Source organism: Pseudorasbora parva, chromosome 6 (genome assembly GCF_024679245.1).
Source record: "Pseudorasbora parva isolate DD20220531a chromosome 6, ASM2467924v1, whole genome shotgun sequence".
In the NCBI taxonomy this organism is placed as follows: Eukaryota; Metazoa; Chordata; class Actinopteri; order Cypriniformes; family Gobionidae; genus Pseudorasbora; species Pseudorasbora parva.
The window spans coordinates 14,313,921-14,422,687 of NC_090177.1; the positions used below are offsets into that span (position 1 = coordinate 14,313,921).

Here is a 108,767-nt window from a genome sequence, read left to right on the forward strand (position 1 = left end):
TTCAGGACAGGGAAGCCGACTGTGCAGGTGGAGAGGATGATGGAACCTCCTTATGACAGGTCCAATTTATTTTGTCATTTCTTATATTCAATACGATTTTATATTTCTATTTTGCTCCTCAAAAACAACAATACGTGAACTGTCACCGTGACTGACACATCACTAATGAGCACATTGTGCAGCTTGCTGTGTATTCTCATTTCTTCTCTGAAGCTGTAGGTTTCTGGCATCTCAAGGACGGCGGGACACAGGCGGTCTTTTGTATGCAGGTGTAATGAGTCTCCCACACCCTGTTTCCCTATCCATCTCTTGCTTTGAGTTTGTGACTGGAAAGCTAAGCAGAGATTCACCTCAAAGGACAATTAAATTTCCCTGTAGATGGGTTCCGTTAGAGAGGTTCCTCTCATCCGAGGGCTCGCTCTCTGGCTGAGTAACCAGACGGGAACATATGCAAACTCTGTTCCCCCCTCCCCTCCCCTCCCCTCCCCTCCCCTCCCCACCCTGTCCCCACTCACACTCACTCTCTCACTTTCTTTTTTGGCCAAGAGGTTCAATGTGCCATCTCCCGAATGCAATTGAGGAGTGCCGCAACAATACTGCCCATCACTAGCCGTTAGGGAAAGCGTCCAGAAGATATAACCGTATTCTATCTTCCCACAGGGCACCAGAGTTTTATTAAAATTTTGGTTAAAAGTCAGGTCACTTCGAAGATGGCTGGAAACTCAAATCAAATTGACCAAAGGGAATGATTCAATTACAGAAAAAGGACAAAAACTAGGCACTACTATTTTTTTGGTCTCCAAAATGGTTGGTACTACTTTTATTTATTTTTTTACTATAATATTACCATAGTTTTTTTTCTTCGAGATGGTACCGTGGTATATAATACCATGTTGTTGTTTTTATTTTATGATAATATGGTCCATAGTTAGTTATTTGTTAGTGTAGACAGCATTTTTGGGAAACAGGCACATTCAGACTTTTGAATCGCACATTTTTAAAGTTTGAATGGGTTTATGTTGACTACATTTTTCCTAACAAAGTACTGTAGCAGTACCATAGTATGGTAATGGTAATATTGAAAGATCACCGTTTTGTACCGTGCCATTCCCTTGTTTGTTTAATAATTTAATTTAATTTTAATAGTTCAGACAGCAACATTTGAACATGCTCTCACACTCGAGCATATGATGCCAACAATTGCAGATAGGAAAACTAGATTTTGAGATGGTACCAAAGCGGTTCCTGATTTATCACCAAAATAATTCCTGAGTTCCTTTATCAATATAATACTCTCTTTACAAAAAAGTGCTTAAATATAGTGGATAGTTGCTATTGTGTATGTAGGCTAATATACTGTTTTTGATTCTTTTCTTTTTTTTTTGTTATTGTGGCACTTTTGAGCCTCATAGGTGCGTTCAGACGTTTAAATTGAACATTTGATACCCAAAAATGCTATATTTATGTAGGCAATTCAATAGATTTTAAGACAAAACTAATGTGCTTTCTGATTTATCAGCAAAACAATAACTAATTATTAGTAGCCTATATAAAATAGCCTACAAAAGCTGCAGTTGTACAGATAATCATTAGCCATTTTCGTTCACCACTGGTAGCCTACCTTAAAGACAATTTCCCCACTTTTTTTGTTAGTGTAGGCTACTTGTGAGCATCATAAAGATGCTTTCAGACGATTCAAACATTAGATGGCCAAACATGCTATTTTGTGTAAGCTCACTAGATTTTGCGATAGTGTTTTCCGATTTATCAGTATATTCATAACTCATTATAAGGTGCAGGGAAATACTTAGTTATTTTCTGCTATTTATACTGCGCAACACCGACGTTTACCATAGCTCAACCGGATTTTAAAAGCCGTGGGCGTTTGGGAAACTGGATGTTTGAAAATCGTTTCCCCACATCAATAGATTAAACGTCCCTAAAGGTTTCAGATCCATATCTGACACCACATCGCATAAATATTGAATGGCTTCTGTAATATTAAAAATTGATGTTTTCAATTTAAGTTTTCAAAGCGGTGTCGGAGTGTCCGCGCTGAGGGAGGACGAGAGGAGGTCCAGTCAGTCTCTACCTACCTGCCGATCAAACGCGCGCATCGCTCGCGGTCGCGCGCTCTCTCCTCAGGTGCGCGAGGGGGTCAGATTCAAAACGGACCGATGATGTACGCTCTGTCCAAATTGTAAGGAAAGCCACAGTTACGCGCCAGTTTGGTGGGTTATATTACACGTGTGACGCCAGAGACGAGTGAGACCCAGATTTTGGAGTCATTTGAAGACTTATCTCAAACTCCCGAGGAGCTGCAATGGCATCGATCGGGGAGTTTGACCCGTTAAACAGCAGCGTACCCGCCACCAAAATTGAAATCACCGTCTCGTGCAGGTAAGAGCGAACATGGCATTAAAATTGTTATTATTAATGTTCATAATTCACTGATTAAGTCTTAAATGCATCGTGTGTTTTATGTTCTGGGTTCCTCCTGGCATATTTTTGTTCATTGGGAAATTTAACTGAGTTATGTAGTCGTTTAGAATATGCCTTTAATACAAATACAGTCGATTAACGAGTTAAAATAATAATAATTAACAATTGGAATAAATGTTGGGCAGTCTATGCATCTAAAGCATCACTCTTGCTTGGGGCGAAGTGGAGTTGCTTGTTATAAAAATCAGATATATGGTCAGAAGTGGTATGTGGGGCATCAACAACCATACCCTTACAAAGACCAGTCGGTGATGGTATTAGATGGTAGCCTAATACCGTGGTACGTGTCCAAAAACACGACCGAACCTTGTTCAGGGTACTTTTTACATAACAAATTAGTCGAATAAGTCGCCATAATATTCAGAATAGTGCTCAGTATTTTTTTCTATTGTCCCGGCCACTTTATACATGTGGTCCATCTATACATTTTTACTGCGTTGTGATTTATTTATTTATTTATTTGTTCATTTATATTATTTTTACCACAGTATTTTTTGTAAGGGTTTGGGTGGGAATCTCATATCTTCTATGATGTTGTCTATTAGCATTCATGACTTGCAGTTTGTGTCTTAAAATCTAATAAGTTGCCTACCTAGACAGCATGTTTGGACATCATAAGTGCATTCGACCGTTTTCTTGGCCAAACGTGATGTCTGGAAGGAGTTGGGTATCACTATTATGTTGGTATACTTTAGTCTTATTTTATTTTCTGTCATCTATTTGTGTTTCCTTTTTATGTCGAAAGTATAGGCTAGGTCAAGTGCTACATGTGAAATGGTTGCATGTTGAATATTTTGCACTAGCACACTCATGCTTCTGTGATTTGTTGCTTTTTATTAAAAAAAGTAACTTAATCCCAGTTTAATCTGTGTTTATAAAGGGCAACATTTTTTGAATGCCTGGTTGACCTCTTCCCTCACTGTCCCTCTGGACCGTTTTCTCCTTGTTGGACAGACACCACTGGCAACAAACAACGGCACAGACTCTTTCCTGAATAATGAATGTGTTGACTGCTGATGCTGTCTGTGTGTTTGCATAAAGCCTTCACTTCAGACACTGCTTGCCCAGATATCCAAGGGAGGTCTCTTTATACATGAGACACATCTGCGGCCGCCAGGCTCTGCCCGCTGAGCCTTCAGCAGTAATTTGACTGAGGTGGAAGATGGGGGCAAGAAAATGGAGCAAGTGGTACCTCATGGTACATATTTCATTTTAGCCTGCTGGGATATGAATGCAACAGATCAGGATTTATGAAAAATGAAATACAGTAACAAAATATGCGCCGCTTCTAGATGCCCAATGGGTTTCTGCTTCACTTTGGGGCAGCGCCTTGTCACATGACATCTCTGGTAAAAAATAAAATAAAAAAAAGTGTAGCGGGACAGGGTAAAAATGACTGAGTTTGTGGATTGATTACACAACAAGGCTGAACGAACAGTATCCTGTTCAAATTCTACTTAAATTAAGTCTTAAAAGGGATAGTTTTACAATTGACTCAGCTTCACGTTCTTCCAGACCTGTATGACTGACTGACTTGTGAATTATTTTTATTTTTCTGTCCAATTTCATACAGTAAACAGCTGAAAATCATACAGGTTTAGAATAAAATGAGGGTGAGTAAGTGACAATTTTTGTTTTGGGTGAAATAATTGATTTTACAAATTAGGCTTACCTACATTTTTGCAAAACTCCAAAAACTCCATGTGAAAAAGAAAAGACACCCTTTAGAATTGTATGGTTTTACACAATTAAAAATCATCTGGCCGTTAGGAAAAAGACTATCATATGAATAACAACAAATGACATATTACACTGTGTCATTATTTATTTAACAAAAAGTCCCTTCTTAGCCAAACCATTCTTAGAAAGTCGAGAGGAAATCCATGTAGGAAGTGACAAAGTAAGTACACCCTATGATTCAATTGTTTAAACGGGCCTAATACACACTGACAAAGGAGATCAGAGTGGCAAAATCCTGGGACACAACAAGCCGATGATCAGCTGTCGGGCCGTTTTAAAGTGTTCGGGGCGACTTTTTGTGTGTGTGTTTGTGTGTTCCGGACACCATTGGCCATAGTTGGACGCCCCTGTTTTTTTCAGCAGTAGAATCGGCATCGGGTTTTCAGTGAGAGAGAGATCTCTGATTGAATGTACAGCTTAAGCCGGGATCAGACTACAGGAATTTTCGGCCGATTTATGCCCGATTTGCCCCTTGGGACAATCTGAGAAAAAAAATCTTGTCCATGACGTTGGTCGGTTCCGATGTTCGGCGGAGATTATCTGGTAATGTGAGGCGTTTACATATCAAATCTTTAACCCCTGATCTGCTCAAAGACACATGTTTGATATTTATGATTTTAAATTGGGATGATTACGATGATCTGCTTCGTACATATTTATATCCGCTTCCCCATGAGGTCATGTGAGGTGCTCCTCCTGGCATGATAATCTTAATAATATCTTATAGTGTGGGATGCGTTACAATTTTCAAATTTTGTAGTGTGTGCATTTTTGAGATTTGAAAGAAAAAAAAATCGGTGAAGATTTTCGATTTATGTGCGAGATACAACCAGATTTCATTATCGGTTAATATTTACAAACTCCTGTAGTCTGAGCCCAGCGTTAGTCAGCGAGCAAAGAAGTCAAAACAATAGAAGGCTGTTCTAATTTTAGAGTGTTCCTCTGCGATTATTTTAATATTTACATGAGCGAAGTGGAAAAAAGAAAGTGATCATCAGGATTGATGTTAAAAGCGGTAAGCATACGCTGCTTTGTTTACAGTTTGTGTATCTGCAACCTGCAGTGTCAGTGTTACTTTTTGAATGACGAATATAGACCAGGGCTCCAGCGTTTTCATCCATCTTGTGGATGTCCTGGGAACTAGGATTCACTTAAAGTAGGAACTGAATTACTTTTCAAAGTTGAGAACTACATAACAGTCACAAAGAATCATTCTTTACACCAGTGGCGAGGCCAGAAATTTTTAACTGAGTGGACCTTGGTGGAATAGGGTGGACCTCAATGACTACTCTCAAATTACACAAATTAAACAATATGGGACAAAATCACTTGACAGTAAATATAAGCTATATATGATTTATTTTTTGCCAACAAATTCATATAATTCATATATGCAAAATTAATTTATAACAAGCAGCTACAAAGCCAATTGCAAGGAAGACAAATATAGATATTGTGCTGCTATATGACCACTAACAAGACATCAGTGTTCAGTAATTGGGTTCATTTTAAAATGGAATAACCAATTCTTGTCAACTAATGCAACTCAGTATAACTGTTATCAAACATGTATTTGCAGCTTAACCTGTGAGAATTTCGTCTCGTGTTATGCACCGTGGCCCGTGTTAAAAGTTTATTTCACTAGCAGACGTAAACTCATCTTCCCATCCCCTCAACAATACGCGATTGGCTAAACATTACTACTAAGCTTATTGATTGGCTGCTGCAATAAGTCAGCTATATGAAAATGTTTTCGCTCTACAGTAATTATTTTTTAATAGGGCTGTCAATCGATTAAAATATTTAATCGCTATTAATCGCATGATTGTCATGAGTTAACTCGTGATTAATCCCAATTTAATCGCACATTTTTAGCAATTGTAAATCTAAAATTAAGTTTTTAATACTCTAATCAACATGAGTATGCTATGCATGCTTTATGCAAATGTACATTTATTATTAGTGAAACCATACTTATTCAATAATAATCAATACAGCATGAAGATTAGATGTATCAAAGGTCATAGATGTTTATTTAAGAAATTGTTCATGTCTCTTAAGCCTAAACTTAAAAATTAAGAGTAAGCAGTGATTTTTCTCATTTTAAGAATATAAAGGGAGTCTTTACACTGGCAGTTTAATTCAGAGCAGGGCACAGTTCGTATGAAAAATTGGTAATGTGTACCAGTGAGCGCACCAGAACCACACCATACCTGGAGGAGGTCCATACTCCACGAGTAGGAATATAGTGCGGCCCCTTTAAGAGACGCGCGCTCCCTATTGAACTGCCGGTATTTTGCGTGTGCACGCCGAACTGGGCCGCGATTTACGTGGACAGTGTGAAGAACATGGACTCGGGAGCGCGCTTGTCCAGGGAAGTAACCTGTGCATTCGTTTTAGCCGATTGTAATGTATTTAGTTCAATAAAACAGGTGTACTGTAAGTGGTGATGGTGTTAATGATTTACCTCAGACATGAGCGAGAGTGAGCTGCAGTGCATCGCGCTCAGACTGCAGAGAATGTGCTCAGTGAAAAAAACGCACTTTTCTTTCTGAAGTCTAATAAAAGTTAAACAAAAAATGTGGTAGCTTAGGCTATGTGGTAGCTTATGTAGGCAATAACTGCACTTTTGGTTTAGAATATTAATGTCAACCCTTTTCTTTCCCTATTAATGTTTGCTGCTGCGTCTGACTGCTCTCACTTTTTCCAACTACGGGCTATGCCACGGATCAAACAGAAAATGCGCGCTGCGTTAATAAATTTAGTGCTGTTAAAATGAATTTGCGTTAACGCGTTATTAGCATATTTGACAGCCCTATTTTTTAATGAAACTTTTTGTACGTGTTTAAGTGATTTGTGTTGTCACATAGGCATATTATATTCTGCTATCACAATTTTTTTTTTTTTTTTGTCTGTTCTGATTGGGTGGGCCAGCCGTCAATCTGAGTGGGCCAGTGCCACCCTGGCCCTTATGTAGCCTCGCCCCTGCTTTACACAGAATCTGAACCAGTGTTACAGACCGTAATAATGTCAGCATCACTTGGCCAATGAGTATAGTTCGGTGAAAGGCAGAAAAATAGTTTGCATATAGTGCATGAATCAAGATATAGTGATATACACTGCATATATTTAGCTAAATGTTTTTTTTTCTATTTCTATCTATTTTCTATTTCTATCTATTTTCTAGCTGACTAACAAGATCATGAGCACTGAATGTTTTTTTTTACAGTGAATTTGACATTACATGATATGAGGGATAAGCTCTTTCCCAGGTCGAAAAAACAATTGGGTGATCTGTCTGGCCACATTAAATAGAGACAAAACAACATTTATTGTTTGTATTTCATGATAAAATGAACAAACACATTGAAAGTGACATATTTAAGGTGACAGTTGTCTTACTACGATTATGAATGGCTGCACTACGAATAAGATCAGGCAGTAACATAAAACAGCAACTAGAATCCATATCATTAAAAATGAAAATAGTTAACGGTTAGTTTGCGTTCACACAGCTGTTTATCTGTTGTAGTGTTTCCTCGTTGTTTGCAAGGAATAGACACTTCCTTTTTGCACTTTTACAGTAACTTCATTTATTGACACGTCTCAGTCACTTTCTCTCTCTTTCTCTTTTTTTCTCATGCTGGCACAGTCGTCAGTGTTGTTGCTTGATAGAGATGAGGACTTTTGAAAAAGCCCATTATTTTTCGTTTTGACTTGCGTTTCTGACACGGAAAGCTGATCCTTGCTGTCTCCGTTTGTACTTTGGCGCTCAAACTCGCACTGTAAAAAAAATGTAGGTCTCCAATTAAACATTTTCTAGTGACTGATCACATCTAAATTTTTCAGTTAGCCGAATTTAATTTCTGTGAATTCAATTGCATCAATTCACAGAATTTCAATTCAGCCAACTGAAAAATTTAGAGCAATTTTTTTTCCCACTGCAACTTTGTTGCACGTCTTCTCGTGTTTTTACGCCAACACAACAAAAATATGTCATAGGCTACTTATCACAGAACATGCAGGTAAAAAGGCACGCAATTTCTTAATCATAACATATACATTTATATGATCGCCAGTGGCGATTTCAGCAAAAAATGAAGATGCAAATTTATATTTTTTGCCGCATATGCAACCGTTTTAATCACAGTCCTGTAGCCCTGTAGACGACAACCCTGCATCAGAGTGGAAAGGTCTGAAAGAAATTACTAAACTCAAGACGCCACCATCCAGCCCTGTGTCGAATCAACAACTGGCCGTTTGAATGAGTTTATTGCAGGTTTGAAAAACCCTGTCTCACACCCCAATCCCGTTCTGACCTTCTTTCTATACACCCATCCCATCATCACCTCTAGAACCACCACTCCCCTGCCTCCTGCTCTTTAGTTCTGTGAAGAAGATGTGTGTCCAGTCTTCCGGAAAGCACCAGGCCCAGACAGTGTTTCACATGTCTGAAATCTCCCCATCCCAAAGAAACCCAAAATGACGGGACTGAATGACTGCAGACCTGTTGCCTTAACATCTGTGGTCTTGGAAGTAATTTGAAAGACTATTGCTGGCCTACATGAAGAACATTACTGGACCCTTGCTGGATCCACTGCAGTTTTTTAACGAGCAAAGAGGTCTGTGGGTGATGCAGTCAACATGGGACTGCATTCCTACTACATCTGGACAATCCAGGGACTTGGATCCTGTTTATGGACTTCAACTTGGCCTTCAACACCATCACCCCAAAACTCCTTCTGTCCAAATTTACCCAACTCTCCATGCCTCCATCTGTCAATGGATCACCAACTTCCTGTCAGACAGCAACAACTACTGAGGCTGGGAAAATTCTCATCCAGCACCTTCACAATCAACACTGGTGCCCACTAGGGGAGTGTGCTCCTAGACAGGAGGTTGACAGACAAGAGCTGTCTGTCTGATGCAGTTATAACAACCTGAACACGCTCAAAACAGTGTAGATGATTGTGGACTTTAGGAGAAACAACCCAGCATGGGAGTTCCACATAGATCACAGTTTCAAAAAGGCCCAGCAGAGACTGCACTTCCTACGCCAACTGGATGAACAAGGATGTTCAACTTGCCACATGAGTTGCTTATATAGTTCTACACTGCAGTCATTAAATCAGCTGCAAAAATCAGACCTCAGGAGCATCTGGTCTGCGCTATACAAAGCAATGAACTCCTTTTACCATCTATTGTCTAATTGTATATTGTGTTTATTATTTTTATATTGCTATTTCCCATGTACTTACTCTATTTTTATACTTTTTATCATTATCTGTCTTGTCAGACTGTCATTCTTTTTGTCCTGTGAAAACTTCTGTCACCAAAACAAATTCTTCGTATGTGTACCATACCTGGCAGTAAAGCTCTTTCTGATTCTGATTGCTTGTAGAGCCACTTTTAGCAGCAATAAGTTGAAGAAATTATTTTCTGTATGACAGTATCAGCCTCTCGTATCATTCTAGAGGAATTCTGGCCCGCTCTTCTTTAAAACGTTGCTTCAGTCAATTGAGGTTCATGGGCATCTGTTTATGCACATCTCTCTTAAGGTCCCGCTGTAACATTTCAGTCAGGTTAAGGTCTGGACTCTGACTTTTTCAACCATTCTGTTGTAGATTAGCTGGTATTCTTGGGATCATTGTCCTGTTGCATGACCCAATTTCGACCAAGCTTTAGCTGTTGGAGAGATGGCCTCACATGTTAATATGACTCTAGAATACTTCGGCATACAGAGGAGTTCATAGTCAACTCAATTACTGCAAGGTCAGTGACAGCCCAGGTCATCACCCCTCCATCAGCATGATGGACAGTTGGTATGAGGTGTTTGTGCTGATATGCTGTGTTTAGTTTTCACTTAAACCTGCCTGCCTTAAAAAGCCCTGTAGACAACAACCCTGCCTCAGAGTGGAAAGGTCTGAAAGACATTACTAAATATAAGACGCCACCACCCAGCTCTGTGTTGAATCAACAACTGGCTAATCAACTGTTCTGACCTGCAGTTTGTTTAACGAGCAAAGAGGTCTGTGGGTGATGCGGTCTACACGGGACTGCATTATATCCTTCAACATCTGGACAAACCAGGGACTTCTGTGAGGATCCTGTTTGTCGACTTCAGCTCGGCCTTCAACACCATCACCCCAAAACTCCTTTTGTTTGTTCAGATGCAACTTTGCAAACCTACGCCGTGCAGTTTTTTTTTTTTTTTTTTTTAGAAATAAGCTTTCTCCTGGGAACCCTTCCAAACATGCCATACTTGTCCCATCTTTTTCTAATTGTTCTGATATGAACTTTAACATTTAACATGTTTACTGAGGCCTGTAGAGTCTGAGATGTAGTTCTTGGGTCTTGGGGAGTATTGCAAAGTCTGACCTCACTCCTGGGAAGATTGGCAAGTGTCTTAAATGTTTTCCACTTCCTTACTGTAGAATAATGGACTTCAAATATATGGAAGTCAAATAGTTTGAAAATGGCTATATAAACCTTCTCAGATTGATGGGAGCAACAATTGCTTCTCTAAGTTCTTTACTGGTGTCTTTCCTCCTTGGCATTGTGTGAACACATGGCTCCAGACCAGCAAACTTTGCTTTTATAGAAGTGATCCCACTTGCTTAAGATCGCCAGAGGCCATAAGATACAATATTATCGCGATACTTAAGCCACGATACAATATTTGTGCGATTTAAAAAAAAGAAAGTTGCGATTATGGTGAGTATTTCAAAATATTGATACGGCCATTATGAATGGACATGCATATTTTACTTTTGCTTTAGACTTAGTGTCAATTCAGGGGTACCTATTAAGTTGTTATACTTAAAAGGGGGGGGGGGGGTGAAACACTCATGTCAATCTTGATTACCTATAGAGTAGTATTGCATCCTTCATATCTCCGAAAAGTCTTTAGTTTTATCATATTTATAAAAGAAATATAGGCTGTATCGAGCCTTTCCGGAAAAAAACGAGCGGCTGGAGGCATATCGTGTGGGCGGAGCTAAAGAATGACGATCGCGAACAAACTGGTGACGTCCTCAAGCGTGGAGAAACCCATGGCTATCACAGATAATACAGATAATGATCCAGAATCAAATCTGAGGCAGAAATAAATTGAACAGGAGAAACGGTAACATCAGGACGTCCGTCTCTGGTATGTACTGTATTTAGTAGACTCTCAACATTTCTGTGTCTTTACTCGCAGTTTATGAGGACATGATTCGGTATATGGACTATTGTATGCGACTAGACCTTAGAAGTAGCAAGCAAAACGGTTTTGCACGTCAGACTAGTGTAACGTTATACAGAACAACAATGGAGTAACCGTTAGCGCATTTGAATGACGAAGCACGCGATCGTGTCGTTTACTGATGTTTTCTCATGCAACGGTAGCCAATAGCAGAGACATTTGAAGCAGATTTACTCACCGGCTGCTTCCAAAGCAGGACCGAACCTTTATCGCTGGGACCGCTCCGTCAAAAACACACTTCTTTGGTATGATTTGGTGAAGTCTTGTGACAGCAGTGGCGTGTAAATCCACTTTGAGATGCGACTGAAACGTTGTTGTGAAGCTTCCCGTCATTTCTGCGTTCAAATCGGTTCAAATGCAGCGCTGCCTTCCCGGAATGCTGTGCTGAAGCGTTGAAGTCGCTCAACGTCACCCATAGGAATAAAGTGGAGCGTGGCGCGCGACATAAGTGTTCACGGAGGACTGGATCTGCACCTGAGAGACTGTTTACGGCGTGCAGCGTGCGCGCACCCTACCGGGAGAAGAGCCTGTACGGCCCATACAAGGACCTTTCGTTCTATTAACATCAAGCCGACCCATACTCGAAAAAAACTCTCCGAAACTTGTGAGAAACCGGAAGGAGTATTTTTGACACAGAAATACTCTATCAAACGTCCAACATTGGTTTTTGAAACTTTGTCTATGTTTAGGATGGGAATCCAATTCTTTAACAGTGTAAAAAGCTCAGTATGCATGAAACAGCATTTCACCCCCCCTTTAATGAAAAACACAATAACAAAACAATACATTCATTGACAAACTCGCATAAATAGGTGCATTTGCATTTTGTGTTGAAACCAAATCTTCCACCGTCTTGTCATTCAGCTCCTCACTCTTGTGACAAATAAAATCTGACTCCTGCTGCTGGTCTGTGCTGCGACTCTCGTTCAGCTCACACTTTATTAAGCAGATGTTCAGTTTTTAATTGTAGTGTCTATTCCCTAACTGAACTAAATGATTTTACTACTATAAAAAAAATGTTCTAAATGACGGTGCCGCGGTGGACAAGTGATGTTACCATTGTTTTTTTACGCTTGTGTGTGAAATCAACATATAACTAACACAAACATGATCAGAGCGGTCCACATTCAGAAATATGCGAGAATGTGCTTCCTGCACACACAACTCATTGCGCACGAGAGTGATGCGCTGTTTGTGATGTTACAGTCTGAAAGTACATATTTCAAATGAGTATTTTTATTATTTCCCGCGTTAAGCTTAGAGCTTACGGTAACATTTCTGCACAATGCGAGCTGAAAATCAGTTCCTGAAAATATTGATACTTGCCGTCCCTATATCCGTACAGTATCCCAAGTTCCCAACACAAAATTGCAATATTATGCTGTATTAATTTTTTTCTTACTTCTACTGTAAACATACAATTCACTGCAGTTTTCAGATGGAATTAACACTAAAGGCAGTAAAAAACAGGGTGGATTATCAATTCAATGACCTTATTTAACCTTATATAGTGCATAATTTCTAAACTAATACATTTTAATCATTACATTACATAAATACATTTTATGTAAATTTAAACAAAAATGTAATCTAAAATTTTCTAGTGTAGTAAACTTTGATTGCTTCAGCAAATGTGCTTATTATTTCATGTTGGCTTCAGTTATATCGATTAGGTTTGCTGTAGGTGACAGATTATTTTCATAAATGATTAATCTTTTAGCCTGGGTTGTAATTGTATACCATAATCAAATGAATTCTGTGCTTTTAGTTGCCCACCAAGTTCCTCAATGGTGAAGCTTACTCAGTGGACCTGGGGAAGAGGCGGCCCACTCATAAACATTTACCACAAACCCTGTGAACTTTAGCATCAGACATAATTTTGGCCATATTTAATTAGTGTTATGCATACTAACTGTGCTTCTATTTTGGAAACGCCATTAAAAGCAACCAGCAATTAGACTTTTGATGGCTTTCAGTTACCCATATGCAAAACTCCACAGGGAATCTTTAATCTTTTATGAAGTTGCATACGAGCATTCAAAATGGATACCACTTTGGAAGGCAACAAGTTTGTGGAAGAGTGTCTTTCTGTCACTGCATTATGCTGGCAAATTGTGGAAGCTGTTCACAAGGGAAGCCAATTCATCAAGGTTGTTTGTCACTGTCAACACAGATTGCAGCAGATGCCGTTGTGTCAGTCAATAAGGGAGAGTCTGGATGGAAACCAGAGGAACGTGTTGAAGACTCTCAGACCGGGAGATCTTAGGGGATCTGTTGCTTTTGTCAGGGAAAGTTTGTAAATTCCTATCTTTGGGATTATATTTCGAGAAGCAAAGGAAAGCATTTTCTCTGTATATTTATTTAAACGTATGACTCAAACCTGGCAGCATCAGAAAGGAAAATGCTGTACTGTCAGTCTGTTTTCCTTTGAGTGAAGATTTCATGATGTCTTGTTTAAAACAAAGTGAGCAGGATAAAGATATATATAGGTCTACTGGGCTTTTTATGTACACGTCAAACTTTGAATTATGCATTAGCCGATTTACATAACCTGATTTGGAGGTTGCTGACTTTCTTGATGATTTTATTACATCAAGTAATGTGATGTGTGTCGTTTAATATGCCCAACCATAATGAAGGTGATTTCATAAATGCAAAAAAATAAAAAATAGGAAGCCTGCAGTATGTTATTCTGATCAAGGTCATCACCTTAAACACAATAACCGAAGCCACGTGGTATGCCAAGGGATCCCCCTCAGTACGGTGCATGTGAAAGCGCTCCCTGTTGAGATGCCAGAGCTTCAGGACCCGTTTATTCGGGCTTAAAACGTCACAGCTGGCGTCACACCAGATGTCAGGCAATACCTCCTGTTGCTCAGAGCCGCATCCTGCAGACTAGAGATGGAATCGATTCTCTGCTCGGTCGGATGGATTAATGTGCTCTCTGCTGTACTTCCCTAGCCTTTTCTTCTATTCCTATCTATTTATTCCTCAAACACAACACTCCTGTGAAAGAATATCTATGGGCTCTTGTTACTGGTCATCCATCATGCCTGTCTTAAAACAGTCTGGTCTTTAAATTTAAATGCTTGGTCAGAGACCAATAACAGACTGATGGATGGAAACGCAAAGCTTAGATAATGTTATTGCCATCGGAGCAGTTATGAAACGTTACTTTAAAACAACAGTTCTTGTTGAAATATCTTTTTAATTGACAGAGATAAGGTCAATGTGAAATGCTTTTCACAACCCATTTAACATTTGTAGTGTGCTGAATTTTGAAATAAAACAAGATATGCAATGTGAAAAATGTAGGATGAGAATTGATTTTATCAAGTGGGATTTGATAAGATTGTGAAAGCTGGCTGTTATGGACTAGAATGAAGTCAGGTGGTTGAAAAGTAAGAAATGCATGAATTTATCTATAAAGGAAAGTCATTTTAGAGGACAAGCAAGTTATTTTGGTAAAATATTATAAAAGCAAACCATCATTATCAAGTCAATTAAAAATAATGTGGTTAAACATTCAATCCTTTTTTAAAATTTTTTCTTTACTAAATGAACACAAGGAAACTATATTCTTCAAAACATAAAAAAAATAAAATAAATGGGGACAATTTTGATTTGAATGTTGACTCATTTTGCTGTCCATGACCTTCATTATTGATGTCTGGCAGGAGAAAACTCAAGCCTGCTCTGACCTGAGCATCAATGAGTCTCTTTGTTCATATAGGACAAACATAGAAGCTGCTTTTGTTTCTGTGCAACCATCTGTTCAATAAAATGATCATCTAGATAGGTTTCCTTTGCTTATTATTGCCAGCAATTATTTTGTTGTCCGTTTTGTACTTTAGCTTCTCTGTTTTTCTTCTCTCCAGGAGTTTGTTGGATGTCGACACATTCTCAAGGTCAGCACCAGGTAAGTCTTGATCTCAGGCCCTGTTTACACCTGGTATTAAGATATGTTTTGGTTGAGTAGACGAGGGAGACATATTCCCATTTACACCTGGTGGTTTAACTCTTACTTTACGTAAAATAACGTATTTTCATCAACATTAAACCACATATAAATCAAAACTGCCTAATGTTAAAGAGAATAAAGTGTTGAACCCAGGGCCGTTTCTAGCCTTTCTGGCACCCTAGGCAAGATTCATATGTTGCCCCCCCCTTTTTTTTTTTTTTTTTTTTTTTTACTATAACTTACAATGCAAATATGACTTCCTTATTTCATGGGCATATTGTGCATGCATTAATCCAATAATGTAGCTTTGGTTTATTATCACTGAGATCACAGATGTTGGGGGGGTTCGGGGGCATGCTCCCCTGAGAAAATTTTGATTTCTATAATCTACATGTGTGTATTTTAAGATGTTCTGAACAGTGGCGTAGCACCAAATTTTGGGCCCTGGGTACAAACCATCTTGCTGGGCCCCCGTACCATGTATGTGTATGTATAGAAAACGGACTTCCCTGCCTCGGGCCCTGGTTACTCAGTACCCTTTATCCCCCCAGTCCCACGCCCCTGGTTCTGAAGGCCAAAAAATTAGATAACAATAGCTTGAAAACCATGTCACTCGGCGCCGCTGCGGATTGGAGAACACACTGACACAAAGACTAAAAGACGGGACGAAGCCGTAGCCGAAGCCTCGCGCCAGTTTCATATAACTTATGTTTTAAAGGTTAATCACATATTTTTTTAGGGGGAACTGAGGCATAAGTTCATAAAAAAGGGCCTAGTGACGCCCATGGTTATGACAGTATTAGCCTACTTGATCAATTTACACTAAACAGCTATCTCTGATGTAAACATTATTTTATTCAAATTAACTATGCTATAATGTTCTGCACCTGAAATGAGCATGGCGTGTAATGTTTTGCTCAATGTTATGATAGAGAGACCAGCTTAGTAAAGAACAAGTAACCAATGAGTAGGCTAACATACCTGTATATTTCGCTTTCTTTTTTATATTTCCTCGTTTTTCTTTTTACGATACTGAGCCCCTGATGGCTTTGACCTTTTCATGATGATGAAACTAAAGTACGCTGTAACGAGTAGAAATATAGTGTGGCCCCTTTAAGAGTTGCGTGCGCTCCCTGCAAACGAAGTCTGCATTTTGTGTATGTGCGCACTGAGTCTTGAGCTCCCATGTGTGGGGATTATTTTCTGTTTTCTGTTGCTAACAGTAATTTTGTTTTCTTATGTAATGCTGTGGACGGAAAGGGAGTTTGTGATGAGAGTTCAGCGGGGAATAAAGTGCGATCTGTTTGAATGGCTCCTCCGTGTTTGCATCATGGTTTGCATCCACTCCAGTTACATTATCCGCATTTTTCACTCGGACACAAAGCGTTACAACGCCACGGATGACGACCCTGCCGCCCTCTACATGATCTCATTTCATTGCAGCAGCACCAATATCACCATGGCGACTTCACTCCAATAATCGCAACTTATCATAATGCCTTGAGTTGAAATAGCAAAAGTACGAAATATTAATAATGAAATATATATGAAATAACTAAAAAATCTTGTTGGGGCGGGGGCTCACTGGCGCCCCCCAGCTGTTGGCGCCCTAGGCGACCGCCTAGTTTGCCTATGCCTAGAAACGGCACTGGTTGAACCTATGAAGAGGAAATGATTGTGAAGCTTTAGGAGTGTTGATGGACTTGATTTACTCCCTTTATGTTTTGACCATTGTTCTGATTCTGATCTAGATGTAGTTTTTGACATTTCCCACATTAAAATGTTGAATTAAACTGTTTTTTCCCCTCTTCTTTCTTTTGATAATCATACAAAATATCCTTGGAGCCATTTACATTTTGTGCAAAATATAATAAATGCTGGCAATGGCTGGCAACTTAAAAAAAATCCTGGTTGGGAAAGAGTTAACCCGACTCTTTTGTCAACTTTCGGCCACTTCTATTTTGCATTCTTAGAAGGGAGGGTGTATGGGTGGGTAAATGTATGTTTTTTTCACAGATCTTTCGATCTAATGGATAAAATAAGCTCACACGCAATTTACAGATGAACGCAAAAGGAGACAATGTAAAAACATACAGAGAGAAGCAGCTTTCGTTTCTGCTCTGATAGCCGCAAGGCCACACCAAACTCTGTGAGTCCATGTTAGAAAACCAAAACCAGACTTGGGTCTTCTGCCAACAAGTTTAAATCCTGTCTGACTAGCACATTAGGTCGGTAGGCGGAGAGTCTTTTGTGGCTGTTTGAACGCATTCGACCACATGAGCGTTTACTCTATGAAAGCATTCCTACTGAATGTGTTGTCGACTACCTCTGGAAGTGGTTGAAAGTGGACAATCTCAAAACGTTTAAGACTCTTTTTACACCTGTATTTAGCGTCGTCCACTTGTGATCTGACTGACCAAAACACTTCTTAATACCAAAAGCAGTCTGTCTGTATTTTCAAATAATTTACTATCATACTACTACTACTGCTATTTCTGAATTAGATATTATGCACACTATGCAGTTTTTTCTGTATGCATGGAATACCTGGGATAACCTACAGTATTACTTTTGCCAAAACATTTATGCATACAACAAAGGGCGCCATAGGGTTTTTCACAATGCAGTACGCTCAGCGTGACCTTCCGTTTCCAGTGTTATGTACTGAGATAGTATGTAATTTCGGACGCACCGGTAGTTTGAGTTCTACATTTGAATTTGAACTTTGCGACCATTAAATAAACATGTTCTCTTTAGGATGAATATGGGTAGTATGAATCAAATTCGGACATATACTTCTGCCATGCCGTCACTTCATTGCCATTCATAAATCCTCACCCATGGCCTCATGTGATAATTCTAGAGACATTGTACTTTGGCAGAACTAGTAGGTCATCCTGCTTTTCACCGAATAGTAAATATTTCGGACATACTACTCTTTTGGCATACACTGTAAAATGTAATATGTAATAAGTTGACTTTACTTAGAAAAGCTGTGGAAACTGATTGCCTCAGAATTTTCAAGCAAATTAGGTCATCAATTTTGACTTGATACTACTTGCTACTACTTTGTAGAGTTAACTTTTGTATTTGTAGAGGTTACCATAAAACTTGAGTACCAGTAACTCAATTTCAAAAGTTCAGCCAACTTACATATATAAGTTGGGGTTTGTAAGCGGAACTCAAACAAAATAGTTATTTTAACTAGTTATTTTAATTTCTGCTTGTTCATTTTACTAGAAGAATGTGTGGAAACTGATTGCCTTAAAATTCTCAAGTAAGCTGAACGTCTCGGTTACGTATGTAACCCTCGTTCCCTGAAGGAGGGAACGGAGACGTACGTCAGAACTGAACCGACGAATGGGATCTTACTTTAGAGACCAATCCTACTTCGAGCATCTAACAACGAGCCAATGAAATTTGGCATGCGATCACGCATTCCACGCTCCGCCCCGCAGCGCGGGTATAAATAGGAAGTGGAATGGTAGATCAGCGCTTTTTCTGCTGAGGAGCCGAAAGGTGACCGGACTCCCAGCGGAAGCACAGCATCTGGCGACGGGACGTACGTCTCCGTTCCCTCCTTCAGGGAACGAGGGTTACATACGTAACCGAGACGTTCCCTTTCAGTCGGTCACGTTCGACGTACGTCAGAACTGAACCGACGAATGGGATCCCTATGGAAAACGCCAGGATGCTGGCCCTTCCAGCGTCCTGCTTGAGCGCACTGCACCGTCTAGTATGGTACGGAAGTCAGGGCTCCAAGCAGGGAGTACAGTCACTGCTGTTTCTGCAAGGCCCACTCAGAATGACTATTGGATAACGCTGGGAAAGCGTGCCTACCTCGTACTTGAGAGAGAGGGTACGCTGCGGGGCCACGTCCTTCAGGGAAGGAGAGGTGGCAGAATACGCATAAGGACTAACCTGGCAGGGTAGTGCAACATATGGCAGTCTCTGGGGTGGTTCCAGCCTGATTGAAGGGGGGAAAGAACACGCCCAGAGACGACAGAGCGGGCTCTGTCGAGGGAAAGACACGGGGCTAGCCCGAAGGGTAGCTGATACCGTGGAAGAATACACATATGGGGTTGCCGTGAGGGAACCGCTACATATGGGACCCAGCCTACAGCCACGTTTCACAAGCATACGGGTGCAGGCCTGGCGTCAGACGGTCCGCAACGTCTGACACCGGAGGGGTGACGGAGGAGCTCGACAGGGTTAGCCGGTTTCCCGGGGAACACAACTGGAGACAATAGACGCACGTATCCGGCCCAGAGGGCGGGAGTGGCGTTTCGCAAGCCGACACTTAGAACGGGCACTTAGCGCTCCTGGCCACTGGGGGCGAGGATGCGGGAAGATACCGGCTCTACACGTAAGCTATAGAATCTAGCAAACGTGTTAGGTGTCGCCCAGCCCGCAGCTCTACATATGTCTGTCAGCGAGGCGCCTTGAGCCAGCGCCCAGGAAGAAGCAACACTCCGAGTGGAGTGAGCTCTTACACCGAACGGGCAAGGCACGTCTTGGGACTGGTAGGCCAAGACTATAGCATCCACTATCCAGTGGGCTAACCTCTGCTTGGAGACAGCCTTTCCCTTCTGCTGGCCTCCGTAACAGACGAAGAGTTGCTCTGAGGTCCGAAGGCTTTGGGTCCGGTCAACGTAAGCGCGAAGAGCGTGGACCGGACACAGCAAAGCCAGGGCTGGGTCTGCCTCCTCCGAAGGCAGCGCTTGCAGGTTCACCACCTGATCCCGGAAGGGAGTGGTAGGAACCTTGGGCACATATCCGGGCCGGGGTCTCAGGACGACGTGAGAGTTACCTGGCCCGAACTCTAGGCACGATTCGTTGACCGAAAGTGCATTTAGGTCCCCTACCCTCTTGATCGAGGCCAATGCCGTCAGGAGCACTGTCTTCATTGACAAGATTTTTAACTCACAAGACGCCAAAGGCTCGAAGGGAGGGCTCTGAAGTGCTCTGAGCACTAGAGCTAAGTCCCAAGAGGGTATCGAGGATGGACGAGGAGGATTTAGTCTCCTCGCACCTCTGAGGAACCTGACGATTAGGTCGTGCTTCCCCACGGACTTACCTTCTACTACATCATGGTACGCTGCTATTGCTGCAGCGTATACCTTGAGGGTGGAGGGAGACAGCCTTCTCTCCAACCCGTCTTGCAGGAAGGAAAGCACGACACTGATCGAACACCTTCGGGGGTCTTCCCGGCGGGAAGCGCACCACTCAACGAACAGGTTCCACTTCAGAGCATAGAGGCGCCTCGTAGAGGGGGCTCTAGCTGAAGCGATGGTGTCTACGACAGCTTGTGGTAGTCCATCTAGAACCTCCGCGTCCCGTCCAGGGACCAGACATGAAGATTCCAGAGGTCTGGACGCGGGTGCCATAGTGTGCCCCGTCCCTGAGAAAGAAGGTCCTTCCTCAGGGGAATCGGCCAAGGAGGGGCTGTCGCGAGGAGTGTGAGTTCTGGGAACCAGGTCCGGTTGGGCCAATACGGCGCAACTAACAAGACCTGCTCCTCGTCCTCCCTGACCTTGCACAGTGTCTGTGCAAGAAGGCTCACTGGGGGAAACGCATACTTGCGTAGGTCCCGGGGCCAGCTGTGCGCCAGTCCATCTGTGCCGAGGGTACCCCCGGTCAGGGAATAGTACCACTGGCAATGGGTCGAGTCCGGAGAGGCAAACAGGTCGACCTGTGCGGCTCCGAACTGGTCCCATATCAGCTGGACCGCCTGGGGGTGGAGTCACCACTCTCCCGGAGGTGTCGGCTGACGAGAGAGCTCGTCGGCTGTCTGGTTCAGCACACCGGGGACATGAATGGCCCGAAGCGACCTCAGCTGCTTCTGACTCCACAGGAGGAGGTGGCGGGCGAGTTGGAGCAGACGACGGGAGCGTAGACCACCCTGACGGTTGATGTACGCAACGGCCGTGGTGCTGTCCGTACGGACCAGTACATGCTTGCCACGCAGCGGCCCCTTGAGGCGGCGGAGTGCCAGATGTACTGCCAGTAACTCGAGGCAATTGATATGCCAATGCAATTGCGGCCCCGTCCACAGACCAGCAACTGCATGCCCGTTGTACGTGGCCCCCCAGCCCGTGGTGGAGGCATCCGTGAATAGCACAGCATGCCTGGACACTTGTTCTAGGGGCACCCCGGCCCGGAGAAACGAAGTGCTGGACCACGGGCTGAAGGTTTGGCGGCAGTAAGGAGTCACTGGGACCCGGTACTGACCGCTCTGCCACGCCCACCTCGGGACTCGGCCATTGAGCCAGCGTTGAAGCGGTCTCATATGAAGCAATCCGAGCGGCGTGACCGCGGCTGCAGATGCCATATGCCCCAGGAGCCTCTGAAAGAATTTCAGTGGGACCGCTGTCCTGCTCTTGAACATATTCAAGCAGTTCAACCGCTTGAATATGTTCAGGCCCGGAGGCGGCCCGTAGTGTTGCCTGAACACTCCTGGTTTGGACAGAGTGGGTGAGAAGGCCCGGAGGCGTCCTCGGAGCCCATTCTGCTGTCCACTGCCCGGAGGCAGGGAAGTGAAGCACTCAGCCCCGACCCGGAAGGCCCGTGGGCGGCCCGGAGTGTTGACTGAGTGCTCACGAGAGAGGCAGTGTGTGGGTGAGAAGGCCCGGGGGCGTCCTCGAGGCCCACACAGCTGCCCCCTGGCGACGGGAGGGTAGGAAAGGAGTGACAAGGCCCGTGGGCGTCGCACACTGCCAACCTGACCCTCTTGGGGCCCAGAGAGAGAGGAAATTGCTCTTTTGGTGAAAATGTGGGTACCGCTGGACTCCGGAGAGCCAGCGGCAGAGATGTTGTGACCAGTGATGCCCCCCCGGTCCCCCTCCGGGGGGGTGGGAGGGATGCGGACATCATCTCCCTCAGAGCAGCTCCTCTTCTCCCTGGGCTGCCCGTCTCAGGGCCGCTTCCCCTTACGCTTGCCGGCAGGTTTCGCGGGCCCTTGGACGGGTTGGGCGGCCCCCTTGCGTCCGGCACCCTGCTTCGCGGGTGGAGGCTGCTGCTTGGGCTTGGCAGGGGCGGAGGCGGACGCTGGAGGACGCCCTCGGCGACGAGCAGACTGGGGGGCTGCCCCGGGCGGCTGGGTGGAGGCAGCAGCGGGCCGCCGGGGCAGGATATTCTTGATGGCCTCCGTCTGCTTCTTGGCCACCGAGAACTGCTGGGCAAAGTCCTCGATGGCGTCGCCGAAGAGGCCGGCCTGACAGACAGGGGCGTTTAGAAACCGAACCTTGTCCGAGTCCCGCATGTCTGTCAGGTTCAGCCACAGGTGGCGTTCCTGGACCACCAAGGTGGACATCGCCCGACCCATGGAGCGAGCCGTGACTTTCGTCGCCCGGAGGGCGAGGTCCGTCGCGGCCCGCAGTTCCTGCATAACTGCCTGGTCGGAACCACCCTTGTGCAGTTCCATGAGCGCTTTGGCCTGGTGGACCTGCAGGAGCGCCATGGCGTGCAAAGCTGATGCAGCTTCTCCGCAGGCTGAGTAAGCCTTGCCCGTCAAGCCGGACGAGAACTTACACGCCCGGGAGGGGAGACGCGGGGCGTGCCTCCAGTCCGCAGCGGTCTTAGGACACAGGTGCATCGCAACCGACCGCTCGACTGCAGGGATCCCCTCGTAGCCCTTAGCTGCACCACCATCGAGAGTGGTGAGGATGGAGGAGTCAGTCGATCGCTGGCGAGCGCTATACGGCGCCACCCACGACTTCGTGAGCTCCTGATGCACCTCCGGGAAGAAAGGCACCGGGGCGGGACGCTGAGAACCAGCGCGACCCGTCCCGAGAAACCAATCATCCAGCCGCGAAGGTTCGGGACGTGGTGGAGGGTTCCACTCAAGCCCGACACTTGCGGCGGCCCGGGCAAGCATAGCCGTAAGTTCCGGGTCAGACTCGGGCAACGCTGTCACACCCGAAGGGGGCAACGCAGCCGAGTCTTCATCCTCGGAACCCATTAGCTCATCGACCCGATGCAGCAACCGACATCTGGTCCTCCGCCGGTGCCTCAAAAGAGACGACTGGCGCTCCACGCGGGAGGTCAGCGCGCCCTTCCGGAAGCTCCACCGGTACAGTGGAGGGGGGAGGGGCCCGAGGAGCCGTGAGACCCGTCGGGTTTACCCTGACCGACACCCTCAGGTCCCCACCAAGGTCATCAGCCAAAGTAGTAGCCCTCTGCTTTGCAGCTGGAGGACCACTAGATCAGGGTATGGACGATGGTGTTCCACCTCTTCTGAGGTATTGGAGACGGGACCGCAACACTGCAATGGACATATTCCCGCAATGGGAACATGTCTCATCCACGAACGCAGCCTCAGCGTGCTGTGCGCCCAGACACGAGAGACAACGAACGTGTCCGTCAAGCGGAGACAGAAATCGACCGCACCCATAAACACACGGCTTGAATGACATCTTGAAAAAGACGCAGGGTCAAACCGTGTTGCTCTTTTGTGAATGGAAGTTGCTCTTTTAGTGCTGAAGCACTCAGGGAGATGACCGCGGCTCCACGCAGTTCGATAGTGCAAGCCTGCGTGAGCTCTCAGTGATATGTGTGTGTAGCGCCCAGCGAACCAACTGTGATGTATGCAAGGAAACGCTCAGCGAACCAACAGCTCTTTGTACACTCAGTCACTGATGTGGACGGTCTCTCGCTGACGCGCCGTATCACCCGCACTGGCAAACTCTCGTTCACAGGAATAATGTTTTTGACTCGTAGTCAGAAAGCTCTTCGTAGAAACAGCAAATGAAACTGTTCGGCTCCGAAGTAGAAAGCGCTGATCTACCATTCCACTTCCTATTTATACCCGCGCTGCGGGGCGGAGCGTGGAATGCGTGATCGCATGCCAAATTTCATTGGCTCGTTGTTAGATGCTCGAAGTAGGATTGGTCTCTAAAGTAAGATCCCATTCGTCGGTTCAGTTCTGACGTACGTCGAACGTGACCGACTGAAAGGGAACTTAACACTCAATTAAGTAAGCTTAATTGCATCAAGTTTTCTTACTTAAACCATTCAAGTCAACATAATTCTATCTGTGAGCTGAGGAAGGGTACTCCCAGAATGCATTGCAGCATGAATAAATTAATCACAGGGCAATCGTAACTCCGTTTGATTATTTTGGGCTTTATTTTACCATTTTATTTGCTGTCTTTTGTCAGTATAACCCCAAAAATGACAGCAAATTAACTTGTAATGGTCTTACTAAGTGTGAATTTTTTTTTTTTTTTACCATTGTTGTATTTTGCATGCTGAATGTTGAAGTCTGTGTGTGACTCATGCATGGTCAATTGTTGGATATTGTCACAAATATAGAGGCATTATATCAACACAATTAGAAGTGTGTCATTAAGAAGTGTTAGCAATAAAATGTTAAAAGATCATTAACTGGTATTACATTTGTGCATATATGTGTAGATGTATTTATTTATATATTATTTATATCCTTTGAAATCAGATAACTGTGATTTCGTGTTGCATTGCTGCATCAATAGGAAGAGATTTATACTAATATAAATTAAGTTCCAAGTGCCCAACCAAAGAGAACACTGATCACCATAATGGTGGGAAATTTTAGGAAATCAACATAAATTTATGAAGTCAGCTTATATGACACTTTCCCCAAAGTATTTAGTTTCAATAACATTCAAGATGACTGGAAAATGAGTGAATGCAACTAAGAAGAACGACGTCAGAAGTGGAATGAAATGAGTGAAAAGTCTATTAAGAATTGCCCCGCCTCAACCTTTTGCCCGTCCATGTGTTTTTTTCCTTTGGCAAAATGGTACTCAAACCAGTCAAGTAATGTTTACTTGGGTTTTCTAAGTAACAAAGGCATAGCATGCAAATAGTTCAGATTACTAAATTGTTTTAAGTAAGTTCAAATTATTGGACATTAAGTAAAGTTTACTAAAAAGTCTTAGTAACAACAGCTGTTGGATTTAACAGTGTGAACATGCATTTAGTACAACACACTCAACATTCTTAAGTACTATGTACTAAACTTGCTTAGTTTAGCTATTGCATCCACCTAAAAGTTCACAATACTCCGTATATTCAAGTTAAATCAACACATTTTCCAAAATCAGTTAATTTTACAAGTTTTTCTTTAGTAGATTCAACAATTACTTTTTACAGTTTTTCATAAGTAGGGAAGTATTACATTTTAGACACTGCATATACTGTATATCAGTGTACTGTGTATTTAAAATCCCTTCCTTGACTGATTGTTAAATTGAAGTTTACACAAAATTTGATTTAATTTGAAAAATAATTGTTTTTATGTGAATAATTTGATGTATTATTATAATACCTCTGCAAATATTATAACTGAAATATGAGGTCATATGACAACAATCTAATGTATTATGGTTTCATTATTTCGATATAATATGTTCAGACTATTTTTAGAAAATAATTGACAGAGCCTATTGTTTGCTGCCTAGTATTTAGGAAGCTAATTTATTTAAAATTCAGCATGCAATTTTTGATATAGCATTTAAAATTCAGCATTGCATATTCATAAGACCTTCTTGATTGACTAATGAGCATAGAATAATTCTGACTGAGTTGTATTGACTATTCTTAAGGGTAATAAAATGGTCGCCCTGCATGATAATATAAAGTGGACATATTTTATTGCATTATTCAGAGTTATTTTAGGGTCAGCCACTGAGCAGAAACACAAAGCATTTTCTCTTCCCAACTGATGTCAGTAGTGTAGCTATGAATGCTATTCACATGAATTATTTTGCTGTTGCCTTGAAAAAAAGTGTGAAGGTTTCGGATGAGTTATTCATGGCTATTTGGTATGTGAAGCCATTTCTGAAAGTGTTGTACCCCTAGGACATATCTTTTTTCCCCACTGCTTTTCCAGATGTATCAAAGGGACTACTTTGGAAGGAAAGTTGAAAAATGAGGGGAAAAAAACTCTGATTTCAACTTGCCTTTTTAAACCTGCCTTAGAGAAGCCTAAATTATAACATTTATTAATCCTTCACCCTAATGCTCACAGCAATCAAACGCTTGACTGACATCAGAGTTGCCATAATTTGCACTGAGATTTATTCTAAATCAGTTCCTCGGTTGATCCGGCAAAGGTCGTACCTGAATAGGTGTCTCTATTCTTCCTGAAATGCTTTTTGTGCTCTGATTATTGTTTCATGTAATTCATGTGAAATCATTAAACATTAGCTGCCTCAGTGTAGTTACTGCAGATTTTTTGAGGAGTTGAAAATAATGAATGTGGTCAGTCTAATCTTGTTCAGTGCAACAGAGAAATGCATTCATAATGCTTTGTTTCCAGTAACATTTGCATCATGAAAAACAAGACTGATTAAATTCCAGGGACGTTCTCTGGATTTTTTATTTTATTTGGGTGGAATGATAACTGACATAATTAACAGGATACTTATTTGCATTATTCGACCCAATTTAGTTGTGCAAAATACATAAACATTAATTTTATGTTTTAGAATTAGACATATCTATGTTCAGAAGTTATATGAATCTGGTTATAGTGTGTGTGTGTGTGTGTGTGTGTGTGTGTGTGTGTGTGTGTGTGTGTGTGTGTGTGTGTGTGTGTGTGTGTGTGTGTGTGTGTGTGTGTGTGTGTGTGTGTGTGTGTGTGTGTGTGTGTGTGTGTGTGTGTTCGTGTGTTCGTGTGGTCCATCCATCCATCCATCCATCCATCCATCCATCCATCCATCCATCCATCCATCCATCCATCCATCCATCCATCCATCCATCCATCCATCCATCCATCCATCTATCCAATTGATAAACAAACAAGTAAATTATTCAGACAAAAATATTACAGTTTCTCTGAGAATGAGGTCTGTCAATAGATTATAGAGCAAGGGAAAAGTCTAGAGCTTGGTGGACTTAATGGGTACCTCTTCAAGACATTTCTGACATCTACTCCAATCTACCACCCATAGAGCTGCAGTCCGTTTTTTGGTCAGAGCATTTCCTGTTTGGACTCCTCTTGAATGATTCAGTGAAGTTATTGATGAATTAGATTATCACACCTGCTGCTCCACTTCGGACTGATACTCCAAACTGGTCACATCCCATGAAGTAGGCACTTCTCCAAGCCATTTTCTAATTAGATGGTATGATGAAGCTCTCAGTGAAGCAACTCCCTTAGCTTCATTTAAGGAAACAGACTGTGCACAGTTTGCAAGTGTTTTTATCTATTGATTCTTTCTGTGATTGACCATTATTTTCCCATTTTCTCTTCACAGTGGTTGTGTTGTATGTTCAAGGAATTGGCACTAAAGAGTGGAGAGAGGTTAGTATGCTTTGATTGTACATAGGAACTGAACATTGTGCTCAGCATGTTGTGTTTTAGCCTTTTGAAAAACTGTGTTATCTGTTAATGTGGTCCATTAGCCACAGCTGTAAGAGCTACAATCAGGACACAATTTGCAGTTATATTGATGTGATCTATTGTTGTACTTTTGTATCCACTATGGCCCTTTTTTCAATTCTGTTTATTATCAGATCGTTGTGTCTATCAGTCGATATTCTCCTCCATCCTCCTCTTACTGCGCTTGAGTGGACATTCTGTTTTTCTTTTCTTTTATGATGTGCATTCTATTATTTGCCTTCCAGATAAATCTCATGAGAGTATAAATATACTTAAGCCCCGATTCCACTGAAATTACCCGTAACAATTGGTCCCAGGAACTTTTATCCCAAGAACTCTTTTTCCGTCATATCTATTGCTGTTTTGCGTTTCCATCGCGGTCTAAAGTGCCGTGAAGATTAGTCCGGTGACGTAGGACTGCACGCGGCTTTCCGGTTCCCGCTGGATTTCGTCCTCTGCATATAAGCTTAATAAAGCCTGAACCTCATCATCGTTCCATCTGTCGTTTTTTTTTTTTTACTTTATTGTTGATTCGCATAACAAACGGCTCTCACTGCACACACCGCAACACTTGTAGGTTGAAATAAAATGGTGTGTGAACTGAACCAATCACCATGTTCCCACCCCCGAAAGTTCCTGAACTTTGAAAAAGTACTATCTTGCGAGCAGGGCAGTTTTCAGGGGGAAATATCTACCTGGAACTTCATTTAGACCCTGGTTTAGACCTCTATCAAGGTTTCCTTTTCCAAGTGGTTTTTTTATTACATCTCAGTGATCCTTTGGAAGAATGTCTAATTTTTTCAAGATAAATGTATTACAATACATCATGTATCCAATCCTCATGTGATGGGGAGGAGGCATGTTTCTATTTAAAGAGGATGGCACACCTAGCCAACAAAGTGATAAAGGCAAGACGAACTGGGCTGTAGATGTTGCAACGGAAGCTGGGAAAGTTCGTTAGAGGCAATGTTAATAGTAAGGGCCAGCAAGCGTGTTCTAAAGATGTCAGACCCAAGCTGATAGTTTGCTGTCGCAGGCATTGCTTCTGTTAGTAAATAGTTTAGCTAGTTTAACATTAGTGAAGTGAGCTCTGTGAAGCACTTTACATTGTATTAGGACGTGTCTAGCACAGATAGACAAAGAATGAATTCAACTAAGAATGTTCTTTCACTGGTCCCCAGATATGATGATGCCCAAATCCTGCTCTCAGGTTCGCTTAAGAGGTTTAGGAAGAATGGGTTTAGGGATATTATTTTACCATAAATGTGGATATCAGCCATCTTTGACCAGGGGGGTTGGCGGGGTGTCCGATTAGGGAAATGGGGAAATAACTTTAGAATAAAGTGTTGAAGAAAAAAGAAAAAAAGATGGCTGTTAGGGAAAATGAAATTAGCTGATAAAGAAGAGAAAGGGAAGAAGATTTATTTTTTCATACAAGTCATTCAGAGTAGACCCTTAGTAGCCAAAATATCAAAGACATGATCTGAAAGGGATGGAGGAAATAAATGATTTTTTGAAACTGTCATATGAATAGAGGCTGTGTGTAAACCAAACTGCTTCCTGAATTGAAGCCAAATCTTAATAGCTACTGGACTGCTTGAAATTTTGTGTAGTTCAAGAGGAAACTGAGAACAATTATTAGAAAGTAAGGAACAAGAGGAATATAACTCTTTGTGTAACCAGGGCGGACTAGAAGCACAACAAGCTTGAAAGCCAACCCAGTAAAGTAATTTATTAATATTACATGCCCAAAAGTAGCATCGAAAGTTTGGAAGTGCTTCAGATTTGGGAAGCTGGAGAACAGATTTTCTAATAAGAGCTGGCTTGTTACTCCACATTCAGGGACTGATCTAAATGAGTAAAACAGGATTTATTAATGCAGAATGGGACATTTTGAAAAAGATAGTAGAATTTTGGCAGGATAACCATTTTAATAAGATTTGCGCAACATATTAAAGATAGGGAAAGGGAACTCCACCTATTGCAAAATCCTATTTACATTTGTCCAAAAGTGGAATTTGTAAAGAAATATGCCCAGATATTTGAACCCATCCAAAATGTAACTTATACTTAGACTGGGTAATCCCAGGCTGATCTGCTGACGATTTGATTTTGCCCTGCAGCTCAGGCTGGAAATCTGTACATTAATTTATTCTGCTTCTGTTACACAATTGCGGGAACCAATCACAGACTGGCTTATCCACCTGGCGCATATTGGCGGGTTTTAAACAATGACTGGCAGAGAAACATGCCCGTTGATCACGCCTCTTGTGGTGGACTATCCAATTGCGTACACAGTCATGTGTAGTCTTGTGCAGTAGAAGATACATAGTAGACTCCCCAGACTAATGTTCAAGCTTGATCTGGTGAAGCCAGACAAACTTATACCCTGAAAAACAGCCAAACTAACTCAGAATAGATAGTATAAGGGGGCAGAGAAGCTATAGAGTTAGAGAAGTACATTAACAAACCATCTGCATAGAGGGAAAGTTTATGGACCTGGCCAATGGCGGACAATGCCTTTTAAATGTATCAGGACTATGAAGCCAGAGAACTATATTGAAGGTTCAATAGTTATATTAAATTACAGGGGTGAAAGTAGAAATATAAATTACAGAAATTGTTATGCCATGCTAAATGGATAGTAGCACAAATTTTGTTCTAAAATAATTATGAAAAATTACAGAAAAATTCCAGGACCGATTTTTAAATGTTTTATTGAATTCTCAGTGTTTTAAAATCACCCTGTTGACAGAATTATAAATGCAACTAATAATTGTATCTCACCACCACCACCTTGCCAGGATAGAAAGAATCACCAGTCTCTGGAAAAATCTTGGATTGAGTGTAGGAAAAAAAATAGTATTTTGCCTTTGGAAACTCATGGAATGCAGCAAGCTCTGGACTTCTCCAGAGATATCTTGCTCTCCAGATGGCATCATAAAATATTCACTGTACTTTTATATAGCTAGCGTGTATCTGGACCAGCGGCTTTCTCCGCATGCATATCAACACTCAAGTGCCCACTCACATTACAAGTACCTCCAAAAGCAAGCATAGCAACTGCATTATAAACAGCCTGCACCCCTAAACAGATAATGCAGCAACCAGGAACTTCTCTAGAAGCAGATAATGGAAAGCGTGGATACTAAGTTGATAGGTGGGATTATGTGTCTGGGGTGTTGAGAACATGATCTTGGGTCTGAATCTGAGTTAGGAATCAATAGTTCATTACTCTGTGCCGTCGGTGAGCTCCACCGAGGACTCCTGCCCAATGGGAATTGCTGTGTGATTGCTTCAGGGATGTGTACGTTGGCAGGAAGCTGTACGAGCTCACACTGAGCTGCTATTCCTGCCCCACATTCATGCAGAGCTCAGGCTGCTGTTGAGTCTGCGGAGAGAAGGGAAGTCTGAGGGCTGATTCTGCTTCTGATCATGAAAATATGATCATAGCAACTGTTATTATGCTTTGGCACATCAGTGATTCCTTCTGTGCAGATTTTACATCCAGATGAGTGAATAATATTAGCTTCATTTATGCTTTTCTGTTTTATTCATCTCAGCTATCATGTTTCATTGGTGGATAGTTTTGTTTATAAATGGTAAAATATATATATTCTCCTTCTCCTTATACATGTTATGGTATATTTTATGTTATATACAAATTGACTATATGTACGTAGTTGGGAATACTTGCAGTATTACAGTGGTTTGATTCTAAATATGTTGTTTCATTATCTTGCCATGAAAGCATTTCATCTAATGATGCGTCTATTATTCTTGCTTAGTTTGGCCGAACAGAAGTGATTGACAACACTCTCAACCCAGACTTTGTGAGGAAGTTTGTCTTGGATTACTTCTTTGAAGAAAAGCAGAACCTTCGGTTTGACGTGTAAGTGTATGAAGGAACTTTTCTGCCTTTAGTTTCGGGAAAAAAATCCCTTAGACAGTTATAATATTGACTTTCAATCTTTTGCTTATTTGACTCAGATACAATGTGGACTCAAGAAGCTCAAACATTTCAAAACACGTAAGCAAACGTTAATGTCTCACATGTCATTTCCTGCGTGCTAATGATAAACAAGAACCACGATGCCATGCCTGCTAGTTTTACTCTGTTGATTTGTCTTTCCTGCTACAATGGATATGGATAACAGAAGGTACAAGCTATAAATGAGTGTCATTATCCATTGCTTGTTTTCTGTCATGCCAAAAATAGTTACAAGAAGAATGCAATTTGTTTTTCAGTTCTCATTCTTTGAACAAAAAAAAAGTGTCATGTTCAAAGCCCAGACCCTCTGTGTCCTTTAAAACTGCATGAAACAGTCTGTCGTAGTTCTCAAAGTCTCGTCTTTGTTTTTTCTTTGTTGTTTTTTTGGTTCGCTTTTATGTATGCATTTCCATGTCATTGATTCACCCCTTCCATTGCTTAGAGTTTCATCAGCCAGGCCTCACCTGTCTTTATACTCAGTGACATACAAGGTGAGTCCTCATACCATCTTTCTGAGATTTTCCAGACAGGACTGTCTCTGCTGATTTGTGTCTGTTGAAGCAGGGAACCCTCAGAACTGTGATTTACCTTCATTGTTTTGTCTCTCACAGTCCTTCCTCGGCCAGACTTTCTGCACTCTAGGAGAGATTATTGGGTCCTCTGGGTCAAGACTCGAGCGGGTGCTTTCGTAAGTCTTTATTATTTTTCACCCTTGATACGACGTTGAAGAAGAAACAGTACCATGGAAACAGTTCTTTAAAAATTCTCCAAATCCTATGGGGTCTCTATTCAGGCCACAGATTTAACCACATGGAAGACATAAGTTCATCTAGCCCACATGGTCCAGCTGAGCTCATTTATATAGCAAGTGCTCTCACCACGGTTATAAGAGAAAAAGCTTGATAAATTAGTCTTTTTCGAGCAGCTCGCGAATCAAAATCCTTTTACAGTCTCCAGCTCTTTGACGCTGCTTCAAAAATCAATGCTTTTAACCGCGGTCGAGGTGCTTGTTTGGCGTCTCTCAGTAGCAAATCTTCTATCAATCCAGAGCAGTTCTCCATACGAATAGATCCCAAAGCCTTGGCAGGGGGTTAGAAAGGAAAACTAATTAAGCTTCAACTTGAGTAATGATGGCACTCTGGATCTAGTGACTGGCATTTTAACACTAAGGAGGCTTCCATTGGCCAGCATATCTAGGTCACATCAATGATCTATTTCGGTAGCACAAAATAGGATGTCTGGATGATGCCTTCAAAGGGATTTGCGATTGCATTTGTCCTTATGGAACCGCATGAAGTTTTGAAATTTTACAGAATCATATGTGATTTCGTAAATGGCATGTAATTTTCACAAAATCCTCAAATGGAGTTTCCATGAGATGACAACATTAGAGTTATTTAAGCATTATTTATATGTATGTATGTATGTATGTATGTATGTATGTATGTATGTATGCATGTATGCATGTATGCATGTATGCATGTATGTATGTATGTATGTATGTATGTATGTATGTATGTATGTATGTATGTATGTATGTATGCATGCATGCATGCATGCATGCATGCATGCATGCATGCATGCATGCATGTATGTATGTATGTATGTATGTATGTATGTATGTATGTATGTATGTATGTATGTATGTATGTATGTATGTATGCATGCATGCATGCATGCATGCATGCATGCATGCATGTATGTATGTATGTATGTATGTATGTATGTATGTATGTATGTATGTATGTATGTATGTATGCATGTATGTATGTATGTATATATGTATGTATATATATTCATATAGTTTATTTTACCTTTTTTCCTAATAATAGTCATATTCACTGTAAACTGTAAAATTTTACTTTGGATTTTATTTTGGATGTTCAGTTTTTATTTGAATTTTAGCTCAGTTTTTTATTTTGATTCTTTCAGTAATTTTAGTACCAAAACATATTTTGTTCAGTTATTTAACAAGGGAACGTTATTAATTTTAAAACTTAAGGTTTTTCATCTAACATTTGTATTTTACTTTATTATATTTTTCTATTAATTAGCTTTATTTCAATCACTGGGAAAAAAAACTTAATTTTTGTTAACAACAACACTGAATGACATATGAAGCAAAAACACACGATTAATGCTTTCACATGTGAAATTCATGTGCTTTTGTGAGTCACTTTAACAAGCAAAATAACAAAATATTGAAGATAAAGCTAGACTGTCTGACCAAACCTCTGAATGACATAAAAATAGTTGGTAAGTCCTGTCTAACAGCTGATTTTCTTCCGCAAAGAACACAGCGGTCGCTGTGCATGCGCTCTGTATCACAGCATGGTAGACAGTGAGCTTTTTGCAAATTCGTCTGATGGTGACACGGCATGGGGCAAAAAACACTAAATGGCCCATCTCCTTTTGGCCTTTGTGTCACGCTTTCTGGTGTGCTGTGCAAGCGGCGAGCAGGGGATTAGGAAAAAGGTTGGCGGCAATAGGCATATTTTAGTAGGTCAGCCCGTCTCTCTAAAGAGCTAGTGGGCAGATACTGTAACACACTGGGGTGGAAGTGTGGAGGAAGAGGTACTACTCTATTACCTGCTGGTTTCTATGGCAACCCACCAAGACTAGTGGCTTTTCAATTACATAGCACTGCATTTGGGCAAATACATCTAATTCCCTCTGTTTTCACAAGATAAGGCAGGGAGTCCTAAGGACAAGAGATGCCACAGGATGTTCATAGATGGGGATTTGAGGTTCCACGGCACATTTGGGGCCCTTCGGGCTTGATTTTTCTCTTGCCTTATTTCCACATGTGAGCGTGGTGGATTTGTGGAGAAAATGTGCGTGGATAGAAGAGAGCCATATACTGTCAGGCTGAGCAAAATATTTATAGACAACCTGGTTTCGATCCAGGAATGTTTGAGATGAGAGAATGTAAAATGTTGTACAATAACAGGACTGGGTGTCAATATCACGGCTCAGGGCTTTAGATTGTCTCAGAATGCAATCTGTTTGCTATGTATGAGTATTGAAAATATTTCAAATGAGCTCTAAAATATGTCTCGCCACGCAGGTAGGAAGAATTACTCCATCAGAAGGTGGGTAATTTGTCATTGGTCACTGCTGAAAAACAAATTACCTAATGTTACGCCCATGTGTTTTTATACACACTCGATCAATCTATTTCAAACATAATTCGCAATTTAACTCTCTACCCCTCGCCACACGTGCGCACACACAAACTCAGGTTCTAATTAGCTAAAAAAGAAAGCATGACATTTTCCGTGAAAATACCCTTAGTGTTGGAGACATTCATCATAGTAGCAGCGCTGTCACAGGTTTACACTGAGATGTATGAGGGTGAAGTGTGTCCAGATAATCTGCCAAACACACCACAATCACAAAAAAAGTGTATTGATGATGGCTATCACATCAGTCGCTGAAATGGATTTACACACTCCATTGCACGGAAAACAATTATATTTGCGGTACTCTACAGACACTTTGACACTTTCAAACATCTGTTCTGTAGTGAAAATGCATAATTGTAAATGTCTTGAGTTTTCAAAAATCTAAAGTTGTATCTGCTACCATTAGTTAAAGGGTTACTTCAGCGATTAGCATATGGCTTTGTATCAGTAGAAACCCTGGAGTAAATTCAAATGATTTGCTTTCCCCCTCATATCCCCCTGAGACGAGATTTCTGCATTTTATTTCTGGAAAAATTCCTCCTATGATGCAAATTGACGATATTTGCATCATACGAGGAATGTTTGGCCAAAGGCTAAAGACTACAGCCAGCAGAGGGGCCATTTCCACATGTTTTGAACCCGCGCATGGGGGATGGAGATTACACTCAGAGCTCAGTTGGCAGCTACAGGCACTCATTTAAACAGAGCTATGGTGAGCAATGTAAGTCTTTTAACTTCTCAAATTAATTTCTGTGAAAGTTAAGCTTGCAAAGGCATGAACTAAAACGCGCCACACTGAACTCGCGTTGTATATGTATGCCGCGAGTGTGTTCGCGATTACCTCAGCTCTCATAACGAGAGCTCATCAGCTCATTTATCTGACTCCTGCAGTTAGTGCTCAGTGCTGTGATACTCGCGCAGTGATACTCGCGCAGTGAGTCACTCATTATATTGAACAGACACGTTCAGTTTTTAATTGTAGTGTCTTCTCCAACTCAGTCACAGTAATCCAGTAGGTGGCTTTGGGAATGGCCTCACAGGGCAGCAAAGCATTCTGGGAATTGTAGTTTTTCACCCCAAGTGACAAAAATACATTTTCTGTCTTTTGTCAGTCTAGAAGGCACCAAATTCAAAAATAATTTCACATTTCTACTACATTGATGACCCAGTTTAAATACAAAAGTTCAGTAACAATATATTGCTCATAGTTAGTAATGCGTTAACTTAATGACCTTATTGTAAACATAAATAGTGCACTTAAAAATGGCAAATCTTTCATGAATTCACCCTCATGTTACTTGTATGACTTCATTTCTTTAGTGCAACACATAATCGATATTCTGAAGAACCTTGATATCCTAAGAATGGTCCCTACAATTTGTGCACTATTGTATATTCAAAGCCATACAAAGTCGTTATTCCTGCAAAATATTCCTCTGCCATAGAACATCTCATCTGCATATTCAAACTTGGTCCAATTTCATCCTATTTTTGATGGCTTAAAGATATAGTTCATCCACATTATACAATATATATCCAGTTTTGATGCTCACATGCCCACTGTTAGCGCTTTCTGCAATGAATGGGAATCAACATTGGCACCCTGACTGGTCTGCGACTATACAGCCCCATACGCAACAAACTGTGATGCACTGTGTATTCTGACACCTTTCTATCAGAACCAGGATTAACTTCTTGAGGAGTTTGAGCTAGGAGCTCGTCTGTTTGATTGGACCACACGGGCCAGCCTTCCCAAGTGCATCAATGAGCCTTGGCCGCTCAGGAGTCATGACCCTGTCTCCGGTTCACCACTGTTCCTTCCTTGGAATCCTTTTGACACATACTGACCACTGCAGACCGGGAACATCCACAACAGCTGCAGTTTTGGAGATGATCTGAGCCAGCCATCTAGCCATCACAATTTTGTCAAACTCGTTCAAATATTTACGCTTGTCAGTTTTTCCTGCTTCTAACACATCAACTTTGAGGACAAAATGTTCACTTGATGCCTAATATATCCCAACCAATAACAGGTGCCGGGATGAAGAGATAATCAGTGTAATTCACTTCACCTGGTCATAATGTTATGCCTGATTGGTGTATATGTACTGTCCAAAATCTTTTCAGCAGAAGAAACAAATGCATAAAAGTTTGGAACGACATGGGGGTGGATAAATGATGGCAGAATTCGCGTTTCTGCTTGAAATACTCATATAAGTTCTAAAGTCCAAAATCACATGAATATCTTTGTATTCTGGTGATGCTATTTTAGTGGGTGAGTTTAAGCGTATCTCAAGATCTTTTTATCTGTGGACACAGCTGTTGCATTTGACCTTCAAATGAGTCTCTGGCTTATTAGGAGGGCTCAGTCAGGGAACCATGGGCTTAGAACTTAAGCACAGTTCCTGACTCCTGCGCCAGATGTGTGTGTGCTGAATCCATAAGCCAGAGACCTGTAAACACAGTGTGGCCTTTAAAACTCATTATGCATAATCAAGTTAACGGTCACATGATCACTGTCCTGATCTGGATCAGGCACTTCAGATACAGTATATATTTGCATTTCTCTACAATTCTACCTCTCTGACAGACATTTATCTGCTGCTTAATTGCTCTGATATGCACTTCTACAATCTGTGTTTTGAGTGCTGTTTGGAGCAGGGCATTTTTGACAGCTATTAACCTACCCTGACCGAACACTATCTCTCCTACAGTGAGATCAGTTAATGCATGCTAACCATCATTGCCTAATTGGCCGGCTTAGTCATTCTCTACAGTCTGTTCCCACGGCTGAACCTGCAGCGTACTTCAGCAACACAACGTGCTGGTCTCTCAAACTGTATTTTTAGAAGCTTGAGCATTTTAAAATTCATGCAATTCACCGTTATGAGGGCCCCATTATATTGATGATACCATTTTATGTACATGAACAACAAAGCTTAGCTGCATGATTCTGTCACATTTGCATGCCCGTAGAAGAGTTGTATGACAAATTAAAGCAATAAGCCACGAGAAGCTTTGCATTGTACTAGTTTTATCACAGCTAAAGGGCCAATTTTATGCAGTACGCAAAGCGACAACGACAATATAAAATACACTGATGTTCAGTAAATAATTAATGGTAAATGTTCTATGAACAGGCCAATAATTGTAAGTATTATAAGTTGTGCTGTACTGTTTGTGCCATTAATGAGAGTTTAGATTGTGAAGCTTGTTATGAGAGGTGTTCTGTTACTTTTATAAGTCACTTATTTTTATCTGTTGAATGATAGAATAAAGAAAAATCCAATAGAGTTGCATCTATCTAGAGACCAGAATATCATAATCTTGCTCTGTTGACTTGGACCACATAGCAACACCCTTGCAACCATTTAGCAACAACCCAGCAAACTATTTTGCATTTAATTTCTAGGCTAAAAGGCAAAATTTGGGCTCTCAGTGAAAAATGTAGTACGTCTAATCATAGCCCAAGAATAGTCTAGTTATCTAGAACATGAACATGTCAAAGAAATTAAAACCAAACACCTTGTAATAACTGTTGACTGACTTTGTTTAAATTATGGAATATCATACATCTTGAAAGGTTTTTTTTTTTTTTTATATAGCAGCGAACTGTTGTGGTGGCGAGTTTTAAATGGCTTAAGCACAGTCAAATTTTATGTAGAAAATGTACAAATCTAGTTAAATGTATGAAAGGGCCCCTATTATGCTGTTTCAGATATTAACTTTCATGTTGTGTTTAATATAGTTTTTGTGAATGCATTTATAAAAGAATGTAAAAGTTTGGCGAAGTTGCAAAGATCAAAGTTCACGATAATGGAGTCTCCCAAAAGAGAGAACCAATTCTGAACTGCCTGCAACAAGTCTTCAGTAATTCCAGCCCTTCTTCCTACCCAAACCTACATAGGTTTGTAACACATTTGCATAATTCCCGCCTATGGTCTTTATTGGCTGCCAGGGAACAACCTCTATCCCCCTCCCCCCCTCCCCCCAAACACATGTAGCTGAGGCTTAAAAGAGTTTAGTTCGTGTTGTTGACATGTTTAGAAGATGTGGTTTTCTGCACTGTGAAAGCAAATACACTTTGCTTGCACATCCAAAGGATGAAGAGTCAGGCTCAAAATGGTTGGGTAAAACCATATCACTGTGTTCACATGTGTGTATCACAAATTACAAGTGCTGAGGAAGCATTTAGAGCTAAAATTTAGAAACGGTTATGACCAATCAGAGGTGACCAATCACAACAGACCGGGTCATCTGACCAATCAGAGCAGAGTAGACCAATCACAACAGACTCGGCCATCTGACCAATCAGAGCAGAGTAGACCAATCACAACAGACTCGGCCATCTGACCAATCAGAGCAGAGCAGGCTTTAGGAAAGGAGATCCTTGATCAAACCATTTTCGACACAAGAAAAGAGGTGATGCTGCAAATGTATATAATGAGAAAATGTAAGTGTTTTTGAACTTGTATGCTTGTAAACCTATTGTAGGACACCTCCGAAATAAAATTAGGAACATTTAATATAATTAATATAATAATAATAAATAAATAATATAATGATACATATATAATTTATAACAATATTAATAATTATATTAATAATATGTTTTGTTATGTAAATATTCACCACAAGTAATAAAGTTCTGTAGACAATTTATAGTTGCCAAACAATGTCAGTTGGTGTTTTGATGTGAAATGTGAATACAGTCGATATGTACAGTTTCACTTTTTTTGGCTATTACTAACAAATTCAAACTGGAAATTGTGCTTTTGAAGGTGCATTCATGACATACAGCAGTGTTGGACGTCTGTGTCCTGTGAGAGGGACTGAGCGCCTCGGCTCTAATGGCGCCCCGATTTATCCTGGTTGCCGAGGACTCTGATTAAACATGCAGGGAAGATGTTTTTGGCACTGACACAGTAAAACGGTGGGGGGGTGGGGGGGGGTTGAAGCTCTCCGATAAAATCTTGAGATGCTTTTGTTCTGTCTGTCAGATATGCTGTGTTAGAGAGGTGACAGCCCAGCTGGAAAAGAGTGTATTCTTCACCTGGGACCATGAATAGTTTAATACCACAATGTGGTTGAACGGAAAGCGAGGTGTTTGAGTGCAATAACTCTTAATCCAAAGGACATTTCTTCTTGAAATGTTAAATGTCATTCATTAAATGTTATTAATTTATTCCCTGATTCATTTCCCTCCTGTCAGTCATTTTTATTTATTTATTTTTATCTTTTCCTTTCGGTAGACTCCACTCCAGTATTACTTACAGTAGTGGCACTTCCTGTTCTTTTGTGTTCGGTAGCAGTGATGGAGCCCAGCAGCAGCAGAACTTAGGATTGAAAACCTCCTCGGCTCACCTTTATTAGTTGTTTCCATAGCAGCGAGAAAGTGAATGCAGAGAGTTAGTGACACTGACAGCTGTCTTGAGTTATACATTTGTTGGTACTGAGTAATGAGAGAGTCCACGGTTATGATGAGCCACGTGTGACCTTGAGCATGAGTTGATGCCTGGGGCAAGACGTGAACTCTTCAGACAAGCTGAACCCTCTCCTCCCTGGTCTTTGTTCTTCTACAGCAAAAAATCCACTAGTGGTGTCCTTGGACTCAAAAAAACTCCCCTAAGTAGCTTGTTTTTTCTGTCCGGTATTGTTTATTCTCTACTTTGGATGTTGCATTAGTGATCTTGGGTCATGCTTTATAGCTTTTCCATTTCGAAGTTTCTTTTCTATTTGTTGTGAATACTTTCCTAAAGGTAACACGGTTGATCTTTATAGTGTTTACAATTTTACAGTCCTCTTCCATTTAGTCTCTTAAGAAAGCTCAATTTATTTGATCAAAAATACAGACAAAATTGTTATGAAATACTCTATACTCTAAATACTCTCTACTATGTTTTCTAATGTAATATATTTTAAGATGTCATTTGTTCTTGTCATTACTCCAGTCTTCAGTGCCTTCAGAAACCATTCTAATATGATGATTTGCTGCTCAAGAAAGATTTCTTACTATCAATGTTAATTTTTTTATTTTTTTATTTTTAGAAATCATGATACATTTTGTTTTGTCAAAATCAATTTACAGGTTATTTAAACTGTATGATTAAAATTACAATTTAACCAAATATGGTTTTAACCATGACTTGCACTTGGCTTGCACAGAAACTGACTAGCAAAGAATTGTATCAGCTATTCTGATTTTATAGTTTATAGACATCTTCAATTATACATTAGAATGCTCTAGACATGCTAGAAGTTATCAGGAGCATTTCCTTTTGGAACACTTTGTCAAAAATATTTCATTAATATCTCTAACACGATGTCTTGCAGTGTTTGCCCACTTTCTTGTATCCTTTCCAGTCAGAAGATACTTATTCACCAAATAAAAATGCGCTGTATGAGTGTGCACATCCTGCTCAGGCAAATTCTATGATTTATACAAATGTTTTTATTGATTTTCCTTATGCAACATTTATACATACAACATTAATTCAGATCCATATACATATACCACATCTTAACACATACCCACACAGACGCACCCCAACAACCCAAAAATAAATAAATAAATAAATAAATAAAAAATAAATAAATAAATAAATAAATAAAAATAAAATAAATACAAAGAAATAATAAATTATATAATAATATGCCAACAGGGTGGGAATTATACTATTCCACCCCTAATGAAAATTCAAAATAGGATAAAAAGGGTTGCCAAACCGCATAAAACTTTCCAGAGGAACCTCGGATAGTATATTTAAGGTGTTCAAGTTTGAGATATGACATCACCTCTTTCACCCAGTGTTTATGAGATGGGGGCATTGCCTTTTTCCAACTAAGAAGAATCAGGCGTCTAGCCAATAAAGTGGAGAAGGCGATGAGCTCTATTTGATTAGTGGTTAGATGCATTTCTTCTGGCACTACACCAAAGATGGAAGATCTTGATCTGGTGTATATGCTTTCTTGCATATAAATGAAAATGTTCTGAAAATGTCTGACCAGAATTTTGTTAATCTAGGGCATCCCCAGAACATGTGACTCAGATCTGCTGGTTCACAAATTCTATGATTTGATCATTATTGCAGTGATTATTATGTTTCTATAATGTTATATGTTTGGCAGCAGTTCTTCTAACCTTAATTGATGGATTGTGTACCAATATTGAGTCAGCCACCAATTGTGCAAGTAATTTTCATTATAGGGACACTTCAACTATGAGGGACAGAATGAGAAAAAAAATCCAGAAAATAACATTGTCTGATTTTTAAATATTTTTAAATTATGGTGGAAAATAATTATTTGGTCAACACAAAAAAGCAAGATTTCTATAACAATCTCATCAACAAGAAAGTTACTAGCACACAATGAAAGTTGGCATCAGAGGATCTCGTGATACTCGTGGTGTTCTTTTCTCTTTTTTCACTTTGCACTGTGAAATTTTCAAAACAGTAATATACAGCAATGTATTTTTAAAAACTATTATATAATTGCATTCATTACAGCTTGGCCAACTGGAGATAAGTTAATAAAACACTTCCCACTGCAAGAGTCATTTTCAGCCTCCATGCCACCTCTAGCCTTCTCCATGGCAGATCCGCCTCACTGAATCTTACCTGCATGTCTGGATCTGACATATGTCTCAGGAGGGGGGAGATGAGAAGCGTGGTGGGACGCTTGCCTGTCTTAGATGTCCTTCAGTCTATATTCCTATTTGGCATCCCTGAGCTTTAACTGGATTTCTACCCTGCAGGTGGTCAGCAGGTGAATGTGTGCGTACCATTGTGCGTTTATGCATGAGTGTGTGTGTGTGAATGGATGGAGGGTCAAAGGCTGTACTAAAGTATCAGGCTAACCTGCCACTCAGCTGTTGCGGTGTTATTTGCTCCCCTGGGAATCCCATTTTAGCCAATCAAATGCAAATATGATATAAGACCACAGAATGGGAAGAGACTCTGTGGCCATGGAGACGGATCTTTGGAGCCGGAATCAATCATCTCATTTTATAATTTTATGACAACCCATTTGTGTGTATCATGTCCAATTAGAGTCCCTATTGACCCTATTGAATGATCATTTTGAACGATTCATCAGTGCATGTTATTCTAAAGAAAAAAAATCTTTCCTTAAAGCATAATATAATAACTTGCTCTAACTCTGAAACTCTTTCCGCTCCAATCAAAATCAACAAACCCACTTATTTTTCAGTGCTTGGTTTTCACAAACCAGTCAATTTCATTAAAAATCCGCTTTCACCCAGAAGTACATCAGTCTATGCAAGTGAAATAGTTTGTGAACTTCATTAAGATCAAAATCAATGTGTATATGATGTCTTTCTTTGTGTTTATAATGCTCCGTCAATATTTTTTTTCCCCTCACAGAATCTCTCTCCTTTCCCTCAAACAGTCTTTCAGTCCTCACCTCTCAGCCTTTAATCTTTTTTCTAGCTAACCCTCATCACCTTTTCCCCCTCATTCCCTACACTTTCCCTCTTTTCAGGTGAATCATGTTCTTTTCAGAGGTTCGATGTGGGCTATTCAGCGGCTGAAGTGGCCCACTATTACCGCCAGTGCAATCGAATTGTTCCGGAGAAAGCTCTTAGCAGCAAAAAGCACGCCAGCAACTCGGTGAAAAGCACACAAAAATGGAGTCGCCTTATTTGTCCTGATTTTGAGTGGGCTCGCAGTGTGCTTATAACTGTGCCCGTCTTCATGAGGGTTTTACTTGAACTCTTGTCTTTAAAACGTTAAACCCACATTTTATTGAAAGTTTAAAAGCATTTATCTATCTTTTCTCAGGGGCATTCCAGGGAAGAAATGCGGGAACATTATCTTCACAGCTGAGGAACTCAGCAATTGCAGGGTCAGTACAAAGCACACACACACACACACACAAACACACACACACACAGAGAGAGAGAGAGAGAGAGAGAGAGAGAGAGAGAGAGAGAGAGAGAGAGAGAGAGAGAGAGAGACACACACACACACACACAATAGGAGGCTACTGTCTTTTATCAAGATGAATGCCTAAAGCATTGTATTTAAATATCAGAGGTGAATCTCTGAGAGACAGAAAAAGCTAAATAACATCTAGATTTTAGATGTTAATCCATTGTGGATGTCTCTAGTCACAGTAATCGACCATGTGTCATATTTCATTATGGGGCATATTTCATCTCAAAATCTAAAGAATAAAAATAACTTTAAAAAAAAACATTTTGTTTAAAGGAAAGGAAGCTTGTAGTACTATTAAGATTTGTTTTGCATTACAACATTTTTATTGTAATTAGCACTTTTCTTCCCTAATTCACATTACTGCTAATATAAAAAATAAAAATGAAAATATATTTTATTTGATATATTGTATTCATAAATGTTTTGCACTTTAATTCACTGTTTGTTGATTTAAAATGTATGGGTAGCTGACAAATAAGCAGTAAAAATGCCTTTTTTGTAAAACACTAGTTTTGCAGAAAAAATAAATTTGTTATGAAGTGTGAAGTCTGATGTTTGAGAGAATATAAGGGGTCACTAACTTTTATACTTTTATACTACAGAAATAATTATGTAAAATTATACATAATAAAATGATGCCTGATGTATTAATAACATTTGTTTGCTTTTCTTTTTAATTTATAAAAGTTGTAATTTATTAAACCATGTTTGAGACAGTCACACCATAGGACCATTTTGAGATTTGGCTCAAAAATGTAAAAAAAACTGGTCCATGTAAGACAAATACATTTTTAACCATTTACTGCATTTAAATTTAATTTTTATCTTGTGTGACAGTGAAAATGCCATGTCAACAAAACATTAGGATTATTATGATTTGTTTTGCATTAAAATTCTATATTTTTAATAATTATAAATATTTCGCTATTGAAAAATAAATAAATTAAATTAAATTGTATTTGATATATTAAAGTATTTATTTATTTTTTTATCATAGAAGTGTTTTCCTAAAAATATATCAAGGCTTCCACAAAAAAATATTAAGCAGCAATTCAATATTGATAATAATCAAAAATGTTTCTTGAGAAGCAAATCATCATATTAGAATGATTTCTGAAGGATCATGTGACACTAAAGACTGGAATATTGATGCTGAAAATTCAGCTTTGCCGTCACAGGATTAAATTACATTTAAACATTTATTTATTTTAAGTATAAAACAATTATGATAAAAAAATAAATAAAAAAAATCTGACTTTTGAACGTTAGTGTTGAGGGGGAAAATGTGCTTAATGCTTCTGAAAATAATGTCACAATGTGCAAAAAGACTAAACGAAAGAAGATTTCGGGGTGACCTGTGACCTGGATGTAATTTTGTGAGATTCCCCGCACACATTTAATCACGCACCCATAAAGACTTAAAACGATCGATGCAAGACTGCAAAATCATGCCAAGTGCAGCATTTGGCCCACTTTTTTGTCCCAATCATGTTAAAACCCGTTTTAAATCTCTTTCCAGTCCAGCCTTCAGCCAGTTCATAAAACCCAGATAAATATCATTTTAGATGGCAATATTATGTATATATATTCAATTTTGTCCCTCTGTGTCCTTGTAAATAGTATGTAGCTACAGGGAGTGTTTGGCAGAAAGCCGTGACAGTTCAACTCAAATACAGCTTCTTCCTCCCCAAGAGGGATGGGCCGCTTTAAAAGGCAGATGAGCTGTCCGTCCGTTGTGTCACCCAGACCGTAGTTCCTACACACACACACACACACACACACACACACACACACACACTCTCTCTCTCTCTCTCTCTCTCTCTCTATCTCTCTCTCTCTCTCTCTCTCTCTCTCTTTCTCTCTCTCTCTCTCTCTCTCTCTCTCTCTCTCTCTCTCTCTCTCTCTCTCTCTCTCTCTCTCTCTCTCTCTCTCTCTATCAAGATCCAATTAAATCTGTTGCATGTGTGACTTCCCTCCTGGTCTTGAGGGTCTCCCCAGAGATCTGGTATTCTGAAGAGAACAGCCACCAATAAATAGCTAAACACTGGAGACCTCTGCTCAACATTAATATGTATGAACCAATTGCTGTTCTCCTCTAACACGAGTGTGTCCTCTCTGTGGATGATTGCTTGTCCTAGTATTTTTCTTTTGTTGTGTCCTGAACTCCTGCTCCGGAGAGATTTTAACTAAGGCCAGCGATTAAAATGCATTGTTGGATATAATAGTGCTAGTATTAAAGACTCAGAGTCAGGAGTGCATGTGTTTTATTTGCTTGTTTGTGCACCTTGTTTGTTTTTGATAGCTCTAGGAATATTGTGTTCCCATCTATCCCAAAGTAATCAAAGTATTTTATAACAGGACATTGCAACCATGCAACTCTGTGCTAACAAATTGGACAAAAAGGATTTCTTCGGAAAGTCTGACCCCTTCCTGGTGTTTTACCGCAGCAATGAAGATGGCACGTGAGTATGGGTGCTTAAAGGAGTATTCATTGTTCTCAGCTATGAAGTGGTAGGCCATGTAAAATTACAAGGCGGGGTCAGCGCATGCTGAGGTGCACGATGCACAGAAGTCACAAACTTTCAATAGCTCAATAGCTACAGACCTCAAAGCTTTGTTTAGCTTAAGAACAGTGTGTAGAGAGCTGGAATGGGTTGGACTCTTGAGCAGTGGAGATGTGTTCTCTGGAGTGACCAATCACACTTCTCTGCTTGGCAATCTGAAGGACAAGTTTGGGTCTGATGGTTTCCAAGGGAACGGTACTTGTCAGACTTCATTGTGCCATGTGTAAAGTTTCAGGGGTTGGACTTGGCCCCTTAGTTCTAGTAAAATTAACTCTTAATGATTCAGCATACCAAGACATTGTGGATTATTTCATGCTCCCAACGTTGTGGGAAAAGTTTGGGGATGGCCCCTTCCTGTTCCAATATAATTGCACACCAGTGCACAATCAAGGTCCATAAAGAAATGTATAAGTGAGTTTAGTGTGGAGGAACTTGACTGGCCTGCACAGAGTCCTGCGCTCAACCCAACAGAACATTGTTGGGATGAATTAGAGCAGTGACTACGAGCCAGGCTTTCTCGTCCCAACATCAGTGTCTTACCTCACAAATGCGCTTCTAGAACAATGGTCATATATTCCCACAAACATTTGATAGCCAAAAAATATCAGTCAATCGGAACATATGTCAGATTTAATATAAAAGTGAAACAGAACTTATACATGCTTGTATCTTTTTAGGAAACTGTTCTGGAAGAAGGAACATGGTGAAAACAAGGATTTCATGCAAGGATTAGGACATGCTGTTAGCTTAATGTTCCCAGACTGAACATAAAAACCCATAAAACATAAAATAATCTCTAAGTGTTGGCTCAATTAAATCATAACTGAGGGTTATGGTTGGTTGTGTTGTGAAACCCAAGAGGCTCTTCATGACCACCATAAGCTGCTCTTGATGTTAACCACTTTTATTGATGCTTGCTGTAGTTGGTTGGTATTCATATTCAAACAGATTCCTTCAAAGAAAACCATACAGGTGTCATAACACGCCTTTAAATAAGATTTCCTTTTTGATTTTGCTCTTTTGTAGGTTCACTATCTGTCACAAAACGGAGGTGATAAAGAATACTTTGAACCCTGTGTGGCAGCCCTTCACCATCCCAGTGCGAGCTCTCTGTAATGGAGACTATGACAGGTGAGCCTCTTTAAAAGCTTTACTGCTGCAGGGCTACTTTAATAGGATACAAAATCAAAATTACTGTCTTAATGCATGTTCCTGGTCTTTCTGTAACTACTAATTGTTATATGTTGTTCCAAAGAAAATTCTGGTTATTAAATATTCATTTGTTTCACTAAATAGCCAAACCAAAATATATTCAGACACCTTCACCATTTTGTTACATTATCAGTTTTTTCGCTATAGTTTAGAAAATGGTAATAAAATGACAAGAACTCCAGAGTTAAATTGTCAGAACAAATTAATCTTGATAATGTTAGATAACTTTAATAGAAAGGTATGATAGAAACTGATTATGATCAACCAATCAGCTGTCAGCTGTTCAGTTTAAGTACACTATTAGATAATACCTATTTAGGTCAACCTATTTTGTTTAGTCTGTGGTGTAAAAGGTTGCATTAGCAATAAAATAAAATAAAAACATTTAAGCAAAACATAGTCAAAACAAAAAGTGTCAAATGAAAGTGTCTGAATAATTTTGATCCCAAATTGTTAATAACTTTGTTTTTGTGTATAAATGAAATAAATAAAATATGTCACAGTTTACTTTATTTTGCTATCCTCACTTATATAAATGAAATACAGTGTTCTGCACCTACTAGTAAACAAATATATATAAATATATATACAGTCTTGTTCAAAATAATAGCAGTACAATGTGACTAACCAGAATAATCAAGGTTTTTTGTATATTTTTTATTGCTATGTGGCAAACAAGTTACCAGTAGGTTCAGTAGATTCTCAGAAAACAAACAAGACCCAGCATTCATGATATGCACGCTCTTAAGGCTGTGCAATTAGTTGAAAGGGGTGTGTTCAAAAAAATAGCAGTGTCTACCTTTGACTGTACAAACTCAAAACTATTTTGTACAAACATTTTTTTTTTTCTGGGATTTAGCAATCCTGTGAATCACTAAACTAATATTTAGTTGTATGACCACAGTTTTTTTAAAACTGCTTGACATCTGTGTGGCATGGAGTCAACCAACTTGTGGCACCTCTCAGCTGTTATTCCACTCCATGATTCTTTAACAACATTCCACAATTCATTCACATTTCTTGGTTTTGCTTCAGAAACAGCATTTTTGATATCACCCCACAAGTTCTCAATTGGATTAAGGTCTGGAGATTGGGCTGGCCACTCCATAACATTAATTTTGTTGGTTTGGAACCAAGACTTTGCCCGTTTACTAGTGTGTTTTGGGTCATTGTCTTGTTGAAACAACCGTTTCAAGGGCATGTCCTCTTCAGCATAGGGCAACATGACCTCTTCAAGTATTTTAACATATGCAAACTGATCCATGATCCCTGGTATGCGATAAATAGGCCCAACACCATAGTAGGAGAAACATGCCCATATCATGATGCTTGCACCTCCATGCTTCACTGTCTTCACTGTGTACTGTGGCTTGAATTCAGAGTTTGGGGGTCGTCTCACAAACTGCCTGTGGCCCTTGGACCCAAAAAGAACAATTTTACTCTCATCAGTCCACAAAATGTTCCTCCATTTCTCTTTAGGCCAGTTGATGTGTTCTTTGGCAAATTGTAACCTCTTCTGCACATGCCTTTTTTTTTAACAGAGGGAGTTTGCGGGGGATTCTTGAAAATAGATTAGCTTCACACAGACGTCTTCTAACTGTCACAGTACTTACAGGTAACTCCAGACTGTCTTTGATCATCCTGGAGGTGATCATTGGCTGAGCCTTTGCCATTCTGGTTCCCTTTCAGGGGAACTCCCGTTGCATCGAAAGACGCTTATGGGAACGCTTGCGTGATGAAGTCATGAAGCACATGTGAAATCAGTCCAATAGTGTGAGGGCACGTCAGAGGCGGTGACGTCACCAGGAAGTATAAAGCCTGCCCAAAACACAACCGCGCCAGCTTCTGTTGTCTTCAGTAGCGCTTTGTGATCAGTGAAAAACAGTGTTTTGATAGTTAGTAAAGTAACTCTTTTTCAACACTATGGCGGAAAAGCAGCAGTTTAGAGTGTGTGTGCACCCTTGCCCTCGCTTCCTTTCGGGTGGGGACACACATAGTCTTTGCGTTGCTTGTTTGGGAGAGGAGCATGCACGGTCAGCGCTCGAGGGCGCTGGCTGTGGGCACTGCGAAGCGCTTCCTTTACGGACGCTCCGATCCCGCCTGGCGTTCTTTCGCGAGGACGTTTGGGCTCGCGTTCCCCGGGGCTCTGGTCCCGCTGCTGCCGAGGCACAGCGGCGATTACAGTCCTGGGGTTCGCAAGTGGATCTATCAGCGGGGATAGAGACGGGCTCAGCCTTATCTCTTCCCTCACCTGATAGATCCAGTGCCTTTTCTCTGGGGTTGGAAGCACGCACTGCGGTTACTTCCACCCCGAGGGAGGCACCTCTGATGCAGCTCTCCAGTTCTGAGGAGCTGGAGAGTGTTAGTGTCAGAGAAGTAGAGGATCCGCCTCCTCAATCACAGGCATTTGAAGAGCTAGTTGAGGTTGTGACTCGGGCTGTGGAGAGATTAAACATTGACTGGCCCGCAGACAGGCAGGACGTTCGTTCAAAAAGCAAGTTGGACGAACGGTTTTTGCCAACCCGGTCACAGCCTCAACGCCGGGGTCTACCATTTTTCCCTGATCTTCACACCGAGGTGTCAAGATCATGGGAAAAACCGGTTTCATATAGGGTGTATAGTGCACAAACATCACACTATTCCACTATAATGAATTATAAAGAGCACGGTTATGGGGAGATGCCTAAAATAGAAGATAATTTAGCAAGCTATTTATCCCCTGAGTCGGCATCTTCCCTAAAGGCCCCGGCATTACCCACTAAGCCAGTACGCACCACCTCTGCCTTAGTGGGTAAAGCTTATTCAGCGTCTGGTCAGGCAGCGGCATGTTTACACACGATGTCGCTGCTACAAGCCTACCAGGCTGAATTACTGAGCGATGTGGATGAGGGCGGGGGTATTGGGCCCGAAGTAGTGTGTGAGCTACGTCGGGCCACAGATTTGTCTCTCAGGGCCGCCAAGGAGACGGCCAAATCTATTGGTCGCTCTATGGCAGCCTTGGTGGCTACTGAGAGACACCTCTGGCTGAATTTGAGCTCTATTAAGGAGAAAGATAAGAATTTTCTGATGGACGCGCCCATGTCTCCTTCGGGCCTGTTTGGCAACACTGTAAACACGGTGGTCGACAGGTTCCAGGAGGCATCCAAACAAGCGGTAGCGTTCCAGAAACTCCTCCCCCGCCGCTCACATTTCACTGGGGCTGCTGAGCACAGAGAGCAGCCCCAAACATCAAAAGCTGGCTCTTCATACCGTGCCACACAAAAGCAGAGTGTGGCTTCTCGTGCTCCCCCTCAAAAAGATTGGGGACAGGGGAAGCGCAGTCTGCCGCAGCCTTCGAGGGGTAAGACGGATCTACGGACCGTCATTGCGTCCAAGAAGGCTGCTAAAAAGAAGTCCTGACGCCCGAGGGGTCAGGATTATGGGGGCGTTCTCCCCCGAAGGGAGGCAGAGTACACCTCATTATACGGTGCCTGTCTCCCTTCGGCGCCCTCCGGGGGCCGTTCTGCCAACCCTGCCACCTCTGGTGTTACAGGGCGCAGCAGTCTCCGACGAGCGTGCGTCCCAGGGTCCACCCCGAAAGGTAGTGGTCCTGGGGAACACGCCCCCTCCAAGGAGGGTCCTAGAGCAGCCAGTTCAGGTGTTCCCTGCCGGTTCGCCGTTACAGGGCGCCGTCCTGGCAGCTCAACAGAAACCAGAAGCCATTCTCGAGAGGATGGTACCTCTAAAAAAATTTTTGGCGGCGTGGAAGCTACTGCCAAATATTTCTCGTTGGGTCCTGCATACGATAGAGAAAGGGTATCAGATACAGTTCGGGTCTCGCCCGCCCAGGTTTTCGGGGGTCTTACCTACTTGGTGGGCCCCGAGCAGGTTCTGGTAATGGAGCTAGAAGTGGAAGCCCTGTTAGAGAAAGGGGCCATAGAATATGTACCTCACTCAGACAGGGAAGCCGGCGTTTACAGCCGGTACTTCATAGTTCCGAAGAAGGGTGGGGGTCTGCGTCCCATTTTGGATCTTCGGGTGCTGAACGAGGCGGTCATGCAACTGAAATTCAAGATGTTAACCCTGAGACAAATCGTGCCACAGATCAGATCCGAGGATTGGTTTGTCACGATAGATCTCAAGGACGCATATTTCCATATATCCATCCTTCAATATCACAGGAAGTACCTGAGGTTTGCTTTCGGGGGGAAAGCGTACCAATACAGGGTGCTTCCATTCGGTCTAGCACTTTCACCCCGCACTTTCACGAAATGCGTAGATGCAGCCCTGGTGCCTCTGCGTCTCCAGGGGATTCGCATTATGAATTACATCGACGATTGGTTGATTTTAGCGCATTCGTATCAGGTAGCGGTTCGGCATCGAGATGTCGTTCTCGCTCATATGAAGGAGCTGGGTTTGCGGCTGAACCACTAGAAGAGTGTGCTTTCTCCACTTCAGAGGACCACCTTTCTGGGAGTGGTGTGGGACTCGGTGCTGATGCAGGCACGCCTGTCACCAGCACGCATAGAATCCATACTGTCAGCAGTAAAGAAAGTAAAACTAGGCCAGTCACTTACTGTAAAACAATTTCAAAGAGTGTTGGGTCTCATGGCAGCAGCATCCAACGTGATACCTCTAGGACTGCTGTACATGAGACCCCTACAGTTGTGGCTCAGAACCAAGGGGTTTTCCCCGAGGGGCAACCCCTTTCGCATGATCAGGGTCACGCGGCGCTGCTTACGGGCCCTGTCTATGTGGAAAAAACCTTGGTTTCTGGCCCTAGGTCCGGTGTTAGGGGCTTCTGGTCGTCGCAGGATGCTAACGACAGATGCCTCTCTCACGGGGTGGGGAGCGGTCCTGGAGGGTCGCTCGACTCAAGGTCTGTGGGGGGACCGTCATCTCTCATGGCACATCAATCGCCTGGAGATGTTGGCGGTCTTTCTTGCCCTCAGGAATTTCCTCACAGACCTCAGGGGCCAGCACGTGCTAGTCCGCACGGACAACACGGCAGTGGTAGCCTATATAAATCACCAGGGGGGTCTGCGTTCACGTCCGCTATGCAAGCTGGCACGCCAGATCCTCCTATGGTCTCAGGGGAAGTTTCTCTCTATCAGAGCGGCTTATATTCCTGGGGTCCAGAATATAGGAGCGGACACACTGTCGAGACAGGGGTTGAGGCCCGGGGAATGGAGGCTCCACCCCGACGTGGTGGAGCAGATTTGGAGAGAGTTTGGCCAGGCCCAAGTGGATCTGTTTGCGTCTCGAGAGACGTCTCACTGTCCACTCTGGTTTTCCCTCACGCATCCAGCTCCGCTGGGGGTGGATGCCATGGTACAGGCGTGGCCGAGGCTGCGTCTGTATGCTTTTCCCCCGGTCGCTCTACTCCCGGAAGTTCTAGAGATAATTCGCAGGGACCAGGTGCGCCTTATTCTAGTAGCCCCGCGTTGGCCGGGCAGGGTTTGGTTCCCCAATATAGTGTCTCTCCTCGATGGGCATCCACTTCAGTTGCCAGTCAGGAGGGACCTCCTGTCCCAAGCAGGGGGATCAATATTTCATCCCCGTCCAGAATTATGGAACCTGTGGGCGTGGCCGCTGAAGGGGCCCAGCTCATGAGTTCGGGTCTCTCTACCAATGTGGTAGAGACCATTCTGCACTCTAGGGCTCCCTCCACGAGGAAGCTCTATGCCCTGAAGTGGACGGTGTTCACTTCCTGGTGTAGGAACCGTCACCAGGATCCAGTTCACTGTCCTCTGGGTACAGTGTTGGAGTTCCTGCAGGAACGGTTTGATGCAGGTCTTTCCCCCTCCACCTTAAAGGTGTACGTGGCGGCTATTGGTGCTTACCACACTCCTCTGGGTGGTATGTCGGTGGGTAAAGATCCACTGGTGTCTCGTTTCCTTCGTGGTACTCTTAGGCTGAGGCCTGTAGTTCGCACTAGGGTGCCGGCTTGGGACCTGGGAACGGTCCTCCAGGGCCTCTCCCAGGCTCCCTTTGAGCCTTTGGAGGAGGTTCAAGACAAGTTTGTTACGTTAAAGGCGTTATTCCTTCTCGCTATTTCTTCTCTTAAAAGGATAGGAGATCTTCAAGCTCTGTCAGTGGCACCCTCGTGCTTGGAATTTGCACCTGGCATGGTCAAGGCCTTCCTTCATCCTAGGCCAGGTTATGTTCCTAAGGTCCCTACTCATGTAGTTAGATCTATTGTACTGCAGGCCTTCTGCCCTCCACCTTTTCTCAATCCGGACCAGGAGAACAGTAATTTGCTTTGCCCAGTTAGGGCTTTAGATGCTTACGTCCACAGAGCTGCCTTGTGGCGTAAGACTGACCAACTGTTTGTGTGCTTTGGGCCCCCAAACAGGGGAGCACCGGCATCTAAGCAAAGAATGAGCAAGTGGGTGGTTGAGACTATCTCACTGGCTTATGAGTCGGTCGGACGGCCTTCCCCCTTGGCCGTCCGGTCTCACTCTACGAGGAGTATGGCGGCCTCTAAGGCTCTTATTTCAGGAGTGGCCCTTCAAGACGTTTGTGATGCGGCGGGCTGGTCCTCACCGCACACATTCGTTAGGTTTTACTCTCTGGACCTAGACTCTACTCCAGGGTCTGGGGTCTTGTCTCTCTAAGTGCTGTTTTCTGCACACTGGACAGGCACGTCTCGCTATGGTGGCGTTGGTATGACGTTCCCATAAGCGTCTTTCGATGCAACGGGAGTTCCCCTGAAAGGGAACGCCTCGGTTACGACTGTAACCTCGGTTCCCTGAAGGGGGAACGAGCGTTGCATCGTACTGCCATATCTCCTACATGCCTGTCAAAGCACTACTTCAGACTTCGAAGCTAGCGCGGTTGTGTTTTGGGCAGGCTTTATACTTCCTGGTGACGTCACCGCCTCTGACGTGCCCTCACACTATTGGACTGATTTCACATGTGCTTCATGACTTCATCACGCAAGCGTTCCCATAAGCGTCTTTCGATGCAACGCTCGTTCCCCCTTCAGGGAACCGAGGTTACAGTCGTAACCGAGGCGTTATTCTTCTATCCATTTTGATGGTTGTCTTCCGTTTTCTTCCACGTCTCTCTGGTTTTGCTCTCCATTTTAAGGCATTGGAGATCATTTTAGCTGAACAGCCTATCATTTTTTGCACCTCTTTATAGGTTTTCCCCTCTCTAATCAACTTTTTAATCAAAGTACGCTGTTCTTCTGAACAATGTCTTGAACGACCCATTTTCCTCAGCTTTCAAATGCATGTTCAACAAGTGTTGGCTTCATCCTTAAATAGGGGCCACCTGATTCACACCTGTTTCTTCACAAAATTGATGACCTCAGTGATTGAATGCCACACTGCTATTTTTTTGAACACACCCCTTTCAACTAATTCAACAAATTGCCCAATTGCACAGCCTTAAGAGCGTGCATATCATGAATGCTGGGTCTCATTTGTTTTCTGAGAATCTACTGAACCTACTGGTAACTTGTTTGCCACGTAGCAATAAAAAATATACTAAAAACCTTGATTATTCTGGTTAGTCACATTGTACTGCTATTATTTTGAACAAGACTGTATATATATATATATATATATATATATATATATATATATATATATATATATATATATATATATATATATATATATATATATATATATATATATATGGTGTCTGAATAATTTTTGGTTTGACTGTATGCAAGCATTAATAGATAAATGTAATTAATCTCACAATGTTTTTACTAGTCATTCAGTTAATTTTTCCATATTGGATATATGCAGTAACCATGTTAAATATTAAGTTAGTGTTGGTGGATAATTTTGACAACCCTAATACAGTCAATATATTAAATAAGTAAATGCTTTAGTAAAGATCAGTTTTGATTTGATTTGATTTTTTATTGATTTTATTATGCATTATGTTATTGAGTGCATTCTGAGAGCCAGTACCTTTACTTTTATGATTTTTTGAGAAGATTAGATTTTTTTGTTGCACGTTTAAAGCATCCCTGAGGCTTGTGTACTGAGCTCTGAGGTGTTGAAACGAAACACTGCTGGTGCCGAGAGCTGTGGAAACGGGCAGCTGTATCTGTGACAGTGGGAATAATCCCAACAGTCAGCGGCCGGTGCTGGTGTTATTTTGGACTGGCTCTGTGGACTCACCAGGCTGCCGTTATACTCTGACCTTTTGAGAAAATTCAGGCTGTCTGCACTTAATTTTAGATATTGGCTTGCTGTGAGGTTTGATTTGTTCGTAATCTCTCCAGAACAGTGAAGGTTGATGTTTACGACTGGGACAGAGATGGAAGGTATGTCATTCTTCGTGGCTTGTGTTCCCCTTGTGGTTTGTAAATATTCTGTTTATGAACACATAAATTATCCTGTATAACAAGAATAACTCGAGTCAAATTTTCATTAGCCAAAATAATTTCTTCTCAGCATGCTCATGCAATGTTCATTAAATATTCCTCAGGCAAGTAAACGCTTTCATTTTTCTCTAGTCATGACTTCATCGGCGAGTTTACAACCAGCTATAGAGAGCTGTCTCGTGGACAGAGCCAGTTCAATGTTTATGAGGTAAAAAACAGTTTTTTGTGCTGGACAAATTCATTTTGATTAATATGACTGATTGATTTCTGAGCTCTGAAAAACACACCACTTTAGCTCTTTTATAGTTGTTTTGACTTGTTTAAGAAACATAAATAGGGTAAAAAATTAGGCTTGCGACTTTGGAAAAGTGAAAAAGAATGTAGAAATATTATATGAATTTTGTGTGTGTGTATATATTATGCATTTACATGTTTGCGCTGAAAATGTGGGACAGCTAAGTATTGAGTTTTAATAACATAAAAATTTCAATAAATATAATTTCAATTTATAATCAAAATGCTGTAATTGTTGTAGGATTTTCATTGTTATATAAAACTAAGAAGATGAAGGATACATACATTTAATGTTTAAAACAACCTACTTTTCATGTCAGGATAATCTTTTGTTAGATAATATTTTTTATCTAACATATCTAATGCCTCTTAAAAAGTAATGGGAGAGCAACGTGGGCCGTATTCATAAATGTGCCAAAAATGAATCATAAGAAAAACATATGCGGACACTTCAGTAATATGTCATATTCCTTTCAGCAATGCTTGATGGGCATCTTTTTGTTTCTTTCAGGTTCTGAATCCTAAGAAGAAAGGAAGGAAAAAGAAATACGTCAACTCCGGCACGGTACGTGTGGATGAATTACCTGTCAAGCGCTCTTCTCTTCTGATTTATTTTCATAATGACTTCCATTATCTCTCCTCTCTCTCTCTTTCACTCTCTCTAGGTAACACTTTTGTCCTTCAAAGTGGAATCGGAGTACACGTTTGTGGACTTCATTCGGGGCGGGTGAGTGCCCCTTAAAAATTCCCTGGATAAATTAGGCTGGAGAAATCCACAGATTTACTGGTTAGAGGGTAGCTGGATCAGGCATGCGTGTAAACCATTTGTGGAATTATAGTTAGTCAATCTGAATATCTTGCCTTCAAGACAATACCAATAAACCAGAGTGGATCTTATTGTCATTGAGCTTTAAGGACAGTTCACTTACCATTCTTTTTTTTTCAGGCATTACCAGCATGTGTGTTGAATACTGATACAAATATTAATCAAATGCACTGTAGGAATATCAGTTTTTTTGTGTGTGTGCCCACTGCCCAGTAACCCAGTAATAGTCAAATAGTTTGACAGATCATATAAAAATTAGGCCTTTTAATTTCACAAGTTCATTTAATGTGATTATTTAAAATAAAATGCAAGAAATGTACACAATGCTCCATTACTGGAGCCATTAAAGCTTGCAGTAAAACCTTCATGTTTTATAAAGGAAATCTGCATCACCAATCCATGCATTCTGAGAGCCCATTTTTAATCTGTTGACAGCCCTGATTAAAATGTAAAAATATTTTTGCTAAAGAAAACATCACAAACTCATTTCCAAACAACTGAAATCAAGGCGATGATTCAGTATATCAGTATGTCATACCATATGCTTGCCTTTTAATTACAACTAAACCTTTAATTATGCCTTGACTTGATATAAAAAAAACATATGTTTGTGAATAAAAACAAAACAAGAATATTTATTTATTCACTCATTCATTCATTCATTCATTCATTCATTCATTCATTCATTCATTCATTCATTCATTCATTTATTCATTTATTTATTTATTTATTATGTAACATGGTATATGGTAACATGGTACAATAATTATTATGTAGCCAGGTTAGAAGCATTTTGATAGCTCTCTCGGAACGTTGCATCATAGAAATTTAAGTAGTTTGTGTTCTCTCAAAGTTTCAACATAGTCTACTAGCAATTTAAATATGCATTTATAGATTTTTTGTGTCTGTTATGAATATATATATATATATATATATATATATATATATATATATATATATATATATATATATATATAAAGTAACATCCAAAGGCTAAAATATGTCCACAAAACATCTAATAAAATTAAAACCTGGAAATGTATAAATAATTAATATTTTATACATTTTTAAACAAATGATTGGAAATGTAAAGGACATATTTGGATTATAATATATGGATTCTGGACTATTTCTAGGTTACTAATGAAATGTGTGACATTGAGCATGTGAACTCCTTTGTACTAAAGGTCAGACATCTTGCTTCCTTTGAAGCATGGATAATATGGGTCAGATATTTCAGCAAAAGTGCTGCTGTTATTAAAACAAAAGGGGGACAAACCAAATACTACGATATTTGTAATTAAATTTTTGCTTGTATGCTTATATAACCGGTCCAGTTCTACCATTTAGGGGTGCGTTTTCTGTACAATTTAACTCGCTGCTTAACTACTATATTATGATGCATCAGCTAGTCATGACTGTTTCCCAAAACCACATTGTCGCAAATTTGTCGTTCAACCACATTGGTTAAAAATGTCACGCAAGTGGTGGAGTAATAACTTCTTTTAATGAATTTGTTTGAGACTGACAACTCTCTTGACAAACTTAAAGACGTAAATGATTACATTTGTATCAGTGGTGCAGTGGTGTTTTAAAATGAGGAGGCAAAGTCCTCACAATTTTTTATACATATTAACTGTAATTTATCTTCAAATGAAGGATAGCACATGGGGAAAGCAAGGATCCTAGAGCTGCCTGCAGGGAGCGGTTGGGAGACAGGGGCGTAGCTAGCAATTTTGGGCCCTATGAAAGAATATGAGCTTGGGCCCCCTATCATACCAAACACACAGGCCAACCTTTTATTATATTTACACTACTCAAAAGTCTCTTCTGCTCACCAAGGCTGCGTTTATGTTATTAAAATACAAAAAAGCTGTAATATTGTGAAATATTATTCAAATGTAAAATAACTGTTCTCTATGTGAATATATAGTAAAGTTTAATTTATTCCTGTGATCAAAGCTGAATTTATCATCATTACTCCAGTCTTTAATGTCACATGATCCTTCACTAATCATTCTCTTATGATGATTTGCTGCTCAAGAAGCATTAATGATTATTATCAATGTTTAATAAACCATAATGTATGATGATGTACTCACCTTAGTTAATGTTTTAATTAAGGCGTTGTTCATCCATGAAGTCATGAATGAAAGACTTTGAATTCCTGCTAGTTCCTGATGATTCATGAGAAATAAATGCATGTAGTAATGCATAAGTCATACATTAATTAATGCATGAATTCATGATAATTCATGTACCCTTACCGTAAAGTGTTACCGAATTATTTAAATTTTATTATTCAAGAATGCAATGAAAACAAAAATACAGTGAGTTTTTCCTCAATGAGACCTTTATTACAAGATGATTACGTCATGTTAAACATAAATATATATAGCCTACTGATACAGCAAAGACATTGATGGCAAAATATGCTACAGAATATTTTGTTTTGTAACAGTTGCAATATTTCAAAATCGCCAATTATGTTTATTTTTTATAAATTACCATTAGGCCTATATCTGCATTTATGTTAACCTAGAGACTTTCAAACATAAAAAATTAATTTTTTAATGTGTTCATGTCAAGATGACAAAGAAACATGTTATTCTATTTTCCTATTATTCATCCTATTCTATTTTGCGTGGAAACGCTTCCAGCACGCTTGCGTGTTGCGTGAAAAATGGGCGTCGGTTCTATTTCTAACATGCACACGTTTGCACGTTGCACGTCATGCAGGCAGTGTGCAAGCTTTAACCTGTTAACAAATGGAGCTTAAGAGGTAGATCATTTCGTGGCCGTGTTGTACTTATTCACGGCAGCACAATATTTGCAGTGAACTATTTCGTTTTTTAAATCAAAATGGTCCCACGCTAGCCTGAGAAGCCAGACCCAAATCAAGATGTTTGGTCTGGAAACTCACCATTGACAGCTCAATCCGAGGGGCGGGATAAACGGTTGTCTTTCAAACTCCCTCTGCACGCGATATGATAGTGCTACACCAACCAGAGCAACGAAGGTGAAACAGAGCTCGTTGATAGATTAAACATTCGCCGTATCCGGTCAGCAAAACTCCGAACACATCTTCCCTTTTAAAGAATGACTTCAGTGCCGTTCTTTGTTCTTTTCTCAGAGAAAAGCTCAACTCCAAGTCTTCCAGAGTCGCGGTCAAAGCTGATTCGAAAGACCGCCGTTCGCCAGTTTCTGTGTTTACTAGAAGCACGCAAACGCAACTCTGCTGTCGTCATTATGGCCCTGCCCACCGACTCTATACACGATGTGATTGGCCCGGGCAAGAATTAGGGGAATACAGCTCAGAAGGGTATTTAGAGTTCCTAGACGACAGTCGCAGGCAGATTATATTTGCTGCCGCTAGGGTGCGTCTAGATTTCTAGGCTAGTCCCACGCCACACCTCGCCGTGACCTCTTCATGAGTATTCTTTTGAAATCAAAACGGAAGATCACCGATAACTGAGTATGGTGTCAAATATTGCACCTTGATGGTAAAATGTTTAATTGCTACCACACAGTGAAATTCATTAAATTGCTTCAAGACTCACACTACACAATGCAACCTGCATTAGATAAAAACAAAAGCATTAGATTAATCGATAACAAATTAACAGGATGAAATTCTTAACTTTTAATTATCGATCGTCGATTAATCATACCCATTCCTATTTACACTAGGGACGCCCCTAATAGTCGAAGATTTGATGCATCGATATTCGGAGCCGGATTCGACCACCAATTTCTCAGTTGAATCTTCACGGGTGTTATGAAACCAGGATCATACCATTTGGTTAATATGGGGCCGCTCAATATTTTAAAGACGTGGCCCGGTGCTGTGCTTCGCGTCCGGTGTGCGACCTCTTTAAGGGGGTCATGTCTTTAAAATTCGAACTCTGTTTTCAATGAGTGTACGCACAACGGCGGCGGCATTCGGTGCCTGTCCGCGGCGACTCAGGAAGGTGTTTAAAATTCTGCCGTGCCACAGCACCATTTCAAGGTTTTATATTAAATGTATATTATATTTCCCTCAAATATTCAATGTACATACAATGCATTGTACATACAATGTACAATGATTTCACCCTGTGCTACAAGATACACCCATCGTGCAGCTCTTGAGGTTCTGTCAGAAGTCGATTTAAAATTGAACATGTGCGTATATTATGTGCGCGTCCGTTGTGCAACCCCCTTTAGGCACAATCGGCTTAAGAACGTGCATGTAAATGCACTCAAAGTGTTCTTTTCCTCTCTAGGCAGGTATTTTTTTAGGTTTATTTATCCAAATTTACACCCTTGCTTTATTTAGTGCATGTGAACATGAATATGCAAATTAGCCCCGCCTCCACTCACTCACACCAGCTCCGAGGCCCACTTGCTCAACTTTACTGTAGTAAATGCTGCACAAAGATATAGCTCTTTACCACTTTGGACACCAACTGGTGATTAATATGATTAGCCTTTTGCTTGTTTACGTTATCACACAGCTAATAATTTATTGCTAATGTTACACAAACCATGTTCCTGTTTTCCATATCACACGTTGACGTGATTGGATACAAGGTAGTCTGTGATGTCAGACACACTGGTGATTACAAATTATTGAAATCTTTGGTTCACTGGACTGGAAAATACAGGAAAAGAAAATACTCATCAATGGTGTTGATATGAATTTGCACATGGTTTGTCTGAAAGCATATTAAAAACAACACATAGATATATAAACAACATCAAAAACTAGATGTTTACCCCAGAGAGTCTTTAAGTCCACGTCGTGCAAACAAGAAACTATTAGCGGTTGTACCAACCACGCAACTTTGCAAATGTTTATTTGAAATATTGTTTTGGGAAACACTGACTCGTTGAACTATCCTGATAACGATTGGACTTAACAATGATTTAACAATGCTTTTGGGTAGCACACCCCTGAGCGGGATTCGAAACGGCATTTCCGTGCATGGGAGGCAGGCGCACTAACAAGGACCCTAAAGACCACAGTCTCTAGCCTTAGCGTCAGTTTTCACTGAGCCTCTTGAGGCCAGGAGACTGAGCATCATTACTCCAGCTTTCACTGACACAGTCCTTCAGAAATTATTCTAATATGCTCATTTGCTGCTCAAGAAACATTTGGTATTATAGTCAATGTCTGGATTCTTTGATGAATTTTTTTTGTGTGTGTGTGTGGAAACATTAGAAATGTCTTTACTGTCACTTTTGATCAATTTAATCAATTCTTGCCGAATAAAAGTATTAATTTCCTGCTGACCCTAAACCTTTGAACTGTAGTGTATTACACCATGGACATGTAAATTAGCAAATCAAGTACCCATGTGATTATATACTGCATTGGTTACAACTTTTGACTGTGACTCTTCAATGTTGAAACAGAACACAGCTGAACTTCACTGTAGCAATAGACTTCACCGCGTCTAATGGTAAGACCATCTTCATTGACTGAAAGCCAACTATGTTTATGTGGCATGTAGTGGTCGCATGTCCGTTTTAAATTGGTTTAAAACGGACATCGATGTCTTTGCACTTGTGTGTTCCCTTTCGAGAGAGGTTCCTCGTATTACGTATGGGAAAAACTCCTTTTCTCGAGAATGTGAAGCAAAACTTTTAATAAAGGTATCTATGTAAAGCGCAGTGAGCTGCACGGCCATAGTCCAGCGCGAGGAGCGCTCTGATTGGCCGGGCTGCGGCAACTGCAGGAACCTATGGTGAGGCGGCTGAGAGGAACGAACCAATGGGGGGCGTTCCAGAAGCCCGCCGAAAAAGGTGCTTATATTTGCATACAGGAGGCTATATAAGACCCTAATTCGCCATAGGTGTCAGATTTTATCTCCTTCAGCGATACCTTCGCTGGTCTCCGGAAGAAGCACCGCCGTTGAAAAGGCACCAGCGGAACCTGCAGCTGAGGACGACGGACTCCCTCTCCGCCTTCTCTGCCGTTCCAGCTACGCCATCCGGCGTTATATATCCTTTAAACTGTGTCTATGTTGAGTGTTATATGTGTTTGTGTGTGTGTTGCCGCTGCAACGCCACTTCTAGAGCTTACAGGCTTGTTCTACTCGAGGACTCTCTCGTTCCGCCGCGTCGTTAAGCGCCGCGGAAAGACGGAGCTCTTCTCACTCTCCCTCTGCTCTCGTCCCGTCGCGCTGAATAGCGCCGCGGAAAGAGAGAATGTTAGAGGACATGAGCACACTCAAGCCGAAGCTCTCTTCACTCTGCCGCCGCCGTGGCTCTTCTTCCGCCGCTGCCGCAGAGTTGTCCTCACTCTTCTCTCATTCCGTCGCGCTACAGCCGCGGACAGAGAATACTAGAGTGAATAGGCGAACTCGAGCCGAAGCTCTCGTCACTGTACCGTCGCGCTGAGGAGGCGCCGCGGACAGACGGAGTTTTTCCTCAGTCTTCCTCTTCTCTAGTTCAGTCGCGATATCGCCGCGGACAGAGAATACTAGAGTGAATAAACAAACTCGAGCCGAAGCTCTCGCCGTGCTAGAAGCGCCGCGGACAGAGTTTTACCTCACGCTTCCAATTCTCTCGTCCTGTCGCTCTATCGCCGCGGACAGAGAATACTAGAGTGAATAAACAAACTCGAGCCGAAGCTCTCGCCGTGCTAGAAGCGCCGCGGACAGAGTTTTACCTCACGCTTCCAATTCTCTCGTCCTGTCGCTCTATCGCCGCGGACAGAGAATACTAGAGTGAATAAACAAACTCGAGCCGAAGCTCTCGCCGTGCTAGAAGCGCCGCGGACAGAGTTTTACCTCACGCTTCCAATTCTCTCGTCCTGTCGCTCTATCGCCGCGGACAGAGAATACTAGAGTGAATAAACAAACTCGAGCCGAAGCTCTCGCCGTGCTAGAAGCGCCGCGGACAGAGTTTTACCTCACGCTTCCAATTCTCTCGTCCTGTCGCTCTATCGCCGCGGACAGAGAATACTAGAGTGAATAAACAAACTCGAGCCGAAGCTCTCGCCGTGCTAGAAGCGCCGCGGACAGAGTTTTACCTCACGCTTCCAATTCTCTCGTCCTGTCGCTCTATCGCCGCGGACAGAGAATACTAGAGTGAATAAACAAACTCGAGCCGAAGCTCTCGCCGTGCTAGAAGCGCCGCGGACAGAGTTTTACCTCACGCTTCCAATTCTCTCGTCCTGTCGCTCTATCGCCGCGGACAGAGAATACTAGAGTGAATAAACAAACTCGAGCCGAAGCTCTCGCCGTGCTCATTCTACCGCCGCCGTGCTGAAGCGCTGCGGACAGAGAATACTAGAGTAAGTTAGACGAGCGAGCTCGGGCTGTTGGGTATGTCAAGAACAATGTCGCTGCAGCGCGCGCTCACTGCCAAGGAAGTTGTAATGGCTGCCTTGTCATGATAGCGCGCGCCCCTTCCACAGCGCGTTGCTGACTAGAGCGCGGCTTACGTCATAGCACGCGCTCACTGTCAGAGCATAAGGGCGTCGGAAAATGGCTGCCAAGCTAAGCCCTTTTTTCACTCTATCACTTCCAGTCCCCTTTATTCAGGCGGCTGGAAAGGTTTTTACACTGTAGACAAAGTGTCCACTACACAGTGTGCACCCCTACATAAGCACTGTTAATTCAGCCTCACAAAATCACAAATAAATCCCGCCGCGGCCGGATTACACCATATAAAGTCAACTAGCCTTATTGCAGTCAACTAGCCTGTGGTCAAACACGCTTGTCTGCATGCGCGCTTTCAGTCTAGACTAGAGCATAACGGCATTGTGGAATGGCTCACATACCACCCGCACTTCCTTACATTCTCCCAGTTCCCTTAAGTTAAGTGACTGGAGATGAAATATTGCAGTCAACTAGCCTGTGTTAAACACGCTCGTCTGCACACTATGCTGTGTGCGTTTACCCCTGTGGATTTGCTCACTGGTTTGCACCGTGGGTATTCTACGTAGGTTGTGCGCCACTGCACATTGTTTACACTACACACAAAAGAGCTTTCTATGTAGGAAATGTGCCCACTTTACAGTCTGCACTCCTGCACCCAAGCACTTTTCACAAAGTTCACTCTCGCACACACAATATAAATGTGAGGCGTGCGCCCACTGCAAAGCCTGCACCGCCAAAACTAACACTATCCCCACAGTGTTACAAGCAGTGTTACAGCACAAGCAACCCGGCTAACAGGCCCCTATTACTAAGCGGCCAGCCCCCGAATCTAATTCAACCCCTGGCTTTACGAGCCCAGGCCTGGCAGGCCATTCCTGGTATATAATATTGGGTGTTGAACATATAAAACGAGGTTCTCGCTACAGTTTTGCTCGCAGACCCCGCGATTCAAGCCGTGGTCGAGCCCTCTGTAAGAAGCAGTGTCAGTCACGTGCTTCTCGCTGAGGCATTGAGACTGTTAAAGGAGAGAGCGGCGAAAACAGTACACCCGACGCTAGCGAGTCAGGTTTTTACTGTCGCTAATTCCTCATGCCGAAAATGGGTGGCGGTCTCAGGCCCATTTTCCAGGCATCTGAACAAAGCACTTATGACACGCTCGTTTCAAGGTGCTGACGGTGAAACAAATCCTCGCGCACATTCGCCCCGGGGATTGGGTTTTCTCAATAGATCTGAAAAACGCATACTTCACGTTACGATAACCCCCCCACCCCCACTACAGGCCATTCTTGAGATTCGCCTTCGAGGGGCAGGCTTATCAGTACAGTCATTGTCATAGACTCAAGACTTACGGCATAAGAACCGTGCATGGCTAAGCATCTCCTTTTATGGGCAGAGCACAATCTGAGCTCCCTAAGGGCGGCTTACGTGCCAGGTATTCTGAATCAGGGTCCGGACATGTTATCCAGAGGACCCATGTCCCCAGGGGGATGGTCCCTTTACCCGCAAACAATTCAGCTCGCACAGCACACGCTGCCCAATATTTTTTCTGCAAACGCAGGGATGCCCTGGCCCATGTTGGCCCAGACTCCCTCTATATGTTCCCTCCGATCGCGATCCAGCTGCAGCCTGTGCTTTTTAATAGCCCCACTTTGGAAGAACCGCACATGGTTCTCCATACTGTTTCAGCTGTCAGACACAGCCCCATGCCTATTCTGCCAATGAAAGGGAAGGTCTGGCATCCCAATCCCGAGCTGTGGGCCCTCCACGTATGGCCCATCAACGGTATCCGGGAACCTCTCTGACAAGTTATGAACACTATTTCGGAAGCTAGAGCCCCTGCTATCTGGCAGCTCTGCTTTGAAGTGGTCAGTGGTTTTCTAACCAATGTGCTACGCGAAACATCGACGCACACTCATGCGAACTGGCGGAACCGCTCGCTTTCTCCAAGAGCTAATGGATGCGGGTCGTCCCCCCTCCATACTCGGGGTGTGTGTCTCCGCCATAGCAGCTAGCCACGCTCCGATCGCGGCACATTCACTAGGGAAAAGTGATCTTATTGTGTGTTTTCTTAAAGGGGCCAGGAGATTCAGCCCGCCTTGCCCCTACCTTGGTCCCTATTTGGGACCTCGCCATGGTTTTGGAGGCCGTGAAGGGTTCCCCCTCCTAACCACTTCAGAACACGAGCTTGAAGCACATATCACTCAAAACCGTTTTTCTGCTGGCTGTGGCCTCGGTTAACCGAGTAGGTGGCTTACCTGCACTCTCCGTGAGCCCTTCCTGTCTTGAGTTTGGGTCCAGCAACTTCAAGGTTGTGCTCAAACCGAGGCATGGTTTTATGCTGAAAGTGCTATCAACCCCTTCAGTATGCAGGTCTTTGCACTGCTTAACCCGCATCTCAGAGAGAATAAGACGCAAACCTATTCTGCCCAGTCAGAGCATTGAGATTGTATCTAGAGCGCTCCGCCCCCTTCAGGCAGTCGGATCAGCTCTTCATTGCTTCGGTGGCCGCACTAAAGTTTGTGCTGTCATGAAACAGTCTCTCACACTGGATAGTGGATGCAGTCCCACTAGCATATAGGTCCAGGACCTAACCTGTCCTACAGGCATTTAAGCCCACTCCTCTAGAGGCATGGCCTCATCTTGGGCTTGGTCGTGTGACATTTCTTTGGAAGATATCTGTGCGGCGGCAGGCTGGGCCTCTCCGTCCACTTTTATCAGATTCTACAAGTTGGAGGTTCCAGCTCTACAAGCAGGGCTTCTCTCCATCTAGGCTCTATCTTGACCCTGGCAAACAGATTGCCTTACATTTTGGCCTGTACACATTAGTCCTTAAGCACTATTCATTCATCATAAGATCCGACTATGTCCGATCAGCTGTTCAAACGAACCGACTCTTCCGGTTCTTCATTCCCCTTATAAGCCGCCTCTGTCGGTGTCTCGGGGGTTTATAACATGTGCTTTGGGTATACTGGGTCAGTCAGCACACACGGCGCTTTACATTGTGTTCCCATACGTAATACGAGGAACCTCTCTCGAAAGGGAACGTACTCTGTTACTTTCGTAACCTCGGTTCCCTGAGAGAGAGGAACGAGTATTACGTTCCGTGCCGTGTTTATGCTTCTCAGGTATCGCTTCAGTCGATCTTAAAACCTGACACCTATGGCGAATTAGGGTCTTATATAGCCTCCTGTATGCAAATATAAGCACCTTTTTCGGCGGGCTTCTGGAACGCCCCCCATTGGTTCGTTCCTCTCAGCCGCCTCACCATAGGTTCCTGCAGTTGCCGCAGCCCGGCCAATCAGAGCGCTCCTCGCGCTGGGCTATGGCCGTGCAGCTCACTGCGCTTTACATAGATACCTTTATTAAAAGTTTTGCTTCACATTCTCGAGAAAAGGAGTTTTTCCCATACGTAATACTCGTTCCTCTCTCTCAGGGAACCGAGGTTACGAAAGTAACCGAGTACGTTAACTTGTATTGATTGATACCCGAATGCAGGAAACCCATCACAGCCGACATCTCTCCACTACATGAACCCGTATCAGCTGAATGCGTACGCCATGGCCCTTAAAGCCGTAGGGGAAATCATCCAGGATTATGACAGTGACAAACTCTTTCCTGCCTACGGTTTTGGTGCTAAACTCCCTCCTGATGGCAAGATCTCTCATGCTTTTCCCCTGGTGAGTAACGGCTCAAAAAGAGCCATCATTAAAAACGCACACACAATAACACCACAGCAATGTAGAAGGTTTGTTTACCCAAAAAGTAAAATTCAGTCATCATTTACGTACTGTCATGTCATTCCAAACCGATATGACTTTTTCTTTTTCGGTGGAACACACAGGAACATATTTTATTTAAAAAAAAATGTTTTGCTATACAATGGACATTTCTTTCTTTCTTTCTTTCTTTCTTTCTTTCTTTCTTTCTTTCTTTCTTTCTTTCTTTCTTTCTTTCTTTCTTTCTTTCTTTCTTTCTTTCTTTCTTTCTTTGAATTTTTGAAAAGAGCACAATGCTTACTACTTTTTATTTATTTTTACAAAAAAATCTGATACGACTATTATGATTTGTGTTATATTATTATTATTTTTTATGAAATTAAATAACTTTTTATTTATATATAAAATTAAATAACTTTTTATTTATAAACTATTTAAATAGAATTAAATATATTGTTTAATAAATTATTTATTTATTTATTCATTAAAAAAATCGACAAAAGTAGGGACGCACATATATAAATTATAATATAGAATATTGGCTGATACTTCTACAAATTTTACTACTACTTATTATTATAATTAATTTACATTAAATATATATTTAAAATAAATGATTTATATATACAAAAAAGCTACAAATGTAGGGATGCCCTTGTCTGGCTATCATCAGACTAAGCTCAATGTAAAATTGAACATTGGTCTGGGGAGTCTGCTCTGTATTTTCTACTACACAAGAGGCGTGATCAACTGGCATTATTCAAATGACTCTTTACGCTATAGGGCTTGGGCGTTGTGACGTCATTTCTTGGCGTGGCGGCCATGTTGACGGCCTCCTTTACTGCTACTCGGACTACTGCGCACTGTTTATAGACGTACTCCCTCTTAGTCGTGTGTCTTCGTGTGATTATTTTGGTGTTATTTCAACTATGGTAAACCGTTGCTGCATTTTGGGGTGTAACAGCGCAACACATAATCACCGTGGGAAAAAGGTCGAAAATGGATTACATTTCCACTGTTTTCCTGCTTGGATGCGCAACCACGGACAAGAAGTATAACAATACGATGTGCAAAAAGCAAGAATTATTTATTTCTTTATTTCGATAGTCCACTTTAAACATTCTACTAACTATGTACGTTTTCAACTACATGTCAACTAACTCATTATTATTAGGTAGAGTATTAGGAGACCTGGTAGGTTATGGTTATATGGGGTTCGGGTTAGTAAGTTGAATTGTAGTTGCAAAGTTAATATAGTCAGTAGAATGTCTGTTGGGGGCCAACAAAATAAAGTTCCCTTTCGGGGAACTCGAGCTGCGTCGAAACGCTGTGAGAACGCCTCTGCGTTAATGCGTCGTGAAGCGCCTGTAGAACCATTCCATCGGAAAAAAGATTGATCGTCGGCGTGATGACGTCATCGACCGGAAGCTATAAAACGTCCGTGCAAACAAACAGGAACTAGCTTCTGAGCCTTCAGCAAGCGATCTGTGTGAACCTGTCTGTCTATTTGGTGTTTTTGTCTGTCTATTGAAGAGTTTTTCCACCCTTTTTGTTAAATATTTCATATATATTAACAAAACAAAGAGAAAATAAAATAGATAGAGAATTATGGCGAGTGAAAGCAGTTGTGTTCATCCCTGCCCACGTTACATCACGAGTGCCCACCAGACCTCTAAAAACAACGTCGGCGTTGGTGGGCAAAGCGTACTCGGCAGCGGGTCAGGCGGCTGCATGCCTGCACACTATGGCAATCGTGCAGGCATACCAGGCTGACCTGCTGAGGGATCTGGACAGTAGTGATGCAGTGGGGGGAGATATTATCACGGAACTTCGTTCTTCTGCCGATTTAGCTCTCCGGGCCACCAAAGAGACGGCCAGATGTGTGGGCCGCTCTATGGCAGCCTTGGTGGCCACGGAGAGGCATTTATGGTTGAACCCCACTGACATCAAAGAGAGGGAGAAAGCTTTTCTGCTGGATGCGCCGCTTTCTCCTGGAGGCCTCTTCGGTGACGCAGTCCATACTGTCACCGAGAGGTTCCAGGAGTCCAAAAAGCAAGCTGCGGCGCTCAAGCAGTTTCTCCCTCTCAGGGTCCAGGTCCCTGGGGCTGCTGCTGACATCAAGCAGCCCAAGCCGAGTACGAGCGCCTCGCACAGGGCAAAACAAAAACAGAGCGTCGCCACCCGAACTCCCCCTCAGCGCGGGGACGAGGGGCGGCGCTCTCAGGCGAGGCCTTCGAGGGGCAGGGCTGATCTGAGGACAGTCCTGATCGCCAAGAAGGCCTCGTCGAAGCGTTCCTGACGCTAGAAGCGCCAGGACGCTGAGGGTGGTTCCCCCCGTAGGGAAACGGTGTTTACCCCTGCCTACGGTACCCGTTTTGCCTGCGGCGCCCTTTGGGGGCCGCACTGCCAACCCCGCCGCAATGCCGGGGCGCAGTCGGTCTCCGCGGGCCACCTGAGGGTGGTCCGCCCCCTCCTCGGAGGGCAGGAGAAACAAAAGGACGCTGAGGGTAGTCCCCTCCGAAGGGAAACGGTGTTTACCTCTGCCTACGGTACCCGTTGTCCTGCAGCGCCCTCTGGGGGCCGCGCTGCCAACCCCGCTGCAATGACGGGGCGCAGACGGTCCCCGCGGGCCACTCGAGGGTGGTCCGCTCCCCCTTCGGGGGGCTCCCGAGCAGTCAAGTCAGTCGTTCCCTGCCGGTCCGCCGCTTCAGGGCACTGTGCTTGTTGCTCAAAGTACACCAGAGGCCAGCCTCGAGAGGCTGGTTCCCTTAGTAGATTTTTTAGACGAGTGGAAACGTCAATCAAATATATCTCATTGGGTCCTGCAGATAATCGAAAGGGGGTACGGCATTCAATTCAAAAGTCGGCCACCTCCTTTCAGCGGTGTCCTACCTACAGAGGTGGGCCCGGAGCAGGCTCTGGTAATGGTACAGGAAGTACAGACACTCCTGCAAAAAGGGGCTATAGAGAGGGTTTCCCCTCCCAGCAGGGAGTCTGGGTTTTACAGCCGTTACTTCATCGTGCCGAAGAAGGATGGGGCGTACGCCCGACATTAGCTTCCTTTCGGTCTAGCACTGTCACCCCGCACATTTACCAAGTGTGTGGATGCAGAACTGGCGCCGTTCCGTCTGCAGGGCATCCGCGTACTGAGGTATATCGACGACTGGCTGATTCTAGCGAATACAGAGCAGATGGCGGTTCAGCATCGAGATGCTGTTCTCGCGCATATGTCGAAGTTGGGGTTGAGGCTGAACGCCAAGAAGAGTGTGCTTTCTCCGGCTTAGAGAACCACTTTTCTAGGTGTGAGCTGGGACTCGGTAATAATGCGGGCGCAATTATCGCCAACACGCATAGCATCGATCCTGGCAGCAGTCAAAGAACAGAAGCTAGGCCGGGCCGTCACTGTGAAACAGTTCCAGAAACTGTTAGGTCTCATGGCAGCAGCGTCCAACGTTATACCTCTTGGCCTACTGTACATGAGGCCACTGCAGTGGTGGCTCAAAACAAAGGGATTCTCCCTGAGGGGAAATCCGCTCCGCACGATCACAGTCACGCGGCGATGCCTACGTGCTCTGGTCATGTGGAAAAACCCGGGGTTTCGATCTCAGGGTCCCGTGTTAGGGGCTCATGTTCGTCGCGTAACGCTAATGACAGATGCCTCTCTCACGGGCTGGGGGGGCGACCACGAGTGGTCGCTCACCCCAGGGTCTATGGCAGGAACATCAGCGGCACTGGCACGTAAATCGGCTAGAGATGCTCGCAGTGTTTCTTGCATTGAAACAGTTCCTGCCCGACCTCAGGGGCCACCATGTGCTAGTCAGGTCAGACAACACATCGGTGGTCGCCTATATAAATCACCAGGGGGGTCTGAGGTCCCGTCCGTTGGACAAATTGGCACATCGGATCCCCCTGTGGGCCCAAGGGAAATTGCTGTCAGTCAGAGCAGTATATATCCCGGGGGTCCTAAATCAGGAAGCAGACAGCCTGTCGAGGCAGGGGCTGAGGCCCGGGGAATGGAGACTCCACCGAGAAGTGGTGGAGCTCCTATGGAAGGTATATGGGAGCTATTTGCTTCGGAGGAGAGTTCTCACTGCCCGCAGTGGTTTTCTCTGACCCATCCAGCCCCGCTGGGGTTGGATGCCATGGTACAGGAGTGGCCGAGGCTACCTCTGTACGCCTTCCCCCCGATTGTCCTGCTTCCAGGAGTTCTGGAGAGGGTACGCCGGGACGGGGCCCAGGTACTTCTAGTGGCTCCGTACTGGCCGACCCGAGTATGGTTTCGGACCTGATATCTCTCCTGGAAGGCTCTCCGATGCTGTTCTCGCGCATATGTCGAAGTTGGGGTTGAGGCTGAACGCCAAGAAGAGTGTGCTTTCTCCGGCTTAGAGAACCACTTTTCTAGGTGTGAGCTGGGACTCGGTAATAATGCGGGCGCAATTATCGCCAACACGCATAGCATCGATCCTGGCAGCAGTCAAAGAACAGAAGCTAGGCCGGGCCGTCACTGTGAAACAGTTCCAGAAACTGTTAGGTCTCATGGCAGCAGCGTCCAACGTTATACCTCTTGGCCTACTGTACATGAGGCCACTGCAGTGGTGGCTCAAAACAATGGAGCTTCCGACCAGGAGGGATCAACTCTCTCAGGCGGGCGGGAGATTCCTGCACCCACGCCTAGAGATGTGGATACTGTGGGCCTAGGCTCATAGAGGAAGGTCTCTCGGCCGAGGTCGTAGAGACCATCCTTCACTCCAGAGCTCCGTCCACGAGGAAACTGTACGCTCTGAAATGGAAACTTTTCTCAGCATGGTGCAGAGAACGCCAGTGGGACCCAGTTAACTGCCCGGTTGGTACAGTGCTGGAGTTTCTGCAGGCAAGGTTCTCGGCAGGGTTGACCCCCTCCACAATAAAGGCGTACGTGGCGGCCTGGGGTGCCTTCCACGTCCCTTTGGGTGGAGTGTCTTTGGGAAGACACCCTCTGATTACACGTTTCCTCTGTGGCACTTTAAGGTTGAGGCCTGTTATGCACTCGAGGGTCCCAGCATGGGACTTAGCCATTGTTTTGCGGGGCTTGTCCGAGCCTCCGTTTGAATCCTTGGAGGAGGTGTCGGATAAGTTCCTCACCCTCAAGACTATATTCCTTTTGGCTATTTCATCTCTCAAAAGAATAGGAGATATTCAGTCCCTATCTGTAGGGCCCTCATGTCTAGAGTTTGCGCCGGGGATGGTGAAAGCATTTCTACATCCCAGGCCGGGTTATGTCCCCAAGGTTCCTACGCGCCCACGGGGCCCCATTTCTCTTCAAGCATTCTGTCCTCCTCATTTCACAGCGTCAGACCAGGAAGGATTAAATCTGCTGTGCCCTGTTAGAGCACTACATACTTATGTCCACAGAGCTGCCCTGTGGAGGAAAACTGATCAGCTGTTTGTAGCTGTTTCGGGCCCCCTAAGAAAGGGGCCCCAGTATCTAAGTAGAGAATGAGCAAGTGGGTGGTCGAGGCCATCTCACTTGCTTATGAGGCGGTCGGGCAGCCATCTCCACTGGCTGCCCGGGCGCATTCTACCAGGGGTATGGCTGCTTCTAAAGCACTGTTGTCGGGGGCTTCCCTCCTTGACATCTGTAACGCGGCCGGTTGGTCGTCTTCATTAACTTTTGTCAGGTTCTACGAACTAGACCTGGCATCTACTGTTGGGGCACAGGTACTCTCGTAACCGTGTGCGCTTCGGCTTCACACATACGAGACACTTGGTCCTATGGCGTTGTGGGTATAAGCGTTCTCACAGCGTTTCGACGCAGCTCGAGTTCCCCGAAAGGGAACGTCTCAGGTTACGTATGTAACCCTAGTTCCCTGAGGGAACGAGACGCTGCGTCGCTCTGCCATACTCCCGGCGTGTCCGTGATCACTTACTTCAGGCTTTATCAGAAGTTAGTTCCTGTTTGTTTGCACGGACGTTTTATAGCTTCCGGTCGATGACGTCATCACGCCGACGATCGATCTTTTTTCCGATGGAATGGTTCTACAGGCGCTTCACGACGCATTAACGCAGAGGCGTTCTCACAGCGTTTCGACGCAGCGTCTCGTTCCCTCAGGGAACTAGGGTTACATACGTAACCTGAGACGTTTTCTTCGTCGTCGGTGCTGCACTCTTTGTTGGGAATTTAATGTGGATCCAAAACGTTAATATATTTTCAATTTTGTCCATATAGCAGTCCCTGCCTTCCCTATTTAAAGGGATTGTTCACTTTAAAATGAAAATTCTGTCATCCTTTACTCACCCTCAAGTTGTTTCAAACCTGTATGAATTTCTTTCTTCAGCTGAACACAAGGGAAGATTTTTTGAAGAATGTCAGTAACCAGACAGTTAAGTTAACCAGCCATTGACTTATATTTGTTTTTCCTACTATGGAAGTCAATGACTCCAGTTAACTGTCTGGTTACTGACATTCTTCAAAAAAATCTTCCCTTGTCTTCAGCTGAAGAAAGAAATTCATACAGGTTTGAAACAACTTGAGGGTGAGTAAAGGATGTCAGAATTTTCATTTTAAAGTGAACAATCCCTTTAATGTATCCCGGTAAATTCCACATCCCTTTCGGGATTTTAACATGATTTTTCTTTCTCTCAACTCTGCTTCTCCTCGTTCGACTTGCTGTATATTTACATTCGTGAGGCCATCAACATGGCCGCCATGTCCCAGAATGCAACGCGCCGCCCAAGCCCTATTGGATAGTCCTTCAACCAATCAGTCCGCAAAAGGCGTGATCAATGGGCAATGACTCATTGTTTCATTGTTTCTCTATCTGTCATTGTGTTAAACCCGCCAATAGCGTGTCAGGTGGATAAGACAGACTGTGATTGGTTCCAGCAAAAGTGTAACAGAAGCAGTAGAAATTAATGCACAGGTTTCCAGACTGAGGTTCCAAGCAAAATCAAATCGCCGGCAGATCAGGCTGGGTTTAGCCAGTCTAGAGATGCATAGATATAATATATAGATTTTTATATTGAATTTATATTTATATTGAATATTGGCTGATACTACCACTACTACCACTGATTATTATTATTATTATTAATAAATGACACAAATCATGACATGACAAATCATGATATTCATTATTAATACTTAACTATGCTGTCATGAATTTTCAGCATTGGACATATAGCACACAGCAAATGCCTCAGCCCAGTATGAATAAGTCAGAAACGACTGGAGTTATTCATCATGTGTTATATATGAACTTGTGTAGGTCCTCTCCAATGCATGTGTGTTCTGACCTCATAGAACTCTGACTGTGAGAATGCAAACTGCGTCGGCATCGAAGGCGTGCTGGAGGCATACTATGACTGTCTTCGTAAAGTGCAGCTCTATGGCCCCACCAACTTTGCCCCTGTCATCAACCAGGTGGCACAGTAAGCTAAACAATCCTCCTGCAATTGACACCAGGTTGAGCTCTCTTTCTGTGTCTCTCCCCTGATCTTTTTTTCTGTCTCCCCTGTGAGCTAAACTCTTTCCTGTCACTATCCACTTGTTATTCAACCTAAAGCCTGTCCTCTCGCTCCACACAAATGCACTTACGCGCACACGCGCTCCAAAGACTCCTCCAGAATCCTTTGCTTGACTAACACTTCACTCAGTGTACCTGCTGCTCAGATTCAGTCGAGGTCTGATGTTTTCCACGCAGAAGCTTTTTAAAAGGGACATATCATGGAAAGAATATTTCTTGCTTGCTTGAAATAAAGGACTTTGATGTACAATGTAGGCAGTGTTCGCAACACAAAGCGCCCTCTCCAGTTGCTCATTATTTGTTGAGACTGAGCTAAAACAAATAGGTCATTTACAAATCAGTGCTATTGTGATGTGAAGCCATGAGTACATTAACATTTAAAGTTTAAATGTAACGGATGAAGGACAGTTTAAACTATTTCAGATATGAAGAGGTTAGCCATTCACAGCAGAGGTCATTTACATGCAGTGTCAAAAGTACAGTAGAAAAAAACAACCCATTTAAATGTAAGGGTTAGATAGAAAATTGTTGTGTGAAACTAAAAAATGACAGTTTTTGGTACAAGAAACCTTTAGAGAATTGTCATAGTGAAAGCTAATATTTAACAAAAATAGGACAGAAATAATTAGGACAGTACTTGATTTTATTCAAAATTAATTGGATTATAAAAAGTGGACATTTTCTTACCACAATGGTAATATATATATATATATATATATATATATATATATATATTTATATCATTGCTGTCAATTTGATTAATCACATCTAACAAGAGAGTTGTATGTTTACATAAAATAAATATGTGTGTGTGGTGTGCGCATCTGTGTGTGTGTGTGTGTGTGTGTGTGTGTGTGTGTGTGTGTGTGCATGTGTGCACATATGTGCATGTTTAAATATGTACAGGATATAAAAACAGTATATACACACAGCTATATATATATATATATATATATATATATAATGTAAACAAACTTTTATGTTAGATCCAATTAATCATGATTAATCGATCGATTTGACAGTACTAATATATACACATACAACAAAAAAAAGATAGAAAAGTAGGGATGCACAAATATAGATTATTTTATAGAATATAATGATACTATTACTACTAATTATTATTAATAGTAATAATAAATATATATATTTTTATTTTATTTATAAATGATATGTCTTCAAGACTTTAGACACTAACAGAACTCTTATGTAAGAATGTTTTGCACAGAAAGTCATGACATAATGAGGGTGATTATGTCATCAAATCCTGATCAAATAAAGCAGAAAAACACGGATAATTAGTGCTCTTTAAACTTGCCACAGAAGAAGAATGAAAACTTAATCTGTGGTCGGCTTCAAATATCGCGTATATCGAGTCATATATCAGTACGGAGCTCATCACGCAGCGTGACACAAAACCTAAACCTTACACACACATGTGAAGAAGCTTCTAATTGCCCTTGTCAGTTTCAAAGCTTTTTCAGATCCAGCTAAATCTCTCAATCCTAAAGAAAATCAAACTCACAGAACTGCAGAGGTGCTGTAAGAGGCAGATATTGATCGCCTGCTGCTGAAGTGGTCAACTTTTTAAGTTGGTATGAATCTCCTCTCTGGGCTCAGCACTTCTTACGTGCTGTGACTGAGACAATATCTGGAGGTGGTTATTAGGGTCAATGGACCGGAAGGAACAGACAGATTTAATAATAAAAGTTGAGAAAAGAGCTCAGATAAAACAAGGAGGATTTTACTGGGTATTTTCAGTGATCTGCCAGAACACAAAACCATACTCCCCAAATCATTAAGTATTAATAAGTATTATTAATAATGTAATACCAAAAATGATTATAGTATTTTTGTGTATGTAACTCAACCCCGTTTCTTGGAATCAGAATATCATAAAGACTTGTTTTGATTTGGTCCTGTAAGAAATTACCCATAATACCATAGCAACCGCATAGCAGTGCACTTGTTTTATTGCAGCCAAACATATTAATTCTCTTTCCCTGGAGTCATTTTTAGTTTCTGATAAGTCTTTTTTTTTTTTTGCTTGAATATAACTCTAACTCTAACTGTACTGTAAATCCTCAGGTGTGCGTCAGAGGTGACAGATGGCTCTCAGTACTTTGTGTTGCTGATCATCACAGACGGTGTCATTTCCGACATGGTGCAGACTAGAGAAGCCGTGGTCACCGTGAGTCGTTTTTGCGTGTTAGACCTTCATGATGTTCTGTAAATACAATAATCTTTTTAGCAGGGCACCGATCACATACTGCCGCCCCTTCCCTATTTACAGGCGGCGTCCTTGCCCATGTCAATCATAATTGTAGGAGTCGGCCCAGCTGAATTTGATGGTGAGATTATGGCACTGCAAACAGAGATGTCTTAAAACAAGAATAAGATATGTGATGTAACTGTTTTTCTGTTAATGTAACAGCTATGGAAGAGTTGGATGGAGATGAGGTCAGGGTGTCCTCCAGGGGACGTGTTGCTGAGAGAGACATTGTCCAGGTACATAATGTTACCTATCTTTTTAAAGTGAACAAATCTATTTGGCCCTGAGTAAATTTATATATTCTGTCCGTTTGATTCATTTGAATCATGTTAGGCTAAAAAAATATATAATTAAAAAAATTATAATGACAGTGCATTATGATGTGTTGGTTAATGCTTTTAACTAATATTGACTAGCATTTTAGTTGTTACTTTATTTGTGTTTTGAAACATCAGCATGTATTTGTAACCCCTACTGCTCGAACCCGGGTCCGCCGGCATGAGAGTCGGACGCTCTAACAAGGAGGCTAAAGGCTGCAACCTCTAGCGTCAGTCGCTAGAGCGTCTCTTGTGGTCAGAGGAGTGAGGTTTACTCACACAGCAACTTCTACTAGCTGGCCTCCGTTACATATTCATTGTGTTGACATGATTTCCCCTGAAACAAGAAGACAGGGCGGGACATAAGCAGGACTCCTCCCCTTTAAAAAACAAAAACAAACAGCCAATAGCGATAGTTTGACTACTAGAGCCTTTCGCTTCCTCCTAATCTCTAACTGTTTCTCATCGTCAAAATCGCTTTCATATCGCTTTGAAACACAAATGGGTCTGATATGTATTGTTGTCTGCGCTGACTCGCATGTGATCCGCTCTGTGCTCTTGTGTCTCTGGACCAGAGCAGACTGTGTCTTCAGACTTCATTGGCCTCAATTTACACTGTCTGAATCGTTCCCTATCCCCTTGCCTTTATAGTGCACTATGTGCCAGTCACCATGTAGAAAATAGTAAATGTGTGAACAAGTGACTAATTTCAGCCGTGGCTTCAGCGTCTGTTTAGAGGAGGGACGCTTCATATTCTAGAGAGCATTTGATTGGACAGAAAATCTGATGAGACACTGAAGTCCGCGCTGATGTCATAAAAATACGTGATCCATTGAGCGGAAGAGACTGTAAGATATGCTTATATCTCCTAAATGCGAATTTTGTTATTTTTTGGAACACAGTCATAACCTTAAGGCTAACATATTCATACTAAAAGCTAAAAAACTTCAATTTTCATTTCAGGGGGCCTTTAAAGTACTGTTGAGTGTTAGTTCATGATAGCTCATGTCCATTAAATAATATTAACAGATACAGAACTTTTGATTTTAATAATGTAGTAGTAAATCGTGAGATTAAGATAAACTAAGATTAATAATAAGATGCTTTAGAAGTGGTTTTCACCATTATATCATGTTAAGTAATGTAGTTATCTAATATGAACAAATTGAATCTTATTGTAGAGTATATAAAAAATGTGACATTCTACAAATATGGTACATAAGAAAAACATCCATATTTTTTGTTGTTGTGAAATTATTTATTTGAATTATTAATTAGATATTTTAGATAAAGTACTTTTTATGTATTTAGTTTTTTATTTATATATATATATATATCTATATATTTTACCATTTACCTTTTTTTTCTTTCAGAAAGACATTTAAAAAAAATCATAAATTCATCTCCGTCTCCCTGATTTAGTTTGTGCCGTTCCGGGACTACATTGACCGATCCGGGAACCAGGTGCTCAGCATGGCCCGACTGGCCAAAGATGTCCTGGCTGAGATCCCTGACCAGCTGCTGTCATTCATGAAGAGCAGAGGCATTGAACCCAGACCAGCCCTCTGCCCCTCTCCTACACCACAGATAAACGTCCACCTCTGATCCTAGAGCAGTATATATCCTCTTCCCTCAAACACAGCTCTATGTTCACGTCCGAACCCCCCCGGGTCCGTCACTGGGGATGCACATTTTTACTTTCCACGTCGGTTAGCAGTAGCACATTATGTAGTTACAATAATAATCAACTGAAATCAGGAACACGTTAATGTAAGTGTGTGGTGTTATACTTTATAATCAGCCAGTGGTCATGCAAAGCAGTTTGTGCTTGCCTGGAATGGAACATGTGGAAGTAAATGGAGGGTGAATTTTCTGAAAAGAAATGTCTGGGTTATTTTTCACCCAAAAACAATGAAATATGCATCAAATTTGACATAAAATAAAATGGGCATAAATTACATTAAATATAAATGCAGATTTATCCTATTAAAGGGTTAGTTCACCCCAAAATTTAAATTCTCTCATTAATTACTTATTAATGACTGATGTCTTTCGACACCCGTAAGACCTCCATTCATATTCGGAACACAAATAAAGATATTTTTGTTGAAATCCGATGGCTCAGACAGACCTTCATTGACACCAATGTCATTTCCTGTAACGGATTCACAGAGGCAGGATTCAATTGCAAGTAACTCAGTTTATTGACAGAAGTGTCACAGAAGCCAAAACTCAGAACACAGAAGAAGTCCGGATAAGACGGAGCAGTGAGAGAGACTCTGTTGGCGACACGGGCAGACTGTGAGCAGCAGTGACTCGGGAGCGCGGTTGAGGTAATCCGGGAAGGGATCCAGCGTTTCACAGAAGGGGGAAACGACAACCAACACGGAGACACAAGGGGAACATCCAACAACGCTCTGACAAAGACAAGAGAGAAACAGAGAGACTAAATAGGGTGAAGGTGATGAGTTGCAGCTGGTGCAGGTGATCAGCCACAGGTGCGTGATGAGCCAATCCCAGGCTCCGCCCTCACCTACATTCAACACGCACCCAAGAGTGAGACAGGGAATCCATGAACCGTGACAGTACCCCTCCCCCTAGGAGCGTCCCCTGACGCTCCCAGCCGACCTTACCTGTTGATTGTAATCATCAATAAGGGAGTGATCCAGAATATCCCTAGCAGGAACCCAACTTCTCTCCTCCGGACCGTAACCTTCCCAGTCCACCAAGTACTGGAAACCGCGTCCCCTCCGTCTAGAATCCAGAATGCGATTAACCGAATAAGTTGGTTCCCCATCTACGAGTCGCGGCGGTGGGGGAACCGGGACTGGCGGATTAAGGTGGGAGTGAAAAACAGGTTTGATTTTGGATACATGGAAGGCGGGATGAATCCTCCTGTACGCCGGAGGGAGTTTGAGGCGGACTGTCACCGGACTAATGATCTTGGTGACAGTGAACGGGCCGATAAATTTGGGAGCAAGTTTATTAGATACGGAGCGGAGAGGAATGTTCTTGGTAGAAAGCCACACTTTTTGACCGACGACGTAAACGGGAGGCTTAGACCGGTGGCGATCGGCTTTAGCCTTGGTGCGCGCTCCCACCTGGAGCAGAGTCTCACGGGCTCTGGTCCATGTGCGATGACACCTCTGGATAAAGGCGTGAACAGAGGGGACCGCGACCTCGGAATCCAGACTAGGAAAAATAGGTGGCTGGTAACCTACACTACACTCAAATGGCGAAAGGCCCGTAGATGACACTGGTAACGAGTTATGAGCGTACTCAACCATAGAGAGTTGCTGGCTCCAGGATGAAGGATTCTTGGATACCAAACATCGCAACACTCTCTCCAGATCCTGATTGGCTCTCTCGGTCTGACCGTTGCTTTGGGGGTGATAACCCGAAGACAGACTAACCGTGGCTCCTAGTAATTTACAAAACTCCTGCCAAAATTTGGACACAAATTGGGAACCTCTGTCGGAGACCACGTCCATCGGGAGGCCATGTAACCGAAAGACGTGATCTACTACAGATACCGCTGTCTCCTTGGCTGAGGGTAATTTGGGCAAGGGAATGAAATGTGCTGCCTTCGAGAATCGGTCCACGACGGTCAAAACGACCGTCTTGCCCTGGGAGGGCGGGAGGGCGGTAACAAAATCTAGAGCGATGTGGGACCAGGGTCTCGAAGGAACAGACAGCGGCTGAAGTAACCCCTGGGGAGGTTGGTTAGATGTCTTACCAACCGCACAGACAGAGCAAGCCAAAACGAAACTGCGAATGTCGCGAGCCATAAGTGGCCACCAAAATCGTTGCTTTATTAAACTGCAAGTGCGGTTTACCCCTGGATGACAGGCAATGTTGGAGCAGTGACCCCATTTGAGGACCTCGGATCTTAACCCCTCCGGAACGAATAAACAACTCGGTGGGCCGCCGGGCGGGGGCGTTACCCCTTCTAAGGCCACTTTGACCTTCGATTCGATCTCCCATGTGAGTGTAGAGATAACTATCTTCTCTGGCAAAATACACTCGGGAGTAACCGGGCGTTCGGAAGCATCAAAAATACGAGATAAAGAGTCGGGTTTGATGTTTTTAGACCCGGGGCGGTACGAGAGAACAAAGTCAAAACGTCCGAAAAAAAGTGCCCACCGAGCCTGCCTGGAGTTGAGTCTTTTAGCAGATCTAATATATTCAAGGTTCTTATGATCCGTCCATACAATAAAAGGTACCCCCGACCCTTCCAGCCAATGACGCCACTCCTCCAACGCTAACTTGACGGCCAACAACTCTCTGTTACCAATGTCATAATTGCGTTCGGCAGGAGAAAGACGATGGGAGAAAAACGCGCACGGGTGCATCTTGTCATCTGAGGGAGAGCGCTGTGAAAGAACCGCTCCTACCCCCACCTCTGACGCGTCGACCTCTACCACGAACTGAAGTGTGGGATCAGGGGCGACTAAGATGGGAGCCGAAACAAAGCGGCTTTTCAGTTTGGCGAATACAGCCTCGGCTGTATCGGACCACCTGAACGTCATTCGGGGAGAGGTCAAGGCAGTCAGAGGTGCGGCTAGTTGGCTGAAATTGCGAATAAAACGCCGATAGAAATTGGCGAACCCCAGAAACCTCTGTAGGGCCTTACGGGAATCTGGACTTGGCCAATCCATCACAGCCTTAACCTTGTCGGGATCCATGCGCATTCCCTCCGATGACACGATGTACCCTAAAAAAGGAACAGACTGTGCATGAAAAGCGCATTTCTCCGCCTTGACAAAAAGCCCATTCTCTAGCAACCTCTGAAGCACTCGTCTGACGTGTCGAACATGTTCCTGGAGAGACGAAGAAAAAATCAAAATGTCATCCAGGTAGACATATATGAATTGGTCGACCATGTCTCTCAACACATCATTGACGAGTGCCTGGAAAACCGCTGGGGAGTTGGAAAGGCCGAAAGGCATGACCAAGTATTCAAAATGCCCCCTGGGGGTGTTAAATGCGGTTTTCCATTCATCCCCCTCCCTGATGCGAACCAAATGATAAGCGTTACGTAAGTCCAACTTCGTGAAGACGGATGCTCCCTGTAACCTCTCGAAAGCTGAAGACATCAACGGCAAAGGATAGGTATTCTTTACCGTGATGTTATTCAGCCCTCGGTAATCAATGCAAGGTCGCAGAGAACCATCCTTCTTCCCCACGAAGAAGAACCCCGCCCCCGCTGGAGAAGAGGAAGGGCGGATGAATTTGGAGGCTAGAGAATCAGAAATATATTTCTCCATGGCCTCCCTCTCTGGAATAGAAAGAGAGTATAGTTTGCCCTTAGGCGGAGACTTACCTGGGAGTAAATCTATAGCACAGTCATAGGGACGATGCGGAGGGAGAGAAGCAGCTCGGGACTTACTGAACACTTCCTTCAGGTCGAGGTACTCCGGAGGCACGTTAGACAGATTCACCGTCTCACTCTGAAAAACAGAACGAGAAACAGACGAACAAGCAGACACCAAACAAGACTCATAACATTTATCACTCCACGCAGACACAGAGTTTTGTCCCCAGTCAACCCTTGGATTGTGTAACTCCAGCCAAGGGTGACCGAGGACAACGGGAGCCAAAGGGGAGTCCAGGATGAGAAATGAAATGCGTTCGGTGTGGTTGCCGGAAGTGATCAGTGTAAGTGGTTCAGTGGTGAATGAAATGTCAGGGAGAACTTGTCCGTTGAGTGCGTTGACAGAGATGGTGTTCTTGAGTGCAATGGTGGGTATGTTAAGTTTGTGAGCAAGGGCAGAGTCAATGAAGTTACCTTCCGCTCCCGAGTCGAGGAGGGCGAGGCTGGAATAATCCTGAGCTGCCCACAGCAATCTCACCGGGAGGAGAGTGGAGGATGAGGTCTTTTCCACGGAGATCCCGCCCGACAGTAGCCTTCCTTTTACCGCCGGGCGTGGTCTTTTACCGGGCAGGAGTCTAGCAGGTGTCCGTTCCCGCCGCAGTACAGGCAAAGACCACGGGATCTCCGTCTCGCCTTCTCCTCCCGGGAGAGCCGAGCTCGACCCACCTGCATGGGCTCCGGGTCGAAGGTGTAGCTGACCGCATCCGTAGCGCTGGCCTGAGGGCATTCGACACTCCCATGCTGAGGCTCCATCCTGGACCTCAGCCGACTCAGACGAGCGTCCACCCTCAAAGCAAGATCAATGAGACCGTCAATCTTCTCCGGAAGGTCGATGGCGAATATCTCCTTCTGGATGCGGTCAGCCAGCCCATGCAGGAACATGTCCCACTGTGCCTCCTCGTTCCACTTGCACTCGGCGGCCAGGGTGCGGAACTCGATGGAATAATCCGAGACCGAGCGGTTACCTTGGCGGAGCTCTGCGAGTTGACGTGCCGCTTCTCTTCCGGTCACCGCTCGGTCAAACACCCTTCTCATCTCTGCCGCCAGCGTCTGGAACGAGGAGCAGCAAGGATGTTGGTTCTCCCACACCGCCGTTCCCCAAAGTGCGGCTCGTCCGGAGAGCAGGGTGAGGACGAATGCCACCTTGGATCTCTCTGTGTTGAAAGTCTGCGGTTGAAGAGCGAAAAACAAGGAACACTTGGTAAGGAAGGCTCTGCAATAATTGCTCTCACCGGCATAATTCTCGGGGGTAGGCAGACGTGGTTCCGGTTGCCACGATGCAGATGGTGTGTGGGGAATCGGCGGTGGGTCGGGCACAGTGGGACCGACGAGTTGTTGCATCTGTTGGGTCAGCTCGGCCACCCGTGCCACCAAGGTGTGTACTGCCTGTCCTGTGGCAGTTAAGTTCGCCTCCTGCTGGTCCAGTCTCTCGTTGCTGCTGGTCAGTAGGGCGTTGATACTCGCTGAATCCATGGTTGGTCAGAGCGTTCTGTAACGGATTCACAGAGGCAGGATTCAATTGCAAGTAACTCAGTTTATTGACAGAAGTGTCACAGAAGCCAAAACTCAGAACACAGAAGAAGTCCGGATAAGACGGAGCAGTGAGAGAGACTCTGTTGGCGACACGGGCAGACTGTGAGCAGCAGTGACTCGGGAGCGCGGTTGAGGTAATCCGGGAAGGGATCCAGCGTTTCACAGAAGGGGGAAACGACAACCAACACGGAGACACAAGGGGAACATCCAACAACGCTCTGACAAAGACAAGAGAGAAACAGAGAGACTAAATAGGGTGAAGGTGATGAGTTGCAGCTGGTGCAGGTGATCAGCCACAGGTGCGTGATGAGCCAATCCCAGGCTCCGCCCTCACCTACATTCAACACGCACCCAAGAGTGAGACAGGGAATCCATGAACCGTGACATTTCCTCTCTCAAGACCCATAAAGGCACTAAAGACGGCGTTACAAAGCCCATCTTACTACAGTGGCTCTACAATAATTTTATGAAGTGACGAGAATAGTTTATGTGCGCAAAAACAAAAACGAAATAACGACTTATATAGCGATGAGCTGATTTCAAAACAAAGATTTGAATGGTTATGAATCAGCGTATCGAATCATGATTCAGGTCGCCAAAGTCACGTGATTTCAACTGTTTGGTGGTTTGACATAGCCTGGATGCCAGCCGAACTTAGCCCCGCCCACAATTTTTTTAGGTCGAGCAGTTCGTTCTGGCCTTGCTCCATAGAGGAGCAATTATCCCTGAATTTAAACTGTTTGGACCAATGAAATCATCAGGGCGGGCTTTAGACGATGATGGACAGATGATCAACAGTAACGTGATCATGCACGTCATCAAAGGGGCTTGGATTATATTTTTTCGAATCCTAAACGGAGAGCTTGTTTGTATATGCATTCACCTCCACAATTTCTCTCAGAAATGACTATCATGTTGGGTAAGTACTCTGTGTATCATAAAATTATTTTATTTTTTTACAACAGCGGCAAAGATCGTGTATTCCAGCCTGATACCAGCGCAAGTGCAGACAGGGTTGCCAAGTTTTTACAAACAAAACCCGCCAACTACTAGCCCTAAACAATAGATTTTCGGGGGGTTCTCCTGGGGAAAAATGGCGTTTGGGGTTTAAAATGTGTTATTTTGGCAAGGATGCCTGCTAAAATTCGCACTCATGCGTCTTTATATCACATAATAGTCGCTTCAACCCGCGGACATAGAAAACAACCCGCAGGGAAAAAAAACGCGGACTTGGCAACACAGTGCAGTTGAACTATGTTGACATTTGACAGTGCGTTGCGTCGTTGCACTGATTGGTTGTAGGTCTATCCAATTGATGTCTTTCCTGGTTCGGTTGAATCACGCCCCATAATAACAGCCCAATGGAGCAGTTTCAGACTCATATTCTGACTAGAATTGAGTATGACCACGTCAGACTAGGTTTGACACGCGATCCGAATCATGAATCAATACGCTGATTGATTCATGACCATTCGAAACTTTGTTTTGAAGTCGGCCCATCACTATATAAGTCGTTATTTCGTTTTTTTTTTGCACACAAAAACTATTTTTGTTGCTTCATAAAATGAAGCATCAATATAGCAAGATGGGCTTTGTAACGACGTCTTTCGGATTTCAACAGAAATATCTTCATTTGTGTTCTGAAGATGAACGGAGGTCTTACAGTTGTCGAACGACATGAGGGTAAGTAATTAATGACAGAATTTTCCTTTTGGGGTGAACTAACCCTTTAAAGAGTTTATTTTCTCATTCTAAAATCTCTTGTTACCCTATAAAATACTTTAACTGATTTACTGAAATGAAGTAATACATTTATAAATGCAATTATAAGTAGACTAATGAGAATTTGAGGATTGTCACTATGCAGAAAAAAAATGCCTTAAAACAGGTTTCATTTACTGTATGTCAAATATCACATTTAGTTGTGTCGAAACATCATCTGGACATTTCTTGATGAAATTTACCCAGGAACACGAGTCTGTGCTCTCACAACTGAGGGACAGAGGGAGCGATTGGTTGCACAGGCTGTGCTGTAAACTGTAATACCCAAATACGCATGCACAGGTCACCTTTAGCATCATACATCATCTTTCATGTAGTTCCTTGGGCCAATATATATATATATATATATATATATATATATATATATATATATATATATATATATATATATATATATATATTCTCACTGGCTGAATTAGTTGCGCCGGCACACTTTTGAGTCTGTAAATATTTTCTAGTTTGTGCCCGATTTTGAAAGGAAGTAATAAGTAGCTACGTGTGGCAGAAAAACAGATGCCTGTGCGGTAACAGCGGCGCACTCGGAGTCTTCCGCACATGTCGAGTGGATGCAGTTAATTACCTGGAGAAACAGAGGTGCCAATCAGTGCAATTCAACCAGAGAGGGGAAGATTGAGGGAAGAAATATCCAGAGTGTAATCAGCAGAGGTTAATGGGCACAGGAAGTATGCAGACTTATGGCATGACAAAGATAAATCAGGTGATCAGTGAACGACTGGAAGGGAGAGGGATTTTTTTTTCTGAAGCTGCAGGGACAAAGGTGGGTCTTACAGGTGAATCTCATGGAAAAACACCTGGGTCATACTTGACCCCAAATCGACCATTAAGACGTCATGCATTGTGACATTATTTTTATGACAAAATTCCTCCCGTCCTCATTCTCATTACCGTAATACTGCAATAAAAAGATTGCCCAGAATTATTATTTTTTCAGCATAAAGTCAGCATAAATGTAGTACAAGTGAATTGTACCATTACCTACACTTACTATCGCACTTTAAAAATACTTTAAAATTTAAAATATGGATGCACTATTATATATAGGTACCTTATTGGTCTACCTTTATTGTTTTAAATGCTCACCTGAAGATATTATTGTTTATTTTTTTAAATGCTATTTAAACACTAAACATTTATAACACTGTTACTGTTGATGAAATCATAAGCAAATCTCTAAATATTCGTTTTTCATATTTATAATTGTTTACAATGTTGTGATTCCTAAATTCACTTGTAGCATCTTCTATTTTTTTATCATTTATAACTTTATTATCAGTCATTTATCGTTTATCAGCCATAACATGAAAATAATTATGTTTAATTTCAAAAAATTTTTTTTTCTTTACAGTATTGTTAATGAAATTAAGATGCCCCTAACCGTCATGAAAATAATGTCACAATGAAAAACAGAGTTTTATTTTTTTCTTTTGAATTAAGGGTGACGCATGACCAGGATGTTTCTTGACGTTTTTCGTGAGGTTCACCCTTGCGTACACTGCCATGTTTTCAAATTCCATTCCAAAAATGATTGTAGACTCATTGAATGTTTGCCAGGATCGGAGCATTGCAGCGGAATCTTTCATTTTTCCATTCTTTCATTCTGCTGTACATAATGAATAGTGCAATAACATTAGACATGCATTTCACCACAATTTATGGATGTATTTTCTTCACAATCTTCTTTGCTGTGATCAAAATATTGCTCAGATACTTTAATGCTGAATACCGTTTTCTCCATGTTTATATATATATATATATATACAGTATATTCTAACTGTTGCTCAACTGTAGATTTGAATGATATTTGTTTGATAGTAAGACAGCTATAGTAAACACGGCTGCTTGTGCCAAAGTGCTACCATGTAAAACATTCCTGCCAAGATTGTATATCGGCAACATGTTTGTTTTATATCTCCTTGTTGTGTTTTTAATAAAGCATGAATGTCTTGTGCTCACTTCTGAAGAGTTTATCATGCTTATTCGCAGGATGGATGGATAGATAGGTGTGCATTTGAATATCAGTCCCCATTCATTATATCTGCATGGAAATGAGGAACTGAGATATTGTTCAGAATTTCTCCTTTTGGGTTCCACACAGGAAATAACGGTTTGCAACGATATTAGGGTGAGTGAATGATGACAGAAATTTCTCTTTTTTTTTCTTCTTTTGTGGTTAAATGTGCCTCCATCAATATTTACACCAACATAGACAAGTAATCAAAAAGAACAATGTAATACTTAATTGCTAATAAAGTCTCGTTCTTTAAATTCATAGTTAGATTCATTCACTGTCTGTTGAGGTTTTGGGATTAGCTCTTTGGCTCTTGGCTGGCATCTGGTGGTGAATATATTCTGAACTGTTTTTTTTTTCTTCTTTGTGTTGCATGTGTGTAGGAAGGGATGTATGTATCACAGTTTGCAGAGGTGAAAGGTGAGAAAACACAGAGAATGTGACAAATCAGCTTTACTAAAGCATAACCATCCTTAAACACCAAAGCACATATTTACAAATATATGATATTTACATGTATTCATTGTATTGCGTTCTCAGACAGCGATATAATGATGCACAATTCTGATACATTATATGATAGTTTGAGAGTTGATTGTATTGCAAACCATGTGCCAGGACTCTCCAGTGGTGATCAGTGTGAAGTGTTGATTGTGTGACACTCAAGGCTCTCTTGACATCCACTGGAGATCTCTAGAACTTTCCGTCTATCCTCAATGTCAGCTTGTGGTTATGCACATTTCATTTTACTGCCTGTGAGAGGAGGAAATTTAAGAGACTGCTTACTCTAATATGAACATTTTATTGTTACTTACTTACATTCATGTGGTTCCGAACCCATGGATCACAATAGATGTTTTGAAGAATCTCCAGTCACATGATAGTTTTGTGTGTGGAACAATCCCAAATTTATTTTGTTATTTTTCTCATTTATCAATTGCAATGAGAAAATGTGGTATTATGATATCACTGTTAAAATTTAAGGCCCTATTTTAACAATCTGAGCTCATGGTCTGAAGGTGCACTTTGGGCGTGTCCAAAAGCACTTTTGCCAGTTTAAAGACGGAAAAAACGTTCAGCGTGTCAGGCGTATGGTCCAAAAAGGTTGTCCATGGTCTCTTAATGAGTCATGGGTGTCTTTTGGGCGTAACGTGAAATAAACCATTCAGAGTCTCATCTCCCGTTCCCTTTAAAAGCCAGTTGCGTTTGCTCCATGGTGGATTTGCTATTTACATGGCGGAATTTGTCAAAAGAAAGACTGAGCGCTTCTCCAGAGAGCAACGTGCCAACAATGCACCTGAACACATCTTGTTTTCAGACCAGTTTTCAGACGAACAGATGGGCGTGAGTGCATTTGCCATTTAAACAACGTGGAGCTTGATGTGAAAATTAGTTATGCTGTTATGAGTTATGAGTTATGCTGAAACTAGCAAAAAACGATTGTGCCATGCCTGGCATTGCATTGTTTTCATGAGGAACCTTCAACATCCATGGAAGCTTCCCATTCAGAAAAAAAATACTTTAAAGTGGAAAAAGGTTCTTCAGATAATTAAAATATTTTTCACACAAAGAAAACAATGGTTCTTTTAAGAAGTGTTCACTTAAAAGGTTCTTTGGGGAACCCTGGATGGTTCTTCTACGGCATTGCTGAGAAATCCTTTTTTTTTAAAACAACTTCATAGCTTACCTGATTTAAAACCACAGCTATTGAACTTCTAGGGAACGATCTGCCTGGCAACATGTTGGCTGTTCTCAGTTCATCTCATCTAATGTTTCCCCTGCAGACAGATACCGCGCGTGTGTTTTATGTAGGTACTATTCTGGCTCTCGTCTCTTTCCCACGGGTCTTCTCGGAGGATTCGAGTCCTGCAGCGCTTCTCCCACATGGATCTCGATGAGTAAACATCACTGGAAGGCGAAGTTTACCCTCACACCTCTCCAAACATGCTTCTCCAGCATCTATACAATATTCTCACCAGTCCTACTCAGAGAAAGAGGCGGGTATTTGCTGTAGCCTACTTGGTAAGGGGACATTTTGTTCGATCACTGTCCTCTAGTGGTAGCCTAACAGAAAATGTCTTTAATGTGCAAGTTCATATTAGCAGGGCATGTTTTTTTAGCCCATTAACCCCTATATTTAGCTATACTTTGGAGACTGATTTTGTCAGAAGTGACCTAAATTTGACCAAACCTCCTTTTGGGAATGTTTAGGAATATCATAAATTGTGTTTATTTAATTCTAAAAATGCAGTTTTTTGAGTATTTTTAGGGTTCATTTGCAGTAATTATAATTAGCATTAAAGTAAATACACATTTATTCCAGTCTCTCAATGGAGAGAAGCCAAAAGAAAAACACATGCAAAGAGGCCGCTGTATCTTTACAACTGTAACATTATCTCAACGCTCTTCCATTTCCTTCAGATTAGATAATGTTTGGTCTTAAGTGGAGCTGTTAGGTAATTATCATAACAGAGAAAGTCACGGTGGATTGATCGACCGCAGCAGAAGACGTTTAGGAGAGCATGAAGAGGCGGAGATGAAAATGTTTACAAGGAAAGGCTCTTTACTGCTTCTCATTAGAACGGAGAACTTGTGGTGCTGTCGAGGAATATGTTGCGCAACTCAGTTCCAAAACCACAAAAGAATCTGTAGGGGTCTGGATCAGCATCCAGTGCTGCAATAAAAGGGCAATTAAAATCCTACGCTTTAGGAAAGTTGAGCCGGCAAATCAATTACACTGAATAACTCGATCATTACTGGATCTTTCTGTTGTTTTCTTCAGCGGCGCAATAAAAGTTTTCCAGATTTAATTAATAGGCTATTATTTAAAGTTTATAAAACTTATAAAAATAAAGATTAATAAAAATAAAATTAAAACTAACACTACATTATTAAAAATGGATATATTTGTAGACAAAGGCCTCAAATAATGACCCATGTAAGGGAAAAGGCTTTTATAAAAAATAATAATAAAGATCAATTAATAGTTATTCTATTCATAACTTAAATTGTGTCAACTCCTTTTTTTAACCCCAACCCCCAATAATTATCTAAGGGAGGATTTCCAAACACTAAATTCAGGCCCTGAATGAATGTCTGTAACAGTCTTAATTTGGGCATCCCTTTAAATATTTCTACATCTTCAAATGTTTCTTCAAATATTTCTACGCCTTCAAATAGCTCAGTATTGGTGACTGGTATCAGCTGATACTGCTTCTTTTCGGTGATCGGTTCAAAAAATCCTGATTGGAGCACCCTTCATTTTTTTGCATTGAGAATCTCTAACTTCAGCCACACCTTACAAAGATGTATCAGCAAACCTTATGTCTGCAATACTGAACATGCAAAATGATTGAGTGGCAGCACGTGAGCATGCAACAGAAGTGACGTCCCAGGACTCAGGGGTACCAGAGTTTACCCATAAATGCGAATTCTTGTTTAACAACCTCTCGTTACACAGGAGGCGCCTGTGCTTCTGAGAATTGTTGTCTCCTGTGCCCTGGAGGAGGTGGTGTGGTGGCTGCAGAAGAAATATGGTGTCTTTTACCGATCCTGATCAAACTAGTTTTCCATCTTAACCTGTTTCCCATTACTAGAACAACTGGCAAAAACAGCTTGTTTCATCCTCTGAAAGGGTGTAGAGAATGTAAGCAGTGAAGAACAGGGATATTCATAACATTTGCGATGAGCTCACACTAAATACAAGCACTTAGCTTGTTATGTGTTTTGTGGCTTCATGGAAAAAAAAAAGTTTTGGTTTCATTAGCATACGCAACATCTTTAGTCAGATTGATTACGCACGCTGCTAAGTTGCCTGTGGACTGATGGCTTTCAGGTGTTTATGTATTCTTCATTTATTTATTTGCACTGGAAAAGTAACAGCGGGACAGCATCATTCGAGCCCGTGACGCTTTGCCTGCTTTAACGAGGGAGCGGAAAGAAATAAGGCAAACATGTGTTGAAAATGGAACGTTTTTAAAGAGCCTCAAACAAAAACTGTTTTGTCAGAATATAGTAGGTCAGACGCGAGCTTAGCTCAGGGAAACTGGGCAAATATCAACAGAGGCTCTGAGGGAGACGGACGTGCGTACTTAGCTTCTGGTGAAGTGTGCTCTCTGTTCGTGGAAAACAATGATAATTTGGCTGCATGTTTCCACTTACCTCATCTCCAACTGCTTTTATATGAAGTCTTTGAAGTTGTTTTTCAATGACAGAGACTTGAGAATTGTCATTAGTCGTGTTAGTTTCTTGGCTATAGACCATCTCAGGCCCTGTCCCAAATGGCACACTTCATGTGCACTTGTGGTCATCTGTCTGTTAAGTTCACAAGACCGTAGGGGCCCGAATTTGGGACCATATACTATTTTAAAAAAACAGCACCTTCACTCTCTTCCATTGGTAGTAAGTGAAGCCAATGTCCTAATATGGCGCTGACGTCTTGGGTCTCGAGTCTGCACAGTAGTGAGCGTGAAGTGGATATCAAGGTCCTGCCCACACTCACCTAATCAATCACACGGCCCTGAACGTTTTGGAAAATAAACAGTTATAGAAATGTAGAAATTAAATTTAAAGCTTCATTCTCCTCCTGAAGTTCCAGAAAAAGTCTGTTCTCTCAGGGAAGTAATCACAGGGATTACTTCGCTCAGAAAAGCTGTCAATCTCAGCTGTCAATCATAATGTCACACACCTGTTTTTAAACTGAAAAAGACTGAAACCATATTTGGAAGAAAAGATGTCTATATCTATTTAGTTTGTCTCTGTCCCATTTCATTACATGGAAAGGGCGGGGTTTATGGCCTATACTGCATCCGGCCACCTGCGGTGATTGAAACACTTTGGCTTCACTTTTCAGGACTCGTGGGTCATGCTTGTTCAGTCCCCACTCAGGTCACTTACCTTATATGTTATCTGTAACATCATTATCAATCCTCACCACTCCCCTACAGTGGGTACGGAAAGTATTCAGACCCCCTTACATTTTTTTACTCTTTGTTATATTGCAGCCATTTGCTACATGGATATGTTATCTGTACTTACCTATTTCTTACCTATGTTATTTGTACATTTACATTTATGCATTTAGCAGATGCTTTTATCCAAAGATTTGGATATTACTCAGAGTAGCAAAAACTAGAATAGGGAAGGAAAAGAGAAAAATAGAGAAGGAAGAGTTAGATTTTTTTTATATTTATGATAAGTTTAAAGCTACACTGTGTGATATTTTCCCCCATCTAGCGGTGAAAAGGTATATGAACATCCAGGGAATAATAGTTTCTGTTCCTCTCAATTTTGATTTCGTTTCAACTCCTACGGTGGCCAATTTAGTCCAAAATTAACATGGCAACCCCCCTCTTCACATTCGACACGGTGCCATCGAGTGTTAAAACGCGAAAGGCGAAGCTTGAATTTACGGGTATGTCCCTCTTTGACTAATGTACTTTCAAGATGGAGGGGCAACATGGCGACCAGCATTCAAACTCCCACCCATTTCACACAGTGAAGCTTTAAGTGCTCATGGAAGAGATGATTTCTTACCTGTCTTTTGGAGAGAAAAAAAGGGATTCTGCCATGCATAGAAAGATGGAAGATCGTTCCACCAACCAGGAACGTTGAAAGAAAAAGTGTGTGTGTGTGTGTGTGTGTGTGTGTGTGTGTGTGTGTGTTAGTAGGCTACCTGATAAATAACGCATTTACCAGACATTGGCATAAAGTCAAATGCTCTCAGATGCTTTTACCTGAGGCAATTCAGAATCACACTCGCTTTATTAGTCAATACAAATAATTATGTTGTTATCAGTGCACGAGTCAGTAAATATGCAGAATCAAATGTGGACAAACACAAACAGATATATTGTAAATGCAGTTTACGGGGGGGGGGGGGGGGATAATTAGTGCTACAGTGAGTAATAAGTGTACAGCCTACGGCCCAGGAGAACTGCAATGAAATTGAGAGTTGCACTAGTTACATATAATTTACATAATTGCACTTGATGTGCTTTGTAAGTGTTCAGTCGAGGCAAGGCTGCTGAGGAGACAGATGGCCGCTGTCGGTTTTACTCTCTCAGCCATCTGATACTGTGGCTTTTAATATATCTAAAAGAACATTGATTGACTGCTGCATGCAGTGGAATTACAAGACAACTTTTTTTTGCCTGTCAGCGGGTGCAATATTTACTATAATAACATGATTAAATATGTTGTTGTTTTTTTTTCTTCCAGAAACTAGGCACTTTTAAATGCAGAAACAAGCTTTTTGTCCACATAATGGTGGTGTAATGAAATCCACCAGCTGGGTCTGTATAGTAAAGCTTTAAAGGTGTCATGAACTGGCTTTTAAAAAAATGTTATACTGTTGTCTGAGGTCAACTTACCATGGCCTTTTATATATCAAAAGCTCAAGGCAAAGTTAATTTCTCAATTTATCACCCCTTTAAAATCTAATAATTAGCTATGTCCGCTATGTACTTACTACAGAATTCACATTCTGTAGTAAGTACTAATTTGGTTTGAAACTTGCTTTGCAATTGTTAAAAAAAGTACATTCTGTAAGCATGAACGTGCATAGTAAGAATGAAATTCAGATATACAATATCTGTCATGTTGTACGTCACTGTCATGTGACCTACAGCGTCAGTGAAATCGCTTTACTGCCATTCAATAATCCTTTTCCATTTACATTTACATTTAATCATTTAGCAGACGCTTTTATCCAAAGTGACTTACAAAAAAGGGGAGAGTAATAGAAGCAACGGAACAGACAAGGCCAACAACCTGTAAGAGCTGTAAGAAATCTCAATTAATTAGCACAATACACAATTTTTTTTTTTTTTTTTTTTTTTAAAGACAGACATCTACAACAAAAACTCACGTACGCAAAGTGCCGAACACTGGATTTTGATAGCTAAGATAACATAGCTATGATTCCTTTTCCATTGCCTCATGGGATAGTAGTGTCCATCTTATGCAAACTTCAGAATCTCATCAGTATTAAGTCATCCAGGTACTTTGCACCGGTTTTATGAGTAATATGAGTTAGTTTTGTGATGTCTAAATTTACATGCACTTTAACTTTAGGGTTTCATATGGAGCTGGCCCACTCTTCTTTTGATAAGGCTTTCTACAAAGTTTAGGGGTTTGTTTATGGTATTTTTTGTCTATTCTTCCAGAAACCCCTTTGTGAGGTCAGGCACTGATATTGAATGAGAAGGCCTGGCTCGCAGTCTCCACTCTAATTAATCCCAACAATGTTCTATTTGGTTGAGGTCAGGACTCTGTGCAGGCCAAGCAAGTTTTTTTCACACTAAACTCACTTATCCATGTCTTTATGGACCTTGCTCTGTGCACTGGTGCACAGTTATGGTGGAACCGGAAGGGGCCATCCTCAAACTGTTCCCACAAATTTGGGAGCATGGAATTGTCTAAAATGTTCCTTTCACTGGATATAAGGGGACCAAGCCCAATCCCTGAAAAATAACACCACATCATCATTCCCCCTCCACCAAACTTTACACTTGGCACATTGCAGTCAGAAAAGTACTGTTCTCCTGGCTACCACCAAACCCAGACTTCAGATTGCCAAACAGAGAAGCGTGATTTGTCACTCCAGAGAACATGTATCCACTGCTCTAGAGTCCAGTGGCAGCGTGCTTTACACCACTGCATCCAACACTTTGCATTGCACTTGGTGATGTAAGTCTTAGATGCAGCTGCTCGGCCATGGAAACCCCTTCCATATAGCTCTCTACACACTGTTCTTGAGTTATCTGAAGGCCACACAAGGATTGGAATTTGTATCTATTTAGAATGTAGAAAGTTGGCAAGTTCTGCACACTCAGCACCTCAGTGTGCACAGGTAGTAACCTATCAAGGTATCACACTTGATTTCACAGAGCTCCTGAGAGCGACACATTCTTTCAAAAATGTTTGTAGAACTGTCTGCATGTCCAGGTGTTTGATTTGATACACCTGTGCTATGGAAGTGATTGGAACACCTGATTGCAATTATCTGGAGGGCTATCCCAATACTTTTAGCAATAAAGTGTAGTATGGAAGTAGGCATATTTGGACACAGAAATTGTTTACTTCATTGTTTTCTCCTGGGATACGAGAAAATATTTTATTAACAACAACAAAAATTACCCTCATCACCTTTAATCAGCTTCACAGGGTTTGAGCTCCACACCCAGTGTGAGAAACAACAAGGTGAAATTGTTAAGAGTGGTACAACAGGGTGTCTGGAAATTAATATTAAAACAATTATAACTCCTCTTGTGACATTATCATGCTGGTTTAACAGCAGGTCGTTTTGCTGGTTCAGCCTCGCTGTGTGCCAAAGGCTTGAGGCCTTCACACTCACGGTGGGCTTTCCCATCAGCCTGCTGTCTTCTGAAGCTCTACTGAAGTTCAGTGTTGCCGCTTTTAGTGAATGCAGCACGGGCCCTTATCATGTGTCATGGGGGCCTTGTGTTCCTTTCGATTCCAGTATGGTAAAAAAAGGTACAGTGTGTAATATTTAGGAGGTATAAATATGCAGCTATAATGCACATAGGTGATTTTGTATTGATATTTCATGTTGATATACAATAGTTTACACACTTAAAACTGATGTGTTTATATCTTTGTAAGAATGATGAATCTATAGAATAGAGGCAAGGAAAACTAACTATTGCATTCCAAGAGCCCCCTAGTGGTCAGGAGCATTTCCGTTGTGTTGTAAACTTGTATGCTTTTTAACTTTCGTTGTGTGCACTACTGGGCCACCGTCAAGCCTGCAGCACCCCTCTCAGAAACTGAAGCCTCCGCGCCTCGATCGCCCCCCGGTGACCGGTCCCAGTATGACCGCCCCTCTGTGTTTTCTAATGGACGTGAGGCAAACTAAACAAAAAAATTACACTCAGTTGTCACTGAGGCACTGACAGACTTTTTTCAGGATTTTTGGGAGCCGATTAGAGCTTTAGCTTTCATTTCTACATTTCCATAACTGTTTATTTCAGACCAACATAATTAATTGTTCTGCATCTGTGAGAGTGTGGGCGGGCTTTTGATATGGCTGCTTTATTTCCTGCTCTCTACTGCGCAGATTTGGTCCCAAGATGTCAGCGCCGTGTAGACGGCCGTCTTAAAGGTTCAACTCTGCTAAGCGGAAACGGATGATGTCGCGTCGTCTATATTTTTTACGGTCTATGGTCACCGTAGTTTCAAGCACCTTTTAGCTGAACTGACCGTGAGACCAGTATGTAAACACCTGAGCACATGATAGGCCTTGCTAGGGGACCACCTAAACCATTTTGTTACAATAATTCTCATAGTATTTCCTTGGAATGGATCTTTTTCTTTTCCTCTAATAGTCTTTTCCTTTAAATTCTTTTATGTGTTCTCTCATTCAGTATTCCAGGGATGTAGCTGGTTTTGTCCGGTTATCCTCTGGTGTTGTGACCTGCTTAAACTTCAGAAAGAGTTTCGTGTCATGAGACGATAAAGGCCTCCCACTCCACCTGTCACCGGGGGACCAAATTAACATGTCCAGGGTTGCTGGTATTTATAGATATGTGAGAAATATGTAAATACTTTATTTTGACCCAGTATTTCGACTACCCTAAACTTTTCTCCTTTTTTAATGATAGCCTGCTAGTGACATGTACATAATAAGTACCTTTGGGCTCATATTATGCTCCCACCAGCACACTGTGCCTTTTTAAAAAAAAATGACACTCTATTATTTATGGACTATTAACAACAATGGTAAAAATATGATCAAATAGATTAAATTAGAGATGTGTTTGTCAGTTGATAATGGTTAAAGGACAGTTGATCTGTTGGCTTGTTTTTTGTTGCTGATATGGCTCTGACGTAATAGAGGTTTAATGAGATGACAGGTGTTTGACAGTTCAAGGGTTACTAGGGGTTGGCTGACAGGATTCAATGCTTTGCCGTGTTGTTTTAACCGCTACAAAGAAGAAAACTGCGAAAAATCCACATAACTTTAGCTTCAATCCTATCATTCATATATAATTGTATAATATAAACATAATTTATTAATTTAAAATACTTAATGACCATAAAGATAAACACAATCAGCCTGTCCTATTACATTCCCTATTTTTTCACAACAACAACAATACATATTTATAAATATGTTGTTATACATTTTTATTATAAAACAGTTTTCAAATATTAAATGTTTAGCTACTTACATCTTAAGCACTCTTTTACATTAAAGGGTTAGTTCACCCAAAATTGAAAATGACTAATTTTCTCACCCTCAAGCCATCCAGTGTATATGATGTTCTTCTTTTATATTTATTAATTATTATCCTTATTAATATGGTTGTTGTTGTTTTCTGATGTTGTTTTAACAACACATTATTGTATTATTATATTATTATTTCATTAAAAGTTTTTAATTTATTGACTGTATTTATAATTTTACAGCTATTTTGCCTAAAATGATCTTAATAGGTCTTTAATATGCTTATTGTTACAGTTGGTCTGACACTCCCAGCCATGCTTTCATGTCTCATCGTCTTCTTTGTGTTTGGCCCCGGTAATGGCTGCTTGCAGCTATATTTATATTATTATTGTTGTTGTTAATGTGTATAAATAGTTATTATTATTATTATTATTATTATTATTATTATTATTATTACAAATACTATAATTCACTATGTCTATAGTCATTGTTATGCTTCTTTGGAACAAAAACAGCTCTGACCCCCTGTGAATATGTTCTTTGAACCTTGATCACAGAGGGAAAACATCAATTTTCATTCTGTGTAAGTTTGCTTGTTGACCACGCTGCGGGTAAAAATGACCTTGAGGACAATCATAGTGTAAGTGTCGCTTGAACTCTGGGTGTGTTGTTTTTCTGGTATAAACAAACTAAGAAAAGTAAGGGACAAAGATGTATGTATCCCGGGGGACCATAGTGTGTCCTGCGGTGAACTGTGCTGAAAGATGTGGCCTCTGTCCCCCTTTGTGTTGTGATACTAATGCGCATTTATCAATACTTGTCACAACAGTCTTCATTTATCCTTGTTTTCCTGATTTGAGAATATATGCAGAAACATAGCTCTCGATTTTTTTTCAATTCTAAAAGTCACTTTGTGGAAAGAAATTACCCATACCAGGGTAAGGGGCCATTTACACAACACCATTTTCAACTAAAAACATAAAAAAAGAGGTTTTAAAGTGCAAGTTTTTTTTTTTAAACAATAGCATTATCATCTCCGTGTAAACTATACAAAAATCCAAACACGGTGATGTCATGCCCATGCGTATTACATGTTCACGAATCAGGCATGTAGTGTTCCTTTATAAAATGATTTTACTAAGGTTTAACTGAAAGGATTAAATGGTTCACTTTGTTAGAAGAAAAATAACATGTTTTGTTGATTGCGTTTCTGATATTATTATTTTTTTTTAAACCTTGCCTTTTTCAAAAACTTACACTGCACCCGTCCTCAAACGTTTTTGTTTTTAGGCCCCTAAAACGCTGTTGTGGCAAGGCCGTGATCAAGTCTTAGACACGGGTGAGACCAACGTGTTTTGTGCGTGTGTGTGTGTGTTTTGGAGGGTGTCTTGTTTGTTTATTTAAATTAATTGAATTATTAAAAAAAATCAAATGGATTAAATGAAATAAAGAAAAAGTTGCAGTTGTACTGTTATGAAGTAAAGTATTTGCAAATAATATGTATTTCTTTTAAATATGCACACATTCCCTCTTATTTTCGTCTGCCTAATATGTAAAAATGCAAAGGGTTTCTCGTCACATCAAATTCAGTAAGGATTATTTACATAAATAATCCATCAAACTATGAAATTTCATTAAAAAAAATTTCAAGCAATTTGCATCACTTGATATTACTGTAGGTCGCTGAACATTTTTATTATAAAGCAGTTGTCAAAAATGAAATGTTTAGCTACTTACAGTACTTATTATGCACTCGTTCACATTAAAGGGTTAGTTCACTCAAAATTGAAAATTATGATTTGCTCACCCTCAAGCGGTGTATATGACGTTCTTCTTTCAGGCAAATACAATCGGAGCTATATTAAAAATATAATTTTTAAAAACGTAATGAATTAAAATATCTCGCTTCCAGCGGACTGCCTTCCATATTCAACTTACGAAGGAAGTGTAACACCTCACACAGTTCAAAATGTTTACGTTACGTCTGATGTCATCGTTGTGGCAAGTTACACTTTTTCCGTAAGTTGTATATGGAAGGGGGTCCGCCGGAAGCAATATATTTAACTTTATTAAGTTTTAAATATGGATATTTTTCTTACATAAACCCCATGATTTGCTTCAAAAGGCCTTTATTAACACCCGGAGCCATGTGGATTACTTTTATAATGGATGAATGAACTTTTTTTCGGCTTCAAATTTTGGAATGCCAATCACTGCCATTATGAAGCTTGGATTAGACAGGACATTTTTAATATAACTCCAATGTTACTTGTCTGAAAGAAAAATGTCATACACTGGATGGCTTGAGGGTGAGTAAATCATGGGGTAATTTTCATTTTTGCGTGAACGATCCCATTTGAACACCATTTGATGTCGATTTTAAAACTGTAGCTTCTTTGATTTGTAATGAACTCTCTTCGTTATTTCTCATTTTTGTTGTTTAAAGTGCTTGTTTTTATACAAAAACTGAAAAGTGATACTATATTTGTTTAATCTCATATCACCTGGACACACACAGCCTGGCCTGCTATCATAGGAAGTGGGTGAAAGGCTGTACAGTAATCCTCTAAAGCAGATACAGAAACACTCTTAGCTGCTTAACACACGTAGTAAACGAGAGGAAGTTCAGCAGGGGACGAGCCATGTGGTGATTTCAGGCTGCATTAGCATTCAGAAAACATCTTACGTAACGTGGTCTCGTCTTGTTTAGTGGCTGGCTTTTCTCCAGTGTTTGTCTCTAAATCTTCTTCTGTGGTTCTTTGTAGGACTTTAGAACTCGTTTTTACTGTATATATAGTGTTTTTAAGTTGACTATATTGTTCTTCTTGTTACATTATAGGCTCCTTCACTTCAGTTTATTGGTTCCAGACATCATCTGTTAACAGAACAAGCCCATCTGGGTTCTTTGAAGCAGAAGCTCATAGATGTTCTCCTACAGCTTCCAATGAGTTTCTTTTATAGCATCAGACTGCAAAACCTATGTGGAACCATTATTTTGAAGAGAATATGTTAGCATATGTCCACTCTGATGAGTCTAAAGCCGCCAGGGGTTTGCTTTATCTGAGTGGTTGCATTAAAATTAAGTTATCAGTAAATAAATAAATCAGCGAATGGCATTTTGATGGCCTGTACGCAACCTGTTACTAAAAAATATGCTACATTAGTCCAGTACAGTGCAGTATTACCTGAGTAGTAGCATTTATAGGTTTTACAAAACAAAATGTATACCTGACCATTACACCGGTTTTCAGGCAATATGAGGAAAAAATATCTAGAAGTCTTAGACTAGAGGAATGCCTCACCTCAGTATTTCTTCCAAAACTAGTTTTGACCAAAGTTTTGCTTTCAAACTCAAAACTATTTGGCAGTCATAAAGTCAATCATGCAAACATAGGTTGACTCTTTAGCTGACAGGTCTGTGTTTGCCTTCTGTCATCACTTACTCACCCAATGGCACCATAACTGTGCTTTCTTCACCGCTGTACAAGTGTGAAACTGCTCACTCTAGTTCTTGAAGACCTTTGGGTCTTGCTTGGCTTCTAATACACCATATAAAGACAAAACACATTTACTGTCAGTAAGCACTGAAGAGAAGAGTTAGCTGAGACCGATTTGATCCCCCGCTCGCCTACTAAAAATACACTGTGTGACAACATACAGCCACAAGTGGAAAACAACAACAACACCTCGTGTGGAAGCAGCTTCCAATATGATCCTTGGCAACAGATCCGTCCGTCCATCCATCTATCTATCTATCTATCTATCTATCTATCTATCTATCTATCTATCTATCTATCTATCTATCTATCTATCTATCTATCTATCTATCTATCCATCTATCTATCCATCTATCCATCTATCCATCTATCCATCTATCTATCTATCTATCTATCTATCTATCTATCTATCTATCTATCTATCTATCTATCTGTCTGTTGGTCAATAACACACACACACACACACACACTGATGTTTTTGCTAGATGTAATGTTTTTTATACAGATCAAACTGTATTCTATCCCATTACACTAATTCTACTCCTAATCCGGCATGCAGTCCCGAAAACAGAATTGATTAGCTCACCTCTTGAGTCTTAGGGTTTGAGTCAGTCCTTCACCAGATCCTGTACAGAACCGATGGCATGAAGCGCATGCACGGTCAACACAAAATGAACAAGTCGCTCTGTTCCCAAATCATTAAAGGGGGGCTGAAACACTCAGTTTCAGTCAGTGTCATGTCAATCTTGAGTACCTATAGAGTAGCACTGCATCCTGCATATCTCCGAAAAGTCTTTATTTTTTTAATAATTATATAAGAAAGATGCGCTGTTCCGAGTCTTTCCGAAAAAAGCCGAGCGGGTGGGGGCGTATCATGTGAGCGGAGCTAAATAATGACGTATGCTCGCTGCTGCTATTGTGTTGAGTCGAGTGCGTCGTAAAGCTGTGTCATCCCTAACAGCGGGAAAAAAACTTTATTCAAAATAAAAATATGGCTTTTAATCAGATACAGCCATACATCTATGATCCGGAATCAGACCCAGAGGCTGCAGTTGAACAGGAGCAGCAGCAAAAACGACTAGAGCAGGACGTCTATATGTGGTACAAGTTATACACTAACTATATAATATGCTTAGCGACTTGTGTTATTTACATATTTATACTTGAATTATATCGTCGTATTTTTGTCTTTGAAGGTGTACATGTGGGAAGTGCAGTTGTGCACGTGTGTGTGTGTGTGTGTGTGTGTGTGTGTGTGTGTGTGTGTGTGTTTGTGTGTTTACGCGTGGTTTGTGTAGACAATTGTAACGTTATTAAGCGGACTGGTTTTGCACGGCAGGCTAAGCTAGTGTTTACATAGAAAGACACGGAATAGTAGCGCATTTAAATAAGGAAGCGTGCTTATTTAGTTCAACATATTTCCCCACTCTTTGTGTATTGTTGTTTGGAGTGATTTTACAATACACAAACATAAAGTTACACATATAGTGGCCAGCTAAACAAATGTACACGCACTACACATCGCATGCTCCATTGATCAATTAACTATACGTGATCATGTTTGGGCTACTTGATGAGCATAGGCAAAAACACAGACATTTGAAGCAGTCTCACTCACCGCCTGCGGTTCTAACGTTGGGACCTTTATCGTTGGGACTTCTCCATCATTCAGCATTAGGCGATTGGAAAATCCGGCGTCAAGCTGGGCCTTGTTTATGAAACAGTCGGCACCGAAATGCAGCGAACAGATATAAACATTCGCGCAACTCAGTTGCTGATCCGGAAAAGCAAATTACATCCACTGTTGCCTTAACGCTGGGGTTTTTGGGGAATCTGTGCAGGACTGTCTTGGTCTGGCAACCAAAAACGCACTTTTTGATGTCATTGTTAATTGTGCACATCACCTGTGCAGCGCAGCCTACGAGCCAGCGCTTTGATGGGCATAGCCTGTTGCTTTCGCTCTCTTCCTCTCTCTCTCTCACGCGCTTCCGGTAGAATTGTCCGTAAGGCCCATACAAGGAAATTCCGCCCCCATTAACGTCAAAGGGGACGCATGATCGCAAAAAACTTGCCGAAACTTATGACTAACCGGAAGTAGTATTTTTGACAAAGAAATACTCCCATCAAACGTCCACCTTAACTTTTGAAACTTTGTCCATGTTTAGTATGGGAATCCATGTCTTTAACAGTGTAAAAAGATCAGTATGCATGAAACAGCATTTCACCCCCCCCTTTAAGATTAGCGTTTAGTTTATAATACACATGTAATTGTATCCTCCTAAACAGCATATACATGTATGCACACACACACACATGCACGCACACAAACACACAGACACACACACATTCATATTTATCAAATATTCACCAGATGATGATGGATATTGATAATACTGATAATATTGTGTTGGTTCCCATTTTTTGGCCAAAACAGCCCTGACCCATCGAGGCATGGACTCCACTAGACCCTTGAAAGTGTGCTGTGATATCTGGCACCAATATGTTAGCAGCAGATCCTTTAAATCCTGTAAGTTGCAAGGTAGGGCCTCAGTCGATCGGACTAGTTTGTTCAGCACATCCCACAGATGCTCAATTGGATTGAGATCTGGGGAATTTGGAGGCCAAGTCAACACTTCAAACTCATTGTTGTGATCCTCAAACCATTCCTGAACCCTTTTTGCTTTGTGGCAGGGCGCATTATCCTACTGAAAGAGGCCACAGCCGCCAGGGAATACCGTTTCCATGAAAAGGTGTAAGGTCTGCAACGATACTTAGGTAGGTGGTATGTGTCAAAGTAACATCCACATGGATGGCAAGACCCAAGTTTTCCCAGTAGAACATTGCCTAAAGCATCACACTGCTTGCCTTTTTTACTTAGTGCATCCTGGTGCCATGAGTTCCCCAGGTAAGTGATGCACACACACCCGGCCATCCATGAGATATAAAATGGTTGAGGTGGTTGAGGAGAGACCCCTGTCATGAGTGTGAAGCGCTTTGGGTGTACAGTAGTACATTTGAAAGCGCTATATAAATGCCTTATTCATTCATAAAAGAAAACATGATTCATCAGACCAGGCCAACTTCTTCCATTGCTCTGTGGTCCAGTTCAGATGCTCACTAAGGCAAGACTGGTCTAGTGTTATTCTGACACCTTTCTATCAGAACCAGCATTACCAGCAATTTGAGCTACAGTAGCTTGTCTGTTTGATCGGACCAATTTTTGTAATTATATATATAATTATTATCATTATTATTATTAAGTGCACACCACTTATTTACTGCAGTTTATAAATGTCATTGTTTTCTGTTTGTTACATTAATGCCAAAATAACTTGTATTTCTCAACAGACTGAAATTCTTATCTAAGAACATTGTTTTGACGTATTTGAGGGCCTATTATCAGTACTTATTGTACTGATTGGAGTTGTTTGACTTCAATGTGAATGCCTTGCTTTTTCTCTCATGAGCTTTGGACACCATGGAAAACTTGCTGGTTCAAAAAAAAAAGAAGAAAAAAAACACACTGGTTCAAAGTCTCCATCCCATATTTAAATTAGACTGGTAGGTTAAGCCGGGACACAACATTTTTCAGAGGCTCATAGCTTGTTTATCAATGAAAAAGCATGAATTGGGTAGTTGTTAACATTTTATCACATTAAAATGCACTATATGCAGTGTCTTTATGAGGTCAGTACTTAAATCCCATATTAAATTGCCAGCAGTAATCTTATCAGATTAATATCACAGCACTCATGCCATTTGAGATTAGTTTAGGTTATTGTATAATAGTGTTGTTATTACAATGTGAAATAAAATGATCACTTCATTAACGATAGTTACATTAATGACAACGTTTGCACTTTGAACCAGATGCACTGATATTACAGCACAAGAGTTAAAGCTCCTCCAGTCGGACAGTTGACAGAAGCAACTGTGTACTTCAGTAAAAGCTGTTCATTGACGACAAAAGGCAAGAGTCCAGCCTCCGTCGACAACTCCACCAATCCCAGCGTGTGGAGCAGACGAGCCTTCAGCAGCCTTCCCCAAATCTACTCTTAAAGCCCACAAGACAAGATCGTGTGACAGCAGCGTAATACTACAGAGGAGAGCATGATCTGCCATGAGACACTTCATGTCTCAAGGGCACATTTAACGGCTAATGAGGCATTCTTCAGCAAAGAAACGGATCGTACTAGAACTTTAAACAGCACGGATTAATGCGCGTGATTTAGAGAGGTAAGTTTGCCTGTTTTTATGCTTTCATTTGTGCGTCGAGGAGTCGCGTGGCATGCGCGGAAATTGCGTGCAACTATTTGCAGCGTCGAAACGTGAGGCAGATAATGCAGAAAAAAAGAAGCAAAGCAGGCAGAATTACCTGTATTTATTAAGTTAACTATATAAATAGAGAGAACGATAGTTTTAAAGGGTAAACAGCGCTGGCAAACAAAATATATTTGCTTATAAATGTATATTTAATAGTTTTACATAAAACATGCGCGTGGCATATTTCGAACTCTATTGTGTAGCCATCTGTGCATATTTAACCCGAAATGTATATAATTTAGTTATAAATAATTACAATAATAATAAAATAAATGTTCAATGTTTTGCATGTCCAGTTATATAGTTTAGCCTAGTATTATTTAAGTACACTTTTGTAACATGAATGCTACACTTAAAAAAAAAAAAAAATCCACTAGGATTATAATCAGTGACAAAGCTACCACCTGGAGTGCATTCATGGCATATTTCTACCACTTTGACTTGTATTACAAATTGTGTTGCAATTATGACTGACATGATTGTGACAGGTCAAATAGATGGAAGCATATGTAGGAAACAGGGTACGGGATGCAAAACGTGAAGTAATTAACGAGAGATTTAAATTATCTAAGGGTATTTGAAAAACAATGTCTCCTTCTGAGTTTTCAGTGGACACATGTGGGTGTTGACATTGCCTGTAGATGTCAGGGTTATTCTCGGTCATTCTCCACTGCAGCAGACAGGGGGCGCTAGAATCACCATCGCGATTAATCACCAATTAAACTTTCTAGCACTGATTAATGAGCTACTTCAGCAGCCCGTGAAAGATCTGTAGATTTTAACTTTAGTGTATGTTTTAAGGATGAGATAGATCTATATGTTTGCTTAAAGAACGAATGCTATTATTAGTGTACATTATCAATTACTTTTTATTTGTTTCATGAGTTAATGTTTCTTAATTGTTTTACCCTTCCAATTTGGTAAATACTTATCACTTCTTATTATGACAGTATGTGCAAAATCTCTGTTGGAGTGGTTATTGCATTGCTGTAGCTACAGATTTTCTTACTTTTCTTTTTTTTTTTTTTCATTTCAGTTCATGAGCCAAGGAATGCTATAATGAAATTACTAGCTTCAGCATTGAAGTTAGGCTTTGGTGGTCAAATTCCCAGAAATGAACAATGTTGCTTTCTTGAATGTCTTACATACAGTTGATATGCTGATAGCAGCACTACAGTTGGTCTTTTATGCTAACAAGAAAGACACCTCAGAGTGAAAACCGAACATATTTCTATATATCAAGTAGAACACAAACAAAAAGAGATATCTCTAAGTTATTGAACATAGTTTATTGATTAAACAGTGAGTTGTCTAACACATAACAGGATCACTTTATGTGCTAGGTTTACCATTATCATCTGCTTCAGATCAAGCACATCTAAGACCAATCTAAGACTCTTTGTGTGCACACAATGCTATCTTGTCTAAATGGGGTTCGCTTATAGCAAGACTTGTAGTGAGGGAGTAACATGTTCACAGCCTTATTTTAGCATTGACGTATACAGCTATTACAGTAATTTGTTTCCAGTGTCTCACACATCCACAAGGCAGGAGTTGATGGTAGCTTAGCCTTTAGCTGCTGCTGGGCTGTTTTCAACAACAACAACAAAAAAAGATTATTGTTGAGTGAATCATAAATCAACCTGACATAGAGTATTTTTACATGCACTTTTATATCCTAACTTCAGC

General features: G+C 41.8%; 2 protein-coding genes across 3 annotated transcripts in view; both read left to right on the plus strand.

Moving 5' to 3' along the window:
- The first annotated feature begins 1,872 nt into the window (after window positions 1-1,872).
- Window positions 1,873-80,502, plus strand: cpne9 (copine family member IX). 2 transcript variants are annotated; one of them, XM_067445751.1, is made up of 20 exons: window positions 1,873-2,400; window positions 15,367-15,407; window positions 27,692-27,738; window positions 31,605-31,708; window positions 31,807-31,846; window positions 32,419-32,495; window positions 43,794-43,857; window positions 46,308-46,411; window positions 47,540-47,644; window positions 55,953-55,994; window positions 56,187-56,262; window positions 56,860-56,913; window positions 57,014-57,075; window positions 62,572-62,618; window positions 68,040-68,221; window positions 75,540-75,667; window positions 77,851-77,953; window positions 78,056-78,113; window positions 78,197-78,270; window positions 79,774-80,502. In XM_067445751.1, exons 1-20 carry the CDS (start codon window positions 2,324-2,326, stop codon window positions 79,954-79,956), a joined length of 1,668 nt encoding a protein of 555 aa, XP_067301852.1. In that variant the 5' UTR covers window positions 1,873-2,323; the 3' UTR covers window positions 79,957-80,502. The 2 variants fall into 2 exon arrangements, with proteins under 2 accessions (XP_067301852.1, XP_067301853.1); XM_067445752.1 differs by lacking the exons at window positions 1,873-2,400; window positions 15,367-15,407 and adding an exon at window positions 32,250-32,298 and having other exon boundaries at window positions 27,704-27,738.
- Window positions 80,503-106,786: 26,284 nt separating this feature from the next.
- The window catches only part of klf15 (Kruppel like factor 15), a 10,821-nt gene continuing 8,840 nt past the window's right edge, over window positions 106,787-108,767 (plus strand). The window contains exon 1 of the mRNA XM_067445753.1: window positions 106,787-106,991. The gene's annotated coding sequence lies outside the window, so the exon portion shown is untranslated. The remainder of the gene's footprint in view (window positions 106,992-108,767) is intronic.

Bases quoted from the DNA above. Each gene is read 5' to 3' on its own strand.
- cpne9 (XM_067445751.1), top strand. From the start codon at position 2,324: ATGGCATCGATCGGGGAGTTTGACCCGTTAAACAGCAGCGTACCCGCC. The intron at 43,858-46,307 runs GTCAGTACAAAG...ATTTTATAACAG, and splicing joins AGGAACTCAGCAATTGCAGG to GACATTGCAACCATGCAACT. The intron at 56,263-56,859 runs GTAAAAAACAGT...TGTTTCTTTCAG, and splicing joins GCCAGTTCAATGTTTATGAG to GTTCTGAATCCTAAGAAGAA.